The sequence below is a fragment of the Lacerta agilis genome, chromosome 10, assembly GCF_009819535.1.
Source record: "Lacerta agilis isolate rLacAgi1 chromosome 10, rLacAgi1.pri, whole genome shotgun sequence".
NCBI classification, from domain to species: Eukaryota; Metazoa; Chordata; class Lepidosauria; order Squamata; family Lacertidae; genus Lacerta; species Lacerta agilis.
Window position 1 is genome coordinate 44,600,008 of NC_046321.1, and position 144,179 is coordinate 44,744,186.

Sequence of the window (144,179 nt, forward strand, 5' to 3'; positions counted from 1 at the left end):
TATATTGTCCCAAATTAGCATTTTGAACGTGCAGCCTATCTGCACTACTTCTGTGGCTCAGGGATGCAGAGATAAAATATTTAATGGTGCTAAATTTTTGACACTATGCTGAGTGCACCATTTGCTAGTGAGTACTAAGGATTTTCCATGCAGCATGAAAAATAACTGCACTGTTTACTGGAAAAAAGTCTATTAAATATTTGAGCTATTTATGAGAAGTAGCAGATAAGAGTGACACAGAATCATCTGACTTCATTACATAACCTGCTAGCTAAATGTCAAAATTGATAGGCAGAGGATGGAGAGCTCCAGTTCTTACTGCTTCCCTATCAGCCTTCATGGGCTTCAAGAGTTAGTTCCAAAATTGATAGCCTTCTTTTCAGGTATATAGTTTTCAAAGTGTTTTATTATATTGAATCCTATGGCCCTCCAGATGTTCTTGGACTGAAAACCTCTGTTATCCATAACCACTGTGTGGGATAACCAGCCTCATATAACCAACATGCTTAAGTTTAATTAATGTATGAAGGGGTTAAGATCATAGAGCAGGCACCCTCAAACTTGGCGCTCCATATGTTTTTTGTGACTCCAATTCCCATCATCCCTGCCTATTGGTCCTGTTAGCTAGGGATGATGGGAGTTGTAGTCCCAAAACAACTGGAGGACCGAGTTTGCGGGTGCCTGTTGTTAAGTTGTGGGAAAGATGGACGGAGGACACAGCTCTTTTAGATCAACAGCTCTTTATTACAGCAGTTAGAACTGCTTGTGTCCCTCACAACAGCATAGCTGGCTGCTTTGTATAATACTAAGTAACTTGTAACAGTAACCAATTCCAACTAACTAACCAATCAGTGAACAACAGCTCTCAATCCTTCATTTGCATACTGGTGTAGGTGAGAACTGCAGCCAATCTTAATACATAACACCTGTCATAGAGTAAGCAGTCCTGCCAGGTTTAACTCGTCTTGGGAAGGACTAGGTAATAAAGTCTTTGTTTTCCTCCAGTCTGCCTGAGAAGCTCAGTGTATGAAGAGGCTAAGCTTGTTGCTCCAGCATAGCCCCATGGCTTTCCACAAGCCACTTGAGTTCCTGGACTAATAATTTAGGAACTTTCAGCACTGTAACTTAGCCAAGTTTTATTTTTTGTGCAACTTTTTCTGAAGACTGCATGGAAAAGGACATGAATCTAACTTAGCTGGAGAGTTTGTAAGTAAACCATTTTAAACTTATGAAACGTGGATTCTCCAATGCTGGGGGAAGAGGGGCTACTTTGGAACGTCTTTGAACACTTTTAATGTCTTAATCTATATTTCTACTCTTTCCTTTGCTGCATATTTTGCGATTTTAAATCTCTGCTGGGGTTCTCTCACCAAAGAGTACTTGTATTAAACCTGGATCTTGGCAGCCAGAGATTTCTCCTTTTATACCTATTTTTTTCCTTGCGACCAGCACATTGGCCATGCTGGCTAGAGCTAATGAAGCTCCACAACATTTGCAGTACCACAGGTTCCCTATCCCAGCAGAGAGACTAAAATTCATGCCCTTTGATTGTCAATGGACGTATTTTACTGGCAGTGGTTTCTGTGCTGCTACCCACAGGAAAGAGATTGATAAAGCAGATTGGAGTCCTCTGTGTGAAGGACGGAGACTTCTCTTGTAACTTGCTTTGCCTTACCAGTGTGGCACCCATGGGCACCAGTGTGCCTGCCAGTACCTCCTATGGCACTCATGAAAGGTGGCATTAAACATCCGCTTAAAAAATCCACAATACATGAAAGGCTGCTTGTTCTTCCTGCGCAGTTCTTTGAACTGGCTCAGCTTCACCTACTTTATGCCACACCCCCATGGCAGCCATTTTGTGATAGGCCACACCCCCACTGCACTATATCAGAATTCCACATGTGCTCACTGGCCCCCAAAGGTTGTAGCCCCCTGCTTTACAGGCTCTCTTCTACAGCTAAATTCCTTATATCAGATCAGATTATTTGTCCACCTACCCTGGTATTATCTACTCTGTCCGTCTTAGATGGGTTTTTGTCATTACCTGAGACCTGGTCCTTTTTTTTAAAGCTGGAGAGACCAAGTACCAAGCCTTACCAAGGCTTTCTACAGGCAAAGAATATGCTCTGTCACATGGGTAGGCAAACTAAGGCCTGGGGGCTGGATCCGGCCCAATCGTCTTTGAAATCCGGCCCGCGTGGGTTTTACATGAGTAGAATATGTCCTTTTATTTAAACTGCATCTCTAGGTTATTTGTGGGGCATAGGAATTCGTTCATATTTTTTTTCCAAAATATAGTCCAGCCCCCCCACAAGGTCTGAGGGACAGTGGGCCGGTGCCCTGCTGAAAAGGGTTGCTGACCCCTGCCTATCATATTCTCTCCGGTGGCAAATTTATTCACACCATGAGCCCCTCCAGACATCATTTTAAAGGGCTGATTATTTGTGCTCAGGATGGTATCAGGGTGGTTATACATGCTCCCACTTTCAATGTCATTTGTGTCTGCATAAATTTTCCCCATTCACTTTCTCTATGGTAATGAGCTTAGAGTGGTGTACATTGTTTTCTACCTCCCAATTTTATTGCTACAACACTGTTAGGCTGGGAGGCAATGACTTGCCCAAAGTCACCCAGTGAACTAGGATTTGAACTCGGGTCTTAAGTCCAACATTTTAACCACTGCATTCCTTTGCTGAAAAACCTAATCTCCACTCATGCAGGTATCAGCATGCTTGCAGAAGTACCTTGGGGCGGGGAGCCTCATGGTAATGCCCCCCTAAAAAATAGAGTCCAGTAAGGACCAAGAATGGTGGGTGAGGGTTGGCGTGGGGAATGGAAAGCTCGCAGAGGGCAGAATGGAATGGAGAGACTGGAATCCTGGAGAACAACATTCTATGCTGCAATATTTAGTTGCAGGTACCTTTCGTTCCTCTCCTAATTCTAGTGTAGCTTTACTACTCACAGGCTGCAGCTGTATGGCTTTGTGTAAGGATTCCTGCATGTTCACCTGTGGAACAGATTATTGGATCTGTGTTGGGGAGCCCCAGAGAATATAGTTTAGGGCTGGATGGTACGAATCCCAGTATGTATGTGTTTTAAAGAAAGCACAGCACTGGGCAGACTGCGTGAATGAAAGCAAGCCACTAGGGGGAGATTCTGGATTAGAAACCTTAAAAAATCACAATGCATCCAGTTTTGAGGCACACTGCACTGTCTAGATCTTGCTATAAAAGCCCAGAATGCAGTATGACACTGTTGTGAAGGAGGCTCTCTACATCAATAGGGTTGATCCATGTGATGACACACATTATTGTCACTGCATGCAAGTATGCCTGGACTGATGGGGAAACTCCAAATAGTTTTGGGGATGTACACAATGGATATAGTATTCCCCCTCTCCATTTTTGAATTAAGTAAAAGATTTAAAGGTGTGTGTGCGCGCACACAGAATGGATCTCCATTCCCTCTCTTTTAAAGCAACCTGGTGGGATGAAAAGTTAGATTCTGGTGTTGATCAGAGCAGAGGTGCTGGGAGAGAAGTCCTTAAGCCTCCTGTCTGTACTCCCTTCCTGACTGACATTTCTGCACTCTGCTTTTAGCCCTGATAGGAGTAAAAAAGGGGGGGGGCAAGTTGCTGAACCAAGGTGTTTTTCCTCATGTGGGTGGAATTTAATAGTTACTTATGATAGGGGAGGGAATTGATTTACACCGGGGGCATTACATCGGAAAGTTAACACACCAGACTGCTTCAAGAGAGCAAATCACAAGCCTCCCAGGGCTGTTTTAGCCCATCGTCATTTGTGTATGTCAGGGCTGGGGAACTGGTGACAGGGTGGTGGTTGCTAAATATTATCAGGTCCAAGATGGCCTTTTTTCCAGGCGTGGACACAGTGTCACCTCTTCCAAAGTGGTCAGCACCACCCACTCATGCGAAGACTCATTCACCACACCTTGAACCCACCCAGTCTCGCACCTATGGCTACCTTTAATCAGCCATGAAGATCAATTGCCCAAGTGCCATGTTATTGGGTGCAAATTCACACACACTCTTGTCAATGCCGCCAGGCTGATCCTACAAAGCATGGAATGCTCACTCGAGACGGCATCGATTGTGGCATCTTGCTTGCAGTGGAGATGACTGGTTTTTGTCTTCAAAGCGCTCAACTCTTTGAGGTTTCTGAGGTGTCCCAGTCTCCCTCCCTCAATGTAAGGCTCAACAGCTTATGGACCACTCTGAAGAATTCCACGGGCCAATTTATCGAGGACACAATGCAAACCATGAAGTACCAGTAGGTCCTCTTCAGTCAGCCTGGTCTTGACACAGGGATAGATCAAGAAAGCAATCTTCCTACTAAAGTGTTGCTGTTGTTAATCAGAAACATTGGACCGTCGTAGTAAATGGGGAAATTATGAATGCTCACTTTCAGAGAGCTCGTACGTTCAGGATTTTTTTCTTACGGTATCACTCAACCAGTACTTGCTGTAGAAGGTAACGATATTCAATTGGTTACTATGGTAATGATGCACTAGTTGCCATGGTGCACAAGTACTGTGTATATATATTTATCAATTTATTTGAAGGCAGCAAACGGCAGGCAATTTTTCAATGTAATCAAATATGCCATAGGTAGTCTAGGCATAAAATGTAGATATGTACCAATTGCACAAAGAAATGGAGGGACCCCAGAGATAAATTCAACACTTCTTGGCACTCCACATTCACATAGTTGCTAAATATGGGTGTGTGTGTCCCCTGCACAACTTTGTGAAAATTCAACCCTTCCTCCCTGTCCCTTTGTCTAAAATATTAATTCATCTTCACTAGTGCCTGTTGGGACTGGGGTGGGGCAGAAGTCAGCAGTAGATGGAGCCAACTAATTCTATTTTTTGAAATAATTTTTTTTTTTGTTTTGTAAAAGAGCATGACATTACGTTTCCCCTTCCCGCCCCACTCCCCCGGAGCACAGCCTCCTATGAGAAAGTGTTGTTCCAAAGTTTCAAATGTATCTAATGCTCCTGCTGCCTTGCAGTACATTTTTGTGAGAAGCGAAAAAAGTTTATTTGGGATCTCCTTTCTTGTAACTTGAAGCCATTGGTTCAAGTCCTACCATCCAGAGCAGGAGAAAACAAACTTGCTACCTCTTCCGTGTGATAGCCCTTAAGAACTGTGACAATTATACGATTTTGTGATCACCATGGAGAAATGCTTCTCATTTTTTTTGTGGCCCAACTTCTTGGCCAACAGGATCGTGGTACCCCAAAAAGTGAGAAGTCTGGCCGAAGCATCACTCCCTTAACTAGGAATTGACCCCAGTTCATGGCAGTTAGATATGCTGAATCCTCACTACCTTGGACAGCTGAACAAGCTTCTCAGGCCTCAGCTTATCACCTCCATAAAACAGGCACCCCCAAACTCGGCCCTCCAGCTCTTTTGGGACTACAACTCCCATCATCCCTAGCTAAGAGGACCAGTGGTCAGGTCAGGGATGATGGGAATTGTAGTCCCAAAGCAGCTGGAGGGCAGAGTTTGGGGATGCCTGCCATAGAATGAGTCAGTTGGCTGGTGCCATGTTATTTGTGATGGCAAGATATCCCAAGCAGACTTCCCAAAGTTTGCTCCAAGTTAAGTAGATGTAAATCAGCTGAGCAGTGATATAGCTTCCTTTAACAAAACACTTCAGAGGGATTCTTTATTCATACCTCACCTAACATTTTCCTGACACTGTTGCATCCATAATAAGGAACATTTGTATTAGTTAAATATTGAAGCAGGTTTCTTGTTAAAGTACAAAAAGGGATGTGATGGAGATAAAACAAGACAGGCAGGAGATAAAAGGGTTGTGCTTTTGTGACATCAAGATTTACCATTGAATAGTAGGGCGGATATGCAGCTACATCCCTTTGTAACTCTGTCGTGCTGAAGAGGCTATTTCTGGAGAGACAGCTCCATGCAAAATGCATGATTTGGCATCAATGTTATATAAAAAGAAATGCAAGGAATGCAATGCAGTACATGGAGTTTTCTTTCTTAGCATTACATATCTCTTTCATGCATATAGTTTTCCTGCATTATTTCCTTCCAGAAGACGCAAATAATTCAAACTTGGTATATCCCTGTTCAGTTCTTATTGGCCCCTTCATACTGGCGTTTTATTGCAGCTGCATTCTGCGACATGTTCTTGACACAATAATAGTGCATTAGTTTAGTGGTGGATTTATTCTGCTCGAGCTTGTACTGCGCTGCTTCTCCAATGATACATTATCGCTGTCCTGAGGGGCTATGGATCAACCAAAGTGGGACAAAATAAACCAGGACATTTGTGCTATAAAAAAAGTTACGGGATTTCAGCATGAAGTTACAGGATATGCTGTGATTGACACAGTGGAACCATTCCAAAACTTGCTGTCACAAGCAGTATTGAAAGTGGGATTGTGTGTAACCACCCAATAGCATAATGAGCACAAATAATCATGAATGGAGAATAAAAAGGATGTTTGCAGGGCCCCTAGAAGGTATGATTTCCCTCTTAATATTCCTTCTAGTGAAAGTCAGAAAATTATTGGCTCATAGCTGTTTAGAAGAGAAAAATAACCTTCAAGTCGGGATTTTTTGTGGAGTGCGTTTTGTGTGTGGTCGACATACCTGCAGCTCCACCCCTCCATGGGCGAGGGTCTTGGATGGCCAATAGCTTGGGTGAGAGCAAAATGTACTAGTGTTATAGACAGTAATCTGTGTGATCTATGGGTAGGAATTGATTACCGTATATATTTTTATGGTTCTGCCAGGGAATGTTTGGTCTCCCATTTTTGCATTTCATTTTTTGTAGAGCAAAAATGGTGCTAGAGTTGGAGTGAATGTGTGCAAGTAGAATAGGGCAAGTGATAGCAGATGACTACTGGGTTTTGTATAGTTTGTGTAGATGTGCCTTGGACGAGAGGTGAAAAGGGAAGGGGTTCCTTATTTTTTTTAAATGTGCTGCTATCTTAAATGTTTTGGGTTTTTTACTGTTTTATATTGCAGTTTTTGTTTCATTCTTTATTATAGTTCTTTGTTATCTTTGTTAACCGATTACAGGGGTCAGCAACCTTTTTCAGCCGTGGGCCGGTCCACTGTCCCTCAGATCATGTGGTGGGCCAGACTATATTTTTTTGGGGGGGGGGAATGAACGAATTCCTATGCCCCACATATAACCCCGAGATGCATTTTAAATAAAAACACACATTCTACTCATGTAAAAACACCAGGCAGGCCCCACAAATAACTCAAAGGTGTATTTTAAGTAAAAGGACACATTCTACTCATGTAAAAACATGCTGATTCCTGGACCGTCCGTGGGCCAGATTGAGAAGGCGATTGGGCCACGGGCCTTAGGTTGCCTACCTCTAGATTAGAAGTTGTGTTATTAAGCAGTATATAAGTAAATGAATCTACTATACATTTTGGAAAATGGTTTGTCCATTTGTTCTCTATACTTTTGGCTGCCTCTTTAGAGTGTGTTGCCAAGCTTGGCACAAGAGTTTCCATCTTTGGGAATTTTTGGGCTCTAGCTGCCCTTCTGAATCAAGATAGTGGAACAAAACATGACTCTGGTGTGACTTCACCTATCAAAAAACGTCATCAAACAGGGGTTCCTGAGGTGGAGCAAATTTTATCACTGTTAGGATCCCAGGTGTCATTTTGAATCAAGATGTCAGACGTCACTTTGGTGTGACTTCACCTATTTGGCATGAAAAGCCCTAACTCACAAATCACACTATTTAGAAACCGCAGTATATTTTGCTTTCACTGGGCAGTGTGAGACACTCCTCACTTAGATAAATGTATTTGGAGTCATCTGTGTTCTTTGTCTACCATTTCCACTATGCATCCTTGAATGTGTTACAGTTGGTTTCATGAGTTGGAATTGAAAGAGGAGAGTTTGTTCGGATTCAACCTGGTAGAAGTAGTCTTTGTACATTGTGGTTGTCTGGGTTTGCTGTTGGCTTTGGGAACAGCACTGCCTTCATGAATGACTGCTTGCTTATATCTATATCTATATCTGAAGAAGTGTGCATGGACACGAAAGCTCATACCAAGAACAAACTTAGTTGGTCTCTAAGGTGCTACTGGAAGGAATTTTTAATTTTGTTTTGACTATGGCAGACCAACACGGCTACCTACCTGTAACTGCCTGCTTACCTGCTCAGCTTGTACACTTGTAAATAAATAAGATGTTTCCAAGCACCGTAAGACTCCCAGGCTGCCTCCACTAAAGGTAAATGACCCTGTAAAGGTGTCTTGGAACTTAGGGAATTGGGCCTCATTAACACTGAGCCTAGAAAAGGCATATGCAAGGATAAGCATGCGCAGAAATATGTTGATAATTAGACATCATTAAAACAAAACAAACACAGACAAAACTACCCTTATTTATTATATAAAGTTACACTATGAGAAACAAATCTGAATGTATATTGAAGCCTGTAATGGTACATGCCGAAATGTACAGTACTATACATAAAAGTGCATTGTCACAACAGCTTAACAGTACATTTTCTTCTTTTAAGACTGTGCAATTGTAACTCTCCTGTTGTCTGAGAATGGAAGGAATGCAATGGGAATGCAGCAGAACATGAAATGGAACTGCAACAATACAAGAGCAAAGTTAAAGCTCCTCTAAAAATGTAAAGGCACTTTCACATGTACATACTACAGATGTACATTGACACAATTAGGTAACAGTCAACAAGCAGGAAGCTACCAGCACTGCAATCTATCAAACTGACAGTCAAGGACAATACTGATTCGATTAGGTACACAGGCGGTTACCCTTTTACTATACAGCCTGTAGCTGTATCAGTCTTTCCTGTTAAATATCCATTCACTATACTTCAAGTAGCTATAACAAACCATCAAACTACACACATTTAACTCGCGTGAATGTTCTAAGCAGAAGCAATCACTGGATGCACTGTTTCTAATATTTCCCCCCCTCTCCACTAAACAATCTCTAATATAAGCAGTATGGAGGCCGGTACAGTTATTCAGACGTACAGCATTTCCCTATGCAATCTCATGATACAGGCACCCACCTTAAGTTTTGCCACACAACCTATTAATAATCATACAAAGTCACCAGGCTAGAATGCACTTAAAGGAACAGCAACGCTTCCATTTGTCCCATAGTTCCTAGATTTGGGCTCTTTACAAAAGTAATTCCTAGCCTTGCATGGGCCATGGCAACACTTCACTATGATTAGCATTAGATAAAAGCTCATTACAGAGTCCAAGATCTTAGTTAAGCTTCTAGGGATATGGGATCGAGTTCCTCTCTAGATAGTGGCAGCTTTGGTGAATGTAACATTTCCTATGGACTACTGTGGCAAACAAAATAACTATATATACTGTCACGCTAAGTGAATTCTTTGTCATCTTGTTTTTCAAATTTATGAATTCCACCCAGATCTGGTTTCCAATTTAGGTTTGTAAATAGATGAAAATGTTTCTCTCTCCCCCATTTTAGGCCACAAATAACTAACAGAGACGTGTGAGCAGGGCTGGCTCACAGATGTTCATGTGGGCAAATTCTTTGCAAAGCTACTTAAGTCTTTGCCATGTCCATGCTACATGTTATTTGGCAGTCCCATTCAGCTAAATATAATTAGTAAACAAACTGCAATGGGAGTAAATCAGTCCCAAACCACAATGGCAGCTACGATGTCCTTAGACAGTTCTTTCTGCCTAACAACTAGTCTCCTCCTGTTTGATTCCATATAGCGCGAAGGACCCAAATGAAAGCATTCATTTTGAAGACTGACAAGTTCCTAATGTGACAAGTTCTCTGAAAAAAGAAACCCCTTATTTTGATCCAGTTTTGCATACGTAGACAGGTTTCAGCTGAATCAATTCCTCCCCCCAACTCCAGCCTAGTACTTACACGGTTTTTAGTTAAGTGTTTGCCTGATTAGTAACATAATTCTCCTGTGGAGTGAGGTGGTGACCTTTTAAAAACATTCACGGAAATGATATGGCTTACTGTTAGGTTTGTGCAAAACACTTGTTAGAACGTATGTAGCAATAACAACAAAGATGAAGCACTATGTAGGTTGATAGCTTCACTCACACATAAACACACATGAAAAAAGTAATGACATGTTAATTTTTTTTGGGGGGGGGAAGTGGTTCTGATACATTTTGTTCAGATTCTAGAGTAGCAAATGAGATCTTTGCCCTGTGAACAACCTCTCGCCTCAAAAGGAGTTATTCCAGTTTAGAAATCAAAATTCACCTGAATAAATACACTCGAGAAACAGCACACTCTCTTGTATACAGTAGCCCCTTTCGCATGCCACAAGGAGCAATAAAACCATGGCTTACTATGAATGAGCCCTGTGCCAGTGCATGCTGTTCAATTTGTCCTACTCTTCTTGGAGCCAGGAGTAGCAAACCACAAAACTTAGCTTTGTGCTACTTACGAACCCACACTGGTTTGTTTCTTGCAAACAAACCACGAGTGGCAAGCTATAAACAAATTGCAAGAACTAGCTATGGCATGTTCCTGGCTTACTGTTCATGATTTGTTTCTGGCAAAGGCTTGCTTGAGTCAAGCCTTGTGGTTTGTTTCTTCCACCTCTAGGAGCTAGCACACTGTTTGTTCACAGAAAGCAGTAAGCCATGTCTTACTGTGACATGCAGGCCAATGTGTTTCATAATCATAAGGATACAGCAGCTTTAAAGTGTAGGTTTTCTAGGAATGTTTTGTTACAAATCATTGATTAGCTAAGACTATCTGCAGAGACATCTAAACCATCGGCTCATAGGAATGTAAACATTTTTTTTTTGTAGTGATTTGTTTGTGTGAACAGTTATCTAAAAGAACTGGTGGCTAAAAGTCTACCTTTATTGCAGTGCAGCAAGCCTGAGTGCAACCATTAGAAACTATTCTATATAGCATTTCTGACAACAGGCTTTAACTTTGATTTAGATAGCTGCCATCTACGTCGGTGTGAGATGCAAATACATTCTCCATATGCAGTACTAACCCTACAAAACCCTACAACACATACAAAGTATTTTGAAGGAAATGTCTTTCCTGATTCACTTCTTAATAATTCTCAAGATACAAACTTTTAGCCCATATAAAAAATCTGATCTATACTGGAGCCAATTACAATATAGAAGTAAACAAATCCATTAATTAATCCCTTTCAAATGACCATTCGTAAGTCTAAAAACTAGAGTAAGTGTAACTTATTGAACATCACAGGATGCTGGCTGTGACCTGTGATGCTTTTATTAGAAAAGGTGCAGTGTGGAGTTTTCAAGTAAAAGCATGTGTTCCTGTTGTTTTAAAACTACACACACCGAACTGTCCAGTTTAAAAATTGGGCCCATGTTAATGTAGGTAGCTTGGAGACATTACACTAAAAAAACATTTTAAAAAAAAAACTTCTCCCGTTATAAATAAGAAACGAATGGTGCGATGGAACACAAGACATTTATCAGCGTTCCATCCTTTTGGTAGTTCACTCCACGCATGTCACACAAACTGCTTGGGTTTTCACATTGTGCAAGACTTGTCTGCCGGACCTTGGGAAGGAGAGGAAGGGGCCACGGTTGGGTTTGTTTTTGGAAGAACGATGGGCTTTGGCCTAAGGGCAGGCGGTTTCAGTTGCACCCCCATCCTAGGTGCCACCATGGGCTTGAAAGTACTCATAGTATCACTGGAAGAGCTGGTGCTACGCCGAATCTGAGGCTCGGTGCTTCTTAAGAGGACACTGTGAAGAGGGCTCAGGGATTCCGTGGAGGCGGTACTGGAGGGGGAATTTTTCATTTGCTCCAAGGTATCCAGCACTACATCTGGGGCATGTTTTGCAGAGCTTTGACGTTCTAGTTCCCGGAGTTCATTCAGAGCTGTGTTCATTGTTTCTTCAATATCCTGTTCCAAAGGAAGAAGCAAGTTTGCTAAAGATTAATGAAATACCAAACACCAAAGATGACACGGGGGATTGCGTTGCGCCTCCTCCCTACATCGTGGTGGAAACCAAATCTCTTTCTCTCTTGTGTGTGAGAGTGAACATATTAACCAAGCACCAGTATTATTGAGGCGTAGGAATACCTCAATAGATAGCTACATGTTTACAAAATACCAAGAACACCATGTGTAGAACTATTCAGTCACAGCAAGGTGCAAGCAAGAACAATACCAGGTGTTTCCTGCTTATCTGAAGCACAATATCTATTTTTCAGATAATAATAAGAAATACTCATGTTTTTATCCTTAGCACTATACTTGGGGCTGGATGAATGAGTGCTACAGTGCTTCTCCTGGGCAACAGAGAAGTGGACACGCTACAAGAAATATGTGTCATTTGGGATTTGCTGTGCAGACTTGCTACTTTTCAAACTTTAAAAAGTAGTTTAAGAAATACTGATATTATATAAATGCACTTCACCCATTGTAGTAGAGCCATGAAGGCAAACCGGTTGGAATTCAATGCTGGGCCTATTCAGGAGTACACCCACTGAAGTTAATAAACATTAAAAACTTAGGTTCATTAGGTCTATTCCAAATAGGACTTAGCTGAATAGAATCCCCAAGGTTCAAAAAGGGATGTGAAAACATGTATGTCTTGTAGTTGTTTTTTAAGGAGTGGAAGAGACTGGACCACGTGAGTATCTCTGAGTTCCAAATATAAGGTGCAAGCAGCATGAACATTAATATGACAATAAAAGGAAAGATAGTGCAAAGATCATATTATGGACAAGGAAGATTAGATGAAATGCAGAGTGAAGAACATCAGTAGTTTAAGATGAAATTTAGGAAGACCAACAAGAAAAGGCACTGAAGTAATCAAGTATGGATAAAATAAGAGAATTAGTAAGAGTCTCAGTGTTATCTTCTATCTTGCTCACCTTTATCATTAAATATATCCAGCCATCATGCAAAGCACAGAATTAACTCAGAGGTGAGGCATCCCTTTTTGTGTACCTGCACACATTACCAAGCTGATATGAACACAACACAATCAAGGAAATAGAAATAAACACTAATAGCACAGCCACCAGGACACCAGATTGAGGTTATAGGCTTATTTATCTCAAAAGTTCACACTAACATTCCCTGCAGTAGAGAAAGCAACAACTCCTATGTTAACTCGCAAGACACACCTGAGCAATTGCCTCTGGGTCAAGTGGTTTGTGATCATTGAAAACTGGGTACTGGCCAGATGATGTTGATCTTCTAATGGGTGGGCTGTCAATTTTCTTCAGGGATTCATGCCTACTAATATTGGTGAGGCTGCCATGACCAGGCCTTCGTCTCCTTTCTGGGCTATCTGTATTGAGGCTGCGGTTATGAAGGGCAGCACGAGAAGCGCTGTGGCTTATCATACTGGGGGAGCCCAACTCCAGCGATGAATTGGCAAGGCTGTGTGGTTGATGAACTGGACAGTGTCCGTCGCTGGTTCTGCCAGGGCGTCTCCCGGGAAGTGGAAGTTCAGGTCTCTTGCGCTGCCTGCACAGAGAGGCAAAGTGAAGACACAGGAAATGAAACGAAGAACGTATAAATCATACCTGTCAATACATGTTGCCCAACAAAATGTGTTGGTGTGATGAGTGCGAGCTGTGAAGCAAGTCCACCAGTTCAAATATTATCTCACCTATGAAGGTCTAGATCAGTGTTCCCAAAGTGGGCAATACTGTCCCCTGGAGGGAGCTGGATTGATCTGGGGGGTAGTAGTAGCAGCCTCAGGTGCAATGGGGGGGGCGTTAAAAAGAAATGAAGGGGCGGTGGAAGCATAAAGAAAGAAACTAAGAACACTTTGAAAAACCATTTGTATAGGTTTCATCTGTTGTGTAATGACACTTGCCACTAGGCAATGTTGCGGGATGACGATAATGCCTCCCCTGGATCTGGCGGGCATGCTGGAGGTGGGGGGCTTCCCCGGGTTTGAGTAGACCCTTTTCAGCTGCACCCAGTTCCAGGAAGTGGATCACATCTTGCCTATTTGGCCAATGGCAGGTGGGCTGTGGCACCACCCCCGCCCCTGGGACAGATTGGATTGAGCTGGCAGGGGGGCGCTGAGTATTTTTTTTTCTGAAAAGGGGGCAATAGGCCAAATAAGTCTGCAAACCTGTGGTGTAGATGATCTTTGTCAAGCCACTATACAGTCGTACCTCAGGTTACGTATGCTCCAGGTTGTGTACTTTTCGGGTTACGAACTCCGCTAACCCGGAAGCGCAACCCGGCGCATGCGCGAAGAGCGTTTTTCGTTGTTTTTTCGGTCTGCGTATGCGCAGAACCAATTGTTCGGGTTACGTCCTTTTCAGGTTACCACTGTATTTTATTCCTCAAACCCCCATGAATTAAAAAATCTACACAGTTGTTTCACAGATTGCCAAAATAATACACATGGTGTGCTTTTAACGTTCTCTAGTACAATATAAACACCACGTGTTTAGTTAATGCTGAGTGCTCAGTTCAATTTACCTTCCGGAATATATTTCGGGTTGTCGATCTGTGGGCGAGTTCATATCCTTAGAGGAAGACTTGTCCTCTGTTACTGGTCCACTGCTGGCTTCACTATCTGCTTTCTGGCTCAGTGTGTCTGAAAATGTATCATCCCTGAGCAGAAAAGACAGGTGACAATATAATTCTTGAGAAACCAGTATTATTGGGTGGAAAGAGTAAGAGTGGTTCATGATCTCCCCCCTCTCCATTTTCAGTCATCTCCTTCTTGTTAACAACGACTATAACCATTATATTCAAAGGCATTAGGTAGATATATAATCAAACGTCGGCCAATAGCAGGAATGCAACTGAAAAATTAGGAAGCTCTGTGTGGCCAGCTGAGCTTCTCCTTATAATTTGCTTTCTAGCTTCAGCTTTGTAGATGCTCCTAAATGGCATATTGCCTTCCAAATGGCAACTGAGAAGGTATCATAATAAGGAAGCAAGCAATGTATCTTCCAATTAGTCTAACAACAGTGCCGATACTTTTAGGAGATGGAAAGCATGCTTTTTCAAAGAGGGAGTTCTATTTTTAATCAAACAGAATTCTGAAAAAGGCAGAGAAACAGGAAAAGTGCAATCATATACACATTAAAAAAAAAATCTGTGGGCTGCAAATGACATAGAATTTGATCTTGAAAAGTGAGGATGGTTTCAGTTTAAGACTGAGAATTCTCACCATATTGGATTTGGCAGCCCTCTTCCATTATTACAGCTGCTGTAAGCAGTGTTTCTGCTTATTTAAGTTAATTTCTATACTGCTCTTCATATAAATATACGATATTTAGTGCTTTTTGTGTGTGATGATATTCACCAGTCATTCCTCCTTTTTCACTGCCTATGGTGGCCATTTTATGCAGCCAGCTACAGAACTTTGATTAAGTCATGAGTTCAGTACCCGCACTTCATTTTTTTAACAACAAAAAAGCAGTGTCCAGGACGTTTCACAGTAAGAAATTACAGTAAAATATATCACTATATGCTACCAGAGGGGAGAGGGAGATAATGAAGACATAAAGGAGGAAATGATTCTCAAACACTCTTTGCAGCAGGAAACTGTCCAAGGGTCCCAGCTTCCACAAGTACTCCCGCCTCCTATCTGGAACCCCACTCCAGGGCCTCTGCCCCACAGCTTTGGTTTATAGGGCCTGTATAATGTCTACCAATCAACCATCGGTACTTCACTAGACTGGTCTGATTTGGCATATGACAACTTCTAGGGTACTTTGCACCACTTAGCTGTTTCTTACATATCTTGAACCACTATGTATTGGTGAGGTACAAGGCCGTCAATTCCATTGTGTCTTCCTTCCCACCAGTCATCAGAAGCTCGATGATATAAGAGCAGGGAGGCCCCTTTCTTAAAAGACAGCTCTCGTGCAGATCTTCCAACATAGTCAAACTTGGCAATAGCTTCTATCGGTTCACATTCTGCGGAGGAAAAATAAAGCACAATGTATTAGACTGGGGGGCGGGGCGGGGAGTACTCAGGAGGAAGAATTGCTCATAAGGAACACATAATGGATGCAAGCAAAGGTGAAGAGAGAAAGACATTTATCCAGAAATGACATACTGTTGATCAAGAAAATAAGCCCCCACATAATTTGTGAAGCTCTTTTTCTTGCCCTTACAATATTTCCAGTGACAGGGACAAAGAGAAGACTTGGGATCTGTAAGAAACTTAGATTTTTGGAATGGTCAGTCACAGAATGAACAAGTGTAATTTTCTATCAGCTGTTTACAATGAGGCCAACAATCCTGCATGAGCCTTTTATGGGCTGCCTTCAGAGTTTTGATTCCCTGGAAGAAGCCACTTTAGAAACCAACTTCAGATCCAGATAATACTGTCAACAAGCTGTGGGATAATGTGATGAATCAGCCTCATGTAGCCAGTACCCTTAACTTTAATAAAAGCATGAAGAGGTTAAGACCATAGAGTAAGCTATGTTTAAAAACAACAATAACACCACAAGTTACAACACCCTTTTACAGAGATTTGATAAAATAGGTCTTGTGAACTTCAGTCAGTGTGAATACAGTTATACAGAGGAACAAAATAGTTCCACCTTTGCAGCTCCTTTGAAATTACAATGACAGAACTACTTCCTTGACCCATTTTTTATTTCCTTCACCTATCTATAAATACAGAGGAGATAGCGCAGTATTCCAACAAAAACATTGCATTTCTTTTGTGCGAGAATTCTACATCAGCCATGATCCATCTGTTTCGGGCTTCCTCAGGAAATTCACTCCGATTTCCTCTGGAAACGGATACTGTAAACTATTCTATTCGTTTCGAATTAGAGCAAAATAAATTCTAAAATGCCTCAGATATTGCTGATGAAGTGTGTGTGTGTGTGTGTGTGTGTGTGTGTGTATGTATATATATATATATATATATATATATATATATATATATATATATATATATATATATATATATATATATCTATCTATCTCGCGCGGTGGCACTGTGGGTTAAACCCACAGTGAATCCCTGTGATGGGGTGAGCTCCTGTTGCTCAGTCCCTGCTCCTGCCAACCTAGCAGTTTGAAAGCACGTCAGAGTGCAAATAGATAAATAGGTACCGCTCCGGCGGGAAGGTAAACGGCGTTTCCATGCGCTGCTCTGGTTCAGCAGAAGCGGCTTAGTCATGCTGGCCACATGACCCGGAAGCTGTATGCTGGCTCCCTTTACTGCGAGATGAGCGCCGCAACCCCAGAGTTGTCCGCTACTGGACCTAATGGTCAGGGGTCCCTTTACCTTTTATTTCTAGTTCAGAGGCTGCCAATATGGTGACTGTTAAGTGTTGATGTGCTTGCAGAGGGCATCCCTGGTACTCACAGGGTCCCCTCTCCCAACCCTTCCTCCTGCTGAAATTAGGCTTGAAAAAAGCACTCTTTTGCGCCGATAGAATAAGCTGAATCTTATGATGTGTGAGTGGTGCCCACAACAGATTCTTTGGGGGGTTTTTGGGGGGGGACTCTTTCCTGTCCACTGTGCTGACCCCCCTCCCAGCTGCTATTAAGGCAAAGCAAAATGCACAAACGGCACCTTCCTTCCTAGGACTAACACTAGCTTCAAAGGGAGATTTTCAACAGCAACACCTGCCCCCCGAGAATCTGAAGCCAAGCTGTCAATTGATGGCTCAAAAAGAGATGAGTCCCTGACCAGAAAGATGGCTTTGGGTAAACTCCACAGTAAAGCCAGTAAGGGAACTAAGGTGAAAAGAACCCTGGCCAGAGGGAAGACTTCAAGTGAAGTTCTCTGTATGGCTTGTGAGTTAACCAAGATTAAATGTCTTTCTGTAAATAGCGGAGGGGCAGGAAGATGAGTGCGAAGGTCTGGGTCCATGGCATGATGGAGCAAGCCGAGGCCTGAGTGCTCATGCACACCTGGACCCAGGTGCGCTAATGCCAGAGGAAACGGGCCTCTAGAGACCCTGCTGACTTCCTCCCCCCCCCATTTACCTAAAAGCAGCAACGCAAACCACAGCACTGTGCACAAAAGAGTTTAAAATGGCACTTAGGACGTGACACCGAGCCAGAAATTTGTGCTGAAATGCAGAATTCTTTCACTTGACCTTCCTTCTAACTGTGTTACGCAGGAAAGAAGCGAGGAAACAGCTGGCCAATGACAGGCAGATCAGTGTTGAAAACAAAAACAAGAAATACACAAAAAAGGAAGAAAGTGTGCCAGTGATTATTCACTTAAAAGGAGAGGTGATGAGGAAAACAGCATTTCCTTCATCAATTACATATACATGGAAGGGAGTAAAAAACATGGCAAAGAACACAAGGGGCTTACCATCTTCACTGGTGTGTGGTCCGGTACCAACATCTAGGTCCACTTCTTCTAAGGTACCATGTTCACTATAAGGACTATCACTGTTGAGACAGTACCATATGAATTAATACTTTATGGATGGGCACATTTATCATTAAAAAACCAATCAAGCTGCCATATTATTAACATCCTGCTCCTGCAAACACTACTTAACATTTTCAGTTAAGACAAAGCACTCCTAGAATCTTAAAACACTTTTATCACCTCTTTTCTTTTTTTAATCTAGATGTCAGATAATCTTTCTCTCTCTCTCTCTCTCTCTCTCTCACACACACACACACACACACACACACACACACAGCTTCTTCTTCTTTTTAAATTGGATAGTGTTATGTAACCTGGACAGTGTTTTAATCATATGGAGGGGGGGTGTCAAAAGGTTGCCTTAATGAAATGCTGCCCAAAGAGACAAGCTAGAAGTCCTTCTAGTTACAGGCAAACCTGTGCAATATTAGTCTGGGTTTAAAATCCAAAAGCAGTCTCCAAAGAAGGCAACTGGGAGCAGAAAAGAGGTTATAGGGAAAGGAGGAAGCAAAGAGATCTTTAATCCGTTCCCTGATGGTCATTTTCCTTCTCCAAAACAGCTGTTTCTGAACTCTCCTTCCTCAAGATACTATAGATTATTTTATTTTATTTTTAAAAAGAAAAGACTGTCAAGATAATGTTACAAGCATCTGTGTGTAACATCTAGTTTGACCCTGAGTACTGGCGCCTGGTGTCCTGATCTCAACACTCTTCAGTGACAGAAAATCACAATGGAAAAAGAATCAATTTTGCTCTGTGGCATCAATTTCATGTTCAAACCCACAAGGGATGAACTGATGACACTTTAAAAAACGTACTGTATAAGGCCAACTGCACCAGAAATAGCTCCAATATGGAAATGGTATGGGTCACAAAGTATTACTCTTATTTGATGTATTTTCAGCTATTCTCATTTTAAAGCCCACCACCTTGTTTTAAGTACAAGGTTTTTAAGTGACAGGGATAGGGTTAGCTGTCTGAAATTATCAGGAAAAGAATGAATTGATCATGTTTTGCCATTTCAGAGATTGCTTCTTGAAAATGAAGTACCCTAAAAACTTACTAATTGTTTTCAGATAGATGGGAGAAATTTTATTTTAACTATCACTAGATAGGCCAACTGGGAGTAGCTGATGTTCAATAAAACCAGCCAAAAGATCTTATTTATTTTTAATGCAAATAACCATCATGCTAAATCTGTTCAGTCCTAAAGGACACTTGGTAGGCATCTTTCCCACAAATTGGTCCTCAATGCAGCTTGCAATAAAATAATTAAAGACAGAATAACAGCAGCATAAGCACTAATTTTTTTAAAAAAAACAATGAAATGGTCCTAAAACTAAGGAAGAGATAACAAGGCAGTTTGCTTCAAAATTACTTCCTGAAACGCACAAAACCTGACCAAACCGGCATGCTTTTACTAAAGGCACAAACATCTGCTTTTATGTAACATGGCCATTTATGCTGAACCATTTCCCTGTCAAGTAGACCTTAATCAACTGGCTTTTAAAACCACTAAAATGATATTAGGCATAATTTCATGTAGCTGACAGACTGGAAAACACGTGGGCCACAAACAGACTTGCTCAACCTGACAAGTTTTATTTTAGAGAAAAAACAGCTGTGGGTCGTCAAGTCAGAATAAGTTTTAGGTCTGGACCCCAATGCCAGTTTTCTGCAGAATAATACGGTTTACTTTTATTTAAACCATTTTTAAAAAATTATTTCATAAAATTTATATACTGCTTGGTTGTCAAAGGCCTCCATGCAGTTTACAAAAACCGCTTACTTTTAAGACCGCTTACTATCAATAGATCTTGAAGTAGTTTCCATGTAAAAAAGTAAATAATATACAAGCATATAAATATTTGATAACTGTGTTGTATATTTATGTACTTGGATTTCCTTTTTACTTAAGTATACAATAAATATACAATGCAGCACAATATCCATTTGAGCAACAATAATCCTATCAAGATAAAATTCTTAAAAAGTAAAAGAAAAGCACATTCACTTGTTTCCTCCTGGCTCCTTGTTGCCCCTGGAAGTACTGTTTACTGCAAAAAGGAGGAATCTGGAGCCAGGCAGGGGGCAAACTTCAGTAAAAGACTGGTGTGGGCCCTGACCTGGTTAAACAAGTGACTAATGTCACACATAGTTTGGCCCTGAGTTACAGGCATCTATAGCTTTTTTTAAAATTGTAAACGGGGAACTTTTCACAAACTAAAAGTCATTCATACCAAACTGAAGCTATCCGACCTGGGCAAAAGAATGAAGGGCTTACCAGTATTCATCACCAGCCATACATTTCTCATAAACGGGGCCATCCAGCTCCTTAGAATCTGGAAAAATGGTTTCGTGTTGAATGATGATAGTTTTGATTATTTCGTTCACGTGAGCCTGACACGACACTTGCTCTTGAATGTCTGGAACAGGCATCAACGTTGGGCCAAAACAAATGGCCAGGTTATACGGATCCATCATATTTTCATCGCTGTACTGTGAAAGGCTGTTAAAAAAGGGGGAGGGGAGAAGAAGAAGGATGTTCTGGGATCATTATGTGACCTTCTGAAACAAAAATGCATGCTTAAGCTGCATGTACAATATTACTCAACCCACCCGCCACAAGCGGGTTGCTTAATCTTGCACTGGAACGCCGTAAGAGCAATTTAATTAAAAGATCTTTTTGTGACGGGCTGACATGAAGATATATGGGTTACTTGAATGACTGAGAATAATTGGTGAGAAGATGCATGGGTAATACTACACTGGGGCAGCAGATCTAAAGCCGAGATCATGAGATAGGATGCCCAGTGTTGGGATGGGAGCTGCAACTCAACAGTATCTGAACAGTTACAGCTCGAATATAACTATAAAACTTGCAGAAATGTAACAGGTGCAACAGGTTTTCTAGCACTGGTGCTGTTAAGGACACAGGAGTTGAACCAAAACTGCATTGAAGCCAAACTACATTTTGTTCATGTAAATATAGCCTGACACTCTCAAGGGCTATTTCAAACTTTCAGTTTTCAATCTCCTCTATAGTGATGGAAATGAAAATCCATATACTGTATTGCTATATCATCCTAAAGCAGCTGTTGAGGATAACTTAAGCGTTTATTACAACTGAAGCTTAAAATAATTATTACTCTTCCCAATTATGCAAATATTTTGGGCAGTTCATTTTACATTTGCACAACTGCTGCATTCAAGTCATTCCTATTACAGCGAGATCTCTCAGTTCAGGGTAAAAATTATTCCAGTTTGTTTGGAAATCATGGCTTTGCTGCCAACTGAAATATTCTCCTCTGTTAAAATGAAGCAGAATTAAAGATCAATAGAGTGCTTCTGATAGGAAGTTAATGTACTTACTGATTGAGGAAAGCAAAAAGATATCTTAGCACTATAAGGACTGATCTGGGCAAAGTCAGGAGGAGTTTTCGTATGTGAAGAGCTCTCTCATAGAGATTTTCTATTCCTGCAACATACAAGCAGACAACATATAAGTAAAATAATTGGCTATGTGACGGTACAGTATACAGCACTACGAAGAGGGCATCATTTCTAACATTTCCTACTAATATTGCTGATCTCGTCAAGCTCCAACTGATACCAAATGGCCAATTAAACACTTTAGCATATTTTGCCCATATCTGGAATAGTCTAAACTGGGGAGTAAACTCTGCTTCCCTTCTGACCAGAACATCTTGTCATTCAATGGAACCGCCATTCCCTTTTTCTGCAGGTACATAGGATTCTCAACCACCTTGGCTATGGTCACTTAAAAGCCTGTTAAGATGATTTATTCACCTTCAATCTGGTCCATTTCATACCCTCCTGGCTTGCGGGGGAGTCAGGATGCATGCAGGGGGAGACGAGGGGAAATTTTCCCATTGGGCAAGCAGAAACAGTTGCACAGACAAAACATTTGTAGCAGTGGAGCATTGAATTTCACTATATCTGCTGTGTTCAGGAAAGGCAGCGTGCCTGCTACAACAAGGAGGTCAACAGTATATTGAGAGCAGATTCAGAAATATGTATGAATACACATATATTAACTGCAGAGGATAGCAAACTGTCTTACGGAAATTGGTGGCGGGACTTCTGAGGTGCTAGTGCATTTATTAGTAAGTAACTTTACAGGCTATTAAAACAAATTTAACTTACTGACACAAGAAATAAGATCATTAAATCTTTCCTTAGGAAAGACAGGGTTCTCCAGCCCTCGGAAATGGAGCTTCAGTACTCCAGCAACTGAGTTAATGTCATGGTTACTTTGGTCATCTGCCAAAGGATTTTCACCTGCAAAAATAAATCAAGTTAAATACTTCATATAGGCATTCTGAACAGCATTTTACTACCTAGTAGGATCCTGAGCTGTATTAAATAAATAATAACTGGTTTAGTTAAGTCCAATCTTCGATTAAAGTGAATGTAAGAGAGTAAAATAAAAATCCATCTTAATTGCATAGGCCAGACATGCCTTGAGTCATCAGCTGAGAAAAAATGTTTATTGGGTCAGACATGCAATACTCAACCCATCTGGTCTATTTATGGACTAATGCATCTACTCAAAACTAGTCCCACTGAAATTAAGATCCACTACACTTGAGAAAAATGGTCTGAGGATTGCAGCATGTGTCAAGTAAGTCTCTGCAACCATTTGTTCAGTCAAGTCACATACCAAGCAAATATAGATGTCTTCAAGGTGCACATCTTTCTTAGTGCCGAAAAAAGTAATTAAAGAGATTTCAAGAACATGCGGACTGCTGTGTATTGTGATGAGAAAAATGGATTCTAAATGCCATCCCCCAGTGGAAAAGATCGAGATTTCAGACCATAAAATGTGTTTGAAAGAAGGATGCAGTAGCAGTTGAAAGGGTTGTTGGCTGGGTAACTGTTTTCAGTTCAGGTAGCTTTAAAAACTAAAGCAATATGCTTAGCACTTCATTGCAGCTGTTATTTAAGAAAGTCAACCATTTATATTGATTTAATATCTAGATTTTTTTTAAAGTAACAAACGCTGTAACATTTCCTCATTGGTAGTAAGTGCCTTCTTTGAGGCACCTGCTAAAAACTATTCTGTTTCAGCAAGCCTGCCCCAGATATGTAAATAAAGTTGACAAGTATTTTAACCTGTAATTTCAGTCTATTATGTGTATTTTTAAACCACTGTTTTTTCGTATTTTAATTTTGTTTTTTATTGACAATTTACAGTAAACATATATTTTGTATTATCTGCAAACCACATAGCGGTTTTATTTCATGGTTATGCGGCATATGCGTTTCATTAGATTAAACATCTAACGTTTTGTCTGATTAAATAAATAAAAACACGTGAGCTCCTCCACTCCCTCTTTTTTGTTGCTCCTTTTCTGTATCTTTTCGAGCTCTACAATATATGTATTTGAGGCGAGGCAACAGGAATTGCGCATAGTTTCTCCAAGAGTGGTCGCAATGCTACGACATGGGCAGTTTTGTTTCCGACCTCTTTCCTAATGATCCTTTTAACACAGAATGTTTCAGTGGGAACTGTTCGAATGGGAACCAAGGCGGTCACCTGCTTTGGCTGAGGGGGGAAAGTAGCATGACCTGAATCTGCAGCAGTGAAAAAGAGGCATACGTGCATGAAAGGAGAGTAGCTAGAAGTGAAAAGAATAAAGTGGTATTAATATTAATGTGCAAAAGAAGAACTGAGTAGGAAAGAAGTGGCATGGAAGCTACAACACAAGTAAGGTTTTGTGGGTGACAACTGTACAGAAATTTACCCACGCCACTTAACATGTAGGGTACTGGAAGCAATTATTACTAAAGTCTCTGGCTGTTCACATGACATAGTAATAATTTAAAACGTACAGTTTGTACAAGGACTTCCACATTGCACGATGGAATCCCCCTCCCCCTCCCTGCATATTTCCTGAATCTGTTTGGGGAGTCTGAAAAAAAGATTTGGGGAGTGGAGAGAGGAAGGAGAGGCAGTTTTAAGTTCCACTGAAAAAGCGGAAGTCCTTGTGCAAATGGGACAACTTCATTTCATATAACCCTTAATAATAAGGAGGGCTTAGCCAAATTCATTAATTTAAAAAATGGTTGCGCAAAAACAATCCACAAATAAGTGTTTCAGCATGATTTGATTCTTGTGTACTCCTGTTTTGGAGACCTGAACTGATTCCCCCCACCCTCCCATTTTATTTAAAGGACTGAGTTTTCTCCATGGATCTATTTGGATGGAAAAATAATCTGTAAATGTCTGGCTGTAAATTAAAATGTGAGCAGCCATATCCCAAAAGAGGGCACAAGTTATTATACTTTTAAGTAACATTCACAGTTCTATCAGTATCTAAGATAACTGCTGGAGCCCAAAGGTTCGTGGTCACACACTTAAATTTCCATGTTGACTTTCACAATTGAAGCCCCTCTCGCTATTGTTGAACGCTCCTTGTTCCTGAAAAGCTGGAAAGGTTCTAGCTAAGTCCTGGGACGAGTGTACCATATGCTGAATTTATGAATGGGATAATTTTTTATCCTAGTAAAAGTCATGTCTTGGAAAGCCACTTTTGGGAATTAACCCTAGTCCTAAGCAGAGTGTGAAAGACATTAAGAGGAAGTCCATACCTTGCCCATGGCTGGCTTTGGATCTGCTGAACCAGTACACTAAACATGTGTTGCACCCATGAATTGCTTACACGCCTTCTGCAGTAATCTGCATGTTACCCTAAGGTATTACAGTATCCATATTGCTGAAACAGCCCCACACAAGGACAGAGATGCAGAATCTGTCAAACGGGCCATCGTCCGACATATTTGCTTATCAGGACACACCACTGTGTGCAATAACGATTAAGTTTCAAGGAACGGAAGCATTTCTGTGTGGTTAAAAGGTTTAGAATGCTGGCTCTCACGTTACCGAAATGGAACAAAATACAATTATGTATGCATGGCAGAAAATATAATTACCTCTCTCAAATGAATTTTTAATATCATTGACTTCCACCTGGGAGCCAGATACTCTGAAAATGCCCTGGTGCTGGAGACCTGAAAAACAAGAGTAAAAAAGAAATATGCGTCATTAAATTGGGTACCAAGTTATTTCAAATCAGGAGGAAATACTGACTTGTTACTGATTTATTAGACGTATAACCTTGTTTGTTTGTTTTTTAAAAAAAAGCAGTTTAAACCATTTTGAAACACAATTCTGACTTCTAATGCCACAATTCTCACCATGTCTACTGAGAAGTAAATCCTATTGAATTCAGGTAAGTGGAGTTAGGACTGCAGCTGTACCCACCTCCTCTCCCAACCTCCTCTCTTAGCTTGCTCCTGACCCCTTTTCCCTGCCCATTCTTTGCTTCTGCCATTATACTGTGTACATTCCATTCATAATTCCATTCTTTTTGCTGCCTTCCCACAGCCCCACTGTCCCTGTAGTTTTATGAATGTGTTGTTCCACACTAGGCTTTATTCTAGAGCTCCTCACACTGCCATACTGTGAGCCTCCTTAATGCTGGATTAAAGCTTTACGACCTTCCCTAGCTGTAATTAGAAAGTGACTTAAACAACAGGAAAAAAGCATAATTATTAATAAGCACAATATTCTGAAGAAACAACAACTAGGATTAAGTTAAATAGAATTTTGGAACTCACCATACAAGTTGATAAATCGGATGCAGCTTTCTACAATGAGGGGGATTACTTTCCCAGAGTCCTATGAAGGAAGAAAAATCACCTCAAATATACCACAAATAATATAAGAGAGATTATCTCTGCAAATAGGAATTATCACTATTAGGAATCAGCCTCAAACCCATAATGATCTGTAAACAAAAACCTCACTAGAACAATACTCGTTCCAGTAATGCATTTGAGCATCAAAGGCTTTATCTTAAAAAAAAAAAATCTTTCCAAACTGAATTATCTTCCTCAGTTTGTCAGGAGCAGAAAGTAATGCACAGCCTTTGTATGTTTTTCCTGAAGGCAGCTGACCAAATGTGATAGCATGCACCTTAAAAAAACTGGACTGTTTGCTAACACTGACAAGGAAACCACATTGAAAATAGAGAATCTTGCCTTGGGAGAATGAAGAGTTGCCAGCATCTTTTTCAGAACTTCAATTCAGATGTAACAACCTTGATCTAATAAATCTTACCAAGAATTAATGTGCGTCTGTGTCCCCCCCCCCTTTTCTTTCGCTTGTGTATTTCTAGGGTTTCTTAAACCACAGTTTAAGAACCACAGTTTCCTGTTACACCTGAGCTGCGAAACTGTGGCTTGATCCCTGTTTATTAATCAGAATATAAAATCAGGAGCAAGAAAGATGTATGGAATCTTCAAAGATGAAGAGTATGCAGACACTACACTCAGCCTAATATAGTCGTACCTTGGAAGTTGAACTGAATCAGTTCTGGAAGTCTGTTAGACTTCCAAAACGTTCATAAACCAAAGCGCGGCTTCTGATTGGGTGCAGGAAGCTCCTGCAGCCAATCAGAAGCCGCAGAAGCCCTATCAGACATTCGGTTTCCAAAGAATGTTCACCAGCCAGAACACTCACTTCCGGGTTTGCAGCGTTCAGGAGCCAAACGTCCGAATACCAAGGCATTCGGGATCCAAGGTACGACTGTAAACCATAGTTTATTAGGTTATTACACATGAACTCATCCTATTAGATTACAAATGTATTGCCTTATGCCTTGTGTTAGTTTTATGCCTTAATATAATTTATGATGATGCTATACTGCTATGACATATGGCCGAAATAAATAATAACAGAAAAATTTACTCGTAATTAGTTAAGCAACTGCTTTGGCCACTGGGCCCCTGTAGCCTAGGGCTGCCCTCGCTTCAACATCCTTGTAGTCCTAAGAGCATCTTAGTTAAGCTATTCAAGGGAAATAAACAGCAATGCTACAGTTTTACAAAATTAATAAATGCATATATATATAGGGGGAGGGAAGGAAACGTATAGAAACCACATTCACCTTTGCAAAGCTGAAATATGCAAGGAATGTAAAGCAACCCCAAGGGTACTGTTTGCAGTAAGAAATTTCAAGATTAAAATGAATGTATCGTTAAATGCATTTCCATGACATTATGAAATGGTTTGCTAAAATTTCACATTTACTTAATTCAATGCAATCACAAAAGCTGTCATAGATTTTTCAGTCCCTTTACAGGAAATAACTACAAGAAGGAATCCATTACTCAAGGTTACTATGGGATGACATGAACCGAAATAATGCATTTATCATTTTGTTAATGAGAAAAATGTTCTCACAGATGATCCCTGGGGTTTTTCCACCACCCCTGGAAAGCCCGGTATGCTTTTTAAATGGGCAAATGCCAGGAAGTACTAAGCACCACCCCCTGTCCCAATCACTATGAGTTCACCCCAAATTTCAGCCTCCCACAGCCGATTTTGTTATCCAAGCAAAGAAGCAAACAAGATGCAGGAGGGACTGCCTATACATAATTTGGCCTCAATTTGTCAGAGTATTACTACAGCTGTTCTCCTGCCGCCGCTATGAAAACTACATACCGTAGTTAATATTCTGAAGGCATATCTGTGTTCTGTCACTAGCTCTATGGGGGAAAGCAATTATCCTCTCTCTTTTTCTGATTAATAGTTTTTGCATCCATTGTCTCCTAATGTTTTTCACAATGTTTGGATTTTGACTTTAGTACAAGAAGGCCAGGATAATTTTACCTCCTGGGTATTAGAGACTAGTCATATGCCTGCTATTATGTTTCCGTCTAGGGCTAGGCTTTAGTTGAAATTCCTGCATTGCAGGGGGTTGGACTAGATGACCCTCAGGATCTCTTCCAATTCTATGATTATGACGGCTAGCATGTTGATAGAGTGCCTGTACCTTGTACGGACCCCAAAGGGAGCAGACAATGAATCTCTGTGTGAGAAGAAACCCTGTACATTAAACCTAGGGTCTTTGTAAACAGAGGCCAAATCACTCAGAGTAATTAATGAACACAGGCTCATTTCCTTTACTACAGACACTTCCAGGTGCTACAACTAGCAGATAAATAGAACCAAACTGGAAATGAGAGAAGTGACACTAGGAAGGAGCGAACTACTTTGGAGTTGCCATCACAAGTTTTTGCATGATGCCTTCTGATCCTGCCAGCATTAGTTGGTTAAGAAATCAGTACAGTCCCCGTGTGAATGGCAGATATATGTGGCATGCTGATGAGCTACAAAACTGATTGGAAGAACTGCTACGGTCAAGTTCAGCACCTTAAAATCCTACTGAAAGCAATGGATCTTAAAAATTCAACAGGGTACGCATTTATTTCAAAAGGATCCCATATTATTTGGGAAGATGACCTCCCATTTGTCCATCATGTTGCCATGACAAAGGGATAAAAAGAACACATGGACCAGAAAACACATAGTAAATGCATACCCTGGATCTAATCGCAGCTGTGAATGACGTATGATTAAAAATATATAGCTTATTTTATAAATTGCGAGAAGGTCCAAATACAAAGCATGGCCTTTGTTTGCTTATTCTAAGTAGCAGTGCTTTATGTGATATTACAAGCTGTCTGTTAAGTCTTTACTGGGTTTAAAAAGCAAGTTATAGTGCTGTGCTGGGGGAACAGGTAGGTAGGGCAGATCTGGCATTCAGGAAATGGTAACAAAAGCCAGGCTGCATCTGTCAACTTCCTGCACAGCTGCGAAGAAGTACTATGGATCTGGGAGGTTTCACCTTTTATTGCATAAAGTGGATTCCATCAAGACACTAGGGATAGCTAATTTTTCTCATTCAGAGATCCACTAGAAAAACACCAGGAAAGTGTGATATGCCCCTCTAATTTCTTAATGCAGACAGTCCCCAATAATCAAGAGATGGCAATGTTCAATTTAATAGCCTTATACCTGATGCCTTGTGTGGGAGTTCCTTCGACCTCGGCTATAAGCGTTATCAGAACGGGGGGGGGGGGGGAACACAGGATGAAGATGTAAATACATCAGTCAAAAAATAAACAGAACAGTACTTCAAGTAGCGTAAGGAATTCCTGAAAGCAATACAAGCATTGGGTTTTCAGAACCAGCATATTGTAACACAGTCTTTTGAGTCAATCTGAGCAACACCTTAAATCAGAAAATGTTGCATACCGACAAAAAACTTTTACCTTCTTTTAATAGACTGAAAATGCTAATCATCCTCAGAATTCTGGTATTCCTTCATCACTGTGTATATATTGTGGGTATATTTGTCCTGACTCCCATTATACTGAGCAGCTAGGAAATAAGACCCCCAGGACATGCCTGCCTCAGCGTAGTATAACAGGCCTTGGCCATTATGGCAAGATGTTGAAATGAGCTGCTCGGGGAGCAAGGTGAACGATCCCAAATCACCATTAAACAAATAGAATTTCTGAGATTTAGAAGGAAGACTTTGTTGTCTGAGAGAATGGAATATATTTATTAAGCAAAAGATAAATAGTAACAAAGCACAAAACCTGAGAGGATGTTAAGGAATTCAATAAGATTTGCGTATTAATATTCATGGTGGGTGTAAGAAGAATGCAACAAAGGTGCTAACATTAATAGTGCATATTTATTTTTTTGAAAAATGTATGGAACAACATTACACTCATCATCCACAACATTTATTTCCCCTGCTTGTGAACATTATTATCATTACAGCTTTTTGTAATACAAACCACGTAAAAAAGTTTCAGTGTCTTACCTTGTAGTCATATATTCTGCTCTATGGCCTAAAAGATAAGGGAACAATAATCTGAAAACGAATGGAACTAAAAGTGGATTTGCTATGAAACTATACATATACCATCTAGTTCCTCTTCAATCGTCAATTATTTTTAACTGCGCAAGACTTATACTTGCATGCCAAGGGAACTGTTTTCCCACTTCCAGTGTTAAAATGTTCAAAAAGCAAAGCCGGTATGTGAAGCTGCTGTACTAAAGCTTCTGTCTTATGGGAGTAAAGAGTTTGTTACAAAACAAAATTTGAAGCAGTCTTGAAGGCTTGCATATTTTAATGAGCTATTCAAAGTTTACATAAGGAGAAAGGGCTGGCAAGGCTGGAAGGCATATTGCCAAAGGCCGCAGAGTTTAAAAATGCATCGTCCTTAGATGTAGATGTAGTTATGAGAGTAAATATTTAAATGTGTGCTGCATAAGAATGCTTAACTGCATATTATGTAAAATAAACACCTGGTGCACATCTGCCCAACACAGCTACTATGCATCCTTCATGCATTTCAGGGGCGGCAGCACAGCAGTTTCGCAGCACTACCACTCATGAAACAAATGGAAGGTGCACAGCAGCAGAAACCGTTGGCTTGCACCCTAGGACAGGAAGTTCAATCACACATGCATAAAACAGATCTGTAGTTCAATGCGTTCTCGTTTACCAAACAGATGCTAGTTCTATATTATTCTAAGCAGGCACAATTAAGGCACTTGGGTGGCAGAACATTTAAAGTACAAATTTTCACTCCTGCATTTGCTGCAGTTTCTGCCAGAAAAAGTTTAGCACATGCGTTATGAAACGGTGATTTGAAAACAGAAATCTATCTGCGCTTTTGAGGGATGGTTCTAGTTGCACTAAAACTCAGCTCGACCCACTTTTGAAATAAAGGCTTCCATTAGCGTGCAAAGTTGCTAATTGGGCTCAGAAACAACTATCCAGCCTGTTTCATAACATTTATGATTTCACATAAAGGGAAATGTCACCACTTTCTCATAAGCGCGGTATTATCTGCAAGGGGGCAGGAGAGGAAAATACAAGCACAGAACAAAGGGGTTGGCCTTAAAAGCTACTAATATATATTTGTGATTCTTACAGCCTGATCCTGAGCTCTGCTACAGAGAAAGCCAGAGGATATGACTATGCAGAGGGCAGAAGATATAGGCAGGCACGTATTACATTCTGTGGGTAGCAGATATTTATAAACTTGTTTTTGCAAGCCTGCAACAGCCTGATTATTAATCCCACTGAAAAGTATGAAAGAGAGATTTTCTGTGATTCATGATAATACAGGAAATCCCACTGTTACAAGAATTACTCTACAAGGAGCACATTTTAAAATGCAAGGCACATTTCCACAATAATATAATGAACAAACTGATAATACCATGCTGGTGCATAGAAAGTTTATAATGCATTCTGTTCGTAATGAGGTACTATTTCAGCCTACAGGGAAGTAGTTAATAAATTCTGCAGCAGAAGATGCAAGGTAATGCTATTAAGAGAGAGAGATACCCAGACTCCTAGGAGTTATAATTTAGAATGTTTCGCACACAAAATAGGTCACATGTGACCTTGCACAGTGGGCTGTCTAATTCTGCCAAAGAAAGATTTCTCCATTTTCTGTTCTATTCACCCTGCCTCGGGTTTTTGGTTTGTTTGTTTCTTTTTTCTTTTTCTTTTTGGAAACAATGCCATCTACTCCCCCATCCCACCAAAAATACAAGCCAAATTGAGAAAATCCAATACATAAAATAAACTGGCCTTCAGGGCTCTGTCTGGGGTTTTATATTTTGCTTTTCTTTTCTTTACTGGAAAAGGAACTAGAATATTTCTTAACAGAAGTATAGATTCTGTGATTAATCTACTATGGTTTCAGGACAAGCCAGGTTCTGAAACCATAGTTTGATTCTGGCTTGTTTATACTAACTGTAGTTTAAACAAGTCGTAGTTTCCTGAGTTTAGGCATCAATAGTTTAAAAAAAAAGGAAGCGGATGCATTCAATCTCTTTCCCATATTTGCTAAAGAGGAAGAGGGGCGGGGAATACATGAGCCTCATGATCATTCACATAGCTTAAAATCATGAATCATGGCTTCTGGCTACATCTGAACCATGTGTTTAAATATATGCATTGTAAATATTTTAGCAGATTTATTCTGAGGTTTATTCCAATTCATTTACCTTCTCCAAGTGTTCGCTGCAGTAAATCATGCTTTGCTTGGAGCTTTGTGATGAGATTACTTCCCTCCAGATACTCTCTGAATTTCTGCAAAGACACAGATCAATGCATTTCGCATCTGAAGAGGTGCTATCTACATTTCAAGAACGTTGGGGGTGGGGAGAGCATATCACATGGAAAGCAGGCAACACACCATGAAATAGAACTGCTCTGTCTCCTGCTGGTTCGCTCTTCTCTTTGCAATGCTAGGCTTGCTCAAGTAGGTCTCAGAAACTGTTGACTTCACAGACTCTGTTGAACGACTGTGCTGGAAACATTCAGAAACGTCGTAGTCCTCAATGGTGACCATATCTTGTATTGTCTGCAAAGTAGCTTCAGTCGTCTTCTTAACCTGGAGTTAAAAGGGTGCACTTCATAGTATCAAGCAGAAAAACAGACCAAGTATGTTCCACCATTAGTAGGAAGAAGGGAGCTGCTGAGTGTACCTGTTACAGGTACTACATAATACTTGTTTTGCATTAGTAAGAAATCCATATTTTACTATGGCAGTGCCAAAACAAGGAATGCCTATTGACACCAGGCAGCCCCCTTCACTTTACTGTTCAGGAAAGCCCACCTGGAGATTTAGATTGCTGCCATGTGTTTTATTCTCCTTTTTAGCTTATCGTCGATTTTAATTATTTTTATTGAAGGTTTTAAACAGCTGCTTTCAAATGTTTTTATTGATAATGCTATTGTGTTCGGATTTTTTCTTGAGGCTTCCCCCCCCCCCCTTGCAATCAAGTAGTTATATGCATTTTATGAGATAACTGCAAAAAATAAACAAACTAGTTCCTGACAGCCCTTATATGCCTGTGCTCAGTGGGCCCTGGGCAATTTCCCCTTTGAGACTCCCCAAACCACCCTGGCAGCACCTCCTCCATGTGTCTCCCTGGTGGTCTGCTGAAGGAAGAAGCAGTAGGAGAGGCCTACTACAGAGCTGCCGAGCGCTTCTCCTTTTCGCTCTGGGTCCTATGAAAAGGAGGGAAGGGAAACGACGCTGGTCTAGTGGAATCACCCAGGCCTGCATGACTTCCACCCCCTTAAAAAAAAAACTGGCCCTGAAAGGAGAGGTGCAGGGCCAGGTGTCTCTGAAGGGCCCAACTGGGCCTGCCAGGCAATCTGCTGAAACAAAAGCTGATTCAGAGCCATCTGATCCAGCACATCCCCTTTCAGGGCTGTATCCTTGAAAGAAAAAAGTCATGTCAGCCTGGGGCAGTACCCCTGCCTTAAGTGTTACTTTATTCCCCCTGTGGTGAAGGGGACGTGCCAGCCTGCATCTTCTTTCCTCCAGTGGCATCTGGCCCCCAACAAAGCATGTTTTGAGCATGGCACTAAAGTCTCTTCAACCTTCCATGCCGGTGTTTTGTTTTGTTTTCCCCCCGGGAAGGACTGTGGCTCAATGGACGAACTTTGCACACGGAAGATCTCAGGTTCGATCCTGGCAGCTCCAGGTAAGGCTGGGGAGGTCCCTTGCCTGAAACCCTGGGAGAGCCACTGCCAGTCAGAGCAGGCAGTACTGAGCTATATGGAACAATGGTCTGCCTCTATATATATGTTTTTCTTTTTGGTGCAAAATAGAATATTTTCAAAAATCTTGGGAGTCATGGTTAGTAGGCCCTGATATTTGTCAGACACTATGTGGAGTGCCGGGTGAAGCTCCCGTTGCTCGGTCCCAGCTCCTGCCCACCTAGCAGTTCGAAAGCACGTCAAAGTGCAAGTAGATAAATAGGTACCGCTCCGGCGGGAAGGTAAACGGCATTTCCGTACGCTGCTCTGGTTCACCAGGAGCGGCTTGGTCATGCTGGTCACATGACCCGGAAGCTGTACGCCAGATCTCTCAGCCAGTAAAGCGAGATTAATGCCGCAACCCCAGAGTCATCCGCGACTGGACCTAATGGTCAGTGGTCCCTTTACCTTTACATTATGTGGAGTGCCAATGCTACACCTGGCGAACTGCAGTCCATCTTACCTCCTCATTTTCAATTTTCAATGTGGCCAGTCGTGACTGAAGCTGCTGATACCTAAGCATGAGTTCCCCTTGGACTGCCTGCTGTACACTGACCTGAGAAACCTGCATATGAAATATCAAACGAAGGTATTAGGTAAAAATGGGGGCGGGCGAGGCGGCGGTGGGAAGTTCACCAACACATGTATCTATGATTCCGCTTGCATTCAATGGATCACTTTAGCAATTGTCAGGACAAAGGATAAAATAAGCGATGCAAATCATGCTGCCTTACTTAAAAGGCAACAAATATTCAAACCAAACTAAGGCAGTGTTTTTCAACCACTGTTCCGCGGCACACTAGTGTGCCGCGAGATGTTGTCTGGTGTGCCGTGGGAAAAATTGAAAAATTACTTTATATATAGTCAATATAGGCACAGAGTTAATTTTTTTTAACATTTTCTAATGGTGGTGTGCCTCGTGATTTTTTTCATGAAACAAGTGTGCCTTTGCCTAAAAAAGGTTGAAAAACACTGAACTAAGGAACCTGCAACATAATGTTGCTGTATGAAGTTCTCCCTGTTCAGGATGCAATCCCCTTCCCACCTGGTTTTTCTTTACTCCCTCAGGTGGGAAGTCAGCACTGAGCATGCTCGGTCTTCACCGGTTTGTTCTTTCCAGTCAGTGGTTTCCCCCCATGTATTATTATTATTTATTGAATTTATATACTGCCCTATACCTGGAAGTCTCAGGGAGGTTCACAGAATAAAATCAAAATATAAAACCACAAAATACATAATCAAAATAAAACCAACAACCCAATAACACCCCCCCCCCCAAAAAAACCTGCACGTTTTAAAAGGGCACAGGATGTCAATCAAATAAACCAAATGCCTGGTTAAAAAGGAACGTTTTTGCCTGGTGCCTAAAGGTGTATAATGAAGGCGCCAGACGGACTTCCCTAGGGAGAGCATTCTATAGACGGGGAGCCATTACAGAGAAGGCCCGTTCTCGTGTTGCCACCCTCCGGACCTATCGAGGTGGAGGCACATGAAGGAGGGCCTCAGAAGATGATCTCAGAGTCTGGGTAGGTTCATATGGAAATAGGCGGTCCTTCCTGTTGTTATTCTGTCTCTCACAGCTACAATAAACCTACCATTAAAATTATGAAATGGTCATTTCTTTGTCAGAGGGCAAACGGGCAAATTTAGCAGGGGATCAAATACCTTTTCCCCTCACTGTATGGTTGTTACTGTTTGTAGGTTTATGTGCTAGTTTGTACATGTGTTTATGAGAAATCCATAAAAGAAAAAGAAATAGCGGCAATCACATGGATGTGTAAAATGGAACTGTTATAGGCATGTGTATTTGAGGCCCAGATGGGGAGTTTACAGTAATAATCACCATGGACACAAAGGCAACACCCAACAGCTTCCCTTTAGAACCACATATTCACACATCCGTAACAGAAATCGGGGTAAAGTTCTGGATGTTGGTTTCATCTTTTTCCCAGCATCCCTTGACGCAACATGGAAATTTGCAGATATAGAGTCTGACTAAATGCCATGTTCAAAAAATGAACATTTGTACTGTAGGAAGATGGTTTTAATACCGTCTCCAAGTTTCTGAAAAGTTGTATGTTGCTAGCCAGTGTCTCACCATACTTTTGAAGATGCTCAGGGATGCTCTAGAGAAAGATGAGCAGTATAAGAATGCTACAAAAACAACTTTCCTCTTGCTCTGTTTGTATGCCGAAAGCTACTTGGCCAAGCTGCTGCTGAGAGTTTACCAATGTTGTGGCAGATTTCAATGCGCAGTAATGAAGGGTTCATTTGGCATGGGATTTGTTTAGAGCAGCTGGCAAATTAAGTTCTACACAAAACATTCTCTTGGTGTATTTTGTTTGCTGATCTTCTTGTGTCTCTATGAATAATGCTGGCTCTCGTTTTACCCTAACTAGACCCTTTGTTTGAGTGGATAAAAGCTAGACACTAACAAAAAGGAAATCAAAGTTCACAACAGAGGGAAGTGCTCATCCAGGAACAGACAAACAAAATTGTTTAGATTTTAATCCTTTTCTGTCTATAAAGAGTCAACAGCTACTGACCTCATCACCCATATGGGGCTGGAACTCAAATCTCATTGGAGGGCAAAAGGCTGTCGGATACATCTCCATGAATCTCTGCTTGTCACTTCGTGGTTCCAAATTGTCAACAGCATTTTCAATGATGTCCAGACCCTCATGTCGAGAGGTTTCAAGGTTATACTCTGCAGAGAGATATGTTCTTAAGGCTCTGTTCAGGCTTGCATGATATCCAAGATTGCAACACTAACAGAATATGAAGGAGAAGAAGTTGTGTTTTTTAAAAAAGCAGAAAGCAAATTTCAGCAGTACTATCTAATGAACAAATATGCACTTAAGAGAAATCATCCATAGTAAAATTCTTTATCTTTCAATGGGCTTGACAAATGTTATTTAATCATTACCATAGTAAAATTTATTATACCATTTTGAAGACAGAAAAGTTGGATCACATGGAACTGTGCACTACAATTGTTTATTTGATCATTACATTATTCCAACTTTATCTTATGCTTCTAAACAGTTTTTTTTTATTAAAAAAACATAATTCTTGTATAAGGAATGAGAATATTTAAAGAAAATGGGCTACCCATCGTATAATGCATGCCTATTATCACACGAAAAAAATTAGGAGATATGGTCAACCTAATCCTAACAGTGAGTTAGTATATAGACCTGCAGTGCCTGTGCATAGGGGAAATGTTTACAAAATAATAATAATAATAATAATATATTTATACCCCGCCCATCTGGCTGGGTTTCCCCAGCCATTCTGGGTGGCTCCCAACAGAATATTAAAAACACAATAAAAGATCAAACATCAAAAACTTCCCTAAACAGGGTTGCCTTCAGATGTCTCCTAAAAGTCAGATAGTTGTTTATTTCCTTGACATCTGATGGGAGGGCGTTCCACAGGGTGGGCGCCACTACCAAGAAGGCCCTCTGCTTGGTTCCCTATAACTTCACTTCTTGTAGAGAGGGAACTGCCAGAAGGTCCTCAGTGTCTGGGCTGAACGATGGGGGTGGAGATACTCCTTCAGGTATACTGGGCCGAGGCCGTTTAGGGCTTTAAAGGCCAACACCAACACTCTGAATTGTGCTCGGAAACATACTGGGAGCCAATGTAGGTCTCAATAATAATCTAATGGAACTTTAGTTAGTATTAGTTCATCCAGATGTTAAGGAATGTCCTTCAGCAACAAAGAACTGCTTCTCCAATAAAATAAAATAAATGGCTTGCTTCCCAACACAGCATGAAGAAAAGCAGCACCTGCAATTTCAGCAGTGTGCACCTGCATGCCGTGTGTTCACATTTAAACTGTAATTTAGTGTAACTCTGCTTTAAAGTGATGTGTAAATCAGGCCACTGTCTTATGTCCTTCCAAGACCCTGGCTCTAATCAGAACAGGATACTTTAGAGTCAAACTTTTTTTAGGCCCATGGGCACATCTGGATTTTTGAACAGTAGCTGCTTCCACTGGTCACTTCACTCTCTCCTAGATCAGCCTTGCCCCAGAGGGACAGAAAAAGAGAAAGTACATGCACATACACAACTGTTTGCAAGGGACCTGTGTTCAAGTTAGATCCAGCAGAATTAATGTGAGCTTTTTCAAGGGAGAAAAGGGAAACCACCCTAACTATGTCAAGGCCAAGGGGGCAGTGAATAGGGGCTCAAAAGCTTTGTGACCCCTTCATGTAAGAATTGCATGAATACCAGCTACTTACATCAATCAGATCTGAAAGGTCATGAATGTAATACTTGAACACAGTGCCATTTGTTGCTTCAAGGGTTAGCAAATATTCATTTCTGGCTTTAATGGATTTCAGCTTATTTTCAGAATATTTTGCTTGACGCTGAAGGGGAAAGAATAGCATTAAAATATGGTAAAAATGCATCAGTTAGCAAATTCTAAATGAATGAATGATGTTCAGAAAGTAACAGCAAAATGACTACATGGTCAGTATGTATTAAATTGCTTCTGCTCTCCAAAATATCCTCATATGTTGCTATTTTCAAGCCTCCATTGTGTACACCTAGCTTCATTCTGCCTTAGATTTAAGATTTAATCATAATATAAAACAACAAAAGCACCAATGGGAGTTCCAATCCCCTTTCAAGTCAACCTCATGTTGACTGGCCATCCATACAACAGATCTATGCCCCCATCTCAAAAGAATATTGGAACTACAATTCATTAACTTCAAATGATTAAGTGGTATTAATGGATAAGTGTACTTTTTCCTTCATCTTTTCAATTTTCTTCACAGAGCTGCGTCTCTGGTGTCTGTCCTCCAGCCGAATGTGAAAAACAGGATCTCCCGACCTCCCAATTTGCTTCTCTTCCTGTTTTTCAGCTTCCTTTAGTTTGCTTTCTGCACTGATGCTCTCTGTATGATACATATGGTAAGTTTTCATGACCTATGGCAGAATAAGTTAAAGGTGAGTTTAGAGAAAATGAATTATTACCTGTTTTAGTCTTTGGACTCTGGGCAGGCTATAGAATTATTTTTTTAAAAAAAATCCAAGTGATAAATGAAACCTCTAAATGTGCACAAGCTCAAACACCTGAGCAGCTTATGAGGAAATAATCTAATAATGGTGGGGCTCAGAGAATAATTCCCTATGTATCTTCACTATCTACCTTGATCAGCAAGGCACACATGGTTGATCGTAAGAACTGCATAGCTATGACCAGGTTAACAGAGATGAGTCACATGCCATTCACGTCTGTTACTCTGAAGCTAGTATTTTTCTAAGTTTACAGAGGTGAGTAGTTTTCCCTCCCCTCCTGAACATTATGTTGTTCCCTTCTAGTAGAAAATCATTACCCCAGACTGCTTAAATAAGAAGGACACTTTGCCCCTTACTTCAAAATGCCCAGGGGAGTATCATAACCCTTACAAAATTACCCTTAGGAAAATTGCCTCTGGGAGCTTTTTGGCTGAAGAGAGAGACAAACTCTGTAAATAAGTAAAATAAGGCAGCTGGTAGAGACATCATTAAAAAAAAAAACACCTGACAGGTAAGGAGCACAGTGAAAGGAAGTGAAAGTACCTGCTCTATTTAATTTGTTAATTATACAATAAAATTCAATATTTTATCCTTTTCAGTAAATGTTTTGAAATCTTAAAAGTAGGAACGCCTACATCAAACACGTGGAAATGCAAGGTCTTTCTTTAACAGACAAAAAGAAAGTCTATAAAATGCACTCCAGTACATTTATGGGCATGATTTATTCAGGAAAAACAGTCCCATCGTTTCCAGACCTTGGGTGATAAATACAATTTTAACAAATGAGACTTCCTACAAAATCCTGCAGGGTCTCCATACCTCCTAGCAGGAGTGTTCTTGTTCAGGGTTTCTGCAACCACACATGCCCACCTGCAAGTATTGTAAGCAAAAGGAGCTCAACTACAAAATTCAACATATCTTTCCTTTGCCCTCCAGTTATCTGTTTTTCTTTTCCAATTAACAGTCGACCATTCTGTGGCTACTCAGCATGTTCATTGGGCAGGGTTTTTTGTGTATGTTCTGCCACATTATTATTATTAGTAGTAGTAGTAGTTCTGCATATCTTGGAGGTCTCCTAAGTATGTTACCCCTGTTATTTTTTTTTAATAAGATTTTTATTATTTTGCCATAAAACAAAACAGAAACAACATTAAGCATACATAAACACAATAGAAACATAATACACAATCAACAATATAAAACATAACAATAACATACAAAAAAGAAAACTTATACAAACCTTACCAAATACCTATCTTTGTTTCTCAACTTATTTTTTAACTTCTTGGGGGGACTTCCCCTGGTCCCTCCTCTGTCTTCAAAAACATATATACTCTTTAGGTAGCTTCATTTCTTTTCCCATTAACTTGTGCTCAGTATCTTAATGCTCTTTAAATTTGTTTAGACCAATATACTTCTTAACTTATATTCTATATCTTAAAACCTTCTTATACAGATAAATCTATCACATCAAAATTTTCTTCTAAACCATTGTATCTAACCTTAAACTTCTAAAGCCGGTTCTTCTATATATTTCTGCTCAAATATTCAAACATTCAATTTAACATATTTAGATAAATAGTCCTTAAATTTCTTCCAATCCTGCGACACCTTCTCCTCCCTCTGGTCTCGGATTCTGGCGGTCAGGTCTGCGAGCTCCATATACTCCATCAGCTTCGTCTGCCATTCTTCAATTGTCGGTATCTCTTCACCCTTCCAAGTTCTTGCCAATAAAATTCTAGCCGCTGTCGTGGCATACATAAAGAATACTCTATCCTGACTGGGTATCTCTTCATTGGTTATGCTCAAAAGAAATGCCTCTGGTTTCTTACAAAAGGTAATTTTCATTACCTTCTTAAGCTCATTATAAATCTTATCCCAGAAGGCCTTTACCCCTGGACATGACCACCACATATGGTAAAAGGTACCTTTCGACGATTTACATTTCCAACACACATCCGACATTTTAGAATTCATTCTAGCTAACTTAACTGGTGTCAGATACCATCTATATATCATTTTCATTACATTTTCTCTTAAACTATTACATGCAGTGAAATTGATACCTTTCTGCCACAATCTCTCCCAGTCATCCATCATAATATTATGACCCACATCTTTTGCCCAATCTATCATTGTTGATTTAACCAATTCATCTTTCGTATGCCACTCTAGCAACAAATTATACATCTTGGAAAGGTTTTTAGAGTTCGATTCGATCAGTTCTGTTTCCAGTTTTGATTTTTCCACTTGAAAACCAATTTTTTTGTCTAGTTTAAATGTTTCATGAACCTGGTGATATTGCAGCCAGTCAGGGACTTGACTTTTGACTTGATCATAACTTTTCAACTTAAATAAGTCCCCTTCCTGCTGCAATATGTCCATATATCGTAACCAACTTGCAGCCATATTTGGTCTCTTATAGGCCTTGGCCTCCACTGGTGATATCCATCTAGGAGTCTTTCTCTCCAATAAATCTTTATACCTAATCCAAACCTGATACAGAGATTTCCTAACTATGTGACTCTTAAAAGTTCTGTGGATTTTAACTTTGTCATACCAAAGGTATGCATGCCAACCAAACATGTTGTCGTGTCCTTCCAAGTCCAACACATCTACATTCTCTAATTTAAACCAATCTTTCAACCAGCAAAAGGCCGCTGCTTCAAAATAAAGTCTTAAATCCGGCAGGGCAAAGCCTCCTCTCTCTTTAGAGTCTGTCAGAATCTTAAACTTAATTCTAGGCTTTTTGCCCTGCCATATAAACTTCGATAAGTCCCTTTGCCATATCTTAAAACAGTCCATTTTATCCAAAATTGGTATGGCTTGGAATAAAAACAGCATCCTTGGTAGGACATTCATTTTAATCGCTGCTATTCTTCCCATTAACGACAGTTTCAATCTTGTCCACATCTCGAGATCTTTCTTTATCTCTGTCCACAGTTTTTCATAATTATCTTTGTACAGGTTCACGTTTTTTGCTGTGAGATTGATACCTAGATATTTTACAGATTTAACAAAATTGAGGCCTGTGCCATCTTGTAATCTTTGTATCTGTTCTGCACTCATATTTTTACTTAAAACTTTGGTTTTCTGTTTGTTTAGTTTGAAGCCAGCTACACGTCCAAATTGTTCGATTAATTCCAAGGCTTTGGGGACACTGCTTTCCGGTTCTTGTAGGGATAACATCAAATCATCTGCAAAGGCGCGTAATTTGTATTCTTTCTCTCCCACCCTAATTCCTTTTATCTGTTTCTCTTTTCGTAGCATATTTAAAAGGACCTCCAGGACCGTAATAAATAATAAAGGGGAGATAGGGCACCCTTGTCTTGTTCCTTTTTCAACTTCAATTTCCTCCGATATCACACCATTTACTATTATTTTTGCTCTTTGTTCTGTATAAATGGCTTTGATACCATTTAAAAATCTTTCTCCAACTCCCATCTTTTCCAAATTCTTTTTCATAAACATCCAAGATACCTTGTCGAAGGCTTTCTCCGCATCAATAAACAATAGTGCTGCCTCTGTATTTATGTTTCTTTCCAGTTTTTCTAAAATATCCACAATGATTCTTGTATTATTACTTATTTGTCTTCCTGGAAGGAAACCCGCTTGATCTTTATGTATATAGTCTTTCAGCACTCTTTTTAATCTTGTAGCCATAACATTTGCAAAAATTTTATAATCCACGTTCAAAAGGGAAATTGGACGATAATTTTTCATTAGCGTTCTATCTGTATCTGGTTTTGGGATCAGTGTGATAAAGGCTTCTTTCCACGTCTCTGGTGCCCTATCTCCTTCTAATATTTTGTTGCAAATTTCTTTCAAAGGCTGTGAAAGCCAGTCTTTAAGAGTCTTATAAAACTTTGCTGTTAGTCCATCTGGTCCTGGTGCCTTTCCTAGTTGCATGTTCTTAATTGCATCCTCAATCTCTTGGGTCGATATTGGGTGGTTGAGGGTTACTAGTTTATCCTCTGGGACTTTTTGCAGACTATTTTGTTGCAAAAATCGGTCTATCTCTTCTTCTTTTATCCTCTCCTCCTTGTACAGTTGCTTATAGAATTTTTGGAAACACTTTCTGATTTCCTCCGGGTTCTCCACTATTTTCCCATTTACTGCTAAATTGCCGATGACATTTGCCTTTTGTCTTTTCTTCAATTGCCAAGCTAGTAATTTTCCATTTATTCGCAGATTCAAATGATCTTTGTTTCATCATTTTCAGTTTCCATTCTATATCTTGGTTCATAATTTTAGCATACTGGGATTGCAAGTATTTGATTTCCTTTTGAATTCTTAGAGATTTGGGATGTCCTCTTAACTCTTTTTCTTTAACTTTAATTAGTTTCAACAGTCTTTCCATTTCCGCATTTTGTAGCTTTTTCTTTTTTGCTTTTTCACTTATGAGGAATCCTCTCATTACCGCTTTACTTGCATCCCATGCAATTCTTTTTTCTACTTCCGAATTCCAATTGATTTGAAAATACTCCTTCATCTTTTTCGCAGCTCTTTCTACCAGCTTGGTGTCTCTCATCAACGCGTCATCCATTCTCCATCTGAAAGAACCCTTGGAAACCATTTTGAGAGTTACCTGTACAGGATTATGGTCCGAATAAGTCTTTGGGCCGATTTCCGCTTTTTGTATTTTCGATGCCAATTCATTCGATGTCCAGATGTAGTCTATCCTCGACCATGACTGCTGAGATTCACTGAAATAAGTTGCCTCAGTATCGGTGGGGTTTTTTAGCCTCCAAGCATCCTCCAAGTTCAAATTATCCACCATTTCAAAAAAAGTCTTTGGCAGTTTCCCATCATTTGTTAATTTAGTTCTTTGGGATCTATCCATTAATGTGGAAACTGCACCATTAAAGTCTCCAAGGCAAACTAATTTATAGTCCAAATAGTCCAACAGCAGATCATGTATTTTCTTATAAAAAATTGACTTTCCATCATTTGGTGCATAAAGTCCCAGGATCAAGAATTTTTCGCCTTGTATTTTGATTTCAATTGCAATGTATCTCCCTTCTTCATCTTTAAATAGCTGTCTTGGGCTGTATTTCTCCTTTGCATATATTACTACTCCTCTCTTTTTGACCTTGTCTGATGATATGAACTCTTGGCCTAGTTTTTTATTTTGTAGTAGTCTTCTATGTCGCCGAACTATGTTATTTTTGCAGTGGTCCCATCTTGGCTCCATTTTCTGCATCCTCCCAACACATTGCTCCTAGAGGAAGCCATGGCTGCTTTCTGGATTGTTTTCCCCACCCCAAAAAACCCACACAGCCTTTTGTGTAACTGATACAGGCCAGGCTTATTTGCTGCTGTCTAAAACCTGATCATAGGTTAAAGCAGTGAAACTAAATGCATTTAAATGAAAATAAAATCCATTGAAATACATCTTGCCTAGTTACTATGCACTGTGCTTGGCTTCATGTTGTAGCTCTGCTTTCACAAGTTCAAATAAAGCCCCCAAACAGAAAAGGAAGTGGTTTTCCTATTGAACAAATAAGCAAGACGACAGTGAGAGGATGGACTTGAAGAACATGCATATCAGAGTGTATGCTTGAACACAGATATAAACATAGAGTAGCCTTTCAAATCAATTGTGTCAAGGGACACAGTTCACTTTTTAGAATATTAAAATCCTGCAAAAGGCGTGTGGGCCTTTTGCAGTTTTTAAAAAATATTCTTAGGAAGAGGTGGATTTTGGAGATGCTTTTCATTCCATTTGCATGCTTTCACATGCTATTTAGCTTTTTACTTTTGTACTGAACATGCTGCAAGATCACTTTGTAGTCCATCTCAAAGGATGGGATTTTTGAGCATCAGAGGGACTCAAGACTTTCAACTGCGTAAAGAACCCTTCAGCAAAAGGAGATATATTTCAAAATCAAAAAGGCTTTTCATGCTCCAAGATCATGTCGGCAGGAGGTGGGAAGCACACCGGACTCCAGCGACCTCTTCTCCTTCAACTTGTTCTTTTTTTCCTTAAACATATGACATCCATTATCTACTGATTGTAAGTGTGTGACTAAATTCTCATGTCAGTGATATGACAATTCATTATCTAATAATGAGGTGGGGAAGTAGTCAACGCATGACCCATTAAAATGGCTTTTCTTCAACTTTCAGTCTGCACTGATGCAAGGAGAACTATTAGGCAACAATTAGGAATTCATAGCTGTCAACCTTTCCCTTTTTTGCGGGAAATTCCCTTATTATAGCATTGGGAAACAGCAGGGAGGGTTGACAGCTATGATCAGAATCACCATTGTGCCAGTGGGACTGTGGAGAGCAGGGGTCTCACTGTCACATGTGCAGTTGTGCCAATGTCTTGGAACAAAATCTTGTAAACAACCAATTACAGAAATCAGTATACTTACAGGTAAGAATGTGATCCTGGACACTACACTATGTATTTTGTCTATTACTGATAAAGGTACTGCAGTTAATCGTATATATTCTGGAAGTTACTTGATTAACAATCACTCAGAGCTGAAAAGAATCTTCATACTATACCTTACACCAGTGTTTTCCAACCTTTTTCTGACTGTGATCCCCTTTCGACCTTGTTTCCTTCCTGTGGCCCCCCCATGGGTGTAGCCAAGGGGGGCAACTGCCCCCCAGCAAGTAAAAATCAATACAAATCTGAGGTTCTGACCCCCCCCCCAACAAAAGCCTGCTGCCCTAACAAAAATCCTGGCTCCCCCTCCTACCAGTAGAATGGTAGCTATTTAAATGTTTTGTTTTTAAACGGAACATGTTTTATCTATAACTTACACAATTTATAAAAAATACAAATACATAAAATGATAGGAACATAATGAAATATTGTTGAATCAGAATAACATAGAATCACAGAGCTGGAAGGGACCCAGAGGGTCATCTTTCTAGTGCAACCCCCTGCAATATAGGAAACTCAGCTAAAGCACCTATGACAGATGGTCATTCAAGCCTCTGCTTAAAAACCTCCAAGGAAGGAGAGTCCAGAACCTCCCCAGGGAGATCCATCTTCCATGTATTATAAAATGTAAACAACACTTATTTTACCCGAGTTATCTGATGCAGAGGGGGAAACCTACAGAAACAGTCCAAAAGGAGCACAGGGAGTGAGAATTTTTAATTTTAAAAAGCAAGTGGTCCTTACTGACCTGGTGCAAAAAGATCTTGTCATCCAGAGGATTCCAGGAAGCCTAGATAAAACACTATAGCCCCACACATCCTTACCTGAACTCAGTGCGGCTTTCTTTTGAGTAGACACTTAGTTATTTACTAGATGCAAGTCAGCAGCACCAGATGACCACACTCTGCTAGGCCAGGGGTGGATTTCACCCCGTGCCTTGCAGAGCCGGGCCAACGCTGCCAATGGGCCCTGCGCCCCTCAGCAACATCTGAAGGCCCTGATCCACTAGGCGCTGGGATGGATTGCACCCTGAGCCTTGCAAAGTCAGGCCCAGGCTGCCCCTGGGCTCAGCACTGGTGGCAGCAACAGGCAGCTACGGCTCATTACCATCCCACCACTACACTTTCCTGACCTGGGGGTTCTGGGTCGCAGGCTCTACTGGTCAAAACGTGAGCCTCAGCCATCGCCCTCTCCCATCAGAAACTGTTCCAAGAAAAGGCATGTGGCAAAAAGGAGTGTTAGGCCCTGGTGGACTGCCCCCATACCCGCTTGTGATTGGTCAAGCTGATAGCCAGCCAATCAGGATTTATTTTAAAACTGATTCACTTCTCACTTCCCTCTGTGGTCTCCAGCCTCATGCTGTGGCTCCCATTTACGTGATTTTCACCCGTGGCCTCCTTGGAATATATACTGGGGCCACCCAAGGGTCCACATGGCCCCTGGTTGGGAAACACTGCCTTAGATAACTGGTTCAAGAAAGTTATGTTCATTGCTCTCTCAGAGAAATTGACACGTAATCTTTGTGTGGTAATGAGTAAGGCTGAGCCTTCCAATTTCATTCCTGTTTGGGAGTTACTTATTAAATCTACGACAATGCAGTTACACAGGTAGCAAATCCCTTCAAAGTATGCTTTTATTTGGCGGCGTCTGAAAACAGGCAAGCCCATTTTCGTTCCGGTACTTCCGGGTTTGGCGCGTTTGTAACCTGCGCTGTTTGCAACCCGCAGCGAACGCAACATGAGGTACGACTGTATTTTATCTGCCTGACTTCTCTTCAGATTTTAAGTCCCCTTGTAATTTACTTTCCAAATAGTGGTGCATAATGGTGTCTGCTGCCCCTGGGCAGAAGAAATTTGCTGCTTCCATTTGTCCACTCCTTCCTCCAGATCCCAACTCTTCAGAAAGTGCAGGGTCTCTGGACTTAACCCCAACCACACACACTGTTAAGTCACAGTAGACTCCACAAGGCTGCCTGGAAAGAAAGGAAGGTGAACATGACTTGTGCCCAAGCAACCACCAAGCAGGAGGTGGAGGAAGTGACAGCACACCCAGGATGCCAATCATGCCAGCAGGCTTGCGGCCACAAGAGGTCAGTCAGTGCTGATTGTTGATGCTCTGTCACCCACTCCCCAGGCTCCATCCTCTCTCTCTTGGTAAGGCCACTGCATAGGTAACAAACAGACCTCAAGGCGATGGCATGGCTGCCCATCATTGTCCTGTTCTGAAGCTCCAGAAGAGTCCAGGCAGCTCTGATGCATTGGCATGGTTGAGCCAGGAGAACAATAATGGCCGAGGTGCAATTCTGGGTTGAGTGACGCTAAGCCTTGGAAGACTTTATTCCCTGCTCTTGGTTGTGTGAAGAGGGACCCCCAGCCACAGATGTACCGTATTTAGGCAAATCTAATGTGCCATCAAATCTAATGCGCACCCTAATTTTTGCGACGTAATTTGGCCAAAAAAGGTGCGCATAACATTTGAGTAAATATGGTATTTATTTGATGGCAAATCAGCTTGTTGCCTCCTCAAATTTGCCATTCTGGGCAACTGCCCCAGTTTGCCCTCCCATAAATATATTCCTATTTCCAAATGGTATATTCTTCTATCTACTTTCAAGTGGAGTAACTTTTTAATGTCATAGAAATGCTTACTTTTACAGATACCTTTGAACAAAATAATCCACTATACTGTGGCAGCACTGAGATTAAAAATCTCTCCTCCTCACTCTGTTGCAGTAGATTTAAAACTTTAATCCTTTTTTCCACCAAGTGACTCCACAGTTCTATGGCACACCTGAATGCTAATCAGGAACCAGTCATTTAAATTTTAAAATAGGTCCTTTTGGGAACTGTTCATTTCATCAAACAAGTACAAGAAACTGAGCAAACCACTGGGGCCACGTACTGCAGAAACAGATATTCACCTTTCATTTACTTGAAACAAATTTCTATTTCTACGAAGGCACTGTGCCAACAGGGCTCTGATTGTTTTCTGGCTTTTGTTACCAATATCCATGGGTTTTAGCCAATGCTAGGCATACTCGAAAGTAGACCCACTTGAATTAATTCACTTCAATGTATCTAGTCCAAGTAGAACTTAGTTGGGTGCAACCCTTTATCAACAACAGACACTGCTTGGTAGGATATATGCCTGCACACAATGTCTCCAAACGCACAAATTAATAGCTGCAGGAGTTTTATTTTACTACTCATTTTAGCTTTACATCAATTTGCCTCCAAATGTTCAGACAAGCTAAAACATTTTTTACGTATTTAAAGTATAGTAAAACCAGTTAAAAATAAAATGCATAGTCAAAAGGATCCCATCTCTGGACTCCAACACATAAATTTCTAGGCGAAGGAAGAGTTGTGGTTTAGGCATGGGTGTTCTAGAAGCACCAACTTGTTGCTTTGCTGTTTTGGACCACTGATGGAATAGCAAACTCTGCTGCGCTACCTGGTAGACAGGTGGGCAGTCTCCTTTACCTGCCCAAATAGTGGTGGTGGAAAAACTTGAAGCACATCAGACCTACTTACTTAAAGGTTTATGTTAGGGCAAATATAGAATTTTAGTATGCAAAATAGTTAATCTTTTTCTCTGTTTTACTCAGCTGCGAATAATGGCGGGCTTTTATTTTGACTTGTATTTCATTACACCTGTAACCCACAAACCACAGAAGCCACTCCAAATTACACAGCTAACCTTGATTTTGCACTGTTTACAAACATCCTTATTGGAACAAAACATTAAATTATCTTTTCCTGCCGAAATAACACAATTTTTTTTTATAAACTGTTTACAACTTTTCTTTTGGATTATTTAAGGAAGGGGGATTGTTATGAGACATGGGATGGCCCATAGCTCAGAGGTAGAGCTCCTGCCTTGCATGCAGATGGCCCCAGGTTCAAATCTCAGCATCTCCAGAAAATCTGGAGACCCATGGCCAGGCAGGGTAGACAATCCTGAGGTAGATGGGCCCCAAAAAGGTCTGACTCTGTATAAGGCAGCTTCCTAAGTCTGGGTTGAGCAAGGCTTAGGACAACGAGCATCTATGAGACCACAAGTGAAGCAGCACCTCCAACAATAGCATGCGTTTTATTTTATTTTCATTTGCTGAACATGGGTCTTGCTCAGAATTTTCATTCAGATTCATGTACTACATTTACCGTAAAATGCTCTGTTTTTTCCCATGAAATTAGGACATACAACAATTAGAAGCCAGTGAGCAAGAGTACACCAACCTCAGATGCTTAAGTTTGCTCTTCATATCAAAAAGCCCCCCCCCTCAAGAGTAGTAACTGGGGTGAGGGCAATAAAGGAATTTTACCGCATGTAACGAGGACAGAGGTGACCATATTATGCATCCATGTATGTCAGTGAAAAGCTCCGACTGACATAGCACTGTTTCAGGTGGGAGGAGACATGAGGTTAAGTCCAGGAGCACTTAGAAACCATAGTTCATGACATTACTGGAAAGGTGAAATTACAATGAACCACCTAAGTGCACTAAGCATACCTAGGGAACTCAAGACAGTTAAGCATATGGCAGATTTCAAAGGAACATCAAGTCTTGAAGGTGATTAGACCCTCATAAGAATGTCTCTTTTGAGACCACCTCAACAGCCTTATCTGTCAAGATGTCACCAAATGAAACACACCGTATTCTTCTATGACGTGTCAGCTCAATTAAAAACATTCAAACATGTTAAAATGGATTTTCGATGAACAATTCTTTCAAGCAAAGCCAAATCAATATGCTTACCGTATAAAGCTCATTAAGAACCCTCATTAAATCCTCATGAAGCTGGAATGCAATCTCTTTGCTCTGTAATTAAAAATAAATTATTAGGAAGAATCACTTAAAACAAGAACCGAATCAAGAGGGTTGGGGGAGATACTTTTTTTACTGAAGTTTTGCAGGGAACAAAATTTGAGCATACACACAGGCTTTTTATGCCTGCTTGAGAAAGGGAGCCAAGTTGTTCTTCAGGCAGGTGTAAGGGAAGAGAATATATACCATCTAGAAAGACAACTGAGCCAACAGTCTTCATTTTGCTACTCTGCAGCAAATAAATCTACTGCATACAGCCCTGCAAAACAGCCCAGTGTTGGCAGCACTGGCTCAACAATGGGCTGCTGTTTCTTTTTCCTGGAGCTGATTCAGAGTGAAGGCACTGAGGCTTTGTTTGGCCCCTGGTGACATCACCCTGTGGGCTAAACCTGATTGCCTATGTGGCACTGTGATACCATTACATCTCTAAGCTATCTCTAAAAAGGCTGCAATCACTCAGGGGAACCAGGAACACTGAGGGGGGGGGGGTTACTGAAGCAGCAGCCCAGAGAGGAATCAGTTGCTGAGAAGAGTTGCAAACAGTCATAGCAAGGGAGAAGATGCTGCCCCCCCCCAAAAATGTATTTTTTTAAAAAAAAAATCTGAAAACATTTCAGTATGAAAATGTGGTGCAGGCAGTGCTTTTCCCCCAGGGGTTACTCAAGTGTGGCACTTACTTCATGGTGAGTACCGACACCTTTCTAGAAAAAAAGCACTGGGTGCAGCTATACTTCAAACCCAACCAAAATTTGCTCGTGCCTTTTCATACCATTCACTCATATTATCTGAAGGGTTGTGCAGTGGAGAGCTTGGCATTTTCTCTTGACAGCATTTCAGTATTCCAAATATTAATGATTCAGTGATGCATTGTCAGACAACAGCTGGAGAAAAAATGCTCTCACACAGCTGAACAGCATAATTAGAAGACTGGGGCCAAACTGAAGGGCTAAAGTTCAGGATGTAATAAGCCTTTTGAAAATTAAAAATATGCTGTATTAGACATAATGATCGTTCATCTAACAGATTCACAGGTGATGTCATTTTATATTCAAACCTGCTTTTATCTATGAGTAGTAGTAAATGTTAGCCAATGGAACTCACACGCTATCTACTAAGACGGTAGTGGGCTCACTGCAGTTTTGTGTGAGCTACTTAAAATAAGGACAAAACCTAAACTGCTTGTGCTCCATCAACCTCGGGATCTCTTAACAGTAAGAATTAACCATTCTTTGTTATGTGATCCTGAGGAGCCACTCTTGCCTAAGAACACAGGGATACCTTGATGGACCAGACCAAGACCTACCAAGCCTGGCATCTTTAACAAGACTCTCAGATTTGTGTAGTCAACTAGAAACTAGCCAGTGCTCCACTAGTGGACCCTGGTCTACTTTCTAACCATCTTCATATTAAGGTAAAAGGTAAAGGTAAAGAACCCCTGGATGGTTAAGTCCTGTCAAAGGTGACTATGGGGTTGCGGTGCTCATCTCGCTTTCAGGCCGAGGGAGCCAGTGTTTGTCCACAAACAGCTTTTCAGGTCATATGGCCAGCATGATTAAACCGCTTCTGGTGCAACGGAACACCATGATGGAAAGCAGAGCACACAGAAACACCATTTACCTTCCCTCCGCAGTGGTACCTATTTATCTACTTGGACTGGCATGCTTTAGAACTGTTAGGTTGGCAAGAGCTGGGACAGAGCAACGGGAGCTCACCCTGTCGCAGGTATTTGAACCGCTGACCTTCTGATCGGCAAGCCCAAGAAGCTCAGTAGTTTAGACCACAGTGCCACCCGCATCCCACTTCAATTAAGGCCTAAAGCAATACATGTACCGTTTTCAAGAACGTAATGCTATTTATGATAAACATGTGCAGCCTTGCATACTTGAGGTTATTGACATGTGGGTGGCAGCAGGGGCACACATGCACGCACCGCCTTCAACAACCCCGTGCACAGCATACTCCCCATAGTCTCTGTGTGCTCAAGGAAGACCTACAGGCAGCTGCTATTTGCATCTGCTGGAAAACACAAATAAAGCCAGGTCCCTGAGCACACAGGGGAGTCTACCTGCATTCAGGTGAAGGCGAATGGAAGTCCCTTGCAGATTTTCACTGTGCTTTGTAGCATGACATTCACAAGGATGTTGGGAGTGAGGCTTACATGTGCAATCCTGCCCCTGGTCCACACACAGAGCATTTATATGTTCAGGCAAATGCCTGAAAATTTAAATAAACTTGCTGATGACTTCTAGTTTAGCAAGTTGCACAAAGTGCTTAAGTTCTTTTGCCGAAGAATGCGGACTTTCAGGTCAGCAGCAGAGTGTTCTGAGAGTGTCCTGGAATCAGTGGAAGGGCATTTAAATCTCCTAGGACACTCTGCTGCTGCCTGAAAATACACCATTCTTCAACATTGTTCCTAAACCTGGCTCTCCGTGATCTTAGAAATTAGCTGCTTTACAATCCTCTCACACTCTCCACTCTCTAGTCTTGTTGCTGTGCCCCTCCACCACACTGCATAAAACAGCTTCTCCATCTGTACTGGCAGTTTTAAGTCAATTTAACATGGAGGGACTAGCAGGGTCTAACTTATGAACACTACATTTTTGTGCTATTAATTGGAGACCCAGATGTCACCTTATAAAGAATTAAACAATTTCTCACTCTCATTATCTCCACTTAATCTTTTGGAAACAAGCAATTCTCATTTGCATGTGCAATCAAATTAATGATTACATCTTTGGTTGTGTGGGTTTCTCTATTTGCAGACTTGCAGCATGTACAAAGGTTAGAAAGGTTGCCGAGAAGCCTGGCTTGAAACCAGTGCCAAAGCACACAAAGAGAGGCCAAAAGAACCCTTCTGCATTATCTTGACTTTAAGTGTAATTCTCTTTTTTTATTTAGCTTTTATTTAGCTTTCATTACTTTTTGCCTTAACTTTGCGTTATTGTACCTGTACCCCAGAAACCTGCACCTATACCTTTTAGTACTTCCCACAGGCAAGCCAATTGATTTTACATTAAACCTGGTCCTGTTTTTTTAAAAAAACAGAAATGGGCAGTATCCAATTATTAAATAGTTCCATTGTGCATATGTGGAGAACACCCAGCCCGCTGACATTTTTGTTCAAGGCCACTAAAAGTCTGCTGATCAAAATAGTTCAAACACCAGAAACAGTGCTTAGTAGAAGAATAGATATTTGTAGGAACTATGATGACGTGCATTTGTGCTGAAATTGTAGGATTTGGTGTTATATTTTATTGGTGTGCCATAGTCCATAGGGCTGTTGGCTGCAGCTCCCTGCAGGATGTATCCGTGTGAGGAGATGACTGTTTTCCCTTGACAAATATGTGTCAAGACTCTTTGAGGTATTCAGTGTGTTTTCAGAAAGAAAGAAAAAAACTTGCTGATATATGCCTACTTGTATTGATAATTTCACTAATGAATACATTTAAGGATTTAACAGAGATGACTCTTATTAAAACTTCATTGAAGCAGATTAAACCAATCCTCTTGTATTAAATTAAGCCAACTATATTCTTCCTAATTTTCCCAGAGTTTACACTATTTTATTAATCTGTTTTAATAATATATTTCTTTTTGAAAATATCTAGTAATAAAAAAAATACACACCTCCTGTCAAAACATTAACTGGCTTCGTTTATTAATGCACTGAGGTGTTTGAGTGCAAAGTGATACTTGGTAAATTAAGTGGAATGACATTGCGTCTTAATCATGTCTACTCAGAAGTAAGTCCTATTAAAATTCAGCAGGTAAGTGAGGTTAAGACTCCAATCTAATATCTTCTGTCATTATAATACTAGAATGACCAGCTGGAACATTTCAGGGATGGGTGGAGCCTGATGGAGCTGGTCTTTCAGCAAATCTGATGGAAGGAGCCCTGCTTCCCATATCTCCCACGGAAGCAGTTCTGATGAAATGGCTGTCCCCAGATTGGATGTGAGAAGAGAGGAAGCCCGAGATGCAAAGTAATGTTTATGTGCACCTTCAAAACTCTGCCTCCCTGCCTCTTTGGAACGAGGGCACCAGGCAGCAGCCATGCCACCTGCACAGTGACCACTCCCAGTGTCTTCCAACACCCTGGTCACCCTCAGTGACCAAAGCAAGTGGTAGCAGATAAGACCATACTGTGCCCCCTAATTCACTAGCTGTTGCTGTTGCTGAGTATATCTAAACCCTGGAGAGTCACTTCAATTCAAAGGCACAAGCACAGCAAAATGGGAAATCTGGGAATCCAGGTGCCTAATACTGGAAGCCTTTCTCTTGTCCGTGGCAGTGAAAAAAGGACTACACATAGTGGATTTCTAGGCCACTATGACCTAAACAGTAAACGCTATTCTTGGGTGTGTGTTTTTTACAACAACTTCAATACAGATACAAACTCTCTGAATACGACTCTGAACAGCACCTCACTACCTTTAAGCTTGGCATATCAAAAGATGGACCACTGATCCTGTGCCCTGCTGACAAGACCGTTTTAACTCTGAGCATCACCTACCCTTTTCCTTCTCTGCTTTTCTTTTTGCAGGTGTATTTCAATTCTACCCAATGAAATCAAGTTCCTGGGCCCAGTAATCTCAAACACTACCCACAGCATAGATTCAAAAGATCACATGCATTGTACCGTAACACTGCCTTTTGAGTTAAGATCTCCTTGAGCTTGCACATGACCTAAAAGCGGAAGGAGAAATTGTGTGTTTAAAAAAAAAAAAAAAAAGTTTTATTGACTTTTAGATGGCCTAAAAAGCTTTCACAAATACCTACTTGGCATTCATGATGAAAAACAAAGGCCAGTGTTTCCAGCTAACTGGATCCAATAGCCACTGTACACCTCACAGCATTCCTGGCAAGACAGCAAATGGAACGAACGTCTCTTCCCCCTGATCCTAATCAGAGAGTAGAGACAGATTTAATCTAATTAATCCTTTAAAAGAGAGAGAGAGAGAGAGAGAGAGAGAAATGTTTATCACTGACATAGAATTAATAGTGCAACTGTGGTAAACATCTTAATTGAAAGGAGAGCTTATTCTAATTAAATTAAATGCGAAGTGATTATATAGCTGTTTTATCTTCCATGCCAAGGAACACCATTAGATGCCTTAACAGGCAAATAAGCGGCATTAAGTGTGAACTAAAAGCTATTCTGCAATGTAACTTTTTGTCTGATTTATACCACAATCCTATGCATGCTTACTCAGAAGTAAATCCCACTGAGTGCCCTGATGTTTAATGCATAGTACTGCAGCCCTTGACATGTAAATATTATTTTGCATTGGATTACATATTCTAAATGCTGTTAGGAAACCGTAATCAGGAAGGCAAGAAATGTAAAGACAGATGGTGCATGCAATGTAAGTCTGACTTTCAGCTATGGAGTAATTTACATGTAGCTGAAGGGAGAAGCAGGGTGGATTTTTAAAAAGGCTGATCTTCTGACAGCTGGAAAGCCCACTGGAAATGCCCAATCAGTGCTTGTTCTGCCATCTCTTCTGTATAAAAATGGAAAGCCAAAAATATCTTCAAAAACTAGGTTATAGTTATATGGCTGATGGACATACCATCATCTAAAAATACTTTAGTTTGCAGAGAAAACAGAGTAACAACATGCTGGAAGGCATCTAAGCTTGTGATATGGCAAACAGAGGTTCCTCTGACCTTGCTGCAAGTTTTGCAATAAACACAATTAATAGCTAACTACCATATCTCCTAATTATAACACAGAAATAAAATAAAATGCTCCAATTCAGAGAGGCTGGGCACACATGTTTCTTCTTCTTCTTTCTTTGGAATACAAAGAAGAGTGCTGTACTTCACAATGTTGTGTAGCTGCAATGGAGCACAGAACTGAAGACCCCTATTTTAGAGCAATTCATTCTCTTTGCCTCAGGCATTTCACTCTGCCACATAACTTTATTATATTTTTATCCCTCTTTTCAGACTAGTGTTGTCTCCCAAAGTGGCTCTCAGCAATGAGGGAGGGGGAACATCTTCAAGCTGCAAGATTATGTTGATATAAGAGAGAGTTCACACCCACCCACCACATGGTCCACACCCAGCCTCAACCCATTTTATACTCAAATCAGAAAATGCGTATTTACCAACTAGAAGCACAACTGGTCTGGCCTTGAAGACAATGTATACAGACTGTAGAAAACCCATAATAGTTTAATATATTGTCATTTGGACAATAAAGAGTAGCTGAAGTTTGTAGTACTAGTAGTAATGATGATGATGATGATGATGATATATTATCTGTACCCCGCCCATCTGACTGGGTTGCCCCAGCCAGTAAGCTTATAGCACAGTATGGAGGTTTCTTGCTTCAACCAGTTTTGTCTCAATTCTCTACAAATGGAATCTCTTTCAAGTAGTTTAAGAAGAATAGTGTATTATTCTACTTTGGCAGGCTGAATCTATGAACTTCCCTCTCTATTGTGAAGACAACAAATACGTCTCTTAATAACAAAGTGTATGGCTTATTTTTAACCCTTCCTGTATTTAAGAAAAACCTTCATCATGAAAAGGCACTTTATGGTCTATATTCACAGTAAGAAATGCTGTGAGTGAGATAGTAATATCCTAATGGAGGATATTACATCCTCCTGCACAGAATTCATTGAAAAATTATGTATTTTAGGCTGCAATCCCACACTTGTTTACCTAGGATGAAGTCTCACTCAACTCAGAAGAGTTTACTTCTGAGGCAACTTGTATAGAATTGCTTTAGGGCACATCACTCTTAAACTGGGGGGAGAGTGAAGTAGTGGATGGTTTCCTAAGCCCTGTCAGCTAACACCAGCCACACATTTCTTTTTTTAGACAGTAAGTTTTGCATATCTTTTTGCATTGGGTTTTTAAAAAAAAATTATGGTAGATTCAGGTTGGGCTTTGCAGTGAACGAAGGAGCTTTGGATAAACTAATAGCAGTAGATCTGTGCCTGTGGAGCTCTCTTTCCATGGGTGTAAATGTGGCCTCTAGAGTAGATGCACCCAGCTACTCATAGGCTCCACCCCATGCTGATTCCCTCCAGCTGGGATCTAGGGGCCAGGATTGCTCTCATAGACTACCTGGATAGCTCAGTTGGTTATAGCGTGGTGCTGACAACACCAAGGTTGAAGATTCGATGGGACAGCTGCATATTCCTACATTGCAAGGGGTCGGACTGGATGATCCTTGTGTTCCCTTCTAACTTTACAATTCTATGAGTTCAAGGTGAAACCCGAGTGATCAAAATACAGTACCTTCTTGAACATCCTTGTGGAATCTTCACTTATCTGCATAAATCGCATGATGACGTTGTTCAGGTAGATATCACTCAAGGTTGCATGATCTTTGCTTTCCCGTCTCACTTGGTTGAGGAGTAAATACCAGCAATTTACTGGAGACAGCAGATTCTGGTCTTTCCTGTTGAGTACAGATATTTTACATCATTTGTATTTACTACCAGTATCAATAAGAACATGACCACAACAATTTATCTGTATAAGTACATTAAGGAATGGGTAACTTAAGGAAACATATCCAAAATTGTATTACTATATGCAGTAATAATTTCTTAACACTCTGTAAGCAACCACTGACAGTGAACAGCAGGGCGATTGCAGGATTGCAAAAGGGATTATTACAATGCATATTTAAGGGTGGTGGAGATTCTAATCTTTCATGGTTGTCCTCAACCAGGATATGTTAAGAATCTCAGATTTACTTGATAGGGGTTGTCTATTACATTAGTAATAAAACAAAAGTATGCATTTTTAAAGATATAACCATTTAAATGACACTCTCCATTTGCCAGCATCATTCATATTCATGCAGGAAGTCACCAAACAACAAAGCACGATGCTTCCAGTTGAACGTTGTAGTGTGCAACTAGAAATAAGGACATATATCAGGGACAGGATGTCACCACACTCCTTTGTGGAAAGTAGGTCACATCAGGTGGAAAGACTAATACATACTTTGGATGGTATGAAAAGGAGCACAAAAAGACACATGATTGTTTCACGCTTCTGCTTTCATGGATGGAAATAATGGTCCCATCCACTACACTACTTCCCAACAACCTGGTTATAGAATTACTACAGAAACAGTGCTTTGGTTAATGGAAATGTTGTAAATTTGTGTACTACTTAAATTATAGCCAGCAGATACAGCTAGCACAGTCAATTAGATGGTATTTAGGATGCAATCCAAACTGACCCCTGCCAGGGCTTTATGAGAGTGGCAGGGCCACTGCCACATTTGCAGAAGTGGAAGCAGTAACATAGCTGCGCCGGCCTTGAGCTGGTGCAGTGATCAGACCTGGATCAGCCATCATGCCATTAAATAACGGCAACATGACTGACTTGAGAGCCAACCATTCCAGACCAGATCAGCTCCACCTATGAAACACCCTGTTTCGGCACCTTCCACTGACTATTGCTGATGGCACTCCTGCCCTGCCCACATGTTCGATGGTGGAAAGATGTGTGTGATGAAGTGGATGTTTGCATTACTGCATTGGTGCTAGTCAGCTGTCTTACTCAGCTGAGCTGCCCAATCTACCCCCTTGCCCAGCTTAGTGCAAGAGATGGTTGGGTGGATTTGGCTGACAGGAACCTTGGGGATTCGGTATTTGGATCATTGTTTAGTGATCATAAACTCACAGAATGGCATTAGTCACTATCTTTCTACCTCATATCTCCTTCTCTCAAATGACAATCACAGATAACTCCCGGAGTTATCAAGAGGACCAACCAATTCTATGGCAATCACACAGGTTAAAAATCAGAGTACAAATGAATGCATACTGCTGTTTTTAATACTATATAAAACTGACTCCTCCCCTCAGCAAAAAACAACAACTGATCCCCAAGCAATTTCATTTTAAGAAAAAAGCACTTAAACTACATTGAAATATCATGGTCTTGATCCAATTAGACTAGGCATAAGTCACATGCCTACACACTTCCTCCTTGCCTGCCTGGTTTTACCCAATAGATTTTGGTTTCTATAACCAGCTTCCTGTGACACTGGTTTAAAGTCTCCCTCCAAACCAGGATATGTAACCAGAATACAATCTTCGTTTCACATTGGAAGGAGCCCTTAAAACAGTTTCCTCATGTGGAGATTCCAACTAAACATTAGGAAGAACTTTCTGGCAGTAAGAGCTGTTTGGTAATAGAACAAACAACTACCTCAGATAGTGGTGTCCTCTCGTTCACTGAAGGCTTTTAAACAGAGGTTAGATGGCCATCTGTCAGAGATTATTTAGTTATGATTCCTGCATTGCAAGGGGCTTGACTAGAGGATCCTCTGGGTCCCTTCCAACTCTACAATTCTATGATTCTATGAAATCATAGGAAACTGATTTTTTAGGAAACCAGGATATATTTGCCAAAGCCAGGTGGGCAGGAAAGTGGGCAGGCACATAGCTAATTCCCACTCCAATGAACCACGGTCTATTAGACTAAGATTACAATATCTGAACTGGGCGACTGAGTTTATAAGGTTTCTTGGCTCACTTGTATTGTTGATGGTCCTTAGTACTTCTTGTTTTCGCCATGAACCTTTCTGCTAATTTTTCTAAATTGCGAGAATATTCAGTCTCTATTTCCGCTTTTTTGCGAAAGAAATCTTGCAGGTCTTGAAGAAGTTGCACCCTCATCTCCGTCTGCTGCTCCAGACATTTCTGTTGCTCTATTAGCTGAGCTCGAATCTCTGGAAAGAAACACACAGGAGGTGACAAATTATGTATAAATGCAACAACCCTCCCTGCAAATAATATTTTATAAAATCATGAAGGCATCGCATTATACTTTTACCATACTGTACATGACACCATTGAGCAAGATCACATTATAATATGCTAGCACATTCAGCCTGTCCAGAATATGGCCCCCCCAAAAAAAAGTTAACTGGGGCTGGTCATAGGAAACATGTTGCATTTGTGTTAGAAAGATCTCACTGGTTCCCAGGCATGATTAAAAGTGCTGGTTTTAAACTTTAAGGAAGATCTTCTAAATGAACATAAATTCCCTTGTGTGTTCTGGCCACCCCCAAAAGTCCTGTTTTGAGTACCATAGCCAATGAAGTTTGTTTGGTGGCTATGAGGAGTAGAATTTGTTCTCCCAATTTGTGGAGAGCCCTCCCAGAGGATTTTGTTGAGCTTACTCTTATTTGTATCCCACAGGAGACAGGACTGGTTTTCATTCTAGAATGGTTTCAAGTGAGTTCAATTCTCAAGCTTTATTCATGTTTTAATAGGTCTGGAAATCTCTTACTTTTGATGGGGTGGGGGGGAATTACGGTTGTTATTATTTTTTCTTTGTCATCTTGCAAAGGAAATTTCAGGTTCTGTTTTTATGTAGTTTTTAGTGCTTTTGAGCTACACCTTTTGAGTCCTATCATGGAAAAAAGGCTAGGTTAAAATGATAATAAACAAACAAACGGTGAGTGGCTTATGGTCTTAAGAAAAATGGGTTGGTACTGAAGAAGAGCAAGCAGGTGCCAACTAGATGTTTTAAGAGACACAGATCTAATAATGCTGCTCCACATCTCTTCTCCCTCACTTCCTTATAACATCTAACACAAACATCATGTGACATGCCATTGCACTGCATGTTTCCTTTCCTCATATCATTTGCAGAGGAGGGCAGAGGAATGCATAGTGCAATGAATGCCACGTGCTGTTTGTAATTACGTACAAGGAAGCAAGAGAAACGAGACACGAAGTGGGTGGCAGCTCCAATCTAGCTTGGCCTGGAAGTGCATGAAATACATATAGGAGGAGAACTTGATGGATTTATCCCCTTTATACAGACTGGAAAGGGGGGGGGGAGAGAAACAAACACGTGCTTAGCATTTCCCACTACAGTTTCATCCTGCAATCTGGCACACAAACACACATTAGCATCTGGGAACCTTTATTTAGCACTCATATTTCTGTAGCAACCGAGTGCTAAGTATGTCTTTGATTACATGAGACCACCTAAAATTAAACCATTTGGAATGCCGTTGCCATAAAACGTATTTTATTTTTCATTTCTTTTCAAACACAAATGAAACACCCATCAGGGTAGAGGAGAAATTATAAACTAAAGCCCCACATCATTTTCCTCCATCTCTTTCCCCCTACTCTACTGTTGTCAAGTTCCGTGGATACTGGCCTCATTGGTCCAACCTTAACCGCCCAGCTGTCCAGCAGCCATGAATAATACATACATACATACATACATACATACATACATACATACATACATACATACTCCGCCCATCTGGCTGGGTTTCTGGGTGGCTCTCAACAGAATATTAAAAACATGATAAAGCATCAAACACTAAAAACTTCCCTAAACAGGGCTGCCTTCAGATGTCTCCTAAAAGTCAGATAGTTGTTTATTTCCTTGACATCTGCTGGGAGGGTGTTCCACAGGGCGGGCGCCACTACTGAGAAGACCCTCTGCCTGGTTCCCCGTAACCTCACTTCTCGCAGTGAGGGAACCACCAGAAGGCCCTTGGAGCTGCACCTTAGAGTGAATTGAGTAAACTGGGAATAGAGTGAATTGAGGTGTGCATGTTGCTATGACTGAAACACCAAGACACCAAGCTGTCACTCTTCCAGGAGCAAAGCAGCTCATAGTTCCAAAGTCTAGAGAGAGCTTTCCCATATCACCTGCCATCACCTGAAGTACAATGTTTCTCTGTGGAGGCAGCTGGCACAATTCAGCTGTAAGTCACTTAGTGATGAAACACAGAGTAACATTCATTAATGTATTAATCAAGAGCATGTGCAGTAACACATCCAGCTCCTCCCCTGCTTATCCCTAGCTTGGCACCTGCCCTTGATACTTCTGCCTACTCTCAGCTTTCAACACTGCATGCCTGTCTTGCGTGTCTCCCGTGTATCCTTATTGTTCTGATTTATCTTTGGCTTTCTGAATCTTAAGTCTTGTCAGAATTTTGCTCAGGCAGCTCCTTCAGCACTCTCGTTTTAGGTTATTTGAGCAGACTGGTTGCTCAGCAGGTGCTGAAAGCATTGTTTATAACCTGCTGTGCACCTGGAGAAAGACATTCCTATGAGAGTATTACAGCATTCCCTTGATTTCTCTTCTCTTATATTCCCCATTGCACTAGAAACTGGGAGACCAGTGTCCAAAAATCCCCATTCTGCCATGAAGTTCACTGGGTGGCAGTCAACTAAGTTCTACTTAGACCTACTGAATTTAACAGAGCTAACTTAGCCATGCACATTAATTTCAAGGGGTGTACCCTTGAGTGAAATTAGTTGAAGACCACTCACTGTCTCTCCGCCTAACCTACCTCACAGGGTTGTTGTGAGGATAAAATGAAGAAGGAAATAACTATGTACTGCATGCTACCTTCAGGTCCTTGCAGGGAAGATGGAGTATAAATGTAATCAAATAAAAATAAATAATCAAAATGGGTGCAGAAACATATAGCTTACAAAAACATATACCAGCTGAAATAACGTGACTTTTTTGGGTGGGGGGGTCTGGCAACCTGTTTTTCTTTAAATACTGACACAGCAGAAAGCAAACTACAGAGCCCTGTCATTACTAACGATAAACACCAAATTACTGTTAATTACTATGGGGATTTTACGGACCCAGAATTATGTTTAACTCCACCAAGACTGTATTCCCATCAACCAGTCCACTTACCAGCAAAACAAAATCCTGTGAGTATTCCTACCCTCTAAGAGCCTGAACGCAACAGCAACTTGCTGTGAGTGGTTGTTTACATAGTAATTATAATCTTTGGGGCGTATGACTAGGCTCTATCCAAGAGCTGTGTGATGCACCTGGATCTACTTTTACTGTGCTACCCCAACAGATCTGTCAAAAGATTTTGTAACAGCAGAGTCATTCGGCATCTGGTAAGCAGCAGTAAAGTGTGCTCACTCATTCATCGTACATGCAAGCTCAGACCAGTCTAGCCTGACACACATTCTGCCTCTAGGACCTTAATATTTATGCTGCAACCCTATACACACTTATCTGGGAGTGACACTGAACACAACGGGCATCACTTCTTAGTAAACATGAACAGAAATGCATGGTTTGTGTGTGTAGGGATGGATTAAATTCTGTCACATTCATTTGCCAGATTGTCTCATGTGGTGGCAAAAACTAAAACATATTAGCTGAATATTAGCTTACATGTCTATTTAAATACAAGTGGCTTCAGTCCTGCAATGAATTACACATATGGAATAGGGACTGATGGAAGTCAATCAGACTTGATAATTCTGAGGCAAAGATAGTTATCATGTTTGATGGTCTGAAACCAGTCAGCACACAAACTAGGCATGGAGTATTATATTCTAGGCATGGGGTTTCCCAACCTGGTGCCCTCCAGATGTTTTAGCACCAGATTGTTAGCTCCTAAACATCTAGAAGACACCAGTTTGGGGAAGGCTGAACCACTTTCCGGCTGGTATTGGTTGTTTGAAGACTTACTTTGTCTCTAGGACTGTTGTGACCTACATCTTCAGGCCACAGCTTGTAGTGGTAGTGGTATTCACCAACTTCACCTGGTGGCAAAGATTCAAATTCTTGTCCTGGATTTGGATGATCCAGCAACCATCAAACTTGCCTTTATAATAAATGGTCCAGGAAACCTCAGGGCCTGTAAGCACTAACAAGTCTGACACCATTTCTGAGGGGCTGCATAAGGATTATTGGCGGCTTTCATGCTTCAAAATGTTTCTCAGCTGAATGTGTACTCCCACTGTGTTTAGTACTCCTGAAACAAAGACTGCTAAATTATATTTCTTTCTAATTTTGATAACTTGGTTTTCAACCCATATTTACATTGGCCTAATAAGGTGATGTTGTGCAGATGCCTGATGATCGTCTTCCAAAGCAACTACTCTATTCTGAACTTAAAAATGGAAAGCATAATGCTGGTGGTCAACAAAAGAGGTTAAGAGACTGTCTCAAGGCAAATCTAAAAAAATGTAGTATAAACACTGACAACTGGGAAACACTGGCCTGCGAGCGCTACAGTTGGAGAACAGCCTTTACCTGTCATGGGCTTTGAAGACACTCGAACTCAGGACGCAAGGGAGAAATGTGCTAAGAGGAAGGCACACTTGGCAAATCCACACCGTGATCAACTCCCTCCCGGAAACCAATGTCCCTACTGTGGAAGAACGTGTGGATCCAGAATTGGCCTCCACAGTCACTTACAGACTCATTGTTAAAACTGTGTTTATGGAAGACAATCTTACTCGGCTACGAGTGATCGCCAAAGAAGAAGAAGAAGGCCACAAAAGTTACTAGCCTGCAAAAAAGAAAAGAAGGCAGGGCAGGAGGAAGAAGTATCGCCCTGCTGGAGGCTGCAAAAGAAGGAATGGACAACTTAATTGCTCAATGCAGCAGCTACTTGGATTTCTATTCTGGGCATGGAGAGGGCTTCCCTCCTCTGCCAGCTCACTCACTCACCTGCATGCAGTTTCTTGTCGCCTTGGGCTACCAGGTGTGTGCTGAAATAGGAGGTTGAGTTATACAGGTATATACTGTATCACCACACACATACTTATCTTCTCAACCCATTTCATGCATCTATTATGTAGAGTCAGCTGTGGCCTATGAAAAGACTTGTCAAAGTAAACCTGTCAGTTGCTGGAGGTCCACAGAACTACCGTACTTTTATTTTTGTTGCTGCAGACAAATGCAGCTACTCTTCTGAATTAAATATGGATCTTGTATCCCACAAAACCAACTGGATCCTGGCAGACAAAATCCAAAACGGTTGCCTAGACTATATTAAGATGCTACTCACTAAGGTATATTAGGAGTGCCAAAATGCTCCATTTAGCTGCAGGAACCTTTGGGGGTTTTTTTTGTTCTTGGCTATTCATAATTACAGCTGATAGTCATTTGGCTGCCTACACCCAAAGGCATCTGAATTGATGGCACTCTGCCTGCCCACAACTTGGTAGGCCTGAAACATCACAGCGGCAATGCTGAGCTACAATTTGGGAACCATCCCCCCTGCAGAAACTGGCCATCTGTGCCAGCAATTAAGTGCTGGCATTACATCTGTCCTTCATGTTGATCACACAGAAAAGTCTGCATTCTGCTCTCTGGCTGGTGGGGTCTGGGAACTTGAGGTCAAATCAAGGGAAGGAACAGTCTTCTCTCGCACTGTCTGATTTCAAAGTGTCACTGACCAAACAAAGCAAGAGATGCATTCTAATATCCTTTCATATTTATCTTCAAATTCTCAGCTTGAGGTAGGAGCTTGGGTATCAATAAAGAGCAACCTTTTTGCTCTCTCGCATTCACACTGGAAATGAAACTGGAGTAGGTGAGATGATTCTCTGAGCAGGAATAATGCTGCATGGAGGAACCTTTTCACAGTCACTGCTTCCATGCCACTTAACAAACTCTGTTCCCTCCTTAATCTCACAATGGTTGCACTACACTCAGGAAGGTACGATATAATGCACTATCAGCAATGTTCAGAGACATAGTGGAATAGAATGTAGCTTCCTATTTTGTCTAGTGAAGATATACTTTTGGACATGACGAACACATAAGAGCACAATCCTCCAGAGATATCTTAGGCTCCCGTCAAGGTCAGAACTATCAGAACTCTTGACAACTGTTGGAAGGAAATCTGAAAAAGCAAAGCTACTACCGTACTATAATCAAGTCCCTGTAGAAACCTCTGCCTACAGCTAACTTGGCTGAATTGCAATAGATGCCTAGCAAACACAGGAGAGCAGTCAAAATGTACTTGACAATCTGCTTTCAGTTGTGAGGTGCTTTAGAATTAATATCTATCTATCTATCACCCCTCTTATGCTCTGAGAGTTCTAAAAGTGGGAGAGAAAATTACTTCAATAACTCTCCTTCAAATGACTCTTCCCCCCCCTTCCTTTTTTTGTAGCACTGTTAAAAATACCAAGCACTTGGAAATCTTTTGACAAGAGCATTTTGGAGGACAATCTTCCACTCCCCTGCAGTGGCGTGCCGTAAGATTGATTTACATTTATTAAAATATTTAACATATTTTGCTGCTGGTTCTATTCTCTCCAAGGGATAGATGCTAAATCCTCTGCATTTGAGGCACACTGCCAGAGACAATTAAAATAAAAAGGGTAAATAATGGCAAAGAGACGAGACAAACCACACTGCATAAAGCAGTCTTAATGACAGAGCAATGACACCAGGTATAAAATAAATTATCAGGGAAGCTAAGAAATTATTAAATTCACTATAAAGCACCAGTGAGACCAAATCTGCAAAAGTTCCCTAAGCACTTCAGTCAGGGTTGTTTTAATCAGTGCTTGACGTGGCAAGCCTCTGCAGCCTTAAAGCCCAATTAAACACAGTGGGACTTGCACCTCGTGTTAGATTACCAGACTGCAACCTTTAACCACAACCTATGGGACCAGCTTCCAAGTAAAATGTGTTTAGAGTCATGATCTTTTTTTTAAACCAGGAGCCTAAGGCTGCAATACTAAGCATGCTTACCTGTGATGAACGCCACTCAATTCTATGAGTGAGCTGCTCTGAGGCTTTACAATATGGGGGTGGGGGCAGTTCCAATTGCCTCCCCCTACCTGCAGTGCCTCCACCACATCCTACAGTATTCTAGAGGGTCTCCAAGAGTGGCTTTGGAGGGGGCGCAATGCCAGTGTTAGAAATTAGCTTTATAGCCAGCCTAACTGGCATCTGAAACATGGTGATGTTATCATCAGATTTCTTTAAGTTCAGCATGGAATTCTAACCTATTTGCTAGAAAAGCTACTCTTTCTGGACCATAAGGCAGAATAATGTACCGGATTTTGTTCACACTAGTAGCTTGAAACTCTGCAAGGTTGTTTCCCACCACTGGGTTTCCAAGTCGCTTTTTCTCTTGCCACATCAGAACGGGAGCAGGGATGCCTTCACCCAGTGATTCATTCTGAGTAAAGCTTTCGTCTGCACATGGGCTGTTCATACCACAACAGAATCACGGCTTCCATTTTCAAATCAGATGGAAGCCGGTTTGAGGGGAAGTGCGTCAAAGAGGAGTATTACTTGAAAAGCCACAGGATACAGAGGGACATTCTCCCTTGAGGGACAAGCCTTCTCTGGCAAGAAACAATATCTAAGATGCAGAAGAATGAGGATCTATCAACAGTCCTAGGTATTTTTGAGGTTTCATGAATCCTTTGAGATGAAAGAAGCAAGACAGCTCTTGAACATGATGCAGGATTGCTTCATTGCCAGGATCTGGGACAGGAATTAAGGTAGACATCTGATGCATCATATGGGAAAGATTGTATTAATTTGTTTGTTTCTGTTGCTACAGCCTAAGGTCCCAGAGTGGGGTGCAGCATTAAAACACAACATTAAGATAAACAAACAATTTAATGCACCATCTCTATCTCATTAATCCAAAAGTATAGCTTTTGCATTGGGTTGGACTTGTGCATCTTATCTCTCCCCACCTTCCTTCTTGTTCAATTTATGTTTTTCCCATGGCAAAGGACTCAGACTAAACTTTCAAATATGCAGAAGTGCACATTAAACTCCATGCGCACATGGATGGGTATGTTGGATTAAAGGTTTCTTTTATCATGGGATGACAATCTCCTAGCCTAAAGCACTGCAAATGGTTCTGCCAGACACAGTGTTGCAGACTTGCCCCTATTATTATCTTACAGACACAAATCCAACATCAGAAACAGCAATATTCAAAAACTAGTAGGGCAGCATTTCAACCACCCAGGATGCTCTGCTAGTGACCGTAAGATGGACGTCCCAGAACAAAGGAACTTCAAAGGGAGACTGCATTGTGAAACTGCTGATTTACAATTTATCATGAAGTTTAATTCTACTGACTGTGGTTTGAATCAGGAGAACAGGTTTTTTTTACTCACTACATGTGTTTAGTTTACCAATGTCTGTGAATGGTAACTGTCAAGCTCTAATGTAATTGTCCCTGTACTTTTTTCACTTTTTTGCTGACTTTACTGCTTACAGTTCTCCCACATGCCTACCCATGCGCAAACATACCTGCCACTTAGGGTAACACTCCACGCATCTGATGAAGTGGACTTCAGCCCATAAACGTTTGTGCCACAATAAATTTGTTGGGTCTTCGATGTGCCACAAAACTCTCTTGTTGTTTTCAAACACACACACTTAACTTTTATTGATGTAAGAAATGAGAACTGAGGGACTCAGTCATTGAGCTGACCTCATTATATTTGTGCATACCACCAGCTTTGCATTTAAAAAGCCTGTGGCAGGAGCAGCGACGGAGCAAGCCAATCAGGCACCTGGGGTGGCACACATGCCCTGCGCCCAGGGGCGGGACCAGCCAGGGCAGGACGCTCCGTGGGGCCTCCAAGGAGTCTGCCTGCCTCCTCTACTCAGCTGCCCTAAAGCTGAAGGGGAGGTGGCAGGTGGACCGTTTGGGGCAGTGTGGAGCCGGCGGGCACCCAAGCCACCGCGTCACTCCCAGGAGAGATGTGTGGCTTGGGCACGCTGCAGGCCCCGTGGTGAGTGCCACCTGGCATTTTGTCACCCCCCCCTTAGTGGTGACACTTGGGGAGACCCACCCCCATCGCACCCCCCTTCCTCCACCCCTGGGCAGGAGAACAATTAAGATCGCCTCATGGAAGAAATCAGAATCTTTTAGAAAGGTTGTTTTGGGGACTGGAGATGTGTAACCAAGTTAAAACAAAACAAAACACCACCTTGGAAACTAATAATAAGTTCTGCCCCAACAAAGCAGAAAGCTGTACACAAGTTGGATAATACAGTACAAGTATAGGAACCACGTTACAGCAGAAACTAGTGGTTTCTAGATGCTCATTGCTGTTTATCAGAACTGTAGTGTTGTTTATAAAGAATAAAAAACCCCCTGTAATATTAGTTTGCTTGCGAAGACAAAAGTTTGAAAGCACAACTGAACATTTAGAAGGCAATAACAAACCTAACTGCAATTCAGACGTAATTTATTTTAAACTTCCTCACAAATCCCAGTAGCTGTAGTGAGATTTGCTTAGGAGGAAATCAGCATAAAACCATGCCCTTCTCTAATTATTTTAAATATTTAGGGCTGACAAATCTGCCATGGCTTTCAGAATTATAAAATACTGTACTGTTATTAACTTAATAAAGATGTTGCAAGACTTGAGTGGTTTCTGAGTCAGAAAGCCAGGTTCTGAACTCATTTAGAGTCTAAAATGAAACATGAAGGGTAGGTTTGAACAGTCCAAAAATGGCTGCTGAGGGGATAAAGGAGCTGGTGAGAGGATGAAACACTTTTGATTATTGTTGGGAAGGTGCTTAATTCTAGCTTCCCACTGCTAGGGAGCTTAAATTGGATTGAGGAGCCTATTTAATTAAATGTAGCTTTCATTGTTATAAAGGAAGGAGAGGATGTCCCCCTTGGGTGCTGGAGTTAATGGCATACACAGGAAAAGAGAGATTTAGTATCCAGAGCTTGAGTTTTTATGACACTGGACGCCCAAAGTAGAGGTCAACAGGCTGCCCCCTTCTTCTCTCATACCAGTGACCTAAATAAGGTACTGTTTGTGTGTAGTTTGCAAGAATGTTTTTTTTTTAAAGAATCAACTAAAAGATGTTAAACGTCAATGCAAAACTAATGGAATATTAAGAGGAGTAAACTGAACCTCAATCATCTCACACACATCACATCTTTTTCTTCAAAGAGGCATACTGCAGTAACCGTCCGATTCTCTTTCCTAGGTAGGTAATTGGCAACCTGAATTCTTTTCTTGAAATGGCAGCCCTGTTCAGCCTCCATACGAAAGGACCACAGCACAGAAGAAGAAGAAGAAGAGTTTGGATTTGATATCCCGCTTTTCACTACCCGAAGGAGTCTCAAAGCAGCTAACATTCTCCTTTCCCTTCCTCCCCCACAACAAACACTCTGTGAGGTGAGTGGGGCTGAGAGACTTCAGAGAAGTGTGACTAGCCCAAGGTCACCCAGCAGCTGCATGTGGAGGAGCGGAGACGTGAACCCGGTTCACCAGATTACGAGTCTACCGCTCTTAACACCACACTGGCTCTCTCACAGAACATATGAAAGCACAGAGTCCAAGTTGGAACAATCTAAATCACTCCTGTCCCTATTAACATATGACACTGTGATGATTTATTTAAAAAAAAACATAAGGTGCTACATAGTGACACTCTTCGTTTTGCTTTATTAAAACATTTTAAATTTATTTTATACCTAGAAAGAAATACAAAAGTCACCATTTGCAACCTAAGGAACAATAAAACAAGCAGAAATGAATAGAAAAGCAGTAGCACACCTGGTTTTATTTGCATGTGCAACTAGCTGGCGTGCCATTCCTCCCACATATGCAACAATTGGATTATTCAAGCAAGAGACAGCATATTCGACAAAGAATTGGACATGGGAAAGCTTAACATGCTCTCACCCTGCATTAGAAGCCATATTGATAAAGGACAACATACTTCCCTGTCCCGATTCAGCTCATTTTATTGGTTATATATGATTTTTATCAGTATCTGTAATATGTGTCTTTTTGATGGCCTGTAGACTATGAAAATAAAGTTTGTTGTTGTTTTCTCTCCCTGTCTGTCAGGTGCTGAATGAAAGCAAGCCCTGTCATATGCAATACTCCTTAATCAAAGGCAAGTTTATCATAAAATTGTATCATCTCAGATGCTTGTGTGAATGGGCCCTTAGGCACACCATGCACTCTTTATTCTTTATTAAATGACTGTTAAATTTCCAAGTCACCTTCCTCAAGACTGATGCAATTGATGTGAATTCTGATTTGCAGGTACCCTGCATTCATAATTAAAGTGCACCTATGAGCATGTATGAACTGAAACAGGCATCTTTATTGAAGATGTCCTTGGTATTCTGACTACTCCGGAGAGATCACCTAGCCAGAAGGATCGTTCTGCTCCCTGTCATTTCCAACCTTGCATAGCACAGACATATTTTGTGATGCAGACTCTGTTTCAGGTTACGTGCAACTCATATCCTCATAAATTATTGGGAACCTGCACAGCTAAAATTCTTCTACTGAATGTTAAAAATAAAACGTGCCTTTGAAGGAGATTTAGATTATCCAAGCGTAAAATGCAATGAACATTGACTGCATACACCTTTCTTTCAGCCAGGGATAGGAGATGGACAATGAGATGAGAAAAGAATATATTTGTGTCCTGCTAATATCTGCCAGCTTCTCCACTGACGAGAGAAAGCATCAAAGGAGGGCTAAGCGCATGCACACATGCACACACGCACACACAGACACACATACAAATAAAAAAGAAAAATGTGTGGGAAAGCAGCAAGAAGCCATTATGACCCCCATCTCCAAAGCCTATGCATTTAGCATTAGACTGAAAGAGTCCTACACAAGTAGGTGTATGTTGGGCTCCTCCAATTGCACATGCATGCATGTATGTATTTGGTCCCTTTTACACGTACATTAAATGTGGAGATGTAGTATGTGTGGCCCGCTTCCCCCTCCATACATTCAGTGAGCATGTGGGGGTTCGGAAATGTGTATGCAGTTCTAAAGTTTACCCTTGTATTTGAGGAAGGGGAGGTTGCCCACTCTAAGCAGCAGGTTTCAGAGTACAATTAAAAGTGGGGGGTTGTGAATCAGTTTGCTTATTGCCATGTCTTTACCCTGACGCGGTCACCATTTAGACATCTTCGGCATCATGTTCCAAACAAACACATTGAATCATCTCTGGGATAAAAACACACATTAACTGGTATGATTGGTTCATCAAAGAAAAATCATGATTTTACACATTTTTTAAACTATGGATTTTATTGAATCTGTTGCAAATAATTTCCGAAACCACTAACAGTCTCTACTAGCTAGCTGGGGGGAAACCACAGTACCCATATAAAATATCCTCACAATATCACCCATTTTGAAATACTTTAATTTTAACAGACTAAATAATCATCAGAAAGTAAGGCAATTACTTAGAAAAGCACTTAGATTGGCTGATTGCCCAATATAGACCTCGTTGAATTTTCATTATCTAAAATTCAATGCTATAAACAGCAAGCCAAAGACATGTAACTATTAAGCCAAGTGAGGAGACCTCCTTAAAGAGGCAGTCATTTTAGCACTCGGTGCAGAGTGCTTATAAACCTGTCACTGCTCCTAGGCATTTCTTGATCTTTTCCATCTGCATTTTTTTTAAGTCGAATGATTTGTTTCACAGAACGAAGGAAACCACCCCCTTGTTTTTCGAACTGTCATTCACCCTGTGTTTAATCATTCCAAAGTGCTCTGCCATATCTCAGGCACTAAAGCCCGAGTATTTGCACTTGTTCTTCCTTTTAAGTGTGCAAGAGAGAACACAGCTTGGCAGCTGCTTAGTTAGAATGCCAAATTTCTGTTCACTTGCTGGTTGTAATTCACCCACGGTCACGTTTCATCTGGATTACCGTAAGAGCCATTTGCTTAGGTAATGTACTTATTTAAAATGCCACAAAGCGATAAGGGGCATGCATTACATTATTCAGGCTGAAAGCCAAGGCCTGCAGTGCATGAGGACCCAAAGACTCTTGGGGGGGTACATTTTCTGTCACAGAAATGTACCAGAGAGGCCTGCAGTGGGAATTTGTAATATTCAAATTTAACTTTGTTATTTCAATTAATATTATGTATAAAGATGCGTGTTTCTTCTCATAGTCATCTTTCATATCCAATCAGAAAATATGTAACTGGTTACTTGGTATATAATCAAAATAAATTGGGACACCCCCCCCCCCCAAGCAAAACAGCAGGGAGCGAAGGAAAGAAGGACAGCGGCCATTGTTGCCCATGGCACCTTTGACTATCATTCAAAACACCGCAGAGTGTCACAGCACACTGGTTGAAAACCACTGCTCCAGAGCAGGGGTTAGCAAACTTTTTCAGCCATGGGCCGGTCCACTGTCCCTCAAACCATGTGGTGGGCCAGACTATATTTTGGGAAAAAAATATGAACCAATTCCTATGCCCCACAAATAACCCAGAGATGCATTTTAAATAAAAGCACACATTCTACTCATGTAAAAACACCAGGCAGGCCCCACAAATAACCCAGAGATGCATTTTAAATAAAAGGACACATTCTACTCATGTAAAAACACGCTGATTCCCGGACCGTCCGCAGGCCGCTTTTAGAAGGCGATTGGGCCGCATCTGTCCCCCGGGCCTTAGTTTGGGGACCCCTGCTCTAAAGTATTGTAAAACAAGCTGCATTATACATGTGATATTTGAAGATGGCTGAGGCTTAGCCACTAGGTGAACAGAAAAGTCAAGCCACAGTGGTCACCTGAATTGCTGCTGATCTTGTGTTGAACAACTCAATGTTTCTTCACTTGAACAATCTTCCCATTTCCCCTTCCAGTTCTCTTTCCTACCGAACTTTCAACAGGGCTCCATAGTTCAGTGGTAAAGCATCTGCTTGGCATGATGAAGGTCCCATGTTTAATCTCCAAGTGGGACTGGGAATGTCCCCTGTCTGAAACCCCGGAGAGCTGGTGCCAGTCAGCATGGGCAATATTAAGCTAGATGGACCAATGGTCTGACTCAGCACAAGGCAGTTTCCTATGTTCCTATGAACTACCAGATGCCTTCTAATATGATTTTCCTGCATGTTTCTGGGATCCCTTTAACCACCCAACCAGATTTCCCTGAGAGGCAGATCCTACCACACTCCTTGCCAACTTCCATAACTCCCTGCAGAGACAACATCTTCATGTAGCTGCCTTAGAAAGAGAACGTTTCAGCCAGCACAGAACCCCTGGAACTGTCCAAGGTTCTGCTCTTGTCTGCCCTCTGACTGTGACCTGCCCTGGCTTCACTGGACACTAAGCCTTCATGGAACTGGATAGCTTATGCAGCTAGGCTTCATCCTTCCTTCAAACAAACAAACAAACAAACCGTTTCATAAAAGCGTTGTATCTTTTAATATCCATGCAACAGTATTTGTTTCCCTAGCCAAACCTGAACTCTCATAAGTTCTCCATGCAGCCTGTCTCTCGATAGTATAGGGCTACAGGAACAACCGTTCTTCCTACCCTTTGTGCTTGCCAGTCAAAATTTTGATTTGTTCATATGCTTTCTTCTGGTTATGCTCCCCAGAAAATTAAACTCCTGCCTGTTAGGGACTGGGAGTTGTCACCTGTGGGCTCTTGCAGACTCTGCCATTGTCATACGTACTTGTGGTACCTTTGTGCCTACTGGGTTGTGTTTTGTTTGCGTATGGGGTTGGATCACATCACGGGGCTGTTTTGTTTTTTGTCAAGTCTCTCCATGCACAACACTGTTAATTGAGCATTTCTCAGTGTCCGTGGTGATATGCCATTTCTTGTTAAAAATTGTATCATTTTGCCACCTACTTTGTGGCTGGGAGTATGTAGGATGTAGCCAACGAGACACATGCTGGATGTGCCAGTTGTTACAAACTACAGCTTCCGTGCCCAGTGTGCATGCTGGCCAAGGTCAATGGGAATTGTAGTCCACAACATATGGAGGGTACCGCTTTGAATACTGTCCTGATCCGGTCCATATTCAGCAGAGCCTAGCAGCTGCCTCGTATCATGGGACCATAATACTGCCTTGCCCAAGTGTGATATTTTTATCTGTAGCTTCAAAATGAATTGCTGTGGGTGTTGTTTCAATATGGGGCATTTCTTTACTCATTTTGCAAAAACAAACTACTGTATAGTAACAGGAACAAGACATATGTAATGCTGGCTTTGTAACGTCTGGAATGTTGGTAGTTTGTTTTACTGGGGAAAACGGGTTGTTATTTATTAAAGGAGATACGACACTTGGAAATGAATGAAAGGTTAAATCTATTTGATGCCTGAAGAGACTGCAAGAAAAAAAAGGGTTAGGTGTGAATTAGGCAGAAGAAACAAAACTACAAATCAGAAGTTTCAGAGCTGATTTTTCACCATGGCTATATGCACATGGAGAATATTTCACCATGCATATTTCACCATGCATATTTCACCATATTTCATGCATATTTCACCATGGCACAAGGAGAAGGGGACGACAGAGGATGAGATGGTTGGACAGTGTTCTTGAAGCTACTAACATGAGTTTGGCCAAACTGCGGGAGGCAGTGGAGGATAGGCGTGCCTGGCGTGCTCTGGTCCATGGGGTCACGAAGAGTCGGACACAACTGAACGACTGAACAACAACAACATATGCAGTTAATCTACACATACTGTATGTACATTAGTGAATCAGAAACAAGGATGCAAGCTAAATAGTAACAGAAGACTGACAGCAGGGACAAATGCATTTATCTTAAAATATTTCTTACATATTAGTAAAAGTAATCCCAGAGTGGGTTACAGTAAGTCTTTAAAACAGGAGAATCATGAAACACCAAATAAATAAAACCCAGCACAATAGGTTGTAAAACTTGATAAGCAGGCCACCAGCAGGCCACCAGACTTATTCAACAATTTGGGCAAATAGGTAGAACTTCATTCAGATGGTGCCATAAAGAGTTGGCGGCAGTCATACTTAGGAAGGAAAGGGAATTTCGTACTTGGACCACCTGTGCCAAGAACATCCTTTCCCACATGATGAATTTGAGAGAGGTCCCACACTGATAGGAGGTTATGCCCCCAAAATCTTAACATACAAGTTGGTCCGTATGGAAGCCAGCACTCAGGCAAGCATCTTAACCTGCTCTTGGCACCCTAATACTTTTGCAGGGGTGAGTAGTAATTAGTAAACACCCCAAATCTGAATAAAAACACAATTTGTGGTAAGAACTGTTACAGCAACCAACAAACATCAGAGACGTATTAAGTTGCATTGCCTCTCTACAAATTGCCACTTTCTTTTGTTCAGTGCCCATATTTGTTGCTGCTGTATTTTTGTATGCACAGAGAAATTATTTTATTCTTCAAAGGCAAGTCCATCTTAAGTGCCAATATGAAGAGCCCAGCAATTATTTCTGCTTGAATCATTCTCATAATTCGCCATTCACCTATTTGCCTTGGTGAGGAAGGATTGCACCAGGCCATGTAACTGAGTGGAGAGGCATGGATATCCAGTGGAACTGGGAACTGCTATTTGTGCAGCTCTCACTTCTGCCATTAAAGGCAAAATGTCTAATTTGGTATATGGTAGCGTCAAATATTCATAATTTCAGTAACAGGGGGAAAATTAAATGTGTCGCTGGTTTGGGTAGACTGGGATCTACTGGGTGTTGGGCTGTCAATTCGCAAGAGTTTCTGATTACCAAACTCCTAGGCTGCACGTGTGCACCCTGTTCTTTAAGTGTCCCCCTCCCCTATCCCCACAAGCCACGATTCCGCATTTGAATCTGGTTGGTGAACCAAAGGGGTCTTTCAAAAACCTCAAAGTCTTGCCAGCCCTTAAGGACTGCTGCAATTCATTGTCCCATTTAGTTTAAAATCAGTGCAACATTTCTTGGGGATAAGCATCAGAAAGCAGAAGCTGAGACTTGGACAATAAATGGTTAAGACAGAAACCTGCTGTTCTTGGAGGCTACCGGTAATAGGATGACTGGTTGGGGTAGGAAAGAGAGAAAGAATCATAGAATTGTAGAGTTGGAAGGGACCACAAGGACCATCTAGTCCAATCCCCTGCAATGCAGGATCTTTCGCCCAATGTGGGGCTTGAACCCACAGCCCTGAGACGATGAGTCTCATGCTCAAGGCAGTAAGCAGGTTCTGTAGAGCTGAAATTAAGAGTTCCAATGCCCTGAATCCCACTAAAATTGGAGGTTAATGTGAATGCTGCACAGTAAACTAAAACGATTCATTGTCACAATAGGTTATCAGCTCCTGATTGTGCAGAGTCTCTTTGTGTTGCTCAATTTTCTACAGAACAAACTTTCCCACTTTTATTTTCAGTGGTATGTGCCTGAGCAAGCTGTCACACAGTGCATGTGCCTCCTGTATCGATTTTTTTTAAGGTGCAAAGAAATAAGCGTCTCTGTAAAAAAATGTTTTGTCTTGTGCTGCTAGAAAACAACCCGCAGAGAGGCCCAGCAGCTGTCATTGGGATTAAGTACTGAGGAAAAGCACAATCATATTTTTAAAAAGCCGTAAAAAGCAAAAGCAAAAAAAACCCAGCACCACTGTAAGGAAGGAAGAGGCATGGTCATGTTTGATTTCTCTCTTCTTGTGTTAGGAAGAGGAATATATAATAGTAATCCGCTGAATTATGACTGATTGAGGAAAACCATTTTCTTAAAAAAAAAAAAAAGTGTCTAATTTACAACAAAATATAAACTTCAAAAGCAATAGGGAATCAAACTAGGCATTCATAGGCAGAAATAAATGAAGTGTGAAATCTGTCTTAATATGTTTGGGCAAAACCCAGCCCAAGTTATGCACTTTGAAGACCTATTTGTTTCAATGAGTATTAAGCACAAGCTAAATTTTGGCTCTACTTATATATATGCAAGTATTGTGCTTCTGAGCAGAAACCACTGTCTTTACTCTTGAACAGGCAAATTATGGTCACCAACCCAGAACGAGAAAACACATTTTGATTTGGTTTCCAGTTGTGGCTCAATGGGCAAACCACTTTTTCCTAATTCAGATGCAATAGAAAACTATGGCTTGCACTCAATAATAAGTCAGGGAGGGACTCAAAGCACATATGCGGATAAGGGAATGAGAGGGAAAGTGAGTGTTCAGACTGTCTCACTCAAGTACTCACATTAAATGTGAACAGAGTCTCTGCCACTGAAATCTAGGATACAAAGAGGTGCTTAACTTTAGCTAGGTCATTCTTTCTAAAAATGGTATCTTTGAGAAGAACCAACTACACAGGCATCCATGCCATGCCATTGTTTCAGAGAAGTATTGATTTGAATGTCCTTTAGATACCACCCAGGGTTGAAGATTGAGTAGATGCCCATTTATTGGATGCCTCCTCAAAAGCAACATGCCTTCTTACATATTTTTTAACACATGCATTCCGAAATACAGCACAGTCACAAGAAATAGTACTACTGATTGAGCCATAGTTCAGTACTTAGAAAACAAAAGATAGGGTAAACGATTCGCAAAACACATTTTCAAGTGCTTCCACTGTTCTACAAACACATTTGCAAGATCTAGCGTAACCTGTTTATATTGTTCTTTTCTTCCAAGAGTGAACATGGGAAGCCTTTCGGCTTATGCACTCTAACGGACTGTCACAGGGACAGATGAAAACTGTCCTCAATGCTTCCTTTAGTTTAACAAACAACAAACATCTCCTGGCTCTTGAGAGCTGCAATGTCTAAACTTTAAAAGGCAGGAGTTTCTGGCAGCTGTCTACACCTGCACACTCAGAAACTGCACTCTTAACAACTGAGATGATGCGGTGGAACTAAGGTTATTACACAGAACAAGAGTGTCTGTTGTTAACAGAAATAAAGAAAGCCTGCTTTAAATATCAAAAGAGTCATTGTGGACACATGTATAGGGTTGCATCGAATCGTGTCCTTCTTGGAGCAGACCCACTGAAATTAATGTACCTTAGTAATGTTCATTCACTGCAATAGGTCTACTTTGAGTACAACTAATGTTGGATACAACCCATAGTCTGTAAAATGATTTTGTTGCTTGTTTAGAAATAAAACAACTCAATAAAATATGTATCCGCTTGTCTTAAAAACCGTCTACAGCTGTTTTTTATTTGTAAATTCCCCAAATTGCCACCCAGAGATCTTGATTTTAAAAATGTATTTGTGATTATTATATCAAGATGCTGAATTATTTCCACATAACTTTGCATTTTCAATGTTACTGACTCCAAGCCAGAAACAGGGGTTTGTAACCTGATAAAGAGTTGAAGTTTATCCTGTAACACAAGACGGAAGTGAATGCGGTGCTAACAAGGGTTGAATTGGGTGCTTTATGATCCTCCATATGTTGTTGGACTCTAATTCTAATCTGCCCATTGCAGCATGACCAATGGTCAGGTATGGTGGCAGCAGCTGTTGTCTATGAACATCTGGAAGGCCACATGTTACTTTCCCTCCTTTGTAGCCAGATGTGCATCTCAATGCAAACACATTTTTAACCTGGTTAAATATGTTTTCCACAAATCTGGTCAAAATGTTTGGAGTTTTCAAAGGCTGATAGGTATTCAAAATGCTACGGAATCATGTCTGCCACCAACTTCTAAACACACATTAGGACAAAGGTGAGAAAAGGCTGTGCGATTGTATGCTCTATATTTATGGCAGGAAATCCTGTGGAGGAAGAAGTCGGGGACAGCCATGATCTTGCTGCCCTTCCACATGATGACTAAATACTTGGAAAAGAATGACAACATAGAGCTTCTGATCCCCATCTGCATCTGATATGCACATGTGCGTTCTCATCCTGAAAAACAAACTGCATAGGGGTCTGTTTCCCCTTATTTATTCGCCTTGCACAGGAAAGCTTCTTGATAGATTGTGCATAGGCGTTTAAATCCTATGGAATATTCAAAGTTAACTACCTTTTTATCACATTCCAGCGCATTTTCACAAATCCTCATCTGCTTCATCAGATGGCTGTGTTTGCCTCATGTCTCAGGTCAGCACTAATTCCCATAATGATTATGGCTCCCCCCCCACCCCCCAAAAAACCTCCAGTCAACAGAAATACCCAACACTGTTTGCCTTTGTACATGTGTGTGACTTCAGTCCAAAAATCATACTAATCTGAGCTACTACGAATCTGCACCAAATTTAATTTGTGCTGACACAGATGCTACCCAATTCTGGTTGTTCTTGTTGGAACATTTTGTTCCCCAGTCACCCTTTATTTCCACATGTGAAAAGTGTGATGCTATAAAAGAACTCACTTTGTGGATCTGCACAAGGAAGTTATTAGGCAACAAAGGGGAAAGCAGAGGGCTTTGGAAGTGAAAATCTCAATGCTGAACGCAGAGCAGAATTGCTAAAAGTCAGGCACCTCGTGTGACAATCACATATTTGATGGCCTGTCCAACTCACCCCACATCAGAAACTTGTATATCTCAAACTGCAGCAGAGGAAATAGCACTCATTCCTTCAAATCATACACTGTCACTGTATAAAACGTAACCACTGCAATAAATAGAAGTAGCTGCAATGGACACACAGAACTGACAACTCAACCAATCATTGTTTGGTAACTGGACCTATATTCATACGAATGAATACAGTGGTGTTTGAGCTCAAAACATTTTTGGGATTAATAAATATTCATATTCTTTTCAAATATTCTCTCTTTCCCGATTCCTTATTTGCTTCCAGTTCCTCAGAGTTCAGCAATAAGAATAGCCATATTAATAGAAAGACAAAACCCTCTAAACTGGAATGTACAAATACATTTGGGAATTTTAGTATTAATTCAGCGCTGAAAAATATTCTTATCTTCTTCCAATGTCACATTAGGAAAACACACCATCTTCCAACACACTCTCAGGACTACAGAGGTATTTCAGAAATTCAGCTGCACTAGAATTTCAGAACTAATTTTAAAACAAATACATAAAACAAAAACAATTAAACTGGGTAAATGAGTTGTTGCATTTAATAACAGACACAAGAACGCAGACATTACAAATATGTAATCACCCATTATGAAATGAACAATGTAAACTATTATTCTCCAGGGCTATAAAACCTGCTCCATAAACAAACTTATTCCACTTTTCAGGATTACAGATAAACATTTTATTAAAAAGTGAAAACTTGATTTAAGAACATTTAGTTCTTCATTTAAGAAGGCCATTCCTAACTATAATCAGCAAATGAAAACTTGCATGATTAAAAGCTCCCCATCTGGATTGCAGTTTTAGTTAGATTAACAGAGATTGAAAATGTGCAACCCTCCCCCCCCAAATAAGGAAAACAATACAACAAAAAATATTTTTAATGCTGCAACTTTCAAAAATGCAATGTTTAATCTTCAAAAACGCATCCCAACCTTTCCATGAACTGTGCTCAAAGCTAAAGGATATTAAAAACACACTACCTAATCTTTCAGACATTAAATATTCATATGAAATATTAGCTATGCATTTGGAGGCTACCATCACAGTCTTGATCTATGGCGAAGCTTCTTTATCTAGACATGTAAAAGCAATATATAACTACTGCTATGATAACAGGTCTAATCATTCCCTCCATACTCTTGCTATTCACCATATGCCGAACGTGCATAATTCATAGGTTACACCAGATGCTGTCTTAAGGAAGCACTCTTTAAAAACAAAACTGCAGCCTCCTAAATACTACACAGATGTACTGATCCTCAAGTTATACTATCAAGTCACCCATGTAGGCCATTAAGCAAATACACCAGCAGTCCAATTTGCCTATTGGATGCATTCGATTTTAGTTTAGTTTAGTTTTTTAAAGGTAAATCAAGTCATCTCTAAAGTTAAGGAAGCCAGTTCTAAAGCACAGTCAATGGAGGCTTGAGGAGACTTTGAACCAAGTATGAGCTAATGAGAAAGGGCGCTTGGGAGTAGCCACACAGAAATTAAGGTTTGGTCTGGAGGATCTGTTTGATGCTAGAGGTAGACAAGAATACTGAGCTACAGATGTGCCAATGGTCTGACTCACTAGAAGTCAGATTCCTATGTTCTATTATTGCTGTCTGCTCACTAGACTGTGTTCCACCAAACAATTATGTCCATTACTCTGCTCTGCATAAACAAATGGATTGGGAGGGGGGGTGTTAAGTGCCTACATTTCAATGTGCTTAAGCAAGCTTAACTTAAGTGTCAGATTTAGGCCAGGGTATTTTGCAACTGAAAACAAAATGGCCCATGAGTCAAAAGGAAACAGCATTGTCCTTAACAAAAAAGCAAGCTTGTGTACCATCTGGAAGGATAATGAAAGGGGGTGGGGTAAGACAGGGGGTAGAAAAATAAGAATATAACATATTGCAAACTTCATTTTTATTCTCTCATGTGTTCATTATGAAGTATTAGACAAGAGTCAACAATCAGACATCACGATAAACTATTATGGTGATGAGAATGAGACTGTGGGAATCTTGGGCTTGCACGCTCCCCTCTTCCTTTCCCTCCTTCACTGCAAACATGAGAAGATTGGAAGCTTTCATTTCCATTTTTTAAAATTAACCATATTTAGCATTACACACAAGCACCAAACTGTGGCTTGATGAAACAACCCAACTTCATAACGGCCCAGTTCACACATCACAGCAAACCAGAATTCCATAGTGTTTTATACATTAAACAAGTCAATCTGGGTTTTCTTGCTCTTGGGTCTGCTAAAGAAAGAAACCATGATCTCTGGCAGTTTGTAATGGCCAAACGAGGGTACGTGATTTCTTTAGTCTAACAAACCATAACCAGTAATCCAAGAACAAACATTGACAAACTGTGGTGTTGGGAATGAAGCAATCCACCATCCCCAGTTCAGACATAAGCCTAAAGCCTAAAGCAGTGGTCAGCAAACTTTTTCCACTGTCCCTCAGACCTTGTGGGGGGCTGGACTATATTTTGGGAAAAAAAATTATGAACAAATTCCTATGCCCCACAAATAACCCAGAGATGCATTTTAAATAAAAACACACATTCTACTCATGTAAAAACACGCTGATTCCCAGACCGCCGGCGGGCCACATTTAGAAGGCAATTGGGCCACATCCGGGCCCCGGGCCTTAGTTTGGGACCCCTGGCTTAAAGCAAGTGTTTCCTTTTCATGCTAACAGGGAGGAGCAAAATTGCCAAGACTGGTGCACTCATGGTAAACCTCTCAAACTTAAGGTTAACTGCAGTTTATCATAATGGGCCAACAATGTCAATCCATGGTTTTATGATTCATTATTTGAAACAAATCATAGTTAAGATTTACAACAGTTTAGAAGGTTCTGATCACACAAGCCACAGTTGATTAAAAAAAATGAAAGTGAAAATTGCTTTTCGCATCAGTAAAGACAGAGATGGGCATTCGTCCTCAAATATTGCCTTGAGGTCAATGAATAATATATTCCTTTTATTCTTCCAATTTAGTGCCTGAAAAACTGGAAATATTAGAAGTAAAACTGCATAACTGCGAATAATCAATTATCACCTGGAACTCTTCTCACCAAGCTTTGCAACTCACAGCTGCTAAGTTTCTGATTTTGGGGAATCTCTGCCCTAAAGAGCACTGCAGTGGAAAAAACCCACCCAAGATTATACCAATTGTTTCAGTTTAACAAAACAAAACAAAACAAAACAAAACAAGAGCTTTCACCTTTCTGAGCATAGCCCACTTGCAAGTCTTGGCTTTTCACACACACAGTTCGCTACCTTACAGAGATAAGCTTATAAGAAATAGCAGGCCGTATCTATCTTTAAGCAACACACATTTTACAGTGCCCATGGAAAACAGCTGTGGGGCTACTTTTAGCTAGTGAAAGCTTCATGCACAGAAAAGAGCAAAATGAATGGCAAAGCCACCCTGAGTCGCAATAACTTCCATGCTCTAGGCAAAGTATAGCCCCAGATAACCTTAATTCTATTCCACCTTTAATCATAGGAATAATTTACAATTCTGTAACCTAACTTCCTGTTTGGATTTTCCTCTCACTCTTTAAACTGCTATGCCAATATCGTTTCAATGTTATTATCAACTCATTACTTGATGCCTTGGTGACTCACCAGCGGTACAATCCAAGTTGTATGATTGCCTCATTAAATTCCTGTCTCACTTCCATTAGCATTTTATAAGTTCCATGGGATTTTGGTACGTTGTAGTCCAGCTCCATGTGGTTAAAGTTTTCTTTTCCTTGAACGGCTTATTTTAATGATTACTTATGTCCTTTTATTGGAAATGATAGAAACAGTTTGCTCTAAGAGGTATGTCATTAACGAAGCTAAAAGAAGATTGCTTCTTGCCTTTGGACATAAATTTGTAATACAAGCTTGATCCTTTTAGCCATAAAACACACACTATGTGTTTTCATATTGCTGAAGCTCATAATGTGTTATGAGTCCCAGTGTGATGTTGCATCAGGCCTCCAGAGGAATACAGCTGAATAGATATATATTAGTTCCAGAAGATATATGTAACCGTCTCAGAAGACAAAACACATATGAGCACAATTCTTCACTTAGGAAGGCTTCTCTGTTCACATCAATTGACAAGGAAGCTTGTTTATGACCTTTAGTAAAATAGACCTCTACAGATGTTATTGGTGCTCCTTCGTCTACTAAATACAATACTCTGGGCAGGCAGAGGCTTCATCCCATATGCATGTTCTTTTACATGTCTGCAACATGTGTAGATGCTCTGCAGGTGTGTTTAGGAATCAACACACAGTAGGGGTCAGAACCTGCCGCTATGATAGCAACATTTGCTCTATGTGTATTGTTTGCGTACATTATGCAGAACTGGATGTGGCAGACTTGAGGAAGTAAATTCCAGGTGTGTACCACCACATGCTGCAGGTAAGATGTCATACATGCAATGCCCCCATGGATCCTTTTAACATAAAAATGCACCCCTGGCCTGAAGACTAAAATAGTGCACACAAGAATTCTACCCACCTGCTTCTGCATGGAAACACTAAAACAAAGGTCAATTGGATGCTTAAAAGACAAGAATGTGGTCTTCTGTATATACAAAGGAAGCAAAACTATTGGGTAACAGGAATTAATTTTCATGTATGCATTATTCAAAGCACAACCACAGAATAAGCCACATTGTGGATGTGGTTTATAATACACTTTACCCACGAGATTATAACAAAAATAGGTATGTTTCCTGTTGCATTGTGGATAACTGACAAAAATTGCAATTGTCTTAAAATGGTTGTGCAATGTGTTAAGTGCTTGGGGAATAGGTATGGAATGAAATATGGGACTTGGTTAAGTTTAAACTGTAATTTAAGTTAAAGCTAAACTGCCACATTCTCTGAAATTGTATGCTGGGAAGTAATAGAAGTCATTATAGACTAACAGAATTCTAGAGTTGGACCCTGAGGATCATCTAGTCCAACCCCCTGCAATGTAGGAATATGCAGCCCTCCCATATGGGGATCAAACCTGCGAACTTGGCATTATCAGCACCATGCTCTAACCCACGGAGCCATCCATCATTGTTATCAAGTTATTATGTTCAACAGACCAGAATAAAGACCAAAATTATTCATGATTACAATAAGTACAGAGCAAAGTAAAAAAGCAAGGTATCAACACAAATGCCTTTGGCATAAGTCGACAGAGATGCAAGATAGCAAATGCCCCTAAGGAGCTCCCCAAAATGATCCTTCCAGTTCGAGATGCTTAACTGCCTCCTTGTTCTCACTTCCACCGATAAAATTTGGCTGCTACTAATGACACCCATGGGATTTTATCTCCCACCAAATATTTAACATAGGACAAAGATGACCTTTGTGGTAGCTTGGCTAAGGGGCAATCATTTGCTGACAAGCTGTAGTGTAAAGAGTTACAAAACAAATGAACATATTCCACAGATTCCAGTTCCTAGAGTTACAAGGATGGACCCTCAAGGAGATAGGAACATCAGCATTATCTATGCCAAAGCAACAGAGAGAAGGCAACACATTAAATCTGGACTGAGTAAAAGCCCTGTGATACATGCAAATTTTTAAAATAAGCAGCTAACTTAAAAGGATTATCATAAGAAATGCTTTTGGAGCAAGGTGAGGTAATGGAAACCTTTCCACATAACATTTCCTGGCAAATAAAAATTGATAAATGACATGATGCGAAGTCTTTAAACATGCCACAAATCCTATAAATTTAGGGGAAGAACAATAATCCAATGAGTCATAATGCTATAGAACTCAAGTCTAGAATACCAAACGAGTATCTGCCTTCACAAGGACACTGGGTTGGCAAAGGCTGACTTAGATGGAGAAAAAGCGCTTGCAAATTAAGTTCCAATATTTAATTCAAAAGAAACAACTCAATAGCAGCATGTTTTATTTAAAAATATATATAGAATGGGACTACTATGACCATCCTCTTAATGCACTGATGCAGAAATCCAATCAGGTCACATAACGGTGCAAGTATATCTAAATGGGTATGGCTACGCCAGCTGTGGCAAATATGCACATTTCTAAAAGACAGGTACCTACACATGTTGAGACTCAGGAAAGCACCCGTGATAATGAGGGTAAGGAAAATGAGAGGAAGTGAACATGGCTTAACAGAGTGTTGACACGTAAGATATAGAATCATACAATTGTAGAGTTAGAAGGGACCCCCGATGGGTCATCTAGTTCAACCCCCTGCAATGCAGGAATCTCAACTAAAGCATCCATTACAGATGGTTATCCAACTTCTGCATGTGAAGCTCACTGAATGACCTTGAGCCAGTCACAAAGCTCAACCTAGCACGCTTGGTTCTTTTGAGGATAAGGGTGGTAGGTGTAAGAAACTCAGTGGTGAAAGAATGGCATAATGGTTAGTGTGTTGGTCTAGGACCTGGGAAAGCAAGGTTCGAGTCCCCCCTCAGCTGTGAAGCTCAGTGGGCGATCTTGGGCCAGTGACCATCTTTTAGCCTAACCTGCCTCTCCAGATTGTTGTGAGGGTGAAACGGGGGGAGAGAACCATATACAGCACCTTGAGATCTTTGGAAGATAAAAGTGGTATGTAAATGCAATAACTAAATAAATATAAAGTATGTGTTACACAATTTGTAATAGCCATAGGCAAACTTGGCCCTCCAGATGTTTTGAGACTACAATTCCCATCATCCATGACTACTGGTCCTGTTAGCTAGGGATGATGGGAGCTGTAGTCCCAGAGCATTTGGAGGGTAGAGTTTGCCTATGCCTGATTTATACCATGCTGTTTCTTTCTAGGACTTTTCTTATGACACACATATATGCCACCTATCCCTAATCAGGAGCTGCTCTCCCTGGCCCCAAATAACTTCACTACCTCTAAGGCAGGGATGAATGGTAGCTCTGCAGACATGTGGCTGGACTCCATCATCAGACCTCTGTCTTAAAAGGAAGTAAGTGTGCCCATGGACCTGAACTCTCTCTGGCTCACTCTTATTTCGAAGTCCAGAATCTAGCAGAACACCTGCAGCAGCAGCAGCATTCAAAGCTAACCTGAACACAGTGACTGACACTTTTCTTGTCTTTTTCCCTTAAAAAAGCAACATCTCTAACACATCACGCTATTATTCCAATGTGAGCTAAAGATGCCTGAAGAGAAGATCAGGCGCTGTGCACGAATTCTGTTGGAATGACATTGGGGTGACAGTAAGGCCAGAGATATTGTGCTTTTTGCAGACTCAGTGGAGAAATGAGAGAAGAGAGCTGGGCTATTTCTGCCAGGGCCAAGGCAATAGGGCTATGGGTGGGCAGTCAAAGGAGATTATCAAAAGCGCAAGAATGGAAAGATTTGTTAGACATGCCAGTCACAGCACGAGAACCGTGGGAGGATTTGATAGCCTGCAATCAGCTAAACATTAAGAGTTAAGAATTCGCAAGCATTTATTTTTATAGCATCTGCCACATAATCAAGGTCAAATGAAAGAGCTGTGAACGTTCATCTGTTTCTATTGTTTATTTTGATTTATTTTGACTGACTAATTAGCATGCTAACTCAGCAGTTCTATGCAGAGTCCTCATCTTGTCTGATATGTGAAATAATAATCTCCAACCTAATTCCATACATGCATTATATAAGTTTGCAGATTAGTATGAATGCTGCACTTGTCGTTCAATTTACATACAGGTATAGTCTAATAATCACCTATTGTAATAGATGGCACATGACTTTATTAGGGGGCTTAAATATTCAGGAAAAGCATATGCACTGATCATCTTTTGTCTACAAAGAATCAAAACAAAACTGTATAAAACATTTTCCAATTGTTGAAATTATGTTTGTCTCAGGATGCACAACCCTATACTTGCATTATGCCGTATCTGAAGAAGCCCCATTGCTATGTTAGTGGGATGGCCACCAAACCCAACGTGTGCTCAGCCCAGGAAAATGCACTCACCGAAGGGCAGAGAAATGAGAGGCACACACTCAAAACATCCCTGCAAACACTTCCACAGCGCACCAACCAGAGTGTGCACTAGTGATGCCACCCCCACACGGAGGCAACCAATGAACTCATGACAAAGCAGCCCCTTGCATTACGACACACACAACAATGCCAGAGAACCACAACTCTGTCAGCTGCACTGGCTAAGCCAGGCATCAGGAATTCCTCCAAAGGGTTCAAGTGCCATGATACCACACCCCAAGGGGAGGAATGGGAAGACACAGAACACAACACCCACATTGTTTCCTGGACACAGTGTTCACACACAGCCCTGTTTTTTTGGGGGGGGGGCAAGACGACAAGGTTCAAGACTGACCCTGGAAGAAAAATATCTTTTTGCCAAACAGACAAGGGAGGGGGCAACCAGGACAAGAAACAAGGGTAGCCAAAGACAGAGGGGGAGAGCGGCAGACTCCATTGGCTCAAGACAGCTGTGGACTTTGGTCTTTCTTTCAAATTTCAGCGGTGCCTTGTGCCTGGTCAACATTCCTCCCCCCCCCCGTGCCACCACTCACCTTCCATTTTGCGTACACTGATGCCCCGCTGCACCCCACTCGGCTTGGCACCCAGTGCGGGGGAACCAGACGTGCTGCCCTAGCTCCGCTTCGGTTCAAGCCACACAGCACATGGTTGCGAAGTAGGGCATGGATGTTCAAGCCTCACAAGGGCGAAGGGTAGAGAGAAATTTAGCCACACAAACCTTTTCCAAAAGAGAGGGAGCTCCTGAAACGCAAACCCTACATTGCAAGGTCCACAAAGCAGTTCCCTGGCCAGCCAACCACAGCAGCAGACAGCTATCAGACACTTCATGGGCCTTTTCCCATCCCAGAGAAACTCATGAATGCCAGCAGCACTGGAAGGAGCTCTAGCCAAGTAAACAGGCCATGTTTCACATGCAGGGGAACCCTGGTCAGAATACAGGGTAGAAGCTCCCACCAGAGAGAAGGCCCTGGTTACGCATGTATATCTGAGCCAATAAGGAGGAGTACTGCATGGACAAATAGCTTGGTTCCTGCATGGGCCAGCCAGTGCTTTGGGCTCACTGCTTCCCTTGGCAAACCTCTCAAGCTTCCCAATAGGCCAGCCCTGCCAAGAAGCACCCCAACAGACCTAATGCCTATCCTATGCCTCTTTGTCCCTCCTTCTCCCCACTCACGTCAACTAACTGCCTCATACTCTATGATGACAGCAGCACCCATGCCTCTCACATACCCCGAGAGGCCTGCACCCTTTGACATCCTGGGAACCTAAGCAAGGAGAGAGGAGGCCACTGCCCCAGAGCCCAGCAAATCTCCCCATTCGGTCTACCAACTACATTCACTGGCAGGAATGGGTCCACCAGTGGAGTCTTGCAGAATATGCTGTGGGACTTCCACGGCTGCATCTAGCTCAGCTGTTAAGAGCATGGTGCTGATAACGCCAAGGTTGCAGGTTCAATCCCTGTACGGGACAGCTGCATATTCCCACATTGCAGGGGGTTGGACTAGATGATCCTCAGGGTCTCTTTCCAACCCTACAATTCTATGATTCTATAATCTGTCATGACAGCTGCATATCTCAAGTTCCATTGGCATTACCAAAACCAAGACTCTCGGTCAGCAAATCTTTTCTACGAGGATTGTGCCCTATTTCAGCTATCCTGTCCTGAAAAGACTGATGGATCTTGAGGCAATACAACGAAGATGGAATCTCTCTCATTGTTCTTGCCAGGCCTTTGCATTTTTTGCAGTCTCATTTGTTTCCCTGGCAATAGTTGCTAAGATCATTTTCAATGCTCAGAACGTAGCTGTCCTGCAGGACAACCTCAAGCCTCACCCCCTACAATGCTGCTGTCTGGAAAATAAATCACATAATTCTTGTGTTTTTCATTAGCTTTAGCACCAGGAAGCTGAATTTGTGCCAATATTTCAACAGGGCTGTTAAAACTCTTTCTTTGTTTCCAATGCATTCTGTAAAAACATTCTGATTTACTGTCAGATTTATAGGCCTGATTCATCATATACAGCCACCTTGCACTGCTGAAACTGAAGGTGTTTACACAAGCTTGGGATTAGTTTGTGTGCTTGTCAAGACTACCCATCAAAATTTCTGATCTTAATCCCATTGAACCCAATGGGATTATTTATTTCAGTTAACTTGTTGAAACTAGTTCCATACCAACACCAGCCTCTTGAACCTTCATTGTTCTCAGGGCAGATTCACAAATATGTGGGACAGGAGTTATTCAAGTGATAAGTGATCATCACTTACCGCAGATAAAATAGTTTCTCCATTGATGCTCACATCTGGATACCTATCCGCGATAGGTATCTGTGATAGCTATTTCACACAATCAAGCTTTTGTGTGAAAGTTGCAGTTATCACTTGATAAATATCACCCCTCAGAAACTGAAGCACTGATATGCAGAATTTGTTTCACTTTAGTTTAGTTTTTCATAGACCTGTTGTCTTTTAAATATTGACCATTAACTATTAGGAGGGTTGAAATATACTAAATAAAAATATAAACCTATTGGTAAGCAGAAGCAACAGCTGCCAATGCCTGAGAGTTTGGAACCCGAAACACATAAAAGGGGGAAGGGACTGTACTTTCAAAAGCGGGACATTATTATTATTATTATTATTATTATTAAATGCAAGAAGGCTCAGCAAGAAAATAAGCATTTTGTCCAAAATAAATAGTACACCCCAATCCTAAAATTCGGGTGCAAGTCCTATTCATTTTAATGGGACTGACCCCCCAAACAGGTCTTCATAAAACCACACTCAAAATTTAAACTGAATTTCAGACGGACATGCAGGTAGCGAAAAACAAAAAACTCAAATCTGCCAAAGTTAGCCAGTTTTTGTCTCTAAAATGATATCTGAAATGCAAGCATTCATTCGGAACACAAACATAGCTTGGGTTTTCACAGATTTTTCACGGAACTGCAATAAAGAGTCTAAGCAGACGACCATTTGTGTGCCAAGCTGTCGATGCTCATATGTTTGTATCTGGATTAAGGAATTTCCCTTGATTGAAACAGACTAAGTGCTAGGGAAAGTTGAATTACTCTGTGGCTATTTGAACAGGATCAGCAAGCCAAAGGCTGCACAGGGCAAAAGAGGTAAAGGAATACTAAGCTCTGTCATTCCACACTAACCTCCTTTTTTTAACCTCCTGAAAAACAGGGCTTGAAAGGATGCCAGGTGATACTGAATTTATAAGAAACAAAAATGTGGCTTTAATTTAAATGTTGCTTCACTATCGTGTAAAGCCACCAAATGTTTGTGTGTGAGGGGGGGAGGATTAAGATTATAGACTAGGCAGTACACAAACCTCTTACTACAGACCATGCAAGGGAGTCAGAGGGGAAATGAGTTTCCCATTTCACTAGAATAAAGGATTCCCGCCTCCACCCAAGCCCTCCCTGTTTATGCCAAGATCTGTTTCCCTAAGAACACAGGAAGAGGCATGGGGAAAATACCCAGAGACTCAATTAAACTATAGCAGGGCTTGTAATAAATACAGTTGTGTCAAAGAAGAACCAAACCATGCCACTTTCCCATTTTTGACAAGGTAGATGTTTGTCCAAGGATATAATTCTTGTACCTTGACAGAAAACAGTCTTCGCCCTCTTGCCTGTCTTTCATTTGAGCTGCCAAACAGGGAAAGAAATGCTTAAGTTTCCTTTAAGGAATCTTTTGTGCTTCCTCTACCACTAGTTTCAAAGTGTTTCTTTCACTATCTGCTGCACAGAAAGCATCTCCATAACTAATGTGATTTCCCCTATTTTTAAAGAAGCCTACAAAGGGGAATAAACAAAGGCTGCTAGGTCTACTTCCCCCTTTGTTGCTAGCAAATCATTTATTTCTATTGTTTTCACACCAAGTAAACACTAGGCAGTGTCCCCCCCCCCACTTAATTATTAAGGAAAAGCACATCTTTAAGAAGTACCACACAAGTATCCCAAAACCATCTAGGCAATGTCACCCAACAAAGCATCACTGGGGGCAGGGAGGAATACACTTTCACAGCTACTAAAAGGTAAAAGGTAAAGGACCCCTGGACAGTTAAGTCCAGTCAAAGGAGACTATGGGCTTGCGGTGCTCATCTCGCTTTCAGGCCGAGGGAGCCGGTGTTTTTTCACAGACAGCTTTCCAGGTCATGTTGCCAGCATGACTAAACCGCTACTGCCACAACAAAACACCGTGACACAAACCAGAGCGCACGGAAATGCAGTTTACTTTCCTGCCACAGTGGTACCTATTTATCTACTTGCACTGGTGTGCTTTCAAACGGCTAGGTTGGCAGAAGCTGGGACAGAGCAATGAGAGCTCACCACGTAGCAGATTCGAACCGCCGAACCTCTGATCGGCAAACCCAAGAGGCTCAGTGGTTTAGAGCCAGCATGGTGTAGTGGTTAAGAGTGGTGGACTTGTAATCTGGTGAACCGGGTTCGCTTCCCCACTCCTCCACATGCAGCTGTTGGGTGACCTTGGGCTAGTCAAACCTCTATGAAGTTCTCAGCCTCACTCACCTCACAAAGTGTTTGTTGTGGGGAAGGAAGGGAAAGGAGATTGTTAGCCGCTTTGAGACTCCTTAAGGGAAGTGAAAGGTGGGATATCAAGTCCAAACTCCTCCTCCTCCTCCTCTTCTTCTTTAGACCACAGCGCCACAGCTACTACACCCAGCCAGTGACTGTCTTACAGAGCTGCAGTGGGAAACCCCTGAAGTTAGAGAGATCTTGCACCACCAGAGTGTAATATCCCTCCCCACAACAGTCAGGTAATCCCCGCTCCCACGGGAGCCCCATAGGACACAGCCCACAATGTTTTCTGGCCCAAAGGCATGGGAAGCTGCAGGTGGGGAGGAGAGCACAGAAAATACTTTTGTGCAAGCTGCCTTCCGCTTGAGAGCTGGGGGATGTGTTGTATCTTAGTGGAAGAACATCTCCAGCATCTCTAAGCTGGACTGGCAATGTCCCTTCTAAAACCCAAGAGAGCCACTGAGCTGGATGGACCAATGGTCTGACTCAGTAGAAAGCAGATTCCCATTCTATATGTGTACAGCTGTACAAGTCCTTGTTACATCTCTAAAGCAGTAGGATCCAACATAGGAGTGAAAAATACAAGGACATGCCTACGAATGAAACGGAAAGGCAGAAGGGATGGAGGCAGGACACAAATAGAAAAGGGAGCAGACAAACACCAGAGTAGGCACCCCCAAACTTGGCCCTCCAGCTGTTTTTGGACTACAACTCCCATCATCCCTAGCTAACAGGACCAGTGGCCAGGGATGATGGGACTTGTAGTCCTAAAACAGCTGGAGGGCCGACTTTGGGGGTGCTAGCACCAGAGAGAGGGGCTAGGAAGTCCATGTTAATTGGAGTCCCCCTTCTAGGTCAGGGTGGATTGGAAGGTCGCAAAGGGACTGGAGACTGGTATATAGTTAGGATTCCTAATCAAGATCTTCTCTATCAAGTTCACCATTGACTTGCTATGGCTAGTGCTACTAAATAATGCTAGGATGAAAGATAGAATGGAAAGCTTTTACCAAGCCAGGAAAATAATTTAATCTGTGAAGGCTCTTAGTTATTTGCTTTTAAAACTGTGCCCATATGGCTATAAAACACTCTCCCTCTTTTTCTTCCAAGTTAGATGGACTGCCAAAGTATGAAGAAGTTGCAGATTACAGTAGTCTTCTAAACACAAAAATAATCATGCTTGCCTAATAAAAAAAATGCTTCCCTTAATTTAATTCAAATTTACTACCCTTTCAAATCTTGGGTGTGAAAAATATCAACAACCTCAGATATGCTGATGATACAACCTTGATGGCAGAAAGTGAGGAGGAATTGAAGAACCTTTTAATGAGGGTGAAAGAGGAAAGCGCAAAATATGGTCTGAAGCTCAACATCAAAAAAACTAAGATCATGGCCACTGGTCCCATCACCTCCTGGCAAATAGAAGGGGAAGAAATGGAGGCAGTGAGAGATTTCACTTTCTTGGGTTCCATGATCACTGCAGATGGTGACAGCAGTCACGAAATTAGAAGACGCCTGCTTCTTGGGAGAAAAGCAATGACAAACCTAGACAGCATCTTAAAAAGCAAAGACATCACCTTGCCAACAAAGGTCCGTATAGTTAAAGCTATGGTTTTCCCAGTAGTAATGTACGGAAGTGAGAGCTGGACCATCAAGAAGGCTGATCGCCGAAGAATTGATGCTTTTGAATTATGGTGCTGGAGGAGACTCTTGAGAGTCCCATGGACTGCAAGAAGTTCAAACCTATCCATTCTCAAGCAAATCGGCCCTGAGTGCTCACTAGAAGGACAGATCCTGAAGTTGAGGCTCCAGTACTTTGGCCACCTCATGAGAAGAGAAGACTCCCTGGAAAAGACCCTGATGTTGGGAAAGATGGAGGGCACAAGGAGAAGGGGACGACAAAGGATGAGATGGTTGGACAGTATTCTCGAAGCTACTAACATGAGTTTGGCCAAACTGCGGGAGGCAGTGAAGGATAGGCGTGCCTGGCGTGCTCTGGTCCATGGGGTCACGAAGAGTCGGACACGACTGAACGACTGAACAACAACAACAACAACCCTTTCATTATATAAATCACAGTTTGGGGGGTATTGCTATTCCCTGCTGTTGAGTACAGAAAGGACAGTGATCTTGTTAACAGTGTGGAGAGCATCTCTCTTTCTCTCTGTTTGTGATACAGGGGAAAGGGTGTGCGTATTTGTGTTTGTGCAGCTCCCTGACCCACCAATGTATGTGCTCTGCCTCTCCAAAAAAGGTTACCCAGCCCTGCTATAAATGTTAGGAGGAGGAAGTCGCAAATGATTTTTTATTTCCAGGCAGTATCGAGGATTCAGCTCTGTAGCACTGCATGTAAGACATGCAGAAATCTATATGGCTTTTGATACACAATAAGGTGTTTGTTTCCTTGCTGAGCCACAGGTGCACCCTGAACGGAACACACCCAAGATTTGCATTACAAATGGCATTTCTGCGCAGCCTTTTCCACAGGACAGACATGAAGCAACACAGCTGAACAAATTTTACAAGTTATCTACCTCCATTCACCCACAGAATGTATTTACAGTCTTCAACCCAACAAAGAGTATTCCTTTACAAAAAGTTTTGGGTTTGGTTCTTTTAGAAAAGCAGTAATAATGCAAATTGCAGCAGCTCTGTTATATAAACATATATATATATATAAACACAATACTCTCGCAATCCTACTGGTGTCACATTGCATCTATTAGCAATTGATGAATTAAGCTTTCAGTAGAAACAGTAGCCACATCCATTCATGCTGCTGACCTCTGCTTTTCTGAATGAATTAAGAGGAGGAAAAGAAAAATGTGACTTCCACAAAGCTTCCCTTCCAACACAGGAAATCCTGTGTAGTTAAGACACAGTATGTGTCATGCACCGGCTTTTCATTCTACTCCCCTTTAAATGCCCACATTAGTAGCATGTCACAGGAAATTATTCCTTATTTTCAGTAGTTCCAGAACAGGGCTTCTTTGGATACAAGGTCAGCATGAATACATCACTGCCTCCTTATCATTGCAAAGCAGCTGTGCAGAGGATGCAAGACACAATATAGCCTCATGTTGCTGAATACCTCTTTTCATAGAGCTTAGGCACCAGTTTTGGGGTGCCTTTGTGTCTTCTGAATCCCTCCTTCCCGTCAAGCCATATCCAGAAAAAAACCCATTAAAACAGAGTAGTCAATGGTATGCAGATGGAGGATCAAAATCTAAGACACAGTAGCATTTAGAAAGGAATAGTGACAGGCAGTCATCAATGAGCTGAGAAACAGGAAGGGAAATTTACAAACACGTTAAAAATAAGGTCCAATCTCTGTGGGAATAATATGTCTTCCTTCTCCTGGAAAGAGAAGGCCTGAACCAAAATTCTGTAGCTATTAAAGCCCTTCCACCTAGTACTGCAGCATGCTCACTTCCAAAAAGCCACAGATGAAACAATATTTTGGCATTGTTTTGTTCATGGCAACTCTCAGAAGAGCTTTTGTGCAAGTGCAGAGAAAAATAAAAACGCATTTGTTGAAAGAAAATGACCCTCTATCTCACTTGGTATCCAGTTAGCAAAAAAAAAACCATAGTCATTGGAAGTTTTACTTAAGTAAACAGTGAAAGAAAATGATCAAAATGCTGTAGAAATAGCACACTGGCTACTGCCCAAACCACTTACTGTATTTGCAAATATCTGGCAGATTGACTTTGCGAGGTCAATCTTGAACTTGGAAACCTGTAATAAGGATTAGTACTGAAGGAAATGTTTCTATCACAGCCTCCCTCTGTTGTGATGGTTAGCTACTCTGGATGCCTTTGCCATTCATAAAAACCAGTTCACATATGCATGTTCATCACTTGAATTGCACGTGTGAATGAGTCATCACAGGTCAAAGGCCACTAACAGAACTTTCATATTCTCTCACCTCACTTAAAACACAATGGTTTTCGGTTCAATCAGCTTTCATATCCAGCCAAAACCAAACAGCCTTCACAGGGTCCACACCAGCATGTTACAGATTATTTGACTGGCTTACATGTAGCCATTTTGGGGTACAGCTGTTTTTAAAATACTTTGGTTTTATGCTTGTTAATTTTGGTGCTGCTAATGGACTAAAACTCTCCTGAGCCCACACAATATCATGTAAGGCTTCATTAAATGCCAATAAAGAAGTACATATTGATGCAAGTTTAGTCACTATTTGAAAAAAAAGATGTGTATGACGAAGAACCCGAACAACTGTAAATGTATGTCATGAAAGGTTTTCCTTTGATGAGTTTTCAAACAGATATACATTCTGCTTTAAGCTATGAAACAAACATATCTTAGCCAGACATATCTCAGTATAACAGTCATCTCCGCTCTGAATGAGAGACTGCCACAAAGCTACTGCACACTTAGTCAGAAAGTATTATTCACCTCAAGAGGAACTCTGCATTTAGAAATAAGCATGCATTTGTCAAAAAGCCATTTTTTCCCAGGCATAAAGTCTTTAACAAACTTTATACAATACAAAAAGTATTTGCTACACGGCAAATACTTATTCCATTTTTAGGTCAAATAAATATCCTTTCCTGTCACAGGTTTTGTTTTACTTGAATGGCAGTTCTGGTAGCAAGCTGGGTGCGGGGACAATTGCTGTGACCATCTGTGACTCCAGAATATATTCTTGCAGCTTCTATAATAAATTTGAATTCAATGCCACCACATTCTTTCCTGCTGAGACTTTCAGGCCCTTTGAAAATGTAAAGAAAACAGATATATTCAGGACATGAAAGAGAGAGGGGGCTCATCAAGCCTGACCCTGAATTTAAGCAACAGCAGACATCATTGTAACAGTATGGCAGATGTTAGTCTTTACTAACTTTCATCTCCAGACAGATTTGTACAATCTCTGGTTCCATCCTGTTTTCTGTCTCACACGTGCAAGTCTTAACAGAATATACTAAAGATTCAACTTAGCTTTTATTTATGCTACCAGATTACAGAAAATTGTTTATTTTTTTATGCAGAGCATTTCATTCTAGATTTGATTGTGAACAAACTAGCCTACAGAATCTTTTGAATTCCCAAACTTTGCAAAGCCGGTATCTTTAGTTACTCTTTCAGAGTGACAGCCTTAGGATGGAGAGTTATACTTTAAACAGTTAAATGTCATATTAAATATTATTTATTCAAGTGAAAGATTCATATCCTGCCTTTATATTTCAATACTGCAAAAAAGAAACACAACCTACCAAATCAAAAAGTAAACAAAAAAAACCACACAAAAGCAACAAATACAGAATTTTTTTTTAAAACAAACATAAAATATAGTGGAATGTAGTTCAAGTTTAGTGTTCATTTCTGTGTTATTTGCTTCCAGAAAAAAATCTTGCAAATAACATGAAAATGACTCTTAAATGTGCATGATATTCCACTGTATTTCTGGAAGGGGTTTTTATGACACGTGAAAGCTCAAATATAATGCAAAGATTAACAGCTAGGGAAACCTCAGGAAAACGGAATAAACTGCTGTGTGAATTTAGCCTAGGTCTGCTGCTTATACATTTAGTTTAGGCAACCAATATCAAGGGGGGGGGGGAATCTTATTTTAAGTTACAGATTCTTGTGCATGTTTCACCATAATAAAATCTAGCAAAGTAACTACAGTGGTATCTTGGTTCTCGAACGGCTTAGTTGTTGAACAAATCGGCTCCCGAACGCCGCAAACCCGGACGTAAATGTTCTGGTTTGTGAACGGTTTTTTGGAAGCCAAATGTAAGATGCGGCTTCCGCTTGAGTGCAGGAAGATTCCTGCAGCCAATCTGGAAGCTGCACCTTGGTTTTTGAACTGTTTCAGGAGTCGAACGGACTTCCAGAATGGATTAACTTTGAGAACCAAGGTACCACTGTATCCAAGTTTAGGACCTCAAATGAGCAGACTTCCTGTACTTGACTGGGCTTCTAAAATATTCATTTTAAAATAAACCAGAACCAAGCTACTGCAAAAGCTGTTCCCATGCAAGTTTAGTCGTAAAGGGGCTTACTCATCTCCTTTCACTTGCTGATGTGCATCATCTCATGATGACACACCAGTGCTCTTTTAACCCTAAACCTGATGCCCTCTAAAGCAGGAGCTCTCAAACTGTGGTCCATGAACCAGCAGTGGCCTGTGAGCTTTATTCAGGCGGATCATGGCATGTGTGCATTAAATATTCCATATTGCCACTTAATTGTATTTTTATTGCTTCCTTGTTTCTTAAATTGCATGGAATGCAATCTGTAATTCAATAATAAAAGATAATAAATAATAGAAGCAATTAAAATATACTTTAAAATCATAGCACAGCACATTGCAATTGCTACAACAGGCAGTAAAATCATTAAGTGGTCTGTCAAGACCCTTAGCCATTTTCAAGTGAGGGAAATTTTTGGGAACCATTTCTCCATGGAGCTTCTATCTACTAATCTTGACCTTACCCCAGTATCACTGCTAATCCAAAGCAAAGGATGGCCACTTTCTCAACAGTGTTCTGAGCTTTCAAGGTGGAAAAATATTGGGGCTGAAAGACCAAGGAAGTGTGGGAGCATGGAGACTATGTTGTAAGTGAGAAAATAGAGCAATTTAAGAACATGCCTGCTGCTAACATAAAACGAAAGTTAAGCTTGGGTATCTTACAATTTCCATACTTTTTAGTGCATGAGCGAATTTGCAATTTTAAGTGCCTTAACTCTTTCTGTAAGCCAAATATGTTTTCTACTTTTTGAATATTAAAGAAGCAGAAGGAAATGAAGTAATGTACTCTTCAAGGCTGTCAATCTGTACTAAACCTCTAGATATAGTGCCCAAACAGGAGAAATACAGTGATGGAAAAGTTACATCCCTTGCACGTAAAAAAGGGAATTAAAGATTACAGTATACTTGTTACCTATCTCAGGTAAATGACATCAAAACCAGTGACATTAACATCAAGAAAACTGAATGGAAAGGGTTGTTTAATGAAAATGAAATCAATTATATAATTCATTAGCTGGTTATTTATGAAATTTCTACAGGGGAGAAAAATGTACCAATGGGTTGCTGGCTTTTGGGGAAGTGAAAACCACAATTCCCAACCTTTAGACTTATGCAAGCATTTGTAGGACATGATCAAGACTTTCCTGAGGCACCTGAATCATCAAAATAGAAAAGGCTTACTAAACTTCTATTGTTTAGTTGACACAGTAATCTATAAACTAAATACATTTTATCATAGTGAAAAATAGAGCTCATTGCTGACTTCCTTGCCAAAATGAAACATTTATAGCATTGTGGAAGCTAACCTGTCTCTTATCACCATATTTCCAAATTACGGCACTATACCAACAATACCCAAGGAAGGTCATTATGGCACCAAAGACAGACAGCCCAGTTCAAGGGTATCAAATATGTGAAAACAGAACAGATTCCAAATCTTATGTACAGAGAATCAGACCATTGGTCCGGGGTTTCCCAAACATGGATCTCCAGCTGTTTTTGGACTACAATTCTGATCAAACCTGACTACTGGTCCTGCTAGCTAGGATTCATAGGAGCCAACTCCTAGGAGATGTTGGGACCAAGGCCCCCAAAAAGTTTGTGGGCATTCCCATTCAAATGATGTGTGTGCACTGTGTAATGTGATCATTTATGCAGGGTGGGGCTTACCTGGGCCCCCACAGTATTTTATTCAAGTTGGCACCCCTGCTAGGAATGATGGGAGTTGTAGTCCAAAAACAGCTAGAGACGAACCTTTGGGAAACCCTGATCTAACCCAATACTGTCTACAATGGCTCGTAGGAGCTCTCAAGGGTTTCAGACAGGAGTTGGGTTTTTTTTCAGTCCTACTGAGAAATGCTGAGAATTGAATCAGGGATATTCTGCATGCATAGCAGTTCTTCCACCACTGAGCTACATCCCCTCCCCAAATATACACCACCATGGACTGCTTTGACAATATCTGCAGTCCTATAATGTATTGATTAGCTACATGAAGTCACTGATATATTTCCAATAATGAGCATGACATGTTTTTAAATTTCCTTATTTGTCCTTTTTGTTTCATAAAACTTTTCTGCATCACATTCATTGTTGCACATTTTTGTTCTGGCCATATTGACATTTCATGTGTTAATGGAGCCATAAGCATTCCAATTATGCAATAAAGACAGTCAACGCAGCTGACAGAATGTTGTTAACATTTGCAGACAGCAGCTGGAAAGGACTGGCCATGTGTTTGTTTACGTAATAGACCACTATGCTCCATGCAGTTTAAGCTTTTATCTGCAACCATTTATTATAGCACTGTTCTTGAAGCAGTGAAAAACCTTCCAGTAAATGCAAAAGTAGGTCTCTTGATGTTACATAGGTTTTAAAAGATTAAAATGTCAAGATGTCAGCCTTTTTTGGTTCGTAGGTTTGCATTTTGTACATACAGCCATGTGCAGATAAGCAAAATGGTTTTCCCACGTTTCATCTTCCTTACTATCGTTCAGTTTAAAAACTTGTGTGGCTAGGCCTGTCACAGAAATCTTTTGCTCTTTTTAGTATTTCATTAAAAGTCACAAAACGTAACGTGACCCATTTCAAGGGGACACCATGCTTCAGTATACAGCCAATATGGAAATCGCACAATTGCTTTGTAGTGCTTTGCTACAGGAGGCTGAATGAGCTTTCCAAGGCTAGGAGGTTAAAGGTAGTGCCAGGAGATTTCCCTTTCTCCTTTCCCTGGCATGGCTAGGGAGAAAAGAACAGCACTGGTTGGTGTGGGTAGGTATAACCATGTTCTTGAGAAGGAAAGAAAGCAGGAAAAGCAAAGCTGGATCTAACTCGCAGTGGCTTCCTGAGGCAAACCCAACCAGATGGCATTGGTGGTAGGTGAGCAGAGGGTTGTGAGGCAGAACGTGAACACTGGGAAGCTTGTGTGGCCTCAAGATCCCTGGACCTGCGCCAAAAGTCTTCTTCAGCCTCTCTCTGAGTTCAGGTGGGCTGGGTTAGAAAGGGCAAAGCATATTCTGCGTCTTATATAACTTGTGTAGAATCACATGAAATATGGAACTGAAATTTGCAGTTAATTCCCCTTGTCAAGAGGATAGGGGGGGGGGAAACACTATGTTAGGAATTATACTCTACATAGGTGCACATAGGGAATTAATGCAGTGAAGTTTATTGGGGTGGCAAGCAGCAAATTTAAATGTCTCCTCTTAAACGAAGAAGCAGGCGCAAGGCAAATTCCATCTGGATGTTGTATTCAGAGAGGGTGCGGATATCTTCCAGCATCTTGCCAACAGAGATCAGCCTGTTTGGTCATGGGGAATGCCTTCTTTATCTTCAAGGTCTTGGCCTTGATGTTCTCAGTGGTGTCACCTCCTTCCACTGGAAAACGGCTTACGCCACTTCATGAGGAAACATCTGTAAACTTTGTGGCTGGGGATGACAGCAAAGCAGTTTGGCTTCTTGCCCACACCAGCTGTTTGGAATGAGGTGTGCTGAAGGAGTGTGGGGGCAGTGGAAGAATATAGAGACATGGGAGGGGCTGTTTATATGCAGCAAAGAAATCAGTAGGCAAACTGAAGAAAGAAGAAGAAAGGATTAACGAAGTTAAGAGGGTGAGAATGGTTAACGGGTGTTTAGGAGGGATAGGCTGTACTCAATCCTACCTGATGAGTTGCGGTTCTTAGGCCCAAGAGCAGAGACCACAGGTGGCTGAGAACAGTCTGACAGCTATGATCTTGTGAAGAACATACAGTGGTGCCCCGTTCTGCGAAAATTTTCATCTAGCGGGTTTTTCGTCTAGCGAAGCGGCAATGACAGCCGCACTTTCGCTAGACGGGAAAAAAAGACGAAAAATTTTCGTCTTGCGAGGCAGCCCCATAGACAAATTCGTCTTGCGGGGCAGCCTTCCGCTAGACGAATGCCTTCGTCTAGCGAGTTTTTCGTCTAGCGGGGCACCACTGTAGTAGCAAGCCTATGGACTAGAAACTTGTTTACACACACACACAGACGGGAGTAGAATGTTCATACCTATATGCTGCAATAGCAGAACTGAGATGTAACCCACAATCTCTTATGGATGCAAAATGGCAAAAGAGAACAGACTGTTAGGTAGCTGTAGGACTGAGCAGGGCCTTTGCATCCTCATGGTAGTAAATGCTGTTTAAATATTGTGAAAACATACAAAGAGTTAACTACAAAGAGGTCTTTGGGAACAGATTATGCAATATTCTGGTAGATTCAGTGAGCAACAGAGTAAGATCTGAAGCATTGAGTGACATGTCATCAGAGTCCGGATGAAACTTGGTTCTGTGCTTTTCATTAAATAAGCATTCAGGAGCAAATAACTAATCTAGATCAGCGGATGAGGTTAAACAAACTGAAATTGGATCATTAAGATGGAGGCAACGCTGATGGGCAATTCCAATGCTCAGAAAGAAAATATTATTATCTAATGTTTGAAATGAGGTGGTAGTAATGCCCCCATCTGACTAGTGTGGAACTTGGGGATGGCTCCTGAATCCTGCTCAGATCAGAGTGGCTATGGTTTTGGGGCACCTTTTACCACTTGCATTTGTGTTGCCAACTGAGATCTTGGCACACTGATCTTATCCATGCTACTGTAAACTCAAGGACCGAATACAGCAATATTCTTGACATGAGGCTCCCCTTGAAGATGACTTACAATCTCCAGGTGGAACAGAATGCTAAATCTCACATACTGGAAGGAGATTAGTTGTGTAGCAGCTGCACTAGTTGCCAGTGATGTGAACTTCTGGGCCCAATTCAAGGTGCATGTTTTTACCCTTTTAAAGCAATCCATAGCCTGCATACAAAATTCCTTAAGATACAATCTCCCCCTATACATCATAATTTTGATGAGGACATGCTCTGTATATCTTTGCTGCACGAGTTTAAATCAGTCTGCTTTTAGGGGCCAGGCCTCTATTGCACTTGCCTCAACCCTCTGGAATAATTGCCCAATCGCTGCGAGTAAGAGCTGTAAATCCCACTTAATTCATGGGTGGCTTTTTGGCAAGGTAATTAAAGGGCTGCTCTGATTACTGGTATTTTAATGTAAGAACCAGGACTTGTTACCCACCAGTTATTCACAGTTCTCTTAACTGCCAGGCATGAGCTGTGGGCAGTAGCCTAGGTGAGTCAAGAGCCATGAGACAGCTCAGAACCGAAAAACAATTCTGATTAGAAGGAGCAATGGAAACCACAGGTCTGTAGAAGGAAGATGCACTTTCAACACCCATCAGCTGATGGGCAGCAGAAGCATGCCTTACTCTTGCGTAAGAACAATCAGGAGCTTTCCTTTGTAGCCACATTGGTACCTGCCCCATACCTGACATCCCATATGATATCAGGTGTGGGGCCGCTGTGTGTGATTTAGGGAAAATAGCCTGGTGAAACAGATGGGGAGACATGGTAGGTCCAGCTTGACCCATGCAGCAGAGGTTCCCCACCCTTCACTGGAGCTTGAGCAAGGCTCAATTGAAAAAAGAAAGTACTTGTGTTTTCCTGCCTGCCCAGAAGCAGCCAGGTCACGATCCGAAAGTTCTTTCCTGAGAACTGTCCCACATGGAGCAATAGTCGGTAGTTCATGACACCTACATTCAAATAATGTATAAAAATAAGTGTATTTTGTGATAAGATTTTTCTGGAAGGCATGTTTAAATGCTAATTTTAACTATCTTTCTTAATCGTAGGAATAGGACAGAACAGACTTAAGAAGAAAATACGCAGAAGTGACGGTGACTGATTAATCCATTTCTATCCGTAAACCAGTCTTTGCTGTCCCATCTTTGGAACACAAATTTGCAGATGTGTCTACAAATAAAAGCCCATTATCCACTTGGTTCATAAGCCTTCTGTTCTCAATATATACATGAATGCATAACCCTCTATGCATCCAGCCGGAGGGATTGATCATTATTCTACCATAGCAATGTGCATATGGGCACTGTGAACGATAAAAAACTTGCCTGGGATACTGGAGCGCAGAAAGAGACGACTATGAAAGCCAATGCAAAACCATAAACCTGTAAAATGCAACTGTGAAATCCTGTGATACAGAGAGCCTCCGATCTATTACCGACCTAAGCAAGACTCTAGTTGGCAGCCTTTAGCCTATATATTCCATGTCCCGTCACTAATCTCCCCCAAGCCGTTCTGGAACTATCTTATTAGCATTCTGCTGCACAGTCCATAAGGGAATTAAAGATTTAGAGAATTCTCGTTTACCAAATGTTTCACTGACTTTAACCTTCTGACCCAGTGTGGCTACATTGACCCATTAACATTATTAAAATCAATTGCAAGGGCAAAAGGTCTCGCAGAGCAAGTTCCCCCTTTGCACAGGGCAGAAACTACCCTACACCGGGTAGCTTAAGTCAGGACCTCAGCTACGCACATGCTGTGCTAGATAACCAGCTCTTTAATTAGCAGAACAGCTGTGCTGAAAAAAATAATGGTGTTTGAACTGTGGTAGTTTTCTGTAAGCTATTCAAAACATAAATACAAATGTGATCAGCTTGAAAGAGTATGTAAACACATTTCTTGATGAGCTGCAGGAACTTAATATATAATAAAGACACTGATAAGTGAAAGGGAATTTAAGCTTGTTAATTCGCAGGATTTCAGGCTAATAATCATTCATGATGAAACCTCAGCATGCACTGGCTCAGCCAGTTTCTGCTAGGCAGAATTTTTAAGCTAACGCCACACAATAAATATATATTTATATGTGTGTGTGCTGCTCCACTGGGAGACACTCTGGGTTCGAAATGTATCGTTTCTTTATCATCTCTAATGCTCTTGCTCACATAGCATAAAAATATAAGCTTTCTTGATCTGTTAAACCACAAGTGTGTGACAGCAGTCTTTTGAATGTGTGTCAAATCTCAAATTAAGAAGGAAACAGAGGAGAAATGCGAAAACGCAAGACAATTTTAGTATAGGCTCTAGAGTACCCATTATCTACATTCTGAAACACTCGAATGCTGCTACAGTTCAGCTAGCTGTGCGTCTCCTATGGAGCCTGATGTTCCTATAACTCTTTTCCAAACAAGCTGCCTTTATAATCATACTTCTAATGCTCTGGTATATGTATCTAGACACGACTTTAGCCTTCCCACAATGCACTGGCTGAGGCTGACAGGAGTCGCAGTCCAAAAGAAGCCTTTGGAGGGCACCAGGTTGGTAAAGCCTGTTCTGTCTTATACCCTTTCTAACAATGTGTTTTTAAGAGTTGCAGATTCCATGAAGCCCTTTGCATGCATAACCATATAAATCATGGGTAGGCAAACTAAGGCCCCGGGGGCTGGATCCGGCCCAATCATCTTCTACTGCGTACGGTCCGGGAATCAGCGTGTTTTTACATGAGTAGAATGTGTCCTTTTCGGTAGTGGCCCCCACCCTGTGGAACACCCTTCCATCAGATGTCAAGGAAATAAGCAGCTATCCTATTTTTAAGAGACATCTGAAGGCAGCCCTGTTTAGGGACGTTTTTAATATGTAACGCTGTATTTTTTTAACATTCGTTTGGGAGCTGCCCAGAGTGGCTGGGGAAGCTCAGCCAGATGGGTGGGGTACAAATAAATAATAATAATAATAATAATTGTTGTTGTTGTTGTTGTTGTTGTTGTTGTTGTTGTTGTTGTATTAAAATGCATCTCTGGGTTATTTGTGGGGCCTGCCTGCTGTTTTTACATGAGTAGAATGTGTGCTTTTATTTAAAATGCATCTCTGGGTTATTTGTGGGGCATAGGAATTCGTTCATCTCCCCCCCCCCAAAAAAAATGTATTCTGGCCCCCCACAAGGTCTGAGGGACAGTAGACCGGCCCCCTGCTGAAAAAGTTTGCTGACCCCTGATATAAATGAAGGTCCCCTTGGTACATATGCTTGCGTTGTATGTCCAAATACCAAGGAAGGGGCCTGCAATGTCCACACTCAGGGATACTCACGAGTCATATGCACAGATGACAAGGAAGGAATGCACAACAACAGGGGCAGGGCTGTTCATGAACCTGCATCACTCGACATGGGAGCAAAGAATGCTGAAACAGGGCTGAGGTTTATGAAACGCAAGTTCCAAGAGAAACCTATTTGGAAATGTTTACATAGTAGGTGCATAGGCAGGGCTTACTCTATTGTTTTGTGCAATGCTTACTATATAGACCCTGCATTGTTAAAATTATAAGAGTAATTTATAGTGAAGCCAATACATAAACTTCTAAAGCATTGTGTTTAGGATCCAGGTGTGTGAGAGAGAACTTAATAAATATGTATTAAGCCACAACCCGTATATATGGCATTATCTTTGGTGAACAGTGATTTGGAAGAATATATAGATGCTGTCCAAGTGGCAAGACTCCTAACTCAATGCTCTCTGCTAACAGATAATATACGCAGTGCTTTAGAACAAAGACTACATCTGCTTAAGAGCCTGGAGACACAATATTCATGAATCTACTGGACTCCCGTTATTTCCCCACTGTGGCCAAATGCAAAGAGTTACAATTATTACTTCATGGAAATCATCATCTGGCAAATCCGACGGTGTTTGTAGTAATTCCAAACGTGGTTTACAAGAACTGCCACATCATAAAGAGTTCAATTACAGCATACTTCTTGTAAACTACTACTTCTGTCTTCCCTGAAACAATTTTATAGAGGGCATCTTTAAATTCTCTTTTAATCACTGTGCTCAGTAGCGCCGCTTCTCCTCTATCCACCCACAACATAAAGTGCATGCAATTGCAGTTAGCAATGTTTGTGGGCAAAAGCAAAGGATCCTGCTGGCTAGAAACAGGAATAGCATGTATCATAACTTAGTTCCAAAATTCTCTCATTAATACGTCTTTAAAGTGTGATGTGTGTCAGCTATAGTGAGGAAATTGAGGCCCAATTCAGATATAATGGGGAAACATGACTTCCTACCTTCTGAATAAACTATGGCAAGACTCAGGTGCTCAGACTTCCCATCTTCTCTTGCACACCCAGGATGGAAGCATCCACTTCCCATTTTAAACTTGTCAAAAGTTAGGAAAGTGCACTTTAAGCGCAGTTCAAGAACAGTTCAGGATATGGAATCATTGATCAGATACTGGCTTGTTCTCAAATGGCAATTTACACAGTTTCCCAAGTCTGGATGTCGCAGGGGACCTGTTGCTTCTGACATGTAGATTGGACATGTGATGTGTGATTCTAATGGGTCTACTGTGGCTTATGTGGCAAAATGCTAGCATGATAGCCAAATGCTAATTTTTTCTTGGGGTGCTCCAGAAGTTAAAATAATTACCTTCCCTGCCAAAGGGGGGGGGAGATGATTAAAATGTAAGTTTTGCTTAATCATTTGTGATGACATTCAATTTCATCTTACAAACAATTAAGGAAAGATTTGTCCTCATTCATATTTCTTGCCACAATACTACCCACAGAATCAAGTTGGTTATTCTTGGTTACAATTTTGTTGCAAACCAAAACTGTCACCTAGAGATCCTAAATATCTTGGGACAAATTTATCTGAAAACATAAAGCACAATTTTATTGCTGCAAAAAGCCAGAGACTCTGGACGGCTGAGACAGCAGCTGTGTCTCTCACCCAAATACACCCATAAAGAAATTCACATCTCTCCCTTTCACACTTCTACAATAAGTGTTAGCAAATGTTCTCCCTACAATATGTGTTTACTTCTGAGAAGCAAGCTTAAGAAGTATAGTATAAACCAAGTGTGAAATATCAGCACTTCCTTTTAAACAACCAAAAGTGAGAATAAGGAAAAATAGCTTCTGTGTTTGATGTCTGACCAGTGGTTGTGGCTACACACAACACTAAATAATTGTACAGTGGTACCTTGGTTCTCAAACGGCTTAGTTGTTGAACAAATCAGCTCCCAACCACCACAAACCCGGAAGTGTGTGTTCCGGTTTGCAAACGTTTTTTGGAAGTCGAACATTTGACGCGGCTTTCGCTTGAGTGCAGGAAGCTTCTGCAGCCAATCTGAAGCCGTGCCTTGGTTTTCGAATGGTTTTGGGAGTTGAACAGACTCCCAGAATGGATTAAGTTTGGGAACCAAGGTACCACTGTATAGTGTAACATGCATGAGCAGAACAGACCGCAGCAAAAATTCAGGCTCTCATTCCCTTCCCCACCTCCGAGTCTTCTGCTGCACAGCCAGGAGGAGGACTTTGCTCACATTTAATTTCACTTTCCACAAATTCTGTCTTGGTGTGTCCTATGAACCACAGATCGTTATTTAAAACAGACTCAGAACAATGGGTTACATGGCTTGCTTTGCTTAACCAACTAGTTTGGTTTAAACCATGATTTCCAAATCATATAGCACAACAACTGTGGAAGCTAAGAACTGGTGACATCCTTCTGCTGGCCACATGGGGGTTGTAAGGAGAAGTATGCAGACCCAAGGCTTTGGTTAAGCTTCTTCTTAATCATGCATGTAGTTGGTTTAGCATCATGGTTTAGCATCACAGAAGAACAAGGCCAGTGTGCTATTTTGAAATGCGGCACACAAACCTCTTTTGGAGCCTAAATGAATGGGCATATTACTTAATACAATTCAGAGGGGCAAGCAGAAACAGAAACTCCTGCAACTCATTTAATGGAGAAAATTTGCATGTTTTCTCAAGGTTGCATGTGAAACTGTCCATTGCAAACTTAAGTGGATTTTTTCTGCCTTCTCACACATGCTACATTTGACCAAATTTAACTATACCACAATTTTATTTTCTTCCCTGAAAAAATGATAGCTCTCTTATAGTTTAAACAAATTTTCAACTGCTATGCGATTCTTGGAAGAAGACAGTTACATAGCATGGATTTCGTATACTTTGTTCTGCTAAAACTTCTTTCCTAAACAACTGCTGCTAATACGAAATCTTTTTAAAAGTAGGGCACGGAAGATTCAAGCAAATATTAATTATTACACTGAGGCTTAGGCAAATACTACCGGTAAATGTTCAAGATCATAAAAAGTGATATACTTTAATGTCACTTCCATAATTTTCAGAATTCTGAAATGCAGCTCTTGGGTGTTATCATTTAGCAGTAGGTGTTTTGTGTTTGAGAGAACTATCGTGGTGCGATGACTAGAATATTAGGTTTGTATGTGAGAAGCCAAAGTTTGTTCAGATAATCAACGGCTGGCAATTAATTGGGTGACAATGGGCAATTTGCTATCTCTCTTGTTTCACAATACTATATTCTGAGGTAGCCTGGCAATGATGGCACAATTACAAGCAACTTATCTGGCAAAAATCCAGGAAAAAAACCATCTGCACCGCCCAACTCTGACATAAGAACCTGGCCATTGTTGTTAAGACAAACTCCAGCTATTTAAACAAATTCCTTTAATAGTGCATATGATATGTCTCCAGAGAAATCTCTATGTGGGACAAGAAGCTACAGTTAGAACTGGATATGGAAAAACTGATTAGTTCAAAATTGGGAAAGGAGTACGACAAGGCTGTATATGGTCTCCCTGCTTATTTAACTTATATGCAGAATTCATCGTGCGAAAGGCTGGGCTGGATGAATCCCAAGCCGGAATTAAGATTGCCGGAAGAAATATCAACAACCTCAGATATGATGATGACACAACCTTGATGGCAGAAAGTGAGGAGGAATTAAAGAACCTTTTAATGAGGGTGAAAGAGGACAGCGCTAAATATGGTCTGAAGCTCAACATCAAAGAAACTAAGATCATGGCCACTGGTCCCATCACCTCCTGGCAAATGGAAGCGGAAGAAATGGAGGCAGTTAGAGATTTTACTTTCTTGGGCTCCATGATCACTGCAGATGGTGACAGCAGTCACAAAAATAAAAGACACCTGCTTCTTGGGAGAAAAGCAATGACAAACCTGGACAGCATCTTAAAAGCAGAGACATCATCTTGCTGACAAAGGTCTGTATACTTAAAGCTATGGTTTTCCCAGTACTGATGTATGGAAGCGAGAGCTGGACCACAAAGAAGGCTGATCGCCGAAGAATTGATGCTTTTGAATTATGGTGCTGGAGGAGACTCTTGAGAGTCCCATGGACTGCAAGAAGATCAAACCTATTCATTCTTAAGGAAATCAGCCCTGAGTGCTCACTGGAAGGGCAGATCCTGAAGCTGAGGCTCCAGTACTTTGGCCACCTCATGAGAAAAGAATACTCCCTGGAAAAGACCCTGGTATTGGGAAAGATTGAGGGCACAAGGAGAAGGGGACGACAGAGGACGAGATGGCTGGACAACGTTCTCGAAGCTACCAACATGAGTCTGACCAAACTGCGGGAGGCAGTGGAAGACAGGAGTGCCTGGCGTGCTCTGGTCCATGGGGTCCATGGATACTGGATGGGTTACAATGGCAAGTGCAGACTGCATGGTCAGAAAAGTATTTCTAAACTACACTGCTCCTGTTTCTTCCAGATAATAATTCCTACATCAGGAAGTACAGGAAACGGCTATGCAGAAGCAGCATTATAATCTAGGGATTTTTTGCACATTATATGGTCATCCATACCGACACGGCCTTGAAATGCGTTACCAAATGTGAAATACAGCATTTCACCATGTAGACTTAACAATATTCACTACAAACCTTTCTTTTTCAGGAAGTTTGCAGTGACCTGGAGAAGACTGCCAAATCAGCACCTCCAATTACTGAATAAATAGAGCTTGTTATATATGCCAACAGCTGTCACATGGAGTAATCTGAAACGTCTTTCAAATGGCAGCTGTAATGTATAAATTGGCCTTCAGAAGTATAATTGTTGGGTTCCTGTAAAGATTAATAGATAAAAGTTTAGGCTAGGCCTCGATCTGCAGTTAAAGCCTAAGATTTTTTTTAAAAAAAATACTAATAAAACACCAGTGACCTATGGCATTTCCTTGTACTCAGTCCTCCAACTAAAGCAGCTCACTAAATTATCCAACTAGTTTTAATGGATTGCAATGCACATTCTCTCAACATGTCATGCTAATTATTTTGGTGTTTCTTCAATAAGTCAAAATATAAGACTTGAACGAAGTCAAGCTCTAGCAGCCTCTGTAGAACACAGATAATCTTTTACATATTCTAATACTAGTAGATCTCATACACAATGACTGACTTTGAACTCTGTTTATATATTATTAAATATCATTAAATTGTCACATGTTAACAATGATTCCATGCTGTTGTTCTTGAAGTATTTTTCAAGTTTTACCAGGACATGGAAAAACACAGATGACTGACTTGAAGCAGAGTGGCAAAATGAGTCTCATCACCCATTCGGATCCAGAGTTCAGCATGCCATTTCTAATTCTGCATACAACTTCAGCCTTGTGTACTTTGGCTTAGACCCAGCTACAGTCATGCACATCTAGCCAAAGACAATTAACGGCCCCAGGATGTGGGCATCTATCCCCAAAGCACAGCCCTACATATCCAACTGGTCCAACAGGGGCTAGCACAACCATGGATCAAGATACACTTTTCCACCTGCCTTAGTTGAAGGCACAGAAACATATCCCTGTACACATCTCACTTGCCAGATATGGCATTTATCATCATAGTCCTTTATTAACAAAGGCTATTTCTGCAAAATGAACACTTCATTTTGTGACGAAAACAGTCTGTGCACTAAAGTGAGTAGCATGTCTATTTTCTTGTGGCCAGATATAAGAAAAAGTAAACTAGACTGCCATGTTTACATGCTGCAGCCATGAGTGGAGCTCATTCTTCATGTGTTTTGTAAGGAAAATAACTGAGGAAAAATAGGATAATTATTTCCACTGGGATAAACTACACATTTGAGACTGTTGTTGTTTGTTAAAAGTGTACTGCAAAGAACAGCCCCAGCAACCACTTATTTGGACCAACTTATTTACCACGTTTGTTCTTATTCCTGAATTCAACGATATAGCCAGTTATCTGAAAACATGACAACCCAAATCCTCTTCCTTGTATGGTTATTTTATTATTATTTACTCCTTGGGAGGAAGGTTGGTACTGTATATTAATATAATAAATATTATACATACATTGCTAGACCACCCTTTGGCCCAAGGCAACACACAATATTTCCAATAAAATTCATAACATATTAAAACCATTCTAATACAAAATTGTCAACCACAGACCAACAGCCCTTGGGTCAAACTCTCCCCATAAGCCTGCAGGGGAAGAAATGTCTTCTTCTGACTTCATAAGCCTGGAAGTGATGACACAACTGTGCCTTCAATGGTCTGTTCAATCTAGTATGCTCACAGAATCCACAAGCCAAAAATCATTTGGTGGTATAGGTAGTTCAGTGTTGTTATTAGTTGTCAGAGAATTTAGTACCTCTATAACGTTTTTCTTCTTTCCCATGTTTAGCAAATGCAAAAACAAAACCTATTAAACTGTATATGTTTGTTTCATCTGAATAACGTATACTTTTCCCACTAAAGTTTTAATTTGTTTCAAAACAGAATACACACAACCATTTAAATTATTTCTATTCCAGTACTGCTACTACTTTGTTTCTGTGTTCTGATAGTTGTCCCATATAACCCTGCCAAGCAACTGAATTCCTCAGATGAAACACTGCTGAGAGTATAGTTATGTCCCAGAGGTGCACTTGGCTTGTACAAGAACTCCAAGGCATTTTGTGTTACAGAGTTCCCTAGGAAAAGAGATTACCACTTTGCAAGGAGTAGAAAGGTATCTTAACAACTCTGAGCATCCTTAACAAACCACAGTACCAGAGTTCTTTGGGGAAAAGGCACGACTGTTGAATAATAATAATAATAATAATAATAATAATAATAATTTATTAATTGTTCTCCGCCCATCTGGCTGGGTTTCCCCAGCCACTCTGGGCGGCTTCCAACAAAGATTAAAAATACATTAAAATGCCACACATTAAAAACTTCCCTAAACAGGGCTGCCTTCAGATGTCTTCTAAATGTCAGGTAGTTGTTGATCTCTTTGATATCTGAAGGGAGGGCATTCCACAGGGAGGGAGCCACTACAGAGAAGGCCCTCTGCCTGGTTCCCTGTAGCTTTGCTTCTCACAGTGAGGAAACCACCAGAAGGCCCTCAGCACTGGACCTCAGTGTCCGGGCAGAATGATGGGGGTAGAGATACTCCCTGCTGGGCCAAGGCCATTTAGGGCTTTAAAGATCAACACCAACACTTTGAATTGTCCTCGGAAATGTACAGGGAGCCAATGTAGGTCTTTCAAGACTGGTGTTATATGGTCTCGGTGGCCGCCCCCAGTCACCACTCTAGCTGCCGCATTCTGGATTAGTTGTAGTTTCCGGGTCACCTTCAAAGGTAGCCCCACGTAGAGCGCATTGCAGTAGTCTAAGCGGGAGATAACTAGAGCATGCACCACTCTGGTGAGACAGTTCGCGGGCAGGTAGGGTCTCAGCCTGCGCACCAGTTGGAGCTGGTAGACAGCTGCCCTGGATACAGGGGCGTAGCAAGCCTCTGCGCTGCTGGGGGGCGGCGGCGCAGAGGCACCCCCCTGGGGGAGGGGCACGACGTGTGTGCCATGATGTCGTTGTGACGTCACGACGCACGTGGATGCCGCTGAAAGGGGGAATTTCCCCCTTTCCGTGGCTTTTTTTGGCGGGGGGCAGGCCAGCGAGGAGGGGGCGTCACGCTTGTCACTGGCATGAAACCCCGTCCTCGCTGGCCCACCCCCCGCAGAAAAAACCGCTGGCCCGCCCACCCCCACAGAAAAAAAGCGGCGGAAAGGGGGGAAAGAGTAGAGCAGGTGCTTGAATGCTTCCCTTCCTCCCCCCAGTGGTTTTTGGGGGGGCCCGCCCGGCGGGGCGGCGTGAGGGTGGGCCGGCCAAAGTGTCACCCCCCCTCCCCGGAACTCGGGGCGGCCCGCCCCCCTGCCCCCCTTGCTACGCCCCTGCCTGGATACAGAAGCAATATAATAGTGTTTTAAATACAGAGTGTGGAAGTGGCCTGGATTCAATTACCAGCTGAAACTAGATAGGCTCCTAGCGTTGCGATATTTAGCCACCTATTGAAACTTTTTGTTTAAGAAGGCTTTCTTCGAGATCCGATTCAGTAATCTGTGCAGCAATTGCATATCTGAAGAAAGTGGGGTTTTCATACCCCCATACTCTGGAGGCACCAGCTAGGCACTCATCCTTCAAGCTGAGCACAGTCACGTAAGATTCTGAGACAGTTCTGGCAAAGAACTGGAAGGCCAGTCATACATTTCAAAGCCATGTGTGACTGTACAGAAGACAATGCATGCCTGGTCTTTTTCTGGCTGCTGCTCCACATTAAAAAGCTAGTAGGGTGGAACTATAGCCATAGGTACCCAGTTGCTTGTCTGAGAACCCTTAGTGTAGAGGTCAACGTTTCCCAAACTTGGGTTTCCAGCTGTTTTTGGACTACAGTTCCCATCATCCCCAGCGAGACCCTTTTGGGAAACCCTGGTGTAGATCAACAGAGTTCTACCAAAGCCAACTATGTGAAACAGAGTTCCTTATGACATCACATGTTGGAATTTCATATACAAAGGGTATTTCATTACTATGGACAAACTCAAAATTGCAATATAAACTTTTATTATGTACGCACGCCAGAGCAAATTAATCTGTATGCTCCAATATACCCCAGATTAGTTTTCGACCAATGAAGTGAAGAACTTAAATCAGCACATACAAGGAACATGAACTAGCATATTTCTAGAAGGAAGATTTTGTTTGTTTCCAAGAGACATTTTATTCAAAAGCTGCCAAGTGCCAGAAAACAGAAGCTGCAGATATAATGAAGCTACAGAACAGGAAAGTGAAACTCTTAAAATATTATGTATGACTGTATAAATACGTCTTCTGCTGTGACATAAAAATAAAAAGCAATCACGGAAAAACAGAAATGATGTACATTATAGGCAGGGAGGATGTTGTAGCATTGTTTCTACTGTTAAAAGACTGCTTTTTAAAAGGCTACTGAACATTTGTAACTGATTAAATAGAAGGTGCATGGTCTAAGCCAGCCATTCCAGATACATGGGAGCTGTCAATCAGTTACAACCCTCCCTTTGCCAAATCAATGTCCAGTACACCCTCAAAGGGCATCCTGGACGTAAATTAAGTGTAGCAATTGCAGTCTACGCTGTTAAAACTGTGCAATCAAGCAGTATTTATAAAAAGAAAAAAGAAAAGAGTCCTCACTTCCAGTTTAACTGTGGCTGGGAAAGAGAGGGGCTGGAGAAGGCTATTCAAAAAACGGGTTTCCCAGCTTCCCTCTTGCTGTGCAAGTCTATTTCCCTTTCCACACTGGATACTGTGACTCTATTAACCAGATGACTCTGTGATGAGTCTTCAGCTGGAAGCTGGGGCACTGATCACCTAAAATGGTTTAAGCTTATCCCCCATGACACACACTCGCCTACCAATTTATCACACTCTCAAATCAGTGAGTGGCCTGAGCGGTACAAAGGTGGACTTTCCCCCACCCTTTAAAACCCCTTTCGATTGGGGAGGGGGGGCGGATTTCGCCAGGATTATAACCTCCGTTATAATCTGAGGATGCCAGTATTTTTTGGGGTGGGGGGGTAATTACTCGGAATGAAAAGATGTGCGCTCGCCTCCTTGCGCTGGAGTTAAGGCAGGGTAAAAACCAACCCAGGTGAGGAGGGTCTGAAAGGAGGAGGCTTCACTGTCCCACCCCGACGGCCACCCCAGACTTCTTACCTTTCACTTGACTTTCATATTCGGCCACGATCTCCTTGTCCTTCTTGAATCTGCTCGGGGTTGACATATTATCCGCCCGGTTCTTCTTTCAGAGCGAGGATAGGTGGGTGGGTGGGTGGAAAACACTCGGCAGAGTTTCGCGCGGCACAATTCGTAATTGCGGCGCTTACAGCAGAGATCTTCCTGGAGGTGGGAAGGACGGGCGAGCGACTTCGCTGCGCGTCCCAAGCTAGAGCTGCCGGCGATCGCAGCTGAAAGGGCAAGAGAGAGAGGACTTTTAGGCTAATCCCGGAGCAGGCACCATCTCCGGGGCGCGGCAGCAGCAACTAAAGGTTGGACGTCGAAGCGGCCGGGACCAGCCCTTCCCTTCGAGTCTCGGCAAATCCCTCGCTCCTCTCTTCCTGCGGCCGTTGCCTTTCACTCAGTCCGAGCCAGATCCGGGACGGCCGCTCGCAGCATCGCGGGACCCGAGGCGGCGAAATTTCGCCTGCGGACCAGAAATTTCTCCTGCGGCCGCGAGAGCAGCGAGAGCCAAGCAGGCGGGACTGTGGCAGGGGGCGCCTCAGAACGGCTCCTTGTGCCGCCGCCGCCGCCGGGCTGCTCCGAAACAAAAGTTCTCGCTCCCCCCTAATGGCTTCTCCGCCTTCCCGCTCTCTCCGGAGCCAAGCCCCTTGGGCCGCCGCAGCCGCTGCTGCTGCTACCACGCCTTCGCCGCCTCAACCGCCCTCTCCTCCTTTTCTCCGCAGCTGCTGGCGTGGAAATGCCCACCCGAAGCCGCCGCGCGCAGGCAAGAGACTAAGCCGCCAGCCCGGGAGCTTCCAAGCGCCTCGCGGGTTCTCCTCCTGCCGCCCCTCCCCTGCGCCGAGCCGACGCCCCTCGCGGCCAATCGGGGCCTGGCCGCCTCAGCCGCTGCCCAATGACAGGTGGGCGGAAGGAGGGGCTTAGCAGGCCAGGCTGCCCGGATGCCTCCCGGGGTGAGCGAGAGCGGACCCTGCCCAGGCTCGCGGTGGAGGCTGCGCCCAAAGCGCCCGCTTCGCCGGGCGAGATGCCGCTAGGAAGGAGAAGGGAGGGTTATTGCTAGCAGCTGCAAAAGGGGAAGCGGCGGGGGGGGGGCGAGAGGAGGAGGGGGTGGGGTGGGGGGTTCTTCTCCCGGTTTCTCGCCCCGGGAGCATATGGTGAGCGGGGCTTTGCTAGGGAAAGGGGTGCGAGGCAGAGATAAGGTGTTGGGAGAGCCCTTGATCTTGGCGTGGAAAAGTTAAATCCGCCGCTGTCTGGCTGGAAGTGGGAGGGGGAAGGCTGCTTTAGTTTGGGGATCACGCTTTTGCAACCTTGCCGCGCGACCGCCGGAGCATTGTCTCTATTCTACAGTATTGGCTTGGAAGCGCCACTTCATCAGGCTGGTTCCGTTGAAACTGCTAGAAGGCGATACGGGGGCTTAAGGGTTAATCGCACCCACCCAGCTTCGCTCCCTCTATATAACCTGAGATGCGGGCAGCTTCCCTTCTGATGTGACCACAGTCTCGATGCGAAGTGACCACACCCATCTTTGTGGAGGGGACGCGCGCGCGCGCGCACGCACACACACACACACAGAGTGTGTGTCTCCGGTAGACTGAAATCTGAATAGGAGGCGAGGCCCTTCTTGCCTGTGGATCTCAAAAGTGTGTACTGTTTTTTAAGCAGCACGGACCAACATACCGGTAATGCAGCTGGGATTTTGCTATTGTTGCTCAATAAGAAGCAGAATCAACCAACCCTTTCATAACATTTTTATTCAGGCTGGCTCTGGCAGTGACTGAACATCAGGTCAATAATTGTTGTTTTTTGCAGGGGAGAGGAGTATTTTTTAGTTTTTCTCTCACTTAGTATGTATTGGTGTATTTCATTTTTATCCTGCGTTTGCTCCAAGCAGCTTCCAAGGGCAAACATTTGCCTCCCCCTCTTATTTATTATCACAACAGCTCTTGGTTAGACTGAGAGATATAGCAACTCCTCCAAGGTCAGTGAGCTGAGTGGGGATGTGGACCCAGGTCTGCTAGTCTGACACTCTTAATTTATTAGACCTCACAGGTTCCATACAGTGGTACCTCTGGTTACGTACTTAATTCATTCCGGAGGTCCGTTCTTAACCTGAAACTGTTCTTAACCTGAAACACCACTTTAGCTAATGGGGCCTCCCGCTGCCACTGCGCCGCCAGAGCACGATTTCTGTTCTTATCCTGAAGCAAAGTTCTTAACCTGAAGCGTTATTTCTGGGTTAGCGGAGTCTGTAACCTGAAGCGTATGTAACCCGAGGTACCACTGTATAAACAAAGCATTGTAATTCCATAGAAAGTTTAGGAGTCAGATATGGGCCGGCCCAGGACGTATTGTCATTTCAAGAAAAACAAAAAACGCTGCATCTGCCTTCTCCTCTTCCTCAGTCTGCCATGGCTACCACCACCTCCCATTCCAGAGGGCTCAGTGGTGGGAACAAATATGGGTTCAGAGAAGTCGGGAGTGAGCTTTGCCTTGTGCTTCCACTAGGAAGTCCATCTCATGCTTTGAGTCACACCCATCCCGGTCCATATAATTTAAAGCAGTAGTTCCCAAGTAGTGGTCTACGGACCCCAGGGGTCAACGTAAGTCACCCAGAGTGTGTGTAGCACCATTCACATAACAAAAAATACCATAGACATATCAACATTTTCTAAAAAGCAAGCAGTCCATGCACTGGTGGAGGAACGGGTGTGCGGAGGGAGCGGACTACCCCCGGCACCACTATTCCAGTAGAGTGCCATCACAGCAGCCCCTTCGGACACGCGCCGGGTACCACACCCCCACAGATGGCACATCACACCCCCAGAACATGCACCATGCCCTGCGGGCGGCGCACCATGCCCTCACGGGTGGCGTACCACACCCCCGGGATGCATGTCACGCCTCCGGGGGGGGGCAGCTACGCCCCCACCTGCTCTCCGCTCCCCGGTAGCAGAGCATGCAGCTTCGCCACTGAGTTCACAGCTTCACCCTAGAAAAGCATTGTGTCTGCAATACTTGGCTAATTGAGAACCACTGATTTAAAGCAGAAGAAGATGCATTTATTTATTTTAAAGTGCCATCCCTACCAGAGAGGAGTGGCAAACCAAGCTAATGGACTATGTCGAGATTGCAAAACTGAATTGGAAAACTCAGAAATCTTTATAAAAGAATGGGAAAAATTTATAAGTTAGGAGACCACTGTAAGCAGATGGAAACATTAGCAGGATTTTGATCTCACTTGTAGTGTAACCATTACCATGGATAATATGGTTTGATATAAAAATCGGAGTATGAAAGAATATGCAGTAATGAATGTTTAAAATGGGACTCCATGGAGGGGGTGGGAGAAAGTCCTGAGATTTGGAGGAATCTCTTTCTATTGATATGTTTTTCTTTTCTTTTTTGTATATAACACTATACTTGTAAAACCAAATAGAAATGATTCTAAAAAAATATTTCAAAGTGCCAAATTGTCTATGACGACAGAAATTTGACAGCTGTTCTGGGATCTCTTGCTTGCTTTCCTGCCTGATGGCTACTTAACTGTGCAGTACTTTCAGCAGAGTTCCTCATGTGTTACAGCGGAAGCCACTTTCCATATATGGATATTAGGGTGACGTATGCATTCATGTTTCACAGTAGGTTTGGGAACATGCCAGAGGTCGAAGCTTTCTTGGAGCAACAGAGATAAATGTTAGTTTCTGGATTATATCTGGACTCTAGGGCAGCTTGGCTGAATTAACCACAGTAACCATTTCCCTCCCCTCTCTTAAGGATTGCAGAAGGATTGCACATTATTACATTGGTGTAATCTTCTTCCAATATGTTTGAAGGAGTCAATAAGCTCAGGGCTACAGACTAAAGTCGTCTCTGACTTACATGCCACGCAATCACATTGTGGTGGCTTGGATCACAGAGAGTAAGTCCCAGGAGCATTTAGGCTTTTAAATACCAGAGGCAAAGATGGGAAGAACTTCTAAGGACACGTGCAAGATTATTGCAGAAAACCTATTTTTACATACGCTGGCTCAGGAAGGCACTTCATTAATGCTTTCATTTAAAACACAAAGAGAGACAGAAAATTGTCGTGTTTTGGTTCCACACACACCCAAGTTGGTCTTGAAGCCTCACTAGTTAAACTTTGTTTTTTGATAGCATTTTTGGTCCAGCATCAGACAATGCAAATGTCTTCATTTGCCCCTGAACCCTGCTTACTTAACAAGTAATAAAAGGAAGTCCATCTGCCAGCAGGCAAAATCTAGAGCAGGATAGTCTGTGCCTAGTCATTGGTGCAAATCACATAAACACACCATAATGGGAATGAATGAAGCTGCAAGAGATAATGAGGCAATAATTATCTGAAACTGGACAGCAGGACTTCTTAAGTTTCCTCCTAGAGTAAGTGTCACAGTCTGCCACATCTCATGGGCTAGTTTCCTTTTTACTTACTGCAGGATTTCTTTATACATGCTGTATCCTGTTCAGAATATAGTACATAGTATATAGTGGTTCATATACTTATTAAACCTTTCTGCTGCATAAAAAGGATGGAAACCAAACAGAAGCTTATTTTCTAAGAGGCAATACTTGGTGCCCAGAGATAACTTATTTCTTCTACATTTCTGTGACATCACATGTAGCACAACTTACCCAATCTAATAAATAGATCTTAGATCTGTTGTGATTTATACCAGTGTTCACCCTTTCGAAGTTAACACTCGTATTGATATATGGTTGTCAGTCTGTAAATATATGTTAAATATGAATACCATAGTAGTATTTTTAAGACTGGTACTTAGTGACATTTGTGCCAACATATTGTTGTGATATCAGTGTAATACAGTATTGTGTCTAGTTTCCAACTACTTGTGGGCTGGCACAGTATGGCTTATGGCTAGGCTGTAAATTACTGTGGAGACTTAATGGTTAGCTATTTAGATAGCACAGTAAAAAGGAAAGATAATTGAGACCCAGCTGAACTCCATGGGACTTACTTTTGAGTAGTTTGGATTACAGTGTACAAGGCAGAATGGGTTTTGCAATAACACTGTATTTTCTGCATAAGATGAAACCAAATTTAACAGGATAATATACGTAATATAGGCACATTTATTGTATAGCCCATGTAATTTAAATCTCCATACAAAGTTTGCTTCCACAGAGGTGTGCTTCCACTAGGTTTGCTTCCGCAGAGATGCTTTTTCTTAGGTACCAATAGCAAAGTGAAAAGTACATGTTCATCATGGCAAAAATATGTATAAAATCAGAGCTGCTTTTTATGATATATTTTGTTGCCAGCTGAGTTGAAAGAACATGTGCATTCTCCATTCAAAGTATTCAGAAGGAAGATCCTTTGGGATTTGTCCATGCCAGCGTGGCTAATGTTGCACTTTCCAGATGTTGTGGACACCAGCTCTCACCAGCACTAGCCAGTGGGAGGTGATGGAAATTGGAGTCCAAGGCATATATTTGGGCCAATACGGTAATAAGGTAGCAGTTAGCAAAGGATTTGTTAGTGGTTTGAAATACTCAGCACATACACAAAGGGCACTTGGTACTGCTGTGTTGGGAGCGTTTCAATGCAATGACTTGAGTTTAAACATATATATTTTATACATATATGCAAAAGAATAACATCTCGGTGGTACTTAACACTAATATATGTTCTCATTAACTGTTGGAATAGTTGATCACTGATTCTACTTATGAAAAGACACCCTCTAGCTGAGTGCTTTTCCTGGAATATCACGGAGAGACGAAGCACCCAACATAATGAATCCCATCAGCCTCCTTGAATGAGAAAGCCAGACACTAATTTTTCAAGGAATGGGCAGATGGCAGCAATAAATTCATTAAGCCTTGTGAAAATCTTTATGCATATAGCCTGCACAAAACACTCTCCCTCTTTTAAAAAGCAATACCTTTTATTAGTATATCAAATGAGAGGAATCCAATAATTGTCCAAGTGTTATGAGATGCATCCCATGTGCAATGCCAACAACATTGATAGACGTCTTGTATCTTTAGAGGGTGGCTATTTATTTAAAAGGTGTTACTTAATGTACAGGGACGAGGGTGGCGCTGTGGGTTAAACCACAGAGCCCAGGGCTTGCCGATCAGAAGGTCGGTGGTTCAAGTCCCCGGGACAGGGTGAACTCCCGTTGCTCAGTCCCTGCTCCTGCCAACCTAGCAGTTCAAAAGCACGTCAAAGTGCAAGTAGATAAATAGGTACCGCTCCGGCGGGAAGGTAAACGACATTTCCGTGTGCTGCTCTGGTTCGCCAGAAGCGGCTTAGTCATGCTGGCCACATGACCCGGAAGTTGTACGCCGGCTCCCTCGGCCAATAAAGCGAGATGAGCGCCGCAACCCCAGAGTTGTCCGCAACTGGACCTAATGGTCAGATGTCCTTTTACCTTTACTTAATGTACAAGTGCATTCTTTGTAGCAGTTGCTGTTCCACTGTGCATAAATCGCACAGTTACCAAAAGATAAGCTGAAAGAAACAACTGTGATTTGGGTGTAAGTAAATAATGATGCCACATCGCTAAGTTCTGACTTGATAGTTTTTTCAGTGTGTATAGCAAATTTGATTCACGTACCTAGAAATCTTTTTAAAATCCCATTTTCTTTCATCTCCCCTCTATACTTGTGTGACTATAGAGGAACTACACAGAAAAGAACTGGTCACTTTTGGCGGGGGGCGGGGATCTTTCAGAAATCACTATCTAGAGCCCTGTTTTAATCTGAAGTGGGCTTTCAGGGAAACCCATCTATCTTATTCATCGAGTGTTTTTAGAACAGTAGCTTGAATCCATATTCTTATTAACTATTAATAAGACAAAAGTCTGTATGAAAAATGAATCACTTCATGCTACTGAGGGCTAAGTGCATTTTTAGTAAGCCAACCAGTGAACACATTACTGTTTGAATGGAAGATGCATGCCTGCAACCTATGGTTGTATTGTTATAATGGGCAAACACCACTGGCTGCATTTTCCAGCACAGGTTCCCTAGATGGCTCCATTCAAACGTGGGGTTTATTATGTTAGTTTTACTGGTTATAATGCTACCCCTTCTGTCCCAATTTCTAATGTTCCTTTTGCACGGCAGTACATATTGCGTAATGGGATGGTGGCTTTTTGAACAATATACTATCATATAGCAATAAATTTTAAATATCAATGAAGAAGTGGATGCTGGGATACTGGCCCCGATTTCATCACATGAGTGGCAGTCGTGTGATCAGGAAAACCAGGGGGATATTACAATGTAAAATTCCCACAAATTAGATTGCAAATCAATGGTTTTCAGGACAAAGTGTGGAAATGAGTGTTAAACCTACTAAATTTCTGGAAGTGGCTTTTATGTTGTGTGAAAGGTCATAGAAAGTGCAAAAATTAACAGTGCAGGAAACATCGGGAAGGTGGAAATGGTGTCATCTGAAAGCAGCTTATGTTTACAGATCCCTTCAGTGTACAAACATGCTAAAAAACACCAATTATGTAAAGTGCAAGACAGTCTTTGATCTTTTGCCTAGGTTAGGACTTCATTTGATATGAAGTGAGGATGCTTTAAATTAGAAGTGACTCATATATCAAGCAATAATATGTATTGCTTATATATATTTTCTACCTTTCTTCCATCATGGAATCCAAGGCAGTGTACAGTACATGCAGTTCCCGGACGGTTACCCATCTAGGCACTAACTAGATCAAAACCTGCTTAGCTTCCGTGAAATGGTAGCTTTAAAACCTTAGAACATTAAGACTTCAATTCTATGTACATTTTCTTGGGAGTAAACCCCATTGAACACAATAAGATGTACTCCTGAGTAATTCTATATGTTCACTGTATATGTTTAAATAGTTCAATGACCTTGTCCCTATTTAATTGTGATCAGTTTTGATAAAGTTAATTGATCATCTAAGTTGAGAACAACTGCTCTAGTTCTTGGCTTTTTTCCATGGGGAGATTTTAAATGAAGGCATGTGAGTGTTTATGCCTGGTTTGCTTCTTGACATAGTGTGGCAACATGACAATTAGAGACATCCACACAAATCTTGTTTGGGCTTGCCATCTTATTAGAGGCTCCTATGCCATTAGCACTCTATCAAAAAGACATTAATGTAATCAAGTATACCATCTACAACAGTGAATATATAAGCTCATTCAAATGGGCATAAAGAAGCATTCCAGTTTTCTTAAAGGCCATTATAACCTAAATAATAGGTCATTAGGCATTGCCTTTGGCATGCCTCTTATTTGTGTCCCTAATATGCTAGGAAAAAGGGACGCAGGTGGTGCTGTGGTCTAAAAACCACAGAGCCTAGGCTTGCCGATCAGAAGGTCAGCAATTTGAATCCCCCCAACGGGGTGAGCTCCTGTTGTTCGGTCCCAGCTCCTGCCCACCTAGCAGTACGAAAGCACGTCAAGTGCAAGTAGATAAATAGGTACCGCTCCAGCGGGAAGGTAAATGGCGTTTCCGTGCGTTGCTCTGGTTCGCCAGAAGCGGCTTAGTCATGCTGGCCACATGACCTGGAAGCTGTCCGTGGACAAACGCCAGCTCCCTCGGCCTATAGAGCGAGATGAGCGCTGCAACCCCAGAGTCGTCTGCGACTGGATCTAACTTTACCTTTACCTTTAATATGCTGGGAGGAAAATGAAAATTATTGTGTTAGTAGTTTTTTTCTCTTGTTTCCAGCATATTGGTCTTAATCGGGGGTCAGCAACCTGCGGCTCCGGAGCCGCATGCGGCTCTTTTACACGGCTGCCGCGGCTCCGGGGCTCCGGGGCGGATACGCCCGCCCACTTCTCCAGCTGGCAGTGACCGCCCTCCAGCTGGCCGGCGGCCCGCCCTCCGGAGGCTGACGGCGCTGCTCAGGGGCGTACCCAGGATCACCTGGCCTTGAACAGCGGGGCAGCGGGGCTCGGAGGCGGTGGGGACGCAGTAGAGGTGGCGCAGCTCAGCCGAGGGCTCTGGCGGGGAGCGCGCCTGAGGCGCGCACGCTCCTTCGGGAAGAGATGGAGCTGGGCGAGCGGGAGGGGGAACTTTGAAGACCCCGCCTCCGCCTCCGAAGCAGGCGCCCATGGGAGAGGCCGCCCCCCGAGCCTGCCTGGCGGGACCAACCCTGCCCAGCTCCGGGAGTCTTCCTAGCGTGGGAGGCGGCCTTGGGGCGGACAGGGGAGCTCCAGGGTCGGCGGGTATGTGGGATCCAGAGGCAGCTGGGAGGCGGGACGGGATGCGGGCAGGAAGGGGGCCTTCAGACGCGTCCCCGCATGGGCACTGGAGGCCAGGACTCCTTGGCTGGGTCGTGGGACCGCGGGGGAGGGCTGGCCGCGGTTCCTCTCGGAAGGCTGCTGGCTGCTGAGTCGAGGCGACGACGAGGTAGGCAGCTGCGGGCTGGGCCAGGGGCGGCGGGTGGCAGGCGAGGGGGGAAGCCCTCTTTTTAAAAATGGTTGAGGAAGCGGCGCCTGTTTCCCTGCCGCTGCCTCCTTCACTCCTGGTTCCGCTCGCAGCCTCAGACCGCACTCTCGCAGGCGCGCGTCTCTCTCCGCCCCGGAGCAAGGCCGGGACGTTTTGCAGTTTTTCCTCTGTCCTGAGTGTGTGTTAGGAGAGCCTTGACAAAGCACCTGTTGGCGTGGAAGAGAGGAGTCCTAACTTGGATCTGTGTTCATGTGCAAAATCTATCGCCATTGTCATTAAGGGGGCAGGGAACTCCCCTAAAAAGGTTTGAACACTACGAACTACTACAGCCACCTGTATGCAAGTCAGCACAAACATCACAGGCTTCTCTGGTGCAATTCTGTGCTTTATTTAGCAAGAGAGGAGGTTGGAAGAGGTGAACATAGCCTCTGGTCTGGAATATTAAGGGTAAAAGACACTAAGATTATTGTAAAAGCCAGCAGTCTTCAATAAGACATGGGACAAACATTTAACACAAGTGTGCAGTTGAGGACTCATTTTTTTAAAAAACAACAACAACAAATCAAATATTTGTATGCTGTTGCAACCCACCTTGGATCAGGCTGTGACCTGGTAGTGGTCCCCAGGGTGGATAAAAATGAATGATTTTTTTATTTAAATCGGATTTTTTTTTTTATTTAAATCGGATTTTTTTAAATTTAAATCGGATTTTTAAAAATAAAATGCAGTGTTATATTTGTTTTAAATGTCGCAATGGTTTTGCGGCTCCCAGTTTTTTTTCCCCTTCGGAAACTGGTCCAAGTGGCTCTTTTGGTCTTAAAGGTTGCAGACCCCTGGTCTTAATGCTTCTAGAACTTCAAAATTACTGACCCTCCTATGATCTATTTAAAAGAGTGCAAATCAATTTACTGGCATAGATAACAAAATCCAAAGTTTTGCATCACAAAATTTTTTATGACCATCATAAAACCTTTGAATATTACTAATAGCAGATCCATCCTCCAGGTGTGGATTTTTAGATAGCTAATTGTACCACCCACCTAAAGGAGGGGAGGTATTAACAGGCTTGGGGGAAGCAGCCTAGTGAGGACTGAAAATAGGGAAATCGGCAGGCCTTCTGGTCTCTGCAAGGAGGACTCAATCTGCAATTTATTTACTTACTTGTCCTTCCAAACCTGTAGCAGAGACAAGCTGTTGTAGTTTATGAATAGGGCAGATCCATGGTGTAAGTAAAAAAACACGACCACTAGAGTTCACATTATAAATTGAAAGGTTTATTTAAGATCAGTAACAGACCATGGATTAAAGAGAGGTGGCAGACAATGCAAATGAACATTTCTGATCCCTTATCTTTAGAGAGACTAGTAATTACAGTGGTACCCCAGGTTACAGAGGCTTCAGGTTACAGACTCCGCTAACACAGAAATAGTACCTTGGGTTAAGAACTTTGCTTCAGGATGAGAACAGATATCGCGCAGCGGCGGTGCGGAGGCAGCGGGAGGCCCCATTAGCTAAAGTGGTACCTCAGGTTAAGAACAGTTTCAGGTTAAGAACGGACATCCAGAACGAATTAAGTTCTTAACCCAAGGTACCACTGTACACAGCATCAGACTTGCTAGACGCAAGGGACTCAATAATCTTTTGGTGATTCTTGAGAGACATACAGTAATGGGAAATCTTCATTTTATGCTGAATGAACAGTTGGGTGTGGAGAAGGCATCCAAACAGCTTCGGGTCTGGGGTCCCAGAGCTTGCCAGGTCCAATTTATGCAGAGAGATAACACCATTTAGCACCTTGCTTAGACCATGGAGGCAGTTTTAGAAGGTGTAAATCAGAGGGGAGGTCCTTTTTTCCCCAGTGTGTGTATTTGAGAGGCTTCCTATGGCATGACTTGAGAAGGCTCATTCTTGTAGCCCGGATAAAGATATTCTAAAGTGACAGACAGGCGTCACCAAGGCATGATCACAGCATATGGACAAGGACCAGGGTCTGTAAAACATGCCACTTTTGATACAGTGTAAACAGATACAATGGGCACACTCCAGCATTTTAAAAGTTTTGTTGATTTCAAGCAAGTGTCTCTGCCATCTAAATCAAAGGAAATAAAAGCGCTTAATTCTCACTGGAAGAAGGCACCCCTTAATTCACTTATCTGCATTTTCAGATACCACAGCTCCCTCATGTGGCTCGCAGAAAGAGAGATGCCCTTTCTGATAGTGATTAACAGGAACGTGTAAAATAAATAAATAAATAATGCTCTCTTCATCTTCCCACACACCCAAACATTAAATGTTTATTTTAAGAGACAATAACAAGTGATGAGGGAAGCTGCCTTTGTCCATCCGCTGACATCATCAGAGGAGGCCTTCGTTATTGACATCATTAGAGGAGGAGGCCTTCATAGGGGTGCCACACGCCCTTGAAATTAATCTTGGGTCTTCCTGGAGTCATGCCTTTCCTGCCACCTGGAACATTCTTCCTCCTGAAATAAGGCCTGCACCAAATATATTTTGTTTGTACTTCAGACCAGTTGTCAAGTCTGCTCCTCTCCCACTGGCTTTTATTTCATTTTACGTATTTAGGAGAAAGATCAGCTTTTCTCCTTCACTTTGTCCACGAACCCATCTCACATTGCTGGACACATAGGCCTATTTCTTCATGCTGTGCTGAGGCAACAGCATTTTGAATTCCAGGAGTTAACCAGCTTACCCCTTGAGATGAGAGGACTAGGACAAAATTGACCCAACCGAGATGAGAGGACTAGGGCAACTAGGATGGGCTAAAAGGAGACACAGGTTTCAGATCATCAACATCTGTAAATCGGCATGACTTCTAATTCTACACTGCCCTGTGTTATTTTCTCACTTTCCTATCTATGTTTCCTGCTGTGCCCTCATTTTATCTCAGCGCATTCTTTACTTGTCTCACAGTTTATAAGCACTTATCCACATTTCACACATGTACACTAATGCTGTAATATTACCTGATGTTGGTTTTGGTCTCAACTTCAGATACCTATTCAGACAAGGCTACAGATATGTAGAAAAGCTCTTCATTTAGGCCCTGGAGATGTATGAGGCTAAACTATTATAAACTGTATACGTATATAAACTATACATTTAAAGCAAGCCTTCCCCAGCCCTGCCTAAAATTCCTGGGAATTGTAACTTATGAAGGAATTTGGGTATTGTAGCTCTCTGAGGGCCAAACTACAGCTCCCAGGATTCTTGTGGGGTTTGTGCTTTAAATGTGTGGTATGAAAAACCTCCCCATCAGGCATTTACGCTTATAGTGCCTTTTTCAGCAAACTGCTCCCTTTACTTCACCCTGTGATGATCAAATCTTTAACAAGTGAATTTGAAGGAAAGTAATTTCATGAGTAGGTGCAGCTGACTCTCAAGCCGAAGATACAATTCTATGTGGCAACAGGCGCTCTCAACCATTTCAAATACTATAAAACACTTTGTGGTATATGTAACAAGAAAAGCTACTATCTCGCCATCAGTCAACCTTTTCAAGTTTCACTCGGTAAGATAAGAGTGGTATGATGTCAGGTTGAAGGGTGTAAGAGACCTTTAATTTTTAGTCCTTTTCAAAACCACAGCGAAAAGTGTGTCCAGGCCCTCTTCTTTTGTGCATAAAACAATGTTTCCAGCAGATACCTCAAGGCCCGTGAAGAGGTCTGAAGCTGCAGGAGTGTCTTTCACAAACATACCTTCTCTGCTCACGCAAAGAGGTCACAAAAGGGATTTGAGCTAAATTAGGCAAACCTGGCAAGAGTACAATTACATAATACCAAAATAAAAAAGCACATGTCTATTTCTGTTAAGGCAGTAACTGATCTGTAGGCGAGTTAATATACAGAGCTGGCATCACCATTGCATGCTGAAGTGATTGCCTCAGGAGGTTGGATCCTACTGGGATCTAGAGGTGGAATATCCCGCTACTGTGCCTGCCTGCCGCTAAGGCCACCCATTCCTACTCTTGCTGGGGAAGTGAGGAGAAGCAGGAGCAGCGGGTTCCCGTGAGCTCTTGCTGCTGCTGGCCCTCCCCCCTTTCCAGCTACGGCTCCCAAGTTCTGCAGATGCCTCTCCTCCTGCCAGACAAGCAAGGAGAGGTGGCAGCAACAGGACCCCGACTTCTGCGGAGTAAGGGATGGGGAGGCAGCAACTTCCCATTTTGCCTTAGGTGGCGAAATGGGCCGGGCCACCCCTGCCTACTGAACATGAAAACATGACACCAAGCTCAATACTGAATATCATGGGGAGACTCTTCATACGCATTTCATAGCTAGCACTTGCAAATTCAACAGAATGTCCTGCACAGCGCATCCAAATTCCGACCATGAAAAGTTAAAGTGTGGCTTATATTCTCAACCTTTTTGGCTTATATTCGGGCCAATACGGTAAATTATGACATGGTATTGTGATGCTTAGAAATATGTGTAATGAGATTTAGAACATCTTTAATTGTTTAAATAATCAAATTTAATATGGCATGACTGTAATGAAACATGAGTTGAAAAAGGAATCCAGGACATACCATTTTTCTAGAAAGGGAAAAGGTATGCTAATTTTTAAAAATTATAGGGTTACAGCTTTGCTTCCAGTACTGCTGACAAAGCAGTTATACAACATTGCGAGGCGTAGTTATTGCTTTGCACTCTGTAATTTTCTCAAAATGAAGGGGTATTTCAAAACTTCCTGATGATAACTTGTTAAAGGGCAGGAGGGGATTCTGAAAACCGCAGAAGCCCAGGATTGCCTGAGGCTGCATTATGCAGACGAACTCTGTTACAGTCGGTTAAAACAAACAAGGCCTCAAAGACGCTTTCACCTAAAACACACATCAAAAGAATTTGCTATTGTGAATATTTGATATTTCACTTACTTCATTCTCTCATTTGTTGTATGAAATATGAACACATACAGCGTTTCATTGAGAAGGCAGGTGATGGTAAAACATGGTTGATTTCAAGGCAATCTATAAATCCTGTACAGAACAACTGAAACACCCGATTCACCATGCTGGAGGGGGTCCGGGTGGGGCAGAGATGCCCTGTTACCCAGCCCTGGCCAGATCTGTCAGCATTTGCTACTGTGGGAGTTCCACAGTCAGCAAGGAAATCCCATTCGTGAGGAGCACCCCAGTGCACCCACCCACCCAACCAACCAGCGGGCAGGCAGAAGCTACAGCTGGCAGTGCCCCCAACAGTGGTAACCAGTGATGGGGCATTTTGAGGGAGTGGTGTATTCTGGCACAGGATTTGATGGATCCTGTGCCCACCTTGTTGCTGTCATGTAACAGCAATGAGCCCACTCTCGGCCTCTTTGCTATGCCAGCCTAGGAGGACCAGTGTGAGGGGCAGGACCATGGATGCATTGATGGATACACCATTCCATCAAGCCCTCGCCACTGCCAGTCAGGGCTTTGGAATTAATCCTAAGTCTCCTAGAATTATAGATTACTCTGCTATGCCTAAAAATAAACTAGTTGGCATTGAAGAAGGAATATTGCAATAGATAGATGGTGCCATATATCACAGTAGAACATGAGCAGATGAACAAACCTGGTTGTTGTGGATGGCGTTATAAAGTCCTACAATAGTCTTGCCACAGTAGACCTGGGGACAGAGTTTGCATCTGGGTCTGTCACAGGATCTAGTCTCTATGTATGTATATTTATTGTGTGACCTGTTGACTCTGATGAGTACCTGTCTTAGATTGTGGGGTTGTCTGTAAGTTAAGTGCAGGCCTACCACAGACACCCCCCCAAGTGTCCCTATTTTCTAGGGACACCCCTAATTTAGAGAAGTTTTCTGATTTGATCCTGGAATCCCCCACTTTTGCTTAGGATGTCCCCGTTTTCATTGGAGAAATGTTAGTGGGTATGGAGTTATCCAACCCCCAAGCCATCTGAAGGCAATCCTGTATAGGGAAGTTTTTAAAATGTTTAATCTTTTATTATGTTTTTATTTACAATATATTGGAAGCTGCTCAGGGTGCTGGGGCAACCCAATAAGATGTGTGGGGTATAAATAGTAAAATTATCATTATAGAATGGGACGTCCCTATTTTCATCAAAGAAATGTTAGAGGGTATACTGCCACTCAAGACCTGGGAGAGGGAAGCATTATTGTCCAGATTACTGACGTTACATTAACTGGCGGTTTAAGTGACAACCACCGGTGGCTGTCATTTTCTCTTCTGCATCTGTCCTACAGTAGATTTTCCCCATGTACCATTCTGGCCCTGATTATCTGCTTTCTCCCCAGTGCAGATTTGGAAATAATTATCATCATTTAACCAGGAATATATCACAACGCGGGTGGCGCTGTGGTCTAAACCACTGAGCCTAGGGCTTGCCGATCGGAAGGTCGGCGGTTCGAATCCCCACGACGGGGTGAGCTCCTGTTGCTCGGTCCCTGCTCCTGCCAACCTAGCAGTTCGAAAGCACGTCAAAGTGCAAGTAGATAAATAGGTACCGCTCCGGCGGGAAGGTAAATGGTGTTTCCATGCGCTGCTGTGGTTCGCCAGGAGCGGCTTAGTCATGCTGGCCACATGACCTGGAAGCTGTACGCTGGCTCCCTCGGCCAATAAAATGAGATGAGCACTGCAACCCCAGAGTCATCCGCAACTGGACCTAATGGCCAGGGGTCCCTTTATCTTTTTATATCACAATGTGGTAGGGAAGACTGAATGTGAGCTGTCTGCTGTCCAGGTACTAACTGTTTGTGTGCAACTCTTCTCTCTTATGGTACTTTCTCTTTAAACCAGGCTTGGACTGGACAGCCCTTCAGATAGAGGATTATTTCAATCAGTGGACTGTAAACTAGAATAAACAGCCATCCTAGTTGGATCTGGTGAATATAAGGTAATAAATGAGCAACTAAAGAAGGAAGTGGCCTATTGGAAAAGCTGGGCCAGAAAAATAATCATGGACCACGCTATGTTTAAGAATAAGTTCACCTTGGCCCATATACAACTTCAGCTGCAGTGATGGATGTGATTGACACATTTGGAATGTTTAAATAGCTGATCCTTGTTTTTTTAAGCATCATGGCAGATGGGGTCTTTCTTTAGCTAAACAAGGATACACTTCCTCATCAGTTATAACAGTGCCTTAGAAGTTGATTGATTTCTACTTCCTCTCTACCCTCAAGTCTCTCAAAAGCTCTGCTGAGCGAGAATTGACTTTGAAAATCTGTAAGCTGCTCAGTGAAAATCTCTCCACCTTTTCATTTGCAGAACATGTTAGTAACTAGAACTAATGAACAAACAAACAAACCCCATTTGGGCTTGCTAAAGCATACCCATATACATGGAAGCATTATATGGCGCGGTGGCAAAATTAATTGGGCCATATTTACCCGGTAACTAAGGAGGGAGGGAAGAACTTCTAGATAAATACATTAATCCATGCTTCTCCGACCTGTCAAAAAGCAGCTATAAGGATATGCACATCCAAAAGATCCATCTGTGGGTTTATGAAGCTGAAGTGGCTTGTTAAACACAAATGAAAATCATGTCTTCCCTCCAGCCTGGAAAACCAAAGTCTTTCCTGTTCCTTTTGATGTACAGCTGTGCTAACATGATCCCATATGCCTCTTGTAGGATGTGATAATATGCATGCCATGGGAGCAATAACGTGACCTTGGAGCAATAATAATTTCCCCCTCAAAAAAGAAACACAGCAAATCATGATAATTATCCTTTAGAAAGAACTGGGCATTTATTGCACCACCAAAGAGATGATCAGCAGACTTGTTTGTGTTGGCATTCCTTGATTAGAGGGACTGACTCAAGACTCCACATTTGACAGTCTACCTGAAAAGCTGATGGGCACAGTCAGAGCTGGCATCATCTCTGATTGGTGGATGTAATCTTTGAAGGAGTGCAGAAAATTATAATTTGAGGAGCACTTGTTTAATAGAAAAGCATAGCATAGGGCTGGCATATAACCAAATTATCCCATACATTAATGGAATTTCAAAGGCAGAACTGACGTCTGCTGGGGACTTCCGAAAGATGGTGCTTTTTCCTGGATCTTGGGCAAGTCATCAATTTTGGGGTCTTCCTAAAAAAAAAAAAAGCTTTTTGAAATATGGCAACCCTAGCATAGCAGCAAAATAGCTAATGGGAGTCCAAGCTCAGCCAAAAATTCCAAGTTCACTTATTCAACTCTAGGTTATTCTCACCTCACACACACACGACAAACCAGCTCAGCTAGATACCCCACATGCCTCCACATACTCTTGTGTCTTAATGTTATAGGAGGTGGAAAGGCCCCACGCATACGGATGCCAACAAAAGGCCTTGCTGGTATTTTTGTTTTTGTTTAAATGACCTCTATCACATCAGGTAGATAGTCTTGGTTTGGCTTGGCCAGCATATGACATGAAATTAATATAGTGTTGTGTACTTCATAGATCACAGATGGTGTCCCTGGGACTTGGGCTTGTGATATCTTCCTATACATAGCTTTTTGTACCATTGTTTTGCTGTCTAAAAATAAAAATAAATCAAACCTCCCTTCCCTTTGAATCCATTTTGATGATGTCTCCTGTAGGATACATCTTTCTTCTAGGAAGGAAATAATGCCTAAAAGACCACTAGTAAAGAAACCTCTATGAAATGTCTTAGGCTGGAGGAAAGATGATGGAAATTGCTTACAAGCCCCAGTACTCAAAACCCAAGAGACCTGATTAGAGACTTAGGATTTTACATTACTAAATGTAATTAGTAGAGAGAAATCACTGGAACAAACAAGCATGAATGGCTGCAGGCAGAAGAAGCTTCAAGGCATGTGCTGCACTCATCAACAGGGAAAACATAACATCATTTGATATTTAAAGCTGCCTTGTGGGAATCATTCTACAAAGGTAAAAAACAACAACACAACCATCAGCAACCACTATATTTTCATCCTTGATATGTGAAAGAGCAGGTACCTTTAAGAGACATGCAAACCACTTGGAAAGGATCTACCATCTTATTGCTCTATGAACCAGCCATCGGGGAGTATTTGAAGGACAGGCAGAGAACAAAGGTCCTATTTTTGTCCTTATGCCCCAACATTTGTGTTTGTTCATTTTTCATGTAGCATTAAACCTGATACTTACCTGTCTTGGATATACAGCTTTCCATTGTGTATGAAACAAGTGTCCAATAAATTAAATAAAACTTCCATATGGTTGCCTGTTAAAATGTTTTTTATTGACTGCTTTTAACATTTGAGACAGGCCAAAATTCAGCATGCCACATTTCCCCCTGCATGTACATGAAGTGATGGGCAACAGTTTAATCCGCTATGTTTTTCTCGTGCAACTGGAAGACATGTTAAGCCCAGATGGGGGAGAAACCTTGGGAACCCTAAGCCACTGCAGTCATGTAGTAAATGGAAATGTACGAAGGCATGAGTGGAATAAATATTTTGAAAGCAGCAACTTTAAAACAGATCAGGAATTCAGTGAATGAACATTGTACACCGAATTGAACACACTATTTAAATGCCTTTCATTAGCTGAAGCCGTTTCCTTGGTAACAAAAAACAGAAACCAAGGGGAAAGCTTGCGTCCATCAGATAATGAAAATGCTGAAAATGAACCTGCTATTGTAAAAAAGAAATTGACAAAGCATTCTACTGTATTGTGGTAGTAAGAGGGGGTGGGGAACCAAGACCAGCACCCACCTCTTTTCCCGATCTAGTATTTCTTACGATTCCTTCAAGATTAATCTTCTTGTGATCTTCCCGCAACTCTTGACTGGCAAGAGCATGACTTTCAACTGGGGTTTAGCTGCATCTAATTTCACTTTACAGTGTTGGTGTACAGTACATTGGCCAAGCCTTGGAGTGGTTTTTGCACCCAGTTGACTGAGTTGCATATTGTACTGTAAGCAGAACCTTTTGTTAAATTTCAGAACAATGTTCAGAAATGGGGAAATGTTATTTGCAGTTCAATGCTGGGCATTCCCATTTTGGACAGATAATAATAAATGTCCCCCAAATTCAGGGGACCTCCTTGAATAACGACTGTGCTAGGCTGAGCTATGTTGCACAGCTGCCCTACACAAGGGCCGCCCACATACCAGCTGCCTACTTTTAAAAGAAAACAGCTGTCTTGTGGCTATCTTTCTGCAAAAGCCAATAAAGAGCACCACTGAAGAGGCCATATGCATTTCCACTTTTTCATCCATTAATGGTTTGGGGTTGTTGGTTTTTTTGCTTGTTCCATATTGCTATGAGTGGATGGGAAAATTTATTAGAAGATGAAAAATCCTTCTTATGAAAAACTTGGGATTGAAGATGGTATTCAGGGAATGTGTGGAAACAGCTATGCTCAGAAACCATGAAAAACAAAGAGAACTCCAGGGAAAGCAAGAGGTATGGCACCAAGGAGCATAAGGAAGTATGATTTAGGGTTGTATCCAGCTAAGTTCTGCTCAGAGTAGACACACTGAAATTAATGGACATATGACAGTCAAGTCCACTAACTTCATTGGACTGATCTGCATTGGATACAACCCTTTCAACTCAGAAATAAACTAGACTCCATGGCACAATGTCCAGACTGGATAGCATTCTGCTCAAACAAGGCTTAGCCCCCTTGTTTGAGTCAATGAACATAGGCAACATCAAAATCACAGACCACACCCCAGTAGAAGCTACCCTTAAAATAGGAGAGGAAACACGAACCACCCCAACATGGTCTTTCAATCCCATCCTAAGCACAAACAAATTAATCAGAGTCTCATGGAAACTTTCCAGGACTACTTCAAAGAAAATGACGCAGACAATATTACAACTTTGCTCCTTTGGGACACAATGAAAGCAGTCACCAGAGGAGCCAGCATAAAAGAGAAAGCATCCCTTAAAAAACAAACCTCCTCAAAAATTAGCAAAATAGAACAAGATATAATAGCCCTCTCATCGCACTACAAACAGGAGCTAAAAGAATCAAATATAGATTCACTAGAAATCAACAAAACAATGATCAACATCCTATACTAAAAAACAACAACACACTTCTATGAGTAAGGAGGGAAAAACTCCAGACTATTAGCAAACAAGTGTAGGAAAAAAATCACTCAAAACAAGAATACATTGCATCACCAAAAATGATGGCAGCAAAACATTCTCCTCCAAAGAAACAACTTCAGAATTTGCAATAATAATAATAATAATAATAATAATAATAATAATAATAATAATAAATATGCCAATCTATACACCTCCTACAACTCATCTGAGAAGGAAATCAGAAAATTTCTAGCAGGACTGACCATGCTAACCTTAACCGCTGAAGAGCAAGAATTAATGGACAGTCCTATCACCCCGGAGGAAATAGATACGGTCCTCAAAAACCTGAAACCACACAAAGCCTCAGGCATACACTAAGTAAAAGAACATAAGCTTTACCACCCCACCCCCCTCTCCCTTCTCTCCCCCTCTTTTCTTCCCAACCCTACACTACATGTAACACCAATGTCTCACAACATATGTAACTGATGTGTAGAAAACACAACCTGAAGAAAGAGACAATGCATGTGCTTTTGTAAACAAGGAAAATATTTAACCAATAAAAAAGAAATAAACTGGACTATATTCAACTTACTTGTAGGGGAAAGTATGTATACAATTGCAACACAACTTTCCTTTTTAATACTTTATAAGTTCATCTTTTTAAAAAATAGATGGATTTTAAACTGCATGTACTCCTTAGAACCCTTAGTATTGTGGAGTGTGCAAACACCTGCCTACACATATATGAGTGCCCTTCCACCCAGACCTGCAAGACATTAGCCCCATTCATATATATGGGATTGGTGACATGGCAGCCAAAAATGCAATCACATAGAGGCTGCTCCTTGCAGCAAGCTGTTTGGCTGAAGTGATTCCCCCCATGCATTGGCAATGATTTTTAACCACCCTATGAGTATGGATTCTCAAGGTTAAAAAAGAAGAGACCCTCACTGGAATACACTTCATACATATGGCATCTGGACTCCACAGTCATTATGTAGTTGTGGTGGTTGTCCCCACCCTCCCACCCCCCATAGCTATTACTGCAAAATTATCACTCATAGTGAATGGCAACCCAGTCAGATGGGTGGGGTACAAATAATAAAATTATTATTAGTTTGCATGAATTGGGCCTTGCTAATAGGGGATGGCTCTGCTATGACCTTGATTTTGATACTGTGTTTTAAGTACAGTGGTACCTCGACTTATGAAAGTAATTCGTTCCGAAGGCGCGCTCGTAAGTCGAAATCTTCGCAAGTCGAAGGCGCCATCTTGGAACGGGAAAAAAATTTGTATGTCGAAAATACCGCATTCAAAACTTCGTAAGTCGAGGTATCGTGCCTCCGCTTTCCCTTCATAAGTCAAAAATTTCGGAAGTGGCGGCCATTTTTTCGCTTCCGGAGGTCATTCGGAAGTCAAAAAATACGGAATTTGAGTCGCTCGTAAGTCGAGGTACCACTGTAATTTGTATACCACTTTATGAACACAGAAAGTCTTAACACCCAACCATAAAACAAGTTGTAAGGAAAATTAAAATACAGGAATAAAACATCTAGTCAGCAGAACTAAGACCCTCAATTCAACAGCAAGAAAGAAGTCTTAACCTGCCTCCCGAAAGATAACAGGGAAGAAGTCAATACGGCTCACCCACGGTAGAGCAAATTCCAAACTACGAGGTTACAAACAGGGAAGGCCAGTTTAGTGTGCGGAGGCCAATATGACCTTCACAAAAAAACAGAACACGAGGCAAGTCATTTTTTAATGCTGATGGGGGGCAGCGGGAGATTGCTGAATTTTTCATACTAGAAGAGAGGCAATTAGGACGTGAGCTCTCCAGGGAAAGAGATTGGTAGCCAATGCAGGAGTCTCAAAAGAGCTATTACAGGGTGGTGCATACTTGTACATGTCAACAGCCAAGCGGAAACATTTCACACCAGCAGAAGCTCCTGAACCATATTCAAATGCAGCTCTGCATAGATTGCAATACAGTACTCCCATCTGAAAGTCACCACACACCTGTCTCTATGTCGAATGAGGTGATTTCCTGTTACGAACCCCACGTTCAGATGGCAGTGGTAAAGTGTCTTGTTTGTGGGGAGACAAGAGCTCATCTGCTGTGGAAGAAATAGACTGAAACTTCCCATCCACCAGCAGCTTACAGAGCTTTATTAATTCTCTTTGCTGGAAAAAGATTAGTTTGGATAATTTTATTCTGCTCACTGAACCTGTTTTATTCCACACTCAAACCAGCTAATTAAAACCCTACTGTGTCTTTGTTTAATCCTATTTTCAGGAAGTCAGGAAAACAATGAAATACCTCCATCGTTTCCCTAAGCTTGTCCATCCTGTTGCAATGATGATCTCTGTTCCTGGTGTTATTTTGCGGCTGGTTTTGTCGTTGCTTAGATTTAACATACATTTCATTATACAGTATGTTCTATGGTTTTAATTTTTACTGACGAACCGCTCAAGGAACTTTAGTTATTGGGTGGTAACTAAATATTGAAAATAAACAAATAAACTTAATGACGTGATTAGAGGCAGATTCTTCAGTGACAAGACTTTCTTTTTCTTTTTCTGTAAACTGAGTTCTTAATTCATTTTCAGGCCGTTAGGCAACATCTAACACTATACAAGCAGACTTCTGCTCACGCAAAACGACGTCCTTTCCTCTTTTTCTCCCTGCAGTCTTCCACCAATCTGCTCTGGAGAGTCCCACAGTGGATGGGACTGCAAGGTGGTATCCAAATCCATTTCGTCAACACTGACAGCAGGATCCTTATATTGTGGACATGCATTTGTTTACATTTTTATTTCGGGGGGGGGGGAGAGAAAAACAATGTGGGAAGCAGCTCTGGCTTCCAACGATCCACATTACACTATGGTCTATTCAGAGTAACAATTAACCTCCTCCGTCCTTAGCTAAAAAGGAATTTTCCAATGCGCTAATAAATTTTTGTCTCATTTGTGCTTTGAATTGCCGATACCATTCCATAAGCTTTTTCCTCCTCTGAATCTTTTGTTGCAAAGTCATATTTTGCTCTCTTTCTAAAACGGCAGGAAGTTCTTTCCAGTTTTTAATAAAGATAAAGGGAGCTCCCGTGGTCTTTAGTAATTGCAGTGGGGCACTGTGGGACACAGATGAATTTCCGCAATTGCCTGGTGTCATTACATCTTCTACAACAGGAACGGAGCCAAATGAACATGCCTCATAAACCCTGTAGCATTCTGTATTTACTCCCACTGGGCATAATGTGAGATCGCTCTGTAGCAATGCGTCGTGGTAGTTTCGAAGGCTCTCGTTTGTTTCCTGAGGCCACCACCTGGAAAGAAAAGACAAAAGGATGCTGAAAGTGCATACTTCGTCAACAACGAATTTTGTGGAAAACAAAAGATTCACACCACATTTTCAGTGCAACTGTTCGGTGTAGCAGCCACAGCCACAACAGTAATATCTAAGAACTGGGGAGTGGATAGTTTACATCACTGTTTCCCCAGTGCCTTCATCAATCATTACTGCCTTTTTTAAAAAAGAGCTTAATGGCTTGGATCCTAAGACAAGTTAACTTAAGGAAGTTCACAAAAGGAATGTTTCCTGTTCTCTCCTACTCCATCTCAGCAGCCTCCTGACTCTCATCCCACATTGTTCAGGTGACTATCAGGGGGCAAAGGGGGCTTTTGGAGGACACACACAGATGGATCATATCCAAGTCATTACATTGATTTTCACTTATTCGTGAGGTTGATCAGAAAGAAAGAGTGCATATTTTAAACGATTTATAAAATAACCAACTGGAATAGTCAAGAGAATGAACAACAGTGCTTTGACCTTGAGTGCTGCACATCTCAAACTATTTCTAAAGAATTTCCATTCAAATTCTATGTGTTCATACACACAGCTCAAAAATAGAAAACATTTTCTGTGTCTTCCTATTTTTTTAAAGTACAAAATTCTAGTCTGTCTACAGCATTTCCTCTGCTTAAGCCATTTTCTACTTCTTTCATCTGACTATGTGCAAGCGTGCACACACACACACACACACACACGGACTGGACAATGTCGCTATATTCTGACATCTATGCCAATGAATAAGTGCATTTTAGAAAAACTTGAAAAAATGCAGACCACTGTGTTAGATAATGTCATTATTTTGGTTGTTACTTTCAGGTTAAGACTGCTATTTTATGCAAATCTAACTGGGAGAAAATCCCATTAAACATATTGGAACTTACTTCTGAGTAAAAAAAGGCATAGCAGTGTACTGAGTACATCACTCACTATCAATAAGATGGCAAAAATGAAGTTTATAGTTACAAGTTAAAGCTCAATAAACTTGCCAATATTATTTATGTATGGGCAAGAGTAACAGCTGCGTATCTTCTGAAGCAACCCTCCAATTTTCTCAAGAACTACACAGATTTATATTACACGAAATCATTAAATTTAACCTGCCTTGGATTATCAAGCCATCTCTGTTCCGCTCCCTAAGAATTACTTCAGAATTTCATTTGTTGTTTTCCTGAAAGTGATTTTTATTATTATTTTAAGAAGATTGAATAGCACAGGTACTTCGACAAGAGGCAAAGTTGTATCTCAAAGAAAGAAAGCAGAGAAGCAGATGCCATATCATGCTTCCAAAAATAAATTGCAAGCCTCTAAAGATTCTTCTCACAAGGTTGCCCTCTAATCTCATCAAGTAAAAAAAAAAAAAAGCCTTAGAAAGTATTTGTTACAAGCTGACCAGAAGGACTACCTAACCTGTTAGTTCACCTGAAAAAAAAGAAACAATTTGAATTATGATGCTCAGTTGGAGTCTGTTCCTTCTGCTATTGTTACAAACATAATGTCTGTAGGAGGCATAAGAGCATAAAATCATATATAACTGAAGCAGATCACTGTACACACTTTTGTTTTCTCACAACGTCTTGCAACATGATGATACACAGAAAATTAGATCAATGGCAGGGCTTCCATTCAGACCTACATTGGCTCCCAATATATTTCTGAGCACAATTCAAAGTGTTGGTGCTGCTCTTTAAAGCGCTAAACCAGGCATAGGAAAACTCGGCCCTCCAGATGGTTTGGGACTACAACTCCCATCATCCCTAGCTAACAGGACAAGTGGTCAGGGATGATGGGAGCTGTAGTCCCAAAACATCTGGAAGGCCGAGTATGCCTATGCCTGCCCTAAATGGCCTTGGCCCAGTATACCTGAAGTAGCATCCCCACCCCCCCTGTTCAGCCCGGACACTGAGGTCCAGCTCCAAGGGCCTTCTGGCAGTTCCCTCACTGCGAGAAATGAAGTTATAAGGAACCAGGCAAAGGGCCTTCTCGGTAGTGGCACCCACCCTGTGGATGTCAAGCAAATAAACAACTATCTGACTTTTAGAAGACATCTGAAAGCAGCCCTGTGTAGGGAAGTTTTTAATTTTTGAAGATTTCTTTTCTTTTTAGTGTTCTGTTGCCAGATCGGCAGATGATGATGATGATGATGATGATTATAACTTTACCTTACATCACGATGCATATAGTAGTTTTATAAAGTGCTGGTATGGTATTTGAACCCTTATCATAAAGCCAAAATCCAACAATTTTGGCATTTCAACACACACACACACACACACACACACACACACACACACCATGCCGGCAATTGTTGCAAACTGGTATCAAAATTCCGATGCAGTCAACATAAAACATTGTTATTTTTAACTGTTAATTTTTTTGCTGTTACAGACTATAGTTCTTACTCTTCTCTGGCTGAAATCCAACAAAGCTTATCGAGTCCACTTTGCTTCAGGACGTCCACCAGGATCTCTCTTGTTGAATTCTTATAAATCGTTCCTAAGAAATTACACTGGTACGGTCTTGGAGTGTGAAGCATTGACCAACTCGGTTCAACTACAGGAAAATATCTGTAGCTGTAATGAAAATAAAACATGTCTCTGTGCATGAAACAGTTGTCGGGGGGGGGGGGGGGGAGACCACAAATGCAAGGATTTGGAACTACCGGTATTTGTTTATGAGGGCTGCAATCCACAGCGTACTTACGGGACTGTAAATCACATTTCATTATGCCTACTTCAGACTGTAATCCTACACATGCTTTCCTCGGAGGAAGTCTCATTACATTCAGTGGGACTTATGTCTTAGTAGGCATGCATAGGAATCTGTTTAGCAGTCAAACTTATCTGTCTCCAACTCTGCTCACAGCCTTTTCCATGCTGGTCTGCCCCTTCATTTTATTCAAAACTTTCTATTCCTGATCTACATCTACTTTCTTGCCAGCAGAAGTGACTGGTTTCTTTAAAGTTGACACTCTTAATTGTTTATTTGGTTACGTGAGCCTGTTGAAAAGATGGAGAATGTAAAGCGCTATTCTTCCCTTTCCCCCCTAATAAATGGTGTGCCAATTCAAAGGCTCTTTCATTTAGCTTCATTCTTTCATTTCTATGTAAGCCATTCACAAAAGTGAAAGGCATGTTCATTCCCCTCTTTCCATCTTAAAAGGTAAAGGGACCCCTGACCATTAGGTCCAGTCGTGTCCAACTCTGGGGTCGCGGTGCTCATCTCGCTTTACTGGCCGAGGGAACTGGCGTACAGCTTCCGGGTCATGTGGCCAGCATGACTAAGCCACTTCTGGTGAACCACAGCAGCGCACGGAAACGCCGTTTACCTTCCCGCCGGAGCGGTCCCTATTTATCTACTTGCACTTTGACTTGTTTTTGAACTGCTAGGTTGGTTGGCAGGAAAAGGAAACGAGCAATGGGAGCTCACCACGTCGCAGGGATTCGAACCGCTGACCTTCTGATCAGCAAGCCCTAGGTTCTGTGGTTTAACCCACAGCGCCACCTGCGTCTTTCCATCTTAGTACAGCATTAATGACCACATTTACCTCAGTGCAGTACAACTGAAGTACAACCTTTGCACGCAAGAACTCTTCGTTGCTTTTTTTTGTTTCTATGATATTTTTATCAATCTTTGACCCAAGGAAGGACAGCCTGTGATCCCCCAGATGTTACTGGATGACTGTCTATGGCCACTGACCATGCTGGTTGTGGCTGTGGGGACCTGAGCCCCACAGCATCTGCAGGCCATAAGATCACTATTCCTGCTTTAGCCAATTTTTAACACACAATTTACTGAGCTCCTGAAGAAATGTACCAGCAATGCATTCACAATCCAATAATTTATTATTATCCATTTGACAAGTTATTCCACTTCATTCTAAGATGAATAGGCTGCAAGGGAAGACCCTGTTGTGAAACTCCTTTATTAGCAGCTCCCATAGTGAGGAGGATATTCTGGTGATGGGAGGAGACCTTCTTCTTGCCCCAAATCTGCTAACATTAACGGAGCAACAGGACAGTGGCACATGCTA

The 144,179-nt window shown here is 41.7% G+C and overlaps 2 protein-coding genes across 2 annotated transcripts in view; both read right to left on the reverse strand.

The window, feature by feature from the left end:
• Positions 1-11,430: 11,430 nt before the first annotated feature.
• On the reverse strand, positions 11,431-116,439 carry SRGAP1 (SLIT-ROBO Rho GTPase activating protein 1). Its single transcript, XM_033163375.1, has 22 exons — positions 116,330-116,439; positions 59,603-59,798; positions 57,341-57,503; positions 50,015-50,077; positions 38,580-38,762; positions 38,069-38,197; positions 36,368-36,589; positions 34,285-34,386; positions 32,467-32,664; positions 32,276-32,360; positions 30,069-30,096; positions 29,252-29,285; positions 26,008-26,068; positions 25,321-25,398; positions 22,531-22,665; positions 21,736-21,841; positions 20,648-20,872; positions 18,301-18,380; positions 15,743-15,923; positions 14,472-14,606; positions 13,151-13,496; positions 11,431-11,918 (listed from the first exon to the last, which is right to left on the reverse strand). The coding sequence occupies exons 1-22, from the start codon at positions 116,394-116,396 to the stop codon at positions 11,541-11,543; spliced, it is 3,195 nt and encodes a 1,064-aa protein (XP_033019266.1). The 5' UTR covers positions 116,397-116,439; the 3' UTR covers positions 11,431-11,540.
• Positions 116,440-138,540: 22,101 nt separating this feature from the next.
• Positions 138,541-144,179, reverse strand: part of RXYLT1 (ribitol xylosyltransferase 1) — a 13,346-nt gene continuing 7,707 nt past the window's right edge. Inside the window, exons 5-6 of the mRNA XM_033162689.1 lie at positions 142,549-142,719; positions 138,541-140,120 (exon numbers count right to left, since the gene is read on the reverse strand). Of these exons, the coding sequence (XP_033018580.1) occupies positions 139,700-140,120; positions 142,549-142,719 (592 nt within the window). The 3' untranslated portion in view covers positions 138,541-139,699. The remainder of the gene's footprint in view (positions 140,121-142,548; positions 142,720-144,179) is intronic.

What these genes read in the sequence shown, in the direction of transcription:
- SRGAP1 (XM_033163375.1), bottom strand. Translation starts at nt 116,396, where the DNA reads ATGTCAACCCCGAGCAGATTCAAGAAGGACAAGGAGATCGTGGCCGAA. An exon ending in CCACAAGGATGTTCAAGAAG is followed by an intron (nt 50,078 to 57,340) that starts GTACTGTATTTT and finishes TTTTAATTACAG; the next exon opens with AGCAAAGAGATTGCATTCCA. An exon ending in CCGATTTATCAACTTGTATG is followed by an intron (nt 25,399 to 26,007) that starts GTGAGTTCCAAA and finishes CTTGTTTTTCAG; the next exon opens with GTCTCCAGCACCAGGGCATT.